The sequence below is a fragment of the Anas acuta genome, chromosome 3 (genome assembly GCF_963932015.1).
Source record: "Anas acuta chromosome 3, bAnaAcu1.1, whole genome shotgun sequence".
NCBI lineage: Eukaryota > Metazoa > Chordata > Aves > Anseriformes > Anatidae > Anas > Anas acuta.
This window is the reverse complement of record NC_088981.1, coordinates 81,510,007-81,654,185: the sequence shown is the minus strand read 5'-3', so window position 1 is coordinate 81,654,185 and position 144,179 is coordinate 81,510,007. Positions and strand designations below refer to the sequence as shown.

At 40.3% G+C, this 144,179-nt stretch overlaps 2 protein-coding genes across 4 annotated transcripts; one reads left to right on the top strand and one right to left on the bottom strand.

Moving 5' to 3' along the window:
- The first annotated feature begins 52,504 nt into the window (after window positions 1-52,504).
- NT5E (5'-nucleotidase ecto) lies at window positions 52,505-76,019 on the top strand. The gene is made up of 9 exons (XM_068678029.1): window positions 52,505-53,018; window positions 56,894-57,116; window positions 62,136-62,324; window positions 65,425-65,622; window positions 67,155-67,306; window positions 69,525-69,633; window positions 70,480-70,629; window positions 72,158-72,358; window positions 74,057-76,019. The coding sequence occupies exons 1-9, from the start codon at window positions 52,686-52,688 to the stop codon at window positions 74,212-74,214; spliced, it is 1,713 nt and encodes a 570-aa protein (XP_068534130.1). The 5' UTR covers window positions 52,505-52,685; the 3' UTR covers window positions 74,215-76,019.
- A 429-nt stretch (window positions 76,020-76,448) lies between these two features.
- Window positions 76,449-130,371, bottom strand: SNX14 (sorting nexin 14). Of its 3 annotated transcripts, none has more exons than XM_068678021.1 (29): window positions 130,156-130,371; window positions 128,949-129,069; window positions 128,112-128,188; window positions 127,936-128,014; window positions 121,038-121,081; window positions 115,943-116,030; window positions 111,815-111,899; window positions 109,931-110,087; window positions 109,550-109,625; window positions 108,819-108,863; window positions 108,647-108,727; window positions 108,390-108,504; window positions 106,204-106,359; window positions 105,839-105,963; window positions 104,232-104,290; window positions 101,059-101,085; window positions 97,357-97,489; window positions 92,353-92,554; window positions 91,267-91,350; window positions 91,030-91,130; window positions 90,553-90,664; window positions 88,665-88,705; window positions 88,360-88,479; window positions 82,198-82,321; window positions 81,543-81,707; window positions 80,347-80,442; window positions 79,478-79,569; window positions 79,253-79,309; window positions 76,449-76,662 (listed from the first exon to the last, which is right to left on the bottom strand). In XM_068678021.1, the coding sequence occupies exons 2-29, from the start codon at window positions 129,051-129,053 to the stop codon at window positions 76,624-76,626; spliced, it is 2,685 nt and encodes an 894-aa protein (XP_068534122.1). In that variant the 5' UTR covers window positions 129,054-129,069; window positions 130,156-130,371; the 3' UTR covers window positions 76,449-76,623. The 3 variants fall into 3 exon arrangements, with proteins under 3 accessions (XP_068534122.1, XP_068534120.1, XP_068534121.1); XM_068678019.1 differs by lacking the exon at window positions 130,156-130,371 and adding an exon at window positions 129,206-129,465; XM_068678020.1 differs by lacking the exons at window positions 101,059-101,085; window positions 130,156-130,371 and adding an exon at window positions 129,206-129,465.
- Window positions 130,372-144,179: the final 13,808 nt, after the last annotated feature.

The following is a 144,179-nucleotide window of genomic DNA, read 5'->3' as shown; positions in this document are numbered from 1 at the left end:
CTCACCTCGAGTGCTGTGTGCAGTTCTGGTCATCACAGTACAAAAAGGATGTAAAACTGTTGGAGAGTGTCCAGAGGAGGACGACGAAGATGGTGAAGGGCCTAGAGGGGAAGACATATGAGAAGCAGCTGAGGGCACTGGGCCTGTTCAGCCTGGAGAAGAGGAGGCTGAGGGGGGAACTCATCGCGGTCTACAGGTTCCTCGCGAGGGGGAGTGGGGAGGCAGGTGACCTGTTCTCTCTAAACACCAGTAATAGGACCCGTGGGAATAGTGGTAAGCTGAGGCAGGGGAAGTTTAGGCTGGACATCAGGAAGAGGTTCTTCACCAAGAGGGTGGTTGCACATCGGAACAGGCTCCCCAGGGATGTAGTCACTGCACCAAGCCTGTCTGAATTTAAAAAGCAATTGGACTGTGCACTTAATCATATGGTCTAAACTTTTGGGCAGACCTGTGTGGTGCCAGGAGTTGGACTTGATGATCCTTATGGGTCCCTTCCAACTCGGGATATTCTATGATTCTATAATTCTATGTTTCAAAATCTCAGAGAAAGCAAAAGCAACATGGACAGCTCTCCCTGGGATCCAGAAAGGTTCTTTCAGTTGACTGTGAACGGATATACCTCATCCCCTGGTGAAACTGCTCACAGCAAGCCACCAAAACTTCTGCAGAGCCACCAGTCAGCAAAGGAGTGATCAGGTGGAAATCCAGGACTGAAATAGCATCCTTCCTGCCCAGCTGGCATCAGCAACATGATTTGCAGGCACTGCCTGTGTGCACAGTGTAAGCCTTAAAAGTAGTTAGTGCACTTAGTGTGAGTCAGTGGAAATGAGGCACCTACATAATGGTTAGTCACCTAAATACCTTTGCAGATCGAGGTGTTATTTCAGTGAAAGTCACTAAGGGGCATTTTTTGTCATGGGAATTGGGATTCACCACAATACGAGAGACAGAAATTCCCACAGAATTCCCCAGCCAAACAGCTTTATTTGGAAATGACCACGTCTGCAGCAGGAGTTACTTTTCTGAGCAAATGTGTGAATTTACTCTTGGTTCACACGGAAACATTTACAAGAACCCTGAAATATGGAAAGATTTTTGCCATATCATGTGTTTTCATATTAGGAATTTTGTCCACAAATGCAGTCTTAAAAAAAAAAAAAAAAAAAAAAAAAAAAAGTGTGATTCAAGGAAAATGGCATCTAGGGCAGAACACAAAGCAAGCTGACAGCACTGTGAACCCAAAACAGCCCCCAAGAAGATCTGTCTGCCAGCAGGGCCAGCAGTGGCGTCAGCCAAAGAAGTCAGCCACAAATCCAGACACGGCTGCTGGAAAAACACATTCCAGGTCCTACACACCGCTGCCAAGTCCACCCCATGATTATAGCCACGGACTTTGGAGAACCCAGAGGAAGAAGGTGAAAAGGAATAGGATCAACATTGCCTACATCAGGAAGAGACAGAGCCAAGGCAACACTAAAATTACCAGTCAGTCCCATTTTGCTTTGTTCCTGCACTATTTTAATGCGGATTCTAGCTATAGACTTTCAAAGCTTAAAGGAGATTTTGTCATTTTTGGCACCAAACCCGGTTTTCTTAGCAAACATGATAATGGCCCTACATTGCATGGCCTTTTGCCCCAAAGGATTCCAAAGCATTTCACAAACTTAAACTGATACAAAGCCAATGTACACAGGGACCACTCTATCCACTGCTGAAATGTGCTCAGCCTCCAGGACAACCTGTCATAAATGCTTACCAAAGCACAGAAGCCCTCTACAGTATAATAGACTGGGATGTGATGAATGTTTTACACTACTGAATCTGAACGAGAAGGTGAAATATAATTATGCCAGCAGACATTGAACCACACAGAGCACTTTAACTGCTGTTCAACACCTAATTCTACACCTACACTTCAACTCCTACACAGTGCCTTTTAGTGGTACAGTTTGATTGCAACCTTTGTCTTCCAAAGCCTCCTTCAGTAATGTCCTCAGCTGTGTGGCTGAATTCTCCTTCCTTTCCAACTGGTGCATCTACTGAATCTATGCCAATGGTCACCCCTTCACATAGGTGTCCCACCACAACTTCCCACACAGATTTCACTTCTTCTGGGACACCAATATGTCAAGGCCAGGTGAAGTCTTGCAGATCTCTTCTCCTTCAGTTATTTGCTGCACATGGACAATTTGCTATATATGATGCTTTCTTTCATTTGTTTTCTGAAATGGATAACCACTGCTGGTTTTCTCTATTTCCTCCACAAATAATGTTTCCTTAGCAGCACAAAGTTTTCAGGCTCAGTAGCTATATTTCCACACTAAGAGAAATACTCCTCACCACAATTCACTTCCCAATTCTACATTAAAATTATCATTTTGACTCTAAAATCTTTATTAGGCCATTTAACTCTCATGGCCCTTCCATGGTCAGGGGAACGCCACATGACTTAATCCCTAAAAACCCACTTTATATAGCAAAAGATTTCTGCAAGTACATATGGAAATTGTAGTGTTTTAAAATGCAACAATCCATCTAATAAAAATTTTTAGATACAAAGCCGTCATCAGCTCATGCAATACTGGCTGTGTCTGCCACTTTAAAAGCATCAGCAGTATCCCAGATATTCTGAACATTATAGCTCTAAATAGCACTATCAGCACCAGCAAAAGAAATGATATTTCCATGCTCTTATGTGCCAGCACTGACAACTTTTGAGCAATGAAGTGGTTCCAAAGACTCAATGTACCAATAAATAAGACCAAGCACACTTTAAGATTTCACCTCCAAGACAGTGTTACGGCCACACATTTCTTTTCAAGAGATGTTAGGACAAAAACTGCTTTCTCGTTCCAGTTACTTTCAATACGTAAGTGGTTATTTTTCCTAATGATCATAGAATCACAGAATGGTTTGGGTTGGAAGGGACTTTAAAGATCATGCAGTTGCAATCCCCCTGCCATGGGCAGGGATGCCCTCCACTAGATCAGGTTGCCCAGTGCCCCATCCAGCCTGGCCTTGAACACCTCCAGGGATGGGGCAATCCACAGCTTCTCTGGGCAGCCTGTGCCAGTGCCTCACCACTCATCTCACTAATTATCTTCTCCAGAAGAAGGGCTTCAGATGTCACTCACCCCACACACAATTCTGGCCTCTTCAGAGCCCCCCCCCAAGTTTGTCTCAGAATAATAACTGTAACAATGGCAAATTTTTGTATTTTAAGCTTTTGGATTTTAAGCTTTTGAAATCAGGCAGTATATAACCAAAATAAACTGCTTCTGGTCATGTGCGAGAAACAAATACTTACTGCCAGCCTGACCCTGAAGCCTTCCTCATCATTAATACTCAACATCCAGTCCCATCTATTTTGGTAGGACCAAACATGTTTCAGGGCACTGCGCAGCACACCTAAGGACAGCAGATCCACAGTTTCTTTGCATAGTCGATGGACAATCTATTCAAAAGGAGCAGGTAGCTCTGTCACACTCTAGTGATAAAAAATATGACAAAACTGACTATATTTTTCTTAGGAAATGTCTATGAACTGTGTACATGCTAACCTTGAGAAACTTCTTTCAAATGCTCACACACCTTAGCAGACTGAAAATAAAACTATTTGCTACACCTTTTAACTACGTCCTTGCACATCTAGAGAAAGAAACCATGCTTTAGAAGTAAGTCTGTCAGTCTCAAGCTCGGCTGAAGTTCAGTGCTCTTACTTTCTTTACGAAGCATCCCACATTCAGAAGGCTAGGAGGATGCACTACTACAGATCATATGACTAAGTGCACAGTCCAAATGCTTCTTGAACTCCGACAGGCTTGGTGCCGTGACGGCATACCTGGGGAGCCTGTTCCAGTGTGTGACAACCCTCTCAGTGAAGAACCTCTTCCTGATATCCAGCCTGAACCTCCCCTGTTGCAGCTTGACACCATTCCCTCGGGTCCTATCACTGGTCACTAAAGAGAATAGGTTGGTGCCTGCCCCTCCACTCCCCCTCATGAAAAAGCTGTAGGCCACAATGAGGTCCCCCCTCAGCCTCCTCTTCTCCAGGCTGAACAGGCCAAGGGACCTCAGCCACTCCTTGTACGTCTTCCCCTCTATGCCCATCTTAGTAGCCTTCCTCTAGACACTCTCCAATAGTCTCACAACTGATGATATCACCTGCTTTCCTGGGGCTCTAAATTGCACCCAGGCACTCCTGTACTGGGTGCAGGAGGTTGTGCTTGGCTGAGGTGCCTGCACCAGGCTCTGCTGAGGCCGGCAGTGCCAGAAAGTACACAGCCCTAGAGCCAGGGCTCTCTTCTTGTTTGAAGATGTCCAGAGATGGAGAGACTAACATTCCCCACAGCAGCTATTTTCCAAAGGCTAATCTTTTCCCCGTTAAAGACTTGTGTCTTATTTCCAACATGACTTTGTCTGGCTTCAGTTTCAGGCCATTGGTTTTCATTATTCCTTGGACAAATAAACCTGTTCGTAATCATACCCATAGATATCCAGCCCTGACATTCCTATCCTATGTTCTTTGAGCTCCCAGAGATACGAATGGGGGAAACAGAGATCTGAAGAGGGAAAAGCCCAGCTAGGGAATCAGACTTCAATACAAACAATTTTATTATATACATGTATACATATATATATATATATATAAGTCAGCAGCTTCCACAAAACATGCAGTGGTTTGAGGCTACAGAATTTCCATGAACTTCCCACCATCACCCCTAGCTGGAGAGTCCCCTCTGCAAAAACACTGCCCTACAGCAGTTTGAAAACACTTTTCCAACTTTTCTTTCTGGGACATCCCAGTTTTTTCCCAGTTTGCAATATTTCATAGAGAAGCATACGATGCCAGTCTCATCCAGCACTTCTTTGTTGGACTGCTATTCTCAGCTGAGGTGGCTGCAGAAAATCACACCAGCAGTTTAATGAGGAATTCAGAGAAGTTAAAAGACCTTTCCATTTGTGTCTAAATCTCACACAAACAGCAGGCTGCAGCTGTAGTCTTTGCTGCCTATGGATAAATGTATTATTTTAGAACATGGCCAAGACCTCCTTGTAGGAGGTCCTGCAGGAGTGGAGCCAACAAGTGATTATGAAAGGCAGCCTAAAGAATATTTGACACTGTTTTCTGCCTACACTTAACAAGCACCTCATAGTTTGGGCTGCAGTTTGCACGGTTTTGGCTTTTAGAAAATATGAAACACCTTAGTAGATGGATTTTACGTCTAGGAGATTCCATCTAAGGCACCAAACCCACCCAATTTTATTACTTATGCTTTCAAAAGGTTGGGAAAAGCTTCAAAGTCGCATCTGAAGAATTCATGAACTTATCCTAAAAAAATACCTGGGACTCTGGCATCCATGCACTTTTTTAAACAACAACACAGACAAAAATCTAGTCTTCAAATAAATCTTACCAGGCATATTTTCTTAAGTGAAAACCAATGAATTTTATCCATTATCTTGTATTTCATTTCCTTTGAATAAACAAGCCCGTATTTACTACCTATTGAGATACCGCTCAGTACATCACACATGCCCTAGCCTGCCTGGTGATTCCGTCACTGGGCTGGATGAACCACCTGGAGACTGGGGATGTTTGAGCCAAATACAAGCAAAGAACAGAAGCTGATGACAGGGCAGAGCTACAAAGGTGAAGAGAGGGACATCTTCCACGTCTGAAGAGAAGATGAGACCACTCTTAAGAACACTGGTTCACCACAGCTCTCTGCGCTGTGCACAGGACTGTCAGACAGGTGAAGATTAGATTGGTAACAGGGACCATGCTGGGAAGCCCACAGAAAATCCTACAGAGAAGGGTTTTATACCCTGTCCATTATAGCTTCTAGTTTAGGGTAAAATAGCATTAACAGCACTAAAAGAATGGATTAGAGCCCAGCTCTGCTGCTTACTGCTTTGACCCACAGGGACTACAGGTGCCAGTGGATCAGAGGAACAGAAGGAAACTAAAAGCCTTTTCTAACATCCTGCCTTGGCACCTCAGGAAAAAGGGCATTCACCTGCAGGAGGAGATGGAGACAAGTAGGGAGGAAGGGACGAAAGAGAGGCAGCATCCAGACAAAGACAGCAGAAAGTAGAAGAAGGGGGAAAATAAGCATAAACAACAGATTGTAACAAGTTTTCACGTGAGCTTGAAGTCACAAGTGAGAAAAGAAGACATTAGAAACTCCTTTTGAGACTAAGAGGGAGTCTTGTCAAGGGAGGGCCTTGACAAGCAGTCTAATATATGAGTGTAAGGCTGGGCCTGTGCAGGCCTTCAGCATTTAATTTGGGTTGGGCCAACCAAGTTGGGGCTTGACTATCCAAAATATTGTTCAGAGGCTGAAAAAGTGAATGGTGGATAGTATCTTCCATGGAGTCCTGTAGGACTGCCAGCTCCCCTCAAGGAGACTGGAGCCTGGCAGCTGACATCTGGGGACTCCAACACATCCAGGACATGCACAGAAGAGCAAGACCACTGGAAGTCAGCAAGCCAGGTGATGTGAAGAAAGAGCTTGACTTCACCCACTTGTAGAGAAAACAGTAACATGACTTTTTGTTAGGGCAGTCAGTTCTCCAGCATTGCAACACTACTTGTCCTTAGGTGTCTGGCTGCAAATACTATGTCTAATTCAAGAAATTAAGGCAGAGAAAAAACTCACTTGCCATTACTGCCATGTTTCTAAAAAATATACTTTGCTAAACTAAGAGTGTAACTTTTTGACAAAGTCACTAGGCTACTCAACCTGGAAAAATAATTATTGTAAAGCTACATGAAAGAACCAGGTAGTAATCCCCACAACCATACTGTGAAACAGTAATCCCCAAAATAATACTGTAAACCCTTCATTTTTCAGGACTTGGCTTAGTATTTGCGTGTTCAGTGCTGACAAAGCTTCTCCAAAGTTACTCAGGTTACTCTAGGAATGGGTTTGTGTAGATTGTTTTAAATCATCATTCTAAAATTCAGATACAAGATTCAGCAATTTCCAGTTTGAGCTATTTCTGTTATCTTCTGCCCCAAAGGATCCCAATTTTCTTTACAAGCTGTTTTTCACTATCTGGTGAAATCTCATCTCAGTACAGAGCTCCTCCCAAAGTGAGACTAAAGGAGGCTGCCCTGAACATATATAACACAACAGTTCCTTCTTATAGGGAGAGTTTAATTAGATTCTTTTTTGGTGTTTTTTGTTGTTGTTGTCTTTATTTGCGTCCCCTTCCTGAGGAAGGAGGTTAACCAGAGCCTGTAATGAAAGTCCCTGCACAGAACTACTGCCAAATTCATCCCTTCTCAAGCAACTCTGTGAACTTCAAGGAAGTCCCATGAAGGGTGAATATGGCACCCAAAATATTCCCTGGATTTCCATAAATAATAGCTTCAAAATGAAAACACGTTTATGTGATCAAGTTGTTCAAGCTTTCACCCTTCTGCTCTGGTTTCCTTGGATGTGTTACCAAACATATTACAGTTGAAAATAAACTGAAACAACTGTTAGGCTGTGGTAGTGAAATTAAAAGCAACTGAGCATATCTTCCAAAGTAAGGTCAATAATTTATGGAGCAAGTTAGGTCAAGTATGCTTGACAATTCTCAGTTGGGGTGCTAAGACTGTTACTTATTACACTGTTCACAACCAGTTGCCAGCTTATCTCGTTCCCACTTCTTTCTTTACTTTTCCACCTGATGTGTCCCAGGATATGTGGTGTTTTCAGGTTTGGAAAGAAGATGAGAATACTTCTTTTGAGATGTTCTTTTTCGTGCGTGTACATAATGCCTAAAGCCGAACTGTAATGGAAATTGTGATTAAAATAGTTTCTAGAGGAAAAGGTCAACTTAAGTAAGAAAGAAGGATGATCTCATATTTCTGACAGTTCAGATACAAGCGAATCTTAGCATCAATAAGTTATGCCATCTATTACATTCACATAAGCAGAATGCCTCTGTACATTTTGCACTGTTATGTCAAGATCATACAGAGCAGGGGTAAATATTCCATATGAAACTGCTGTCTATACAGGGCTACTTGCATCTATTCTTATCTTCAGATAAATCAACTGAGAATAAAACCCAGCATGGTTTTCTGTTCTGTCTTCAGAGACCTAAACTGTGCCACATTAAGCAACACAGTAAGCATGAATTTATATTTGGACAGAGTGACACTGAAAGTTATACCTTAGTATCTTAGCAAGATACCATCCATCTTGACCTTGGATATAGCTTCATATTTTACACACCATTACTGTCATAGTAATAGACAGAGCCAACAATAATTTGCTCATACAATTTACAATATATTGTCTTCCAGCCACATTGAGGCTTCCTTAACCATCAACAGATGTGTTGCTAGTATTAGCTATATTTGAACAAAGCCGAATCTATTCAGCCCTAAAGTCCCTATGGCTGCTTGGCTGTGTCTTAGGCTCAGTGCATAGCTAATTTGGCATTCATACCACTGTAAATAGTTACAGCATGGCTGAGGATTTTCAGAAGTTTTAGCCCGCAACCTGCTGCCTAAATCTCATGCATTTCCCTCTTTCCTGGCATCTGAGTTTTAGAAGTCCACACCTGGAGCACTTAATCAGCACTTAATCTTGTAGCTGCTCTGTGATGTTCAGCCCTTAAAATCATTTATAGGTGAATACTATCCACAGCTTCTTTCACAATAGCCCTACAAAGATTTAAGTCCACTCTTTTTAATGATCAATACTTGTGTTTCATTACTGACTCACAAAATCTTCTACAAATCTATGTATTCATATTAATATTTCCCAAAGTAAACTAATTTAAAGGACATCAAGCACCATAACTGTTTTCCCACATGAAGGACAGAAGGGCTGTGGGGTTTTTTTCCAGGTATGGAGCCATCCAAGGTGAAAGCTCTCAGCTAGGATCAACGAGTACCTTAAATCACTTGTTCATGAGCTAAAATTCATTTGGGCAGAAAATCTCTCTGGCTTCAAAGAGATTAGTAGGCTGAAAGCTGCAACTACTATTTTTGACAGCAAAGTAGGCAAAGAATTGCCATCCCAGAAAGTTTCCTGAACAAGTTTTGCTTGGTAGTAAAAGAATATGAAGGGAAATGAAAACAGCTCAGAATGTTGCAATATATTTTACATTTTTTTTCTGATATTTTCTCCTTTGTTTGTCAAATTAAGAATTAAGGGGGAGGAAGAAGGCAAATCTGCAATAGGTGGAGTTGATTTATCCACCCCCTCTTTTCTTTTGCCTATTTTCCCTTCTATCAGTAGCTCCTTGCACATTTTACCCAAAATACAGCCTTGTCTTTTTAATACCTTCACCCTGTCAATTATTTCCCTTCCTACTATCCATAAAACTCTCCCTAACATCTGGCTATTAAACCTGCTGTGGCAGCACAATGCAGAACATCGTGTTTGTAAAGCTTGTTGCCCACTTTGTCAGCATGGCTCCGTGACCCAAAGATTTTGCTTGTAAGCCTAACATAGCCAGCCTGCAAGGAAATTGTATGGCTATAAAGAAGTGCTCTTGTACTTACTAGAAAATGACAATTTGGGTTCAGAATGTCCCCTTCTTCTTACTGCTTCCCCAGGAGAGAGCATTTCTCTGAGCTGATCCCCAGCTGCTGAAATGGTCCCTTGAGTCTATTGCCAGATACTACATAACCCCAAACAGCCTGAAGTTTGCTGGAAGTTCCTCCAAGGGACTAGATGCAGAAACACTGCATCCTAGTAAAAGGCAGCTTTACATATCCTCCTCTGGGTGTCCTTTTTTTGTTCCTCAGACATAGTGGAGTATCCAGACTTCATATTTCGTTTCTTTCTGTTTCTCCCTTTCTGCAGTCCTGAGGTACATCAAGCATCCTGCCTCTTTGCAAAATCCAGGTGGATTTGCTTTAACGTTAGAAGTCTAATGGGATATTTAATCTTTCTGCTGCTTCTTTTTCAAGGATCACAATGCCTAACTAGTCAAGTGTTGGCAATACTTCTCCAGAACCTTTTGTTCTTATAGAATAATACCCATCTTAGTCATGAGGATTATGAAATGAAGGACCTTACCCCTTTTCCTAAGATGGTTTTGCTTAGCTCCAACGTGCCTCCAAATTTTCTGAACTTCAGGGTAGTAATTGTCATCAAAATAGATAATTTTATTCTTATACAGCTCTTCATTGTTCTGCCAGGCTGTCTGTAAGAAATATTGCTGAGTTTGATAATTCTGGAAACAGAAAACTATGTATCTTAGCTGGATCTGGGGAATTTTGTGCTCCTACCCTATAAGCTCTTTATATAATACTATTAAAATGCAAGTATTGTGTAAGTGACAGAGGCAACATTCCCACATTTTTGTTATTTTCTGCATTTTTAGGAATGCTATAAATCCTGTCATTGCTTCTCCTTTGAGCGTTTTCAAAATCACCACGTTTCAGTCTTTGGAGCCTGTTCTGTTTTACCAGGAAAAATGAGATGTATATTCCCTGCAAAAGGTTAATCAATAAAATCTTTGCAATCTCTTCTCATCTGGCTAGCCTCACTTTAATTTCAGTAACAATGTGAGTCAACTCACTAAGACAGGCAGTATAATCTTTCTGAGGCCTTTCTGCTTTCTTTTATTCATTATTGTTAAACCTTTTGAATGTATTATCAAGGTTTCTGATATCCAGTAGTTTCGACAAAGCCCAAGTTCTTCAAGTCATGTTATATGAAGAAAATCTCAATTTTTAAGGGTACCTGTTATTCCTCAAGGATGTGGAAAAAATCTGAAAATATGTCCGTAATGCACAGTAAAGATTCAAAAAACAGGAAACAAAGAGCTCCAGCTACATATTGTTTCTAAAAATTCTCCTTTTCCTCTTAATCTTGTGATTTCTGGAGCCTGATTCACGATTTGGAATGCTTCAGATTGGCAGTACTATTTGTTACCAAAAGCACAACACATTTTCAAACAACAAAGTACAACAATTTTCTTTTTGGCCAGCTGACATCTCAGGAGAGTTCTGGACAAGAGACATCTTACATTGCACTGCTTGAGCCAATCACCCTCCATAGCAGCACTATCACCATACCTTCTTCCCTTCTCTTCCTTTCTGATGTAAGAGGCTCTTACACAGTATTCCGAGTCCTTTTCCATCTTTTTCTTCAGCATCCAAGTGTATAAATGGATAAAGTGAAGCAGGCAACATTTTTAAACATGTATAAAAACATGTTCTGCAGTGTCAAGGTCACATTTACATATCTACAAGCATCTCTTCAGTGGCAGTGCTGGTTTAAGGCACGCCTCTCTTGCTCACCCTCTCCTACATGCCCCATCCTATAACACTACTCTCTGCTTCTCCTCATGGAGAAGCGCATCGGTCACCCTGGTGCCCAGACACAATGCGACGATGAATGCCCAAGGTCAATTAGGGGCTGTTTCTGCCAACTTATTTGGCACTGGACCCAAATACCTCCCCGCAGCCTGAAATGTCACAATGCTGAACATTTGAGAGAATGTTGAGGAAATAAGTGATTCACACATGATAGGATTTATGACTGTAATAGATTTTTTTTTTTTTATTGGAACTTCCACTGTAATTTAATTTTTCAGATGTATCTGCTCCAATTGTAGGGAACAGGAATTGATATGGTGCACAGAAACACAGCAAGGAACTACAATTGTTTGTATTTGAAATAGTAGCGTCCTAAAAATATCTACACTTTTTCAGTCCTGTCACTGTAATGCTTGAGGACCCAAGTTTTTATATTCAAAGCATAATTCCTTTTAATTAAGGAGATTCAACATAAGATTAAATTATCGACACTAAAACAATGAAAATCAGTTAATCAAATATAACTCAAAGGGAATCTTCCTGCTGACATAGCCTAGAGATTACTGCATAGGCAGCAAACTCCAGTGTGTTGTAGGGTTTCCAAATGGAAATAACTCTAGACAGACCTGAAGGGTGGAAAGCTGGGTTGTGAAACACTGAAAACAGTACAAGCCAGAAAGCATGAAATGATCTCTGGGATAAGACTGTAAATAACATTTTGAAATACACCCTGAGGAAAACTGGGCATCATTGCAGGGATTTGCAGGCTAGGTTAGGACCATTTATCCCAAAAACTTTTGGTGACTCTACAATTCTGGGTAACATGATGACAGGATCAACTACGCACAATCTCCTCCACTACACAGAGCCAGGAGCCATCACATGAAGCAAGGAAGAGCCACATTCAGCTCAAAGACGGAGGTGGTGGCAGCCCCTAAATTTGTGCAGCTCCTTGCCAAGCAGTGTTGCAAATGAGGTATGCATGCATTAACCCAAGGGAAGGTGTGCCACATACTCCCTGGAGACATCCACTGAAGATCACAAAATAGAGCAGCTCCTGAGCTGACAGAGGAGCTGGATCTGGGAGAATATAGAGGGGTTGGGGCTTTATCAATGCGAGCTTGTCCTGCTCTTGCTCGGTCCTAGCATTTCCTTTCATCCACTGTTGGTGCCGGGAGCTGGTAAAAGTCACCTTTAATCTGAACTGCTACCTCCATTCTAAGGCTTTTCTGAGGTGACCACAGGTGTTACAAATTTGTTTCAACCTGCTGGACCCCTGAGCAGGGATCTTGCCAAGGGACTTGCAATGGGAATGAACACCCATCAAGTTTTAGATTCTGCAGTGTCAAATGCCTAAATTTTCATTAGAAGACTGAAATTGTTATTATTCCCATGGAAGATTCCATCACATTTTTAAGATTCTATTTAAATACATGTAATATATATATATATATTCCCAAAACTTTCCTTTTAGAGAACATTTTTTTTAATTACCAAAAGACCTCAAAGTGAAACATCCTTCTATAACTAAAGAACATATTTTAGAAACGAGAAGTATCGTGTTTTAAACATCATCAGCTCAGTGTGTTAAATAACAGATACATAAGAACAGGCTTTTTTTTCTGTTCCAGGTTGAATGAAAGAAATGTGGAAACGCTGGATTAAAATACTGCATATTAGTTATTATGTTGCTAGCAGCTGCAAGTTTAAACTCTGCAAGTTTAGCTTTTCCATATGATTAGAGCTATATATTACCAAATTATGCTTTGTTTACTTTTCTATCTCATATCTTTAATTGGTGCTCTGAATAAAAGTGCTTTAGGTTCCAATTCAAACAACAGCATCTCTCGATGCTGTAGCCGAAAGCGCTTTAATCATGTGCTATATGGAACAAGTTCTAAATATTAAGGAGAATTAACTCTACCAGAAATAAAAAAAATAAAAAATAAAAAAATAAAAGCTGGGATCCAGGCAATATTTCTTTGCAAACACAAACTAAATCTCACTCTCTGTGTGACCTTGAGCAAGCTACTTGATCTTTTTGTGCCTTGTCAAGACAATTATTAAAAATTGGACTTCTCTGACTAACAGATGTTACTGTACATCAGAACAGAGAATGCTAGAGTAAATGCATTACTGAAAATACTCATGATAACGAAATGATGTGGAACCAAATTTCTTTCATACCCTGTGATTTGCGTCTTCATAATTCTTACTGCACTCACTGACAAAGTCATTTAAACCATGAGATCACTTGTTTTCCAACAAATTAAGTCCCAATACTTGCCAATCATTCTGCTTCAGAGGTCAAGGAAGATAAAGTCCTTCTTTTCCTTGCATAGATCCTCAGGACCATTAGAATTACATCTATTTGCAAGAAATGCTCACAAAGCTAACAAGTTCCAAATGTTTCCTTTCCTTAAATGCATGTTTGTTTCAAATCACATGTTTTTAATCTGTGTAAACTGCCCACATTTTATTTATCTCAAGTGAATGGCCTCCAAGAGATACCATAACTAATACAAGCTAAGCAAATACTTTTAAATGGCCTATCGACACAGACTGTTGAGCAAGAGAAAAAAAAAAAAAAAAAGCTTATTTCTCATGAGCAAGTAATGGAACCTGCAGCACCAGCAAGTAACATACTAATAATGGAGAGTATCATTATTAAAGCTTTTTACTTAACATAAGCCTGGCCATAGCTAACACTAAATAAATCACGGCATTAGCTTTTGGACACCTTGGAGTTAAAATTACCTTAATATGAACACTGCAGATTCATTCAACCATCTCAAGGTGATCATTCAGAAGTGAAATACTTACTCAAAGCTCACCTTAAATTCTAGGTTTGGTGAAAAGAGGGAGGGAAGTACTTCTGATGGTGGGACATCTCATACTAGACCTGCTGCTTCAAACAAGCAAGATGAATCATGGCAGTGCCTGTCCAAATGCTAGAGGCAGCCTAGACTAAACTCCTCGCTGAATTTATATGTTGAACACTTACATTCAGGTGAGATAAATCCCAGCCAAGAGGAGGACAGTCTTTTTAATAGTGCCAGACAAACCATATAAAAATGAACCAAAGCCAACAAGTCTTTTTGACACCAAAGTAATTAGTTTCTGCTTCTTTTAGGTGCATCTCTTGGTCATTATTGCTTGGAAGAAAGGGCTTTGCAGCATTATAAAATTACAAGCTTTGTATTTCACTAATATCAAAAAGCATATGTTTTATATAATTGCAATACTATAAAAGAAGATGGAGACAGAATATGCTTCAACACTTGTCCAGAAGTTCTATTGTAAAAAGGGCAGTGTTGAAAGAGACAATGAGTAAAACAGGGTAGAGAAAACACTGAACTTCCAACTCAGGAGGAGCACTGTTCCATAACTGGTGTGGCCTCTGGTCCATGCAGATTACTATTATTTACATTAATGTCTGAGAAACACTCATTAGAGACTGCAGACTTAAGATGGCCCCCTGACACTTGCTGTCCCAGCAGGCATCATTACAGCCATTTTTCCTGAGTTGCTCCGTGCTTCACAGTGTCAGTTCCTGTAGCCTGCCCCAGTTGTTACCACACTGTGTGTCACTCAGCTTATATGCTTGTAAAGAAGGTCTCTCTGGTGCTGTCCTCCTCAATGTCTGCTCCATGTGATAGTTGAAGCTACCTGAGCACCTTAACAGCACGTTTACTGGATGCAAAAGATCCAGAGCAAGAGACTGGATTTTACTTTTAGTCGCTCTTACTCATACAAGTAGCAGGGTTCAAACAGGTAAAAGGCAGAGGGAAAGCAATCTGTTCTCCATCTCTGGGATTGTTAGGACATGAAGAGAATAACAATAAGGCAAATACAGAAATGAAAACCCTTCTGATTGCAAAGACAGGCAATGAAGAGTTAGAAAAATGTTCCCAGAGAGACCGCAGAACTAGAAGCCCTTAAGATGCAGGAGTCTGAAGTACTGTGGCACGATTAGCTGATTTAGAGCACAGTGAGAGAGAGGGGACACACTGCATGGTCCTTTGGCTCTGCTATTACTGCTGCAATCTTTCTTTCCCTTCTAAGAACTGCCTTCTTTCAGGACTTGAATTTTCAGGTAAAACGGGGATAATCCAGAGCCTCTCCAGTGTCTCACACTGTTTGCAGAAGGTCATCCAAAAACAGCAATGATGTATTCACTTGCATGTTAAATATATGCTATTTTGTCATATCACAGCAATAAATTATTTCATATCAATTGGAATCTGAAGAAGTTTTGGTGAGAAAACTACAAGAGATCCTCAGGACATGTAAGCTGCTGTGGCTGTAGTGGCATTCGTTCTTCCAGTAAATTCACAGGGACTAGAAGTAGCTGCAGAGCTGGGAAGGAAAGATAAAAGGGTAATTATAAAACATCTTTGAGCAACGCTGTTGGAATTATGCTTCCAGTATGAATCTGTTGTGAACTACGAAGTTTCCCAAAGAAAGTGGGAAATCATTTCTTTTCCACTCCTACTGAAGTAACCTCAGCAATTTTGCATTTGGCTCTTGCTGCAATGTCCTCAGTTTCTCTCTATTCTTATCTGATTCTTAGAGACATTAAAAGCTTTGCAACGCCAAGTGTTTGAAAGATGTCTTTACAAGACAGATTCTGGCACATAACATCATCAAGACTGTCTTTTCTCTCACCCATCTCTGCACAGTGAATGGAATACTGACACGTAAAAACATTAATCCGAGAAGCATTTTTCCACTTTTAGGTTAAAAGAACCCTGTGCACGAACCCTGCTGAATGTAAATATCACACAGGCAGCTGTCATTACAACCAGCCCTGCTCAGCCTCATTACTGCGATTGGATTTTGATACAAAACGTGAAGCTTCTTGACACACTTCTCAAGAAAAGATTAGGAAATGTATATACATATACAAAAAGAGACTTAGGTTTCCCAAAGATATAATTGCACAGTAATGCTACTCAGCAGGTTTCTAACAAACCATATGCATAGTTAATCAGTGAGGCAAAACAAGGCTTCAGATTGTAGCAGTCACATTGCTGACTGGAAGAAGAGCTATTTTTCTCTGAGCTTTTTATTTGAGAGAGTAGGAGTAGAAAACCATAGGGACTGCTGCTATGGAGAGCTGTCAGCTGGCTGGATGTGGAAGTACAATGTACAATTCTTTCCTGCATAGAAAGGCCCCACTTATATCTTACTTTTTTCTCCTCTGGGGGCCCTACTAGGAGGTGGTTTCCACCAAGTCCTGGGACCCCTCCTCAACAGTATCCTCCTGGCCCTGGCCTAGCTGGCCTCCCATGTCCCCAGGAGGAGGATACATGATAGCAAGGAGGGTCCCAGAAGCGGGGAGGGCAGAGGGCGACATGTACACTCCCTCCTCTGCTCCCATTTCTGAGCAGAGCCCAGCACACCAGGCAGCACCCACCAGTGCCCTGGGCACTCAGTGCCCCCCACCTCACCCCTCAGTGACCTCCTGCCCAATGCTCACACCATGTCCTTCCATCTTTCATCAGATCTCCTCCTGACTTAATTCTTGTCCTTCTGTTCCCTGTCTTCTTTATCTTTTTTTTTTTTTTTGGTTGTTTAGATGGCTGATTTGTTGGGTTTTGTTATTGGTTGGTTGGTTTGTTGTTTTTTTTTTGGTCTTGTTCCCGATTGGTGACGATTTGACTCTGGTTATGGCTAGGCATTAGCTCTGAAAGAAAAAGAACAAAATAACCACAGTTTTACTACTTCAATAATATAGATGCTATAGATACAGCCTAAACGTAGCTGTATCAGTTTTGAGCCATGCTTCCCTTCCAAAGTTAGACACCCACTCATGTTTACTGTCATTCTCATAATCCACAGAATGTATTTATAAAGGCTTTTCATGTCCCTTCTCAACCTTTATCAGTAAGGCTAAACACCATTTTTTCAAGTCTGCTCTCCTCAAGCCAGGTTCCTCTTCCACCGGTTGTCTAGTCCTCATGCCCTGCACCTGTTCCAGTTTGAATCATCTGGTGTGTTTTTGAAAACAGGCAGATAAAATAATGCAAAAATTCAGCTAAGGTCATATCAGTACCATGCAGAAAAACTCCTTTTTTATTTAATGCCTCTGCTAACAGTGTCTTGCCTGAGATTTATATTTACTATTTTTCCCAGCTGTGCCACATCCTTGGCTCAGTCAGAGACTTTTGTCTTACATTGCTTTCAACTGCAGCTTCCTGCTTCACATAAAATTTAAGAGAAGCTATAGCAATGAATTGAAAAATATTTAATAACTTCTTGCTTCACTTAATTTAGTCACAATGAAGATTAAATGTTATTTATAGTGTTATTTTACTTGTTTAGATTAGAAGAATTTCTTATTTTTTAAATTCCAGTGACTCCAAAATTATGCCAACGATTGTAAACCAATGCAGGGTGAAGAGCACTCATCTGTGCCAGGGTCTGGGACTGCATTTCCAGAAGCTTCAGTTTTGCTACTGTCTATTTTGAAGCCTGACTACAGTTTCAAAGATGTCATCATCTCACTAAAACACTGGGGCTATTTTAAGATGTTCCCCGGCTGTTTGTAGGATTTCAGATCTCAGCACAATCATTTCAAGAGGTGGGAGCACACATCTGAGGACATCTTTGGATTTCTCAGATGTGGGCTGGGCTGTCCCTCAGTGCAACTCCAGCATCCTGTAAAGCCTGAGAGCCATCGGGGAAATTAGCAATTATTTGAGCATAGAAAGCCACAGTCATGCTAACCTAACTCTGCCACAACAGTTGAAGCACAAAGTTCTTTGTTTTTTGTTTTTGTTTTTCCTGTTCCTTGAAAAGGTCATGGCTAAATGACTGATTTCCAGATAGCTAATCTCTCTCCAGCTGTTTTTGAAGCTCTCTCTCACCCCATGCTTGTTATGGCCAGTTAAGTCAGCATCATGGCCATAAAGCATCAGTAGAGCAGCAAAGCCAGGGATCAAGGCTTTTCCTAGATTATGAGGCCAGATAGATTATCTGATTTCCTTTAAATACAGCCAATAAATGTCCTTAAATCTATATATCTTGCAGCTGAACTGGCTTTGTTAGTGTTATTTAGCTCTTCCAGCAAATGCATTATTTCCTCTATTATTTTACTAGCTCACTTTCCTGGAATGTGCGCATTACAAACCTGGCCTTTCAGACGGTGCTGTCAATTGTGTTTTTCACTTTAATTCAATGATTTTCCATTGGATAAAACAACAGAGGCCTGGAACCATGGTCTGCAATCCAAATTCTGCCCTCGGTCTGGGCACAGTCTGCAGTACAGGACCAGAGTCGGGACCCTCCTGCATCCTGCTCAGCACCTCCAACCTCCCAGGCTTTTCCCTCTTGTCCACCTTGCAAAAGGTAACTATCAGCATGTCAGATGATGGCAGTTGCTTTCCTGACCAGATCCAGTTTACAAACCCATCTCAGAGGCTTCAGCCAGTACCAGTCTGTGTAGAAGTTGGGTATCTCATCAGTCAGAAATAGGCTGAGACTAGACATGAGTGGCTAGCTGGGCTGGCGTCTAACGAATCCACATACCTATGGGATTGGCAAGCAAGAAGCAGGTAGGCTGGCTCACTGCTTGGTGCTCATTGTATGTTCCACATCACTTCTGCTTTTTATCGCTCCACTGCAAGGGTTAATGTGATACGGGCTGTAACAAGCTGGCCAGCTCCTGACATGAACAGAAACTGATTGATTATATGCATAGTACACTAACTCTCTGCAGATGATAATGGCCATCCATGTATCATGCATTCAGCAATCACCAACATCTTTAATACAGATGTAAACCTTTGTATTGATGCCAGTTAAGCTACAATGAAGAGAGAAAGAATGTCAGAGAACATTCATTTTATTTCAAAGGGTCACTCTCAGCAGTGCAGCATAGAGCTACATGCCATTTTGTGCTGCCACTATTTCTCAGGAACATAACTACTGGGAACATACTGCGCATCGTTTCAGAGGTAGGGACACAATTAAACTGAGGATTACTGCACAGAGATAAAATCCATCACACCACAGCTCTCATCCTTTACACAATAAAACTCCCTCTGAGTTTGTGACAGGACACCGAGGTGGAGATAGTGACCACTGTGCCCCACAGGACCAGCTGTGATGAGCTGTTTATTAAATCAGCTTCAACACGGTTTTCTCACCTTGAGTCCATTTTCAAGTATCTATTTTAAAACGTCCTGGCGTTTTCAAAAGTTCTAAATAACCTCAGATCCTCTTAGAATCAATGGGAGACATAGGTTGATATCACAGAGAGAATCTGCAGAAGAGTAACTCAAGAAGAAATTTCTGCAGAGAATGGAGAAGAGTTTTAAGAGGTATGGATGGAATGGCAGATAATGTGCAAAGGCAACAAGAAATGACTTAGAGCAACGGTAAGGCAAGAATGGTGAGATAAATGCATTTCCAAGTTCTCAATATGGTGGTATCTCATAAAAACATGCATGGCAGGCTGGAAATGCAGGGGAAAGGGCAAGTAAGACACAGGGGATGCATCATAACACAGATATTTGAAACTGCCAGTATAAGTAGGTTGAACAGAAATGGAGAGCAGAGACAAAATAGTTTCAAAATACACTGTAATACAAGCTGAGGTCAGTACTGCTAAATTCAAGCTCTGCATCACATTGATAAATCCTCATTTTGTGTTGAGCACAGCCTACTGCTAAGAAAGAGGTGGCCTACCTAGACCCTGTCCTTGCTCAGCATCAACCTCTTTTCTTCACTCTCAGCTCTCCTCTTCTTTGCACCAACACAGGCATTTAGGCAGCAATGCACCTAAGAGCTCATCTGGCTGAAAAATAAGTAGCAAAACACAGCCATTTCTCACCTGTATTGTTTTCACAATCTGTCAACATTACACAAGAGTCAGCAGACTGGCCTGAAGCACGAGTGTTCATGGCATGGGGCACAGACTCTCAAGAATCATGCAATAAATTATGCCCTTAACTTTAAGTCTGTGCTTTTTGCTTCAAATCTGAAAGACAACTTGTATGCCCAAAGGCTTGCCTGTGCTATTTTATCAGCTAGACTAACAAGAAATAACATAGGAAGCTCAGAATGAAGATTTGGAGCAAGATCAGTTTGATTTTGTAACTGGAAGAGTTTCTTCCTTAAATAATTAGTTTCACAGTTACCTCTGCTTCAGCTCTGTGGTTCTGTAGACTACAAGCCAAGTTGAACAGCAGTTAGAATTAAATCACAGATATGGGATAGGTCAGAAAGCAAATAACGAAGTAGCTTAAAGGTCAAAACCCCAAAGAGTCGAGCATTCTTTGAGGAACATTTCCATCCCCTGATGTAGATGGGTGTAACTCTCGGACTTGAAGACAGCAGTAGGAGTGGCTGATTGCATCAGGTGCATAAATATGGTACCCAAGAGGCTCAAGTATCCCATGACATCGAAGTACATACAAAAGAGGCCTGCTTTCTCTTTCACTCTCCACCTGGTACTTCTTGCTTATTTCCTTTCCCTCTCCACCCTCCACCAAATGTGTGTCACATATTTTTATATGGGAATGTCCAGCAGGGCTGCTCATTCTTCCACAAAAATTTCACAGCATCCACTACACCACCTCAAATAATGTGAAAGACATTTAGCAGAACTGCATTTGCCTACTCAGGACTTGCATTTGGCCAATGTCTTCAGGGGGTCCATATAACACTGGGACAATTGGAAGGTTCTTAGCTCTCTGTATTATATGAATGTTGAGAAGCATACTTGGCACTATAATTTTCATACATATGTCATTCTGACAGATCTGTGTATTATGATAATTAGCAGTCATGCATTCAGAAGACAAAGTGACCACCAATTTAGTTTGTTCAGCAGTTCTTGCTGTGTTAAAAGACTATGAAAAAATAAAAAAATAAAAAAAAAAAAAAAAAGAAAAAAAAATCCATCTACTGGAAAAGAACAGGCTGGGACTCCAGAAAGACAAAGGAATTCCTGTTCACTTAAAGTATAAGCAATTCACCAGGACATATACAGGAATTAACCTTGCTTCTTCCCATAAAGTGAAAGAGATGTAAATAGCAAAGTATAACTGACACACCTATCAAGAAATGTCAAACCTTCCACAGGTGCAAGTCAGGAGCTCAATTTAATTGGCAAAATTAAGAAAGAAAACAGATATTAGGATTTACTAGACTTAACTATATAGCTAATTACTGAATCTACAAGCTTTGAAAAACTATTGAGTCACAAACCTTCCCTCGCATAAATCAGTCAGAATTCAGTAGCTTTTCAGTCCTGAAGGTGTTGTTTCAGGAGAGAAAGCTCTGGCATTTCAACTGTTCATCTAAAGCGTTTAAAGTAAATGAATGTGTATAACTTCTTCCAGAGCAGATTACTTAAAATATGACCTGTTGCTACTATTTTATTATCCACTACAAGTATTTCATATGTTTCCTCTCCAGTTAAGTGTCGTCTTCAGACTGTAATTCTGGCATGGCTTTGGTTGCCTGTAGCTCTCTCCAGACTCTCATCCCTTCTACTCAAGTGAGGACTGAAACAGCCTTCCTACAGCCACAAAGTGCCCAGAAATCAGCTGAGCACAGTCATCCGACACACAAATAGCAGTCCTATACATCTAAGAGAACACTGTTATCATACAGAAACTGCTGCCCTTGCCGATGATGACAGTTCAGTGCGGTTACCCAAACCCTGATTCAACTGATCAGATGTGGGGCATTTATATGGGAATTTTCTGTCCAAGCTAGGTTTTCTAGACACCGGAGAAAAGCAAGTCTTTCTTGGGGAAAATCTGTCGTTTAGGATAAGCATTTAAAATAAGGAATGATTCATATGACCTTGACTTAGAGTGTGACTAGTTGGGACGCAGACAGCTGGAACCACCTGAAAATACAATGCAGACATCTTCAGAGCTTAGGACATCCAATGGCATATTTTCTTGGAGCTCCCACTGTCGATTTTCAGTGACAATCCTGCCCTCCCCAAAGCAGGGGCCAGCAGGGCCTGCCCTGAGGTCTCTAACATTACAACAAGGTGAAAGCTTACTCATCTGCTCTGCCATACTTCAGAGCATCAGTAGAGAGCTCCCTTGCCTACTGCAGAATTTGTTGAGCATCCCTTGTAGATAATTTTCAGCACTACATGCTGAAACTGCAAGTCCAAATATAGCTTCCACCTACCAGTAGGATGTCCTACAGTAAGAGTCATCCCCAGTACCACAGCTTTCTTCAGAAGGAAGAGATGCTCACAGCCAAAAGAGAGCTCAGGTAAAATTTAGACACTAACATCCAGAATTGCAACATGTAGTGCCTCTTGCCCATCCCCACGCAGGCTTATTTCCCCACTGAGGCCACGTGCCCAAAATCCACAGTCCCCTGTGCCTTTCAGGCTTCATTTCTGGACAATCCCTGGGTAACAGCCCAGGATGAAGAGCCTGAGCAGCTCAACATCCACCTTAGGCCTGAATGCCATGCAGATCCACAAACCAAGCACCACTTGTCAGTCTCTCCAGAGACAACTCAATCCAGCAAGTGCTCTCAAAAACTCTAAAAATGCAGCAACAGCTGCCATCCTCTTTCAAAACAGCTCTGTGTAACCAAGAGCATTTCCGCTCCCCCTCTTGCTGCCAGCTACAGAGACCTACCCTTCCCTTTCCCCAGCTCTGGCATTCATTTGACCCCTTTAGAAAGTGAATTTAGCTCACTAAACTGGCAGGAACCTAACCCAACAAAACAAAACAAATCAAGAAAAAGTGAATAGTTTTCACCACTCAAGTGAAGTAATGGATCAGACACATCCCAGAGATGACAGAAGGGAGACAAATGGAGCATGTGCCCAGGAATGGGTCTGCCCCTTTCACCAGCAGCAAGCTCGTGGGCTGACTCAGACGCCTCGTGAAACCTCACCCGCAGGAGAGGAGAAGGCCTGTCAGAGGCCAGATAAACTAGAAAAGCAGGGGAGATAGCATGGGCGCTTTCCAGTCCTGCTGCAGTGCTGGAGGGCCCAGGCCACCAGAAAAGCAGAACTGGTTGAGAATAAGCCTGCCCAGAGGAAGGCTGAGACACCAACTGGCTTCAAGTCCGATCACCCACCAGCTCAGAAGTGGAAGGAAGGGCAGGAAAAACAAGGAGGTTGCCAAAAATCGGTTCCTAGAGAAGGGGTATGGCTGGACGAGTCATGCCTTTTAAAGGATAATGATGCTGTAGCTGGCAGTGAGCACAAAACTGATTTGTCCTGTAATAAGAAAATTAAAGAGCAATCACATCAAAGTTTGCCACAGCCGTTGAGGGCATTAAGGGCTGAGCTGAAAGGAAAGCCGATCTAATGCAGTAAAATTGGAAGAGTTGCAACATTTTCTGATCAGTATATACAACCGAGAAACATCAGAGAGCTAGAAGTCTGGGTTGACAAAGCAAGTAAATAATTTGTCAGAGAGAAGAACCTGCCCCGTGTTAAATCTATGTATGGATATAATTGACCACATTTCATCTTAGGAGAAAAGAAAAGTTGTGGCTAACTTCAAAGGAAACTGAACAAAAGTATCTCTAATGATTAATGAATTAGCATCGTTGAGTAAACGAGCTATTCTGAATGCTTGCCCAGAGGCAGTCATGGGAAAGTTTCCAGAACTATTGTCATTTTTCCTGGAACTCATTGACTTTAAGGACTCCACAGCTGCAAGAATTGTGTGAGCATTTCAAGACTGTCAATTTCACCACTGATTTTCTGAAAAATTCTTCCTGAACTGATTTTTATTGGTTTCAGCTGGGGAATCCATTGCACCCAGCCAGGAAATGCCACATGCCTCCTAAGCTACTGCTCTATTCTTCTTGCACTGATGCTATCAGAGACTCAAATTCACTGCAGGGAGAACACTGGGGGCCAAATTTGCCCTCTGATGTATGCACGCAGCTCCCATAGAGCTAATGCAGAATTTTTTCTCCTTTGATGCTTCTTATAAAATGCAGTTTAAAGAAGCCTGGAAGTATTGCATTAGAACAGGGAGTTCACACTATTGGTGGTCCCCATTGTCATTAACACAGTTAGTGGCATTCCAGTGAAAAACACAGAACAACTCTTTTGTTTGTTTGTTTTATAAGCAGATCCTTCAGGGTGGGATCTGGCTTGCTCAAACGCTGCCAAAGATGGAACTTCAGCATCTAAACCCGACGTACACCAGCAGCGATCCGCTTCGCCTGCTTTCCAGAGCAGCCTAACCTTTTAGGCGCCTCAATTCGTCAGGCACTTCCCTCCTCCGCCCGAAGACTCCCCAGGCAACTAATTTACAGTCATACGCTCACTCCCAAAAGGAGTTAGAGAGGGTGTCTCATTCCTCCTCCCTCCTCTCTTACTCCCAGCCACGCATTGTGATGTTCCTGGAACCCTTGTTTGTGTGCCACTGCTCACAACAAAGCAGAAAATCACACGCGTCTTTACTGGGCTTGTTTTCTCCACTTTAGCAAGTTGAGTCAGCTCCCACAGGGGTCTCAGTCCTACAGCCAGGCCAAAATAAGTGGCTGGAGCATGGAGACAGGGAGTGGGACCACTTTTCTGGGAACACCTACCCTTTTCTCTCATGAAGCTAGTTCATCAGCTGCCAGTCTGTGTTTGAGAAGCTCCATTTCTGGGGAGAGATGAGCTTGTTCCAGCTGAGACATCTGCTGCAACCTGCAAGCAGGAAACAACCCAGGATCTACCTCCAGCTCCAGCAAAACCTGAAAAAATGAACTAAAGCCAGGGCTACAGCTACCAGCAGTCACTACTCTTGGAAACCTACCATCAGGCAATATAGTTCAGTTGGCTTGGCTTTTTCTTTGATATACTGAATAGTTTTTTTCTATAAAGTCTATCAGGGAAAGACAAATTAGAATAAATCATTAAAGTAAATACATATAAACATAACTTCCCACTGCAGAAATGCAAGCCAAGACATGCAGCTTGGAGCAGAACTGAAATCCACGCCCACCTGCTGTTCTTTGCTCACCTTAGCGAGCACACACCAGTGGAGTGTTGCTCTGCAGAAGTGCCTTGCTCCTGTTGTGAGCCTCCAATTTTCAGTGGAGCCAGGAAGCTTTGATCACAGCTCCTTCCTGAATGCATTCTTGTGTGCTGGAATAGCCATGTGAGGGCCCTTGATGGGAATGAGTGCTGAGAGCAGAAACAGAAACTCATTTAGTTTGATGTGACAAAACTTCTCCTCAGACAAATGCTCCGAGGTGGTCCCATGGTAGGAACATGTGCAGAAGGCCTTGCTGAAGTAATAATACTGAAGTAATTTCATGCCTCCACCCACTTTCAGGCCTCTCATTAACACAGCCCCTGGAAATTTGTCATCCTCAACTGGTATAAATGGATGCAGTTTCTCTGACATTAGTGAAGCCATGTTAATTTACCTTTCCAATTTGCAGAGGACCTGTTCCTCATGCTTCTAGAGTTAAATCTTTTAAGGAGCTTTATTCTGAGTCCTAGTTTCAAATCAGGGCTTGTTCTTCAAGTCCAACCTCCCCCGATTCACAAAAATGACCACTCTTTGCTATCCTGTGACTAGAAAATAGACCTATGGACTACCTGTATGACATAATATGTTTTCTTGCTTCACAAAATAATCAGCCAAGATCTGTATAAGACCATTCTGTAGAATTATCCTCACACAGACAAAGGCTAGACTTTGAGTTTGAATATCCACAAATCTGACATCCACAAACTACAGAGACACAACAGTAACATCTGGAGCATGGAAACCAATGTGTGAACTTTTACGTTACTTTCTGAAGCGCTGTTACTTTGTACACATGAATTTGGGTTCTTAAAAGCTCATTTCTTAAGCAAATAGCTTCATCACTTTACAATTGCCATCAGTAACCTCTCCGTCCTTGCCATATATACACACACCCCATTCTTTGCATTGTACCAAACCACTGGCAGAATTTCTCAGCAGGTCCAGCAATTTTTCGGGCATAGAGAGGGTCTAGTAAGCCCTGGCCACCAACAATATAGGGTAGAGAAGTTATGGCAAGTCATTATTCTGTCAACAGAGACCAGCAGCACATCCACCAGGAGTCTTGAGTGAAAGGGACTCACAATTCGAGTTTAGACCTGGTTTGGGTAGTACAATGGAGCATCTCTAAAAGAACTCAGAAAGCAACATAAGCAGGAACAAAGATGTGACATTTAGGCTATGACTCCAAAATGACTCTTGTTTCTTTGCAAGAGGAGGCTGAGTCCCCTGTAGTCAAATATCTTACTTGCAATTCTGGTATCCTGGAAAATCTGAAATTGATGCCGAACGCTAAACCTGCTAAGCTGTTTAAGTTTGATGGGATGCATTAGGTGGGGCCAGTTCTCTAGTAACGGGATATTAACTGAAATATATTGAAACACTGTTTAACAGCTATTTTATTAAACAAAGTACAATCACAACCAGGTTTGCCATTTTTCTGTGGCCAGTGGAAAAAATGAGCACATTAGGGAACTTCATTGCCTGTCTAGAATGGGACATTTCACACTGGAACAGGATGGAAATCACGTAGATCACTGCCAAGCATGCGGGCTTGTTCTTAAAAGATCTCTCATACTCAAACTAATTTTAGAATGAAGAAAAAGCCTGCTTCAAACTATTCTGAAGTACAGAATTTCCAGTGAAAAACTTCTACTTTCCTCTTTTATACTTCTTTTATACTTCATATACACTTCCAAACTCCCCACTGCTACACTAAGTCAAGTTCTCAAAGCACTGATGCAAGGTGAAAGAAAATGGGAACAAGCCACACACACACAAAAAAAAAAAAAAAAAAAAAAAAAAAAAAGTTTTGCTAAAATGAAGTTGATCCTTTTTCTATTATTATTCCTGTGAGCTGACTAACATTTTAAAAACTAAAAAATACTTTACTTTAGTGAGGAGTTTTGCCAGAACTGCAAACTAGAAAACAGATTTTTAATTCTATCCTTCAAATTTATGGTAATAAATTTCAAATCAGATGAGTTTAGCGTTGTGTTTTGACTGTTTCCACACACTTTCTCTCCAGCAGTCCACCATTCCAGTATCTTTCCTCACATCCTAAGCTTTCTATTAACAAAGATGAATATCTTTGCACACTGGCTTGCTAATGTAATGAGAGTTTTAAATAAGAACTGGCAGAGACCAGAAGTTGAAGTCCTCAAGGCAGCATTAAGCAAGAACAACCAGCAGGAGAGGCTTAAACTCATCAAAGATAAAACTGCAATAAGGTTTTAGAAGGCTAAAGTAGGATGGTGGTCAATGAATTGTGTCTTTTCCAGGAAGGACGTAATGGGAAAAAGAACACTATGTTGGAAGTCTTATCATAAGATCAGACTTATGACTTCGTTGGCATAAGAGAATTGACATATTTATAGGAGGCTGTAGTTTGTTCAAGCAGAATGGACAGGGAAGCACATATATACTTTCTCCAAAATCCAAACAGAGAGAAATCTGTTGCTTTAAGGTCTTCAGACAATGTTAAAAAGGATAGAAGGCTAGTGGGGCTGTCCTTGACTAGAACACAGCATATCACATAGGGAAATCCACATGGCAAGCCTTGAGGTGATCATAACCAAAATGACCTCACCTGTACAATTTGGTGTTAGCAAGAGACTTTTATTTCTCAAACTTCAGTTGAAAATGGAATATTACAAGACCTGTTTCATCTAAGTTAGTTAAATACTCCAATACCTCCATGCTCTTTAAAAGACATAAGTACTTGGTAAGAGTTATTAATCCAAGACTGATATCATAGAATGGAGTGGATCACACCTGGATGTGGCCCCCTGACCAGAGAGATAGGTAGCCTGGACATCTGGCCTGGGCACTGAGTGTCTCGATGTCTACAATACATGAGCAAACTCCTCCCCAAGAAGTTCTTGGAACATGTCTGCCCTGGGACGAAAAGGAGAGGAGTTGTCTGGACTCCACTCCAAGGATTAAGGAGAAACAGGATAAAGAAGAAAGTGTAATTGTGACTGTGGATTCCTTAGAAGAGGCAAAGAGCATAAAAGACTTCAGGAAAATGGCCATTAAGAAATGCAATTTTAACAGAGAAGTTTAAAAAAGAAGATTCCCAGAGAACTGGCAGCTCTTTAAAGAAGCTACAACAAGGGCACTGTCAAAAAGCATCTCTGCACTGTCAAAAAGCATCTCCACACTTGCAGCAATTCTTTCACTCCATGTCTCATTGTCAGATGATGGCATAGCCCTTCAGTAAAGATGTGAGCATCCTTCAGGGAGTCCAGAGAAGAAGTCTAGAAACAGGAGAAAAATGAGGAAATATTGAAGGACCTCAAGTTGTTGACATCTAAAAAAGAACGGACTGATCTGCAAAATCATGACAGTTCTTTAAAGATAAGGTAGCGCAAAGTAAAGGAATTAACCAGTTATCACGAACATGTCTCGTTTTGAATTGGCCAAGAAAGCTCTGTATTTACAGGAGGTTTAGTTTTTCAGATGTTACAGACCTCTTTCTCTGGCAAGGTTTGTGAGGCAGCGCAGTGGAAACTCAACAGTCCCAATCTATTAACAGAGAATTTTAAGAAAAGAATCAACAATGCAATGAATGTTTGTATATAATTGCCTGAAGTAGATGAGCTCTTTCAGTCATTTCCTATAGCAGTCTTAATTCACAACTAAAGAAGGATAATTTTAGCCTAGAGATGTTAATTCATCTTGACTCTTTCCATTGTCAGTAGAGAACAGCTCCTTTAGAGGCAGATTCAGAACAAGAGTAGCCTCACTAGCTTAACTCATGTGGATAGTCCCAATAGTTCCCCAAAGCTGAGCATACCCATCCTGATCCCTTCCCTCCACTACTCCTATAAATAGTTTCATGCTCCGTCCAATACGCTTATGATCTCCCCTTCCTGATCTCTTCAAATGCCAGACCTCAGCCTGTGAATCCCATACAAATTCACATTCCTTCTCACTGTTATCCTTGCTCTGTATTTCCTAGTTCTGAACCAGAGCAATTTATCAAGAATTTTTACAAAACCTCTCAGACTGGCAGGGTTATGTATGAGGAACACCACAGCCTTAATTACAGCCAGATCCATTATTCAGAAAGTGCAATTACAGTATCACAAGTGTCCGTAGTCTCCAATTTTTTTTTTTAATCAGCATTAACTGATTGGCAGATACTGGTGCTCTCTGCAACATTCCCCCAGGTTTGAAAAGTAGCCACAAGCCAGCAGTCATTCTCAAATACTTGCACAGAAAACATGTGGTCTCTTCGCTTTCCAAAAAAGCCTCAGAGTCTCTTCTAAATTAGGTATAGATTAATAGGGCACATCGCCCAATAGTAAAAACAAAACAAAACAAAACATGATCCCTGACAGACAGAGGTCAACAATAACAACAGGCCCACAGCCACTCTCAGGTTTCTGCCAGGGACAGGGTTCAGCTTTCGCTGTACGAGTTGCTTGCGGGTTCAGTGACCACAGAACATGCCCCTGAGCCACCCACTTTCCTAAGAGTGGGCTGGCTGCAAAGCCCGTCTCCTGCTCCTGCCCTGTGCACATGCTTCAGTCCCTATGGCATGTGCAGGACTGACTGACACGTGACAGAGGTCATTCAGGGCGAGAGCACAGGCACCGTCTGAATCTCAGATGCACACATGCAACCCCCATCACTTCCCCTAAAATCAAATTTAAAAAAATAAAAAAATAAAAAACCCACTGTGGCCACCTGTTCATTTCATAAATTGCTTTCATTTGCTAAGAAGCTCTAGGGAACCCCCTGCCCAAACAAGCCCCGGTTCAGAAAACAAGATTCTATCTAAAGCCTCATGGTATGTAGTATATAGCACAAGGCACTCCAAAGAAATATGAAGGTTTCAAAATGAGTTAGCGTGAAGAGTTAACATTCAAATTAAAAGTAGTGCTCAGACTTTCCTATCACGGTGTTATTCCACTTAAGGTTCTCTCCATCATTCTGCCTTGCAAACCACCACACTGGGAGTCCCTGGGTGAGCAGCAGCAGATGAAGCAATAAGACAAGGCCACAAACAGAATACAGCTGATTTGCCATAACATCGCCCCTAGTCTGCTAGAGGGCAAAAAGGGCTCCGAGTATACCAGTGGGGAATGCATCAAGAAGTAAGCACAAAAATTGTCTGAACAATCAAAAAATACACAGGCCATGAGATCTACCTTGAGAGATACAAAGCAGTATCAAGCCAAAGCAGACCACTGGACTGCAGTGAGGTAGCCAGGAGAGCTTTGAGGCCTGGCAGAGGGATGCAGCAATGCAAGAACTGTCACAGAACCGAGCAAATGGGCAGCTACAAACTCACCCACACAGGAATATTAATTCTCAATAAGACATTATTCTCAAGAGCATGCCTGCTCACAATCAGACAACCCTTCCATGCCACAAGAAAAGAGACTGAAAATGGCAGAGAGAATGCAGGCATTGTTCTGTATAAACTGCAGTGTGAAGAGGAGTGATGGCTTGCTGAAAGTAGTGGCCACAGAACAGGAACTTGCTAAGAGAGAAGAGTGGAGCAGCACGTGGTGAAGAGAAGGTACAGGCAATGGTCCTCTTTATTAGTGCCAGAACTAAAGGTGACATAACGAAGAGAGGTCAAGAAGCAAGAGATGAATGAAACAGTCATTTACCCCCAAGGAAAGTCCACTGGAAATGGATGGCTGTTCAGGGAAAAAGTAAAAGCAGTAGTAGGTTTAAAACATGCTGAGAAAAGTAAACAGACCAGACACACCTAGTTTATTTTTCTACACATTGAATTGAACTCATTTACACAAGTTAAAATCATGATAAATACTAGGACACATCCTGCCTAAGAAAATCAACAATGTATTAACATAAACCATGCCAAAAGAATACTGAATGCTCCATAGGAATGCTATTGAATAAGAATGAATAAGAAATATTGAATGCTCAGAGATTGTTATCTTGCTGATGCCTCTATTATTCATGTCATGACCAGAGCTGAACATTCATATGGAATATCCCCGCGTACCTCCCAGCAAATTTCTGTTTCTTTCCTATTCCAAATTGTGAAGCTTTGTCTCACTATTTTTAAAACGTTTATCCATAAAAGACAGATGATGCATCTTTCTGAGTTATATGAGCAGTCTTTCACTCATCTGTAAAATATTCATCATATTTACGCTTTTATAACAAAATTGTTTTGGAACATTTTCAGATGCTGGTCTACAGCTTTCTGCACATAAATTCTGGATACAAATAGCAGCAGGATCAAACACTCTACTGGCATTTCCATTAGTCCATGATCATGTAACTGCCAACTCTACTGGAGCAGCAATGGCAGGCTTTTGTGTCCTATAATTTAAGACATGGATGTAAGTAGTCAAGGGTGTAAAAGTAGACTGTCAGATTGTTTCTGAATATAAACGCTACAGAGCACACTGTTGCAGTTCCTTTGCCGAGGTGATTTGGACTTAAAATGAACCAATTTTTCATGAGTTCTCAGAAAGTATGTAGACAACTGAATGGTAGCCAAAGCTCCAGCACGAAGGTAGGCTGAAGTACAGGAAGAGAAGTGTAATAGTAGCAATATATAATTTATTCCAATATCCCAGTTACACTTGTATCTGCTTTCATCTCTACCCAGATATTTTCCTGCACTTTATAAAGAAATGTCAAACACATTCCTAATCTGGTGTTGAGTGTAATCCGACATTTGGAAAAGTTTGGTAACTAGAAGGTGAGGTCACATACACCCTTGAGAGCATCTGGATACTTCAAAGGACGAAGTTACCAAGCAAGCAGAAATTATTTTTGCAACTTGTGCCACAATACCAAGACCACGTCTTTCTCCATTATTCCTGGATGGAAAACAGTCTTCATTCAAATTGTGATCTTCAAAGACAGGCAGCCAGAGGTCCCTAGCAGATAACAGGGTGTTTTCACTTAGCACTCAAAAACATTGGGAAAAAAAAAAAGAAAACTAATGGGTAAATTTCTAAAAGAGCGGGAAGGATTCTCCATACAGTGCCCCAAATTATGAGAGACATCGGAATGGGTGAGTGCCTTTATATGATGGCAGAATAGCCCAGCTACTTCCAGTTGGATGACAAAAAATAGAGTAGGATCCAAAGCCTTCTCCTGGGTTCCCTTCCCCACCACTCGCCTGACCAGCAACAGTGCTGTGGGCCTCTGTCTTTAACCCAACACCAGGTTCCTGCTGTCCTTTCCCTGAATACAGCCCTCTTTCTTCTCCTGTTACCTACTTTTGAGTAGCATCTTACCACAGACAGAGAGAAAAGAGGAACCAGGGAACGCCTCATTGCCTCTGGCCCTCACCACTTCTGCCTCCCTCCCCCAAACCCCTGGCACCAGGACTCCTCACACCTCAGCTTTCAGCCTGGCCAGCATTGTGCATGTGGCCCATGCTCTTCCCCCGTAGCACCTCGCAGCACCGTGGGCCTTCCTTAGCGCCTTTCCCACCAGAGGCCAACCCTACACAGGCTCCCTCAGGCCTTCTTACCCTTCCCTTTCCTCTGCCCCTTTCTGAGAGATCCCTGTCCCACTTCATGTGTATAAATAATCCAGTCAGCACTGTCTCTAGCCTATACATCACTAGAGATGAAGACACCTCCCCCTGCTCTTCCACAGCTTCATTTCCATTCCCTTCTTCCCTGCTCACAATTCCTTCTGTAGAGCAGGCAGCTCGAAACCTCATTTTTACCCCCTGGCAGACAAGGCAGCTTGCTTTGAAGAGTGTCCCTCCACCATATTTCATCCAGACCCTTTAGCCTGCTGGGGATGAGTTGGTTTTGTGGGTAGTTTGAGCACTAAGAGCACACATATAAATGTCAACTGTGTCAAGCTGCTCCTGAGGTTGAATTGCTGTCCTAAATCACAGCTCCCTTTGTTTTGGAGCTAACTGCCTCCCCTCCTTACAACCAGGATGGAGTCAGTATCTTACACCTGCCAAACGGGGAGGACATGGCAAGAAGCAGAGGGTTCAAAATTTGCTGATGAGAGGCGTTGCAAAGAAGACTGGTACCTCGAACAAATGAGATCAGTCCAATTAATACTGGCCTTTCTAATTCTTCTTTGAGATCTATCCCTTTAGTAGATGAGAAATATTTGTCAGGAAAGATACTCCCAGGTTTTGGTTTTGAGCTGGACCCCGTAGTTAATATTTTTCTTTAAATTCCACGGCCTGTTTTCATTCCTGAATACTTTTTTCTTTTTTTTTTTTTTTCAAAAAAAGCCCATGAAAGCCATTATTAAATGTTCATCTGAACACACATATTACATCTTGCACGCTGCCTTCTAGCAGAATGCTTTTAATTGAAAGGAAAACCCTGCCTCCTGCTAGGTTTGGGTGGGCTGCAATTAGTTCCATACTAGTTAGTTCTGCCAGAAAGTCATATAACTCTTCTACAGAGGCATTCACATCCTGGTCCAGCTGCAAACAATATGCTGAGTCAGCAAAAAAAAAAGAAGCAAAAAGGAATTTCTCATTGAATTAAGAATCTGGTCTGTCCTCAAATCTTAAAATATGCACTGTATTCCAGTGGCCCCGGGGGATCATTGAGCTGGTTGTGACAGCTACCGGCACTCACGTGGGACCCGTGAGCCTACAGTAAAGCTGTAACCTCCACCCTGCGAGGAGGAACAGGGATCCATCGCCCACCAGTGACACCTTGCAAGCTCAAGATGCAGTCCTGCATTGACAGTAAAATAAAAAAAAGGCCCCCTCGTGCCCAAACTATATTGCCTTGGTGAAAAAAATGTTGTTTCTGTTCCTTACCTGCGGAGAAAGCAAAATCCACCACCCTACCAGTAAGATGCAGTGGTTGAAGCAAAGTGCAAAGCATGCGGAACATCTCAATTTTGGCCAATTCAGACAAATCAAAGTTGGAGGGAACCTTTTCCTGGGTACTTCTGGTTTATTTGATGCCAACAAAGCATGAAATAGTCTTAACAGTCTGTTATGCTTTGGTGTAACATGAGGATCTCGAATCTCTTGACGAGTACGAGCTTGAGTTTCAGTTCACTGATTGGTGGTTTCTTGGATTAGTCCAAGAAATGTATTTAAACAGCATGTGCAGCAGAAACCCTTTTCAGTCATGAACGTTCAATGGCAAACGTCTGGAAGTGGGCATCGGATAATAAAACCAACATTTAAGCAGCTCTTTATAATTTCCGAAGAGGTGGACATTGTATCTGGAAGATGCTTATCCTTTCACACATGGCTAGGTATCTACTGAGATTATTTTATGTTCTAAGAGAAATCCAGCAGCTGTATGCACTTTCAAGAACTATCGTTTGTGTTACTAAACCAAAAAAAAAAAACATTTACCCTGAGACCCTTGAATTTGGGGGGAGTTTCCACATCCATTACTTGGATCAGTGCAGTCAGTTTTCTAACACAACGAACACTGCAACGAAGGTTCAGAGCAGTGAGCCCACACTGAGGTAATTCTTTCACATGCTTCTCATGGTAGTAATAAAAGATGCCAGGTAAATTCTACATTATTAACTACAGCTAAATGGAAACCCTCTTTTTCATGTGGGAAGTGTTCTATGGAAGAAAGCCTTTATTTGCATTTTCCTTTGAAATTGTAGGTTTTCAATGTGGGAAATTTTTAACAATTTTAAAGGAGTGTTTTATTCTTTTTACACCAAAATAAAATAAAATAAAATAAAATAAAATAAAATAAAATAATTCAAAAAAAAAAAACTAAATTAAATTAATTCACTAAATTAAAATAATTCAAAAATATTTCATTCAGAAACATTGATTTGATATGAAAAATGCCACTAGATGAAATTTGTTGCAGAGAAATTGAAATTTTCCAGTGGAAATAAAACAACGCTATAAAAATTCAGCTTCAACAAAACAGCATTTTTGGTGAGAAAATATTCTGCGCTAAATACTGTGGCCAGCAGCAATTACAACTTTTCCAAAAGTCTGTGAGAGCTACAGTGAATTTTGGAACCTTTTAAATATCCCAGCGAATACGGTAATAATGTTGTACAGCCAAAAAGTGTGAAAGGATTACAGTGAAAGGGCTGCATCCCAACAGCACCTGAATATAAACAACGCGTTTGTTTAACTGACAACAGCTTCCCCATACACGATTTTAAATTTGCAGAAAACTATAAATAGATAGCACTTTCACTGAAAGCATTAAATTAGCCAACGGGGTACTCAACTTTGTAATGTAGAGCAATGCGGAGTGATAATGAACACCATGTGTGTGTGATAATGGGGGCTGCAGAAAATAGATCTGGCCAGCTGAGTGAAAAGGAAATGCTAAAGAAGAAAAAATCTGAAGTCCAAGCCAAAACAAGTGACCTAGAGAAGCAAGTAAAGGTTTGTATTTGGGGCAGGCTAGAGGCCTGAGAGAGATCAGCAATTCAGCAGGGTATTTTTAAGCATATGCTCAAGGCCCTCCTTATTCAGCAGGAAACTTAAGCATATGCTCAGAGGTTAAGCATCAGCTAAAGTCTCATTGATGTCAATGGGTCTTAAACACATGCCTAGAGATACATGTGTGCTGAAGTGCTTTTACAAATAAGAATGGACTGGGGATCAGGGCTTCAGTCCCCTGGTATTTCATTGCAGGCTAACCCTGCAACCTCCTGGCTTTCCAAATTCTTCGGAGTAGATCTCATTTATTATACTCGCAGGACCAGACTTAAGCGTGTAAGAACTTGCATTACTGTACATAACTGCCATTGGCCCTTTGGTACTGAAATAAATAGTAAAGTACAGATAAACTTATAAAACGCCAGTAACTTTTACTGTAATTTGCCCAAATAATTCTCTTAGCGATAAAAATGAAAGCATAAAATAAGCAGAAATGCAGCTTTGGGGAAGGTCATTTAGTATTTCCATTACCGATGTCAGAAAACTTCCTCAGGAATGAATTTAAAGATAAAACTGAACCAAATGATTCATTGTTACTTTTTTTTTTTTTTTTAACCGATGGATGTGTGTTTCCTTGTGACCTTCACTGCCTGAATAGCCCACTTAACAATTGCTTAGCTGGCTGGGCATCACTGCGCAGTTAAACAGCCACCCTGCTGCTTTGCCAAGCCAGGTTTATGCAGGCAGATTGCAAAGCATTAATCTGCGCTGATCCAAATTTATAAATATGCAACCATTGTTCCCTGAATCTGAGATGGCAGAATGACGTTATGAAGAAATCTCCATAAATTTTAGATATTAGGTGCCAACGTGGCTTCTCCTTCTTTAAAACTGCATGAAAGTATACCTTAAAGTGGCAAAGGGGCTTATATGGTTAGATTACTAATGATATTAAGTATTTTTTTTCCATGCAGCTAAATAGAGGATTTGAAGTGATCAGTAAAAATCCTTCCTGTGCATTTCAGTGAACCTGAACAACCACTTGGTCTCTACATTTCACAATTCTCCAAGGATAAATAAGCAGTGAAGGAAATGGTCATAAAGACGTGCTATAGGGCCAGCTGAAAACTCCTGTAGGTGGGATCTGTAAAGCGATGGCCATTTTTAAAGCACCCTGCATGTGACAGGAGCAAACTGGGGTGCATCGGAGCGGCCGGACTGGGCTAGAGCACTGCTGAGTGCAACCCAGCGATGCTACAGTAGCACTTACCTCCCCGCCTCCATCGTAACAAAAAGCTGACTTCAACAACCCCAAAAGGCTAACTTCCTCATTAAAATTTATTAAAGCAGGCAGAAGAGATGTTGTAAAAAGTCCGGTAATCAGCTTTGCACGTGCGTCTTCCCTGTGTCATGTTTTAAACCGGAGAGCATTGCCGTTTGGCATTTCCTGCAAAAACACTGAGGAAAAGCCACAGCAATATAGTATTTCTCCTGTGGATGTTAACATTTGAAAGGCTCACAAAAGCGGCTCACATTCAATTTCTGGTTTAAAATTTGCTCACGTTTTTGCCTTGTTTTTTCAGATGAAGACAACCTGGTGAAAGCGTTCCCACATTCCTCTTTGCACTTTTGCCATGACAAAACATAGCTGGCGTAGGCGAATTTGTGTCCTAAGCCCCTGCACGTTAGCGCGACTTCGTTTCGAGTTTCTGCCTCTTTACGAACTATGGAAGAGCACCTCTCCTTTCTTGCCCAGGCAAGCTGCTGGTTATCATTCCCATCCCTCCCGCCGGTTGAATACCACATGATGCTGGCCTAGCATAAATACGAAACAGGTTCCTATGGAATCTCAAATACTGTTTGTACATCCTACCACTGACCACAGCGGAACAATGGTGTGCCAATGATATGGAAAAAAATAACTCTATTTGCTCACTCTTTCTCTGCCTCTGTCTGAAATATACCTAGCTCCAAAACTATTATTTATAGTTATGAGGTGACAACTGAGAGCTAGCAGTCTGCTGAGTGAAAAAATGTTTGCATTTATGCCTCTTAGAGATATCCTATATATATACACACACACGCATATACGTGCAACAGCTATTCATACTGGATAAGGAGATGTACCTAATCAACTACAGTGCTTGCTCGGTGGGAAGAAAAGAAAAGGAGTTCTTTATTTTTTAGGAGTTGGACTTGATGATCCTTATGGGTCCCTTCCAACTCGGGATATTCTATGATTTTGTGCAAGTTAAGTGACGCAAGCTTCATTTTTAGGAGTGTTCAAAGAGAAAATAACTTTTAAGCAAAGCCTATATCTGTACTAGCATTGCTTAGAACACTGAGAGTGGTGTTAAAAGCTTTCTGTGAATACTCTTGACTATCATTTTGAAAAAAGAAAAAAAAAATAGGAAAAAAAAAAAGCAATCATCTCTTCTAAGCTGCTTGAAAACTGTACGTTACTTGAAGTCAAAATCTTTATATTTTTTCACATAATCACAGAAATGTTGTTGGGAATGCTTCTGGAGGTCATCTAATCCAACTGCCTGCCCTGAGCAGGACTACCACCAGCACCAGACCAAGTCAGCCATGGTTTTGTTTAACCAAGGCCTGAAAATCTCCAGGGAGGTGTTGCACCTCCTCCCTGGGCAGCCTGCTCCAGCGCTGCATGGCCCTCCGAAGAGAAAAGCTTTCCCTAACTTCCACTGTAACCTCCTCATCCACCATTTGTTGCCACTTGAAGCTGTCGAGAACAAACCTCTCCTCCCCTTGGGCTCTCTGGATCAGCTCTATAAGGCAGAGCCAGGCCAGCCTCAGACAGCAGCACCCCACCGTGTGCCTTGCCTTGTCCCAGAGGTGACTGCAGGGATGGCAGAAACCAGTGCCTCGACACCCCTCTTCTCTCGTCTCCTCCACCCTGTGGGCAGTCGCTTCCAGCCGCAGCAGGTGGCAGGCAGTTGGGGATATAAAACCATAAAACCTGCCACCACCATACCTAAGCCCCTTGAAGTCCATTCCCAGATAGATGCTATCTCTGAGTTTCACAGCATCTCGTTACTCCATCATTTTTCCCCAGGAACAGATCGTTTCAGGAAAATATGAAAAACAGTCCTATGATCAGATGCAGCGTAAGCCCTGTGACTGCTGCCCTTGATTTAAGAGGAGCAGAAATCCCTGCAGAAGTCTTTCCAGCAGGCGGGCATTTAATGGCTCTTGTGAAAGTGTGAGCATATGAGCAAAGGGACACTGATAAGATAAAGTACTTTTGAAACAGACAGTCAACACCAGACAGTTTAAAGCAATGTTCTAGCCAAGTAATTACAATTGTTCTCTGTCATAATTTCCCATGTGTGAGGGGAAAAAAAAAAAAAAAAAAAAAAAGGAAAAAAAAAAAATGTACTAATCTGCTAGTCTGAACCTGCTGTACTGTCCTTCTCAAGGAGGGTTAGAAGTGATGTCAAAACAGGAGGGCTGTGCTTTTCGAAGCACAAAAAGCTTCGTGATCCACATTGGTTCTTGGCCTCTGACCACAAAGATCCTAAGACACGTGGCTATTGACGCTCATAAGAGCTTGAGTAGTTTGGGCCTTTTCATCATTAGTCTTCCCTTCTTAAGGGAGCAGAGAGAAGAGCAGAATGGAATAGCCGTACGCTAACAACCTCGGTTCCTCCCAAATCTCAGTTCTCCGAGTGTAGGAACGTTCACTCAATATTTCCTATTGACTGGAAGCAGCTTTTCTTTCCTATTCCTTTAGGTAGGTGCAGGCTCAGTGTCTCGGTCGTTGAATCGTTGTCCCTGGATCGTTGTCCAGAAGCTGCCAGCACTGCAAAGGGACTGAGATGGGGTTTAAGTATCTGACTGCCCACGTGTCCTGCAGCAGGTGACAATTGCTCAGCTCTACTCACCTCAGCACCGTGCACCCAGCCAAGGGGCTATCTGTGCCTACAAGCTTCCCGTGCACCTTTGGGAGCGCAGCATATACATCGCACGCCCTCTCGTCAGACAGTTCCTGCTGGGTATGCCAGGCCATTAAAAATGTTTCTTGTTCCCAGCATAGAAACATTTGACCTGATGCAGACAAATCAACTTTTGGCATGCCCTCACTTGAATCCTCCCAACCCGCACTTTGTTTTCATACTCTTTGCTATCAGTGGAGACGTTTTAACAAGCCACAGAAAAGGTCTGGATGCATTTGGTTGGTTAAAAGCATTTCTGAATCTACACTGTAAACAGAGAAATGACTCAACAGCCAGCAGTACCTCCTCAAACCCCAAGCACACAGCAATCTGCATCCAAGAAAAAAAGAGAGTCATAGTCTAAAAAAAAATCTTTATTGTCATCTGGGTATTTCTGTCATCTATATGAGATACAGTAATGTCTTTTGTCTTAGTTGTCCTTGCCTTAGTATGCAGGCAAATTCTAGAAAAGTAAAATTTATATTAATAAACCTACACCTATTATGAAAAAAGGAAACAGCCTTCCCTCCTGTGCTCCGGGCAACTTAGACTATCTCTGAAACTGCCAACATGTGTTAGCTTTCCAGCCATCAGCCGACACAGGACATTAGTGGCAAAGGACAGCAAATTCTCCCCAGAACTCTTCTGGAGAACCACAGATTAGTGCTGGGATTTGGGATTTTGGGTCAAGTTAGATGTCAACAGAGTTCATACCCACACAGCAGCACGGAGCAACTTCAACACCAGAGAAACCATCTCACAAGGTCACTGGAGCTCATTCTAACAGTAGCGTACTGGAGGTAAACTGAACAACACACACAGTCCAAATCTGTCTCCCCTAAAAGGAGGCAGTGGGATCTACCTGTTAAAATGTCACTGATGCTGGTGTATGAACCCAGTGAAGGAGTGGAAGATAAACACAGATGGGATCACCAGGAAGAATAGGGAGCCCAGAGCAGACACCAAACAAGAATCCTGCCCCTGAGGTATTGGAACATATGTGTAGCAGTGCCTGCTGGTCCCTTGGCTTGGATATGTCCCTTTTTCTTGCATATCCCTCCATGCGGTCTTTGCTGTATTACAAGTGGAGTCCTATAATCAATTGCATGAAGTTCCCTCTTCTCAAGGAATAAACACTAATAAACTTGTGGCATAGAGGCTTGGAAAAAAATAATAAAAAATAAAAGGTGTGACAAGGTTACTCCTACTTTCCATGCCTGTCTTAGAGTCAAGGATTGCTATCAGGACTTTTTAAAAAACATACAAAGCTCCTAACAGGGAAAAAAAAAAAAAAAAAGGTAGTTGATTTGCTGTTTTTTTGTGAGCTTTCTGTTATAAACTCAGAAATTGCACTGTTTTCAAGTTTTTGCAAGGAGAAAAAAGTGCTCCCTTCCAGTAGATAGAAGCTCAATGAAAACAAAGAAATTTGTACAAAAAGACATACAAGGTAGAATTTGCAGAGGTGTAAGATCATATGAAAGGAAATATTAAAGCTTGCCACACCTCTCTGCTAAGCACACACCTAAGCTATCTGACTATCTCTCCTTTCACATACATCCAAACAAGCTATCCTTATGCAAATGTGAGTTAGAACACACCACACTACACCAGACACAGCATCTTGACCCAAAATAACACTGTTATATGGACGCTAAGGACATTGCTAAAGAAACACAGACCCTATTGTTAATCATTTCTTTTAGCAAACTTCCTTCGCAGCCTAGCTAAGCACCATATTAAATTGTGAAGAAATAACTAGAACTACTATGCTGCAAGTCACTTTTAAATCAAGTGCATCAGTTATACGGTATTTAGCACTGTGCTGTAAAGGGTGGTAAATGGAGGTGTCATAAATATCTGACTTTATCATCTGTTGACTCATAATCCAGATGCCAATGGGATATAAATCATGTAAAGCATGTTTCCAGATTAGGAAAGTCTGACTGTTCACTATTGTTCTAGCAAACCACATTATTTCTTTGTAGGATCAGGAGTGCCCTCTGATGGCTACTATCTCTTACTGAGACAGAAGAGTTGAATACGGAAAGTAGCACATCCTAAATTGTGTATTCAATACAAAATGTTCTCAGCTCCTGCATTTTAAATTTTCGGCCTTCTGTATTCTTAAATGTTTCAATAAACATTTTTTTGTAGATTTCTCCTTTCATTTCAGTTATTTATATTGATATTAAAGGAAGTACATACACACGCTTTCGGGATGCATGAGAAAACTATTCATGCATACACTTCTAAAAGAAATGAGTTGAAAGAAGTTTCACACAAATTAGATAATTTCTATAGTAGGCGCTGAGAAAGGTCTTTAAAGGCTCTGACAAATTCAGACACCTGGAAACTCAGATATTCAGTTAAATGTCAGAAAACAGGATACAACTGGAAAAAACAGGCAAGCTCTCTGAAGAAGCGCTTATGTGCCCAAGCGCTTGCACTTATTTTTCCAGCTATATAAGCTAGCCTAATAAAACATGTTAACTCTCTCAGCAAACCCTGCTTCATGTATTCTTTGAACAGTACATACAGAACAGAACTGTAAGAAAACAGGAAATCAGTGACTTGTTTCCGCCACCTTTGACTTCTCCTGTCCTTCAGGTATTCAGCATCTCAGTGTTATTTACCATTTTCAGTTCTATTGCTTATAACTTTTTGTTAAGACAGCCACTATGACCACTACAAAAAATAGATGCAATACTTTCAATTGAAGAGGTAGCACGAGTGGAGCTAACACCTCTGTGAAACAAAACCTCACCAAGCTCCTATCAACCACACACTATACACTGGAAAAAGAAAAGTAACTGTGTAATATCCAAACCCTTGCAACATTCATCAATTTTATGTTAGAGCTTAATACTAGTCTGACTGCCTGAAGACCCCTAAAAATAGCCAGGCAATATAAGAAAAATCAAAAATGCAAAGTTAAAAATGCAAATACCCACAAATTTCAGAGCAAAACCAATTTCTCAGGCTTGAGGAGAAGGGTGGCATCAAGGAAGGGGTGATATTGAGGAGCAGACGTGCACTTTCCCTATCAACTCTGCTGATAGGCAAAGGCAGCGGCCATTTTGCACCTAGATCTGCTTAACTGTTAATAAAACTCTGCTCTCCCAGGACTAATTTATCTCGTTTTTTGTTGTTGCTGTTGTTTTTTGTTGTTGTTGTTTTGTTTTGAATCTGAACCAAGTGTCATTTTTAGGTCTTCTCTCTGATAGTGGAAGTGGAAGATAAAGGTTTCTGATGAAAGAGACCTGAGGCAAGCCTTTTCTATGCCACCCTTCACTTTGGTTTCAGGTCTACTGCTGAACCCAATGATTTTGAAACACGGCAATACTTAGGAATTACTATTTGAACATCCCTTTTCCACCTGGGATTCCCATCAACTGAGGTTCAGCTTGGACTACCAAGGTGGAGAGAGAGAGAGCAAGAGAGCGGCCACTGAATCACTCCTGTCAGTGACCGGGCATATGAAGCATCTCCTCAGCAATATCTGCGCTGAGAGATCTCTGGCTCCACCATGTGCAGCCAAAGACAGCATAAGCAGCCCAAACTACAGATGAAAGCACATGCTTCGGGGCCCTTCCCTAGCCCTAACCCCTGGCCTGCCGTCTCCTCAGGGGAGATGCCTGCCATCTTCCAAGGGGGTTTTGCCCCTGCTCAGGTAGCCCTGCCACTGTCCCTTTGCTTATCACAAGGGCTGTCTTGATGGAGAAAGATTTAGTTGCTGGTTTCGCCTCATTCTGAAGGAAAATAACTGTTCCAAAAACTGCTCCTTTTGCACCTGTGGGTTTTTTTCAAGCAGGAGTCCTGTGGGCACAGTGCATGCCAGGGTGGGAGATGGCAGAGACCCGGCTATGGTGCGTTCCTGCCTGGGTCTGTCCGCTCCACACCCGCAGCCCTCGTTTTCGGTGCAGCGAACGCCAGGGCTCCCCTAATTAGCCAAATGCTTCCTAATGAAGCTTCACACTAACGCTCCGGCCCGTCAGCACGTCCCAGCTGCTCAGGCTGCAGACGGGACGGCCGAGCCATGAGCAGAGCCGGAGCCCCCTCTCATGGAGGCCGGGGGAAAGGCGCTCCGAGGGGCCGGCTCCATCGGCCCTGCCGCGGCTCTGGGCTGCGCAGCGCCCTGTCCCGTGGAGCGGCCGCCTTGCACGGCGACGAGGCGCTTCGCCAGGCCGTGCAGGGGGCGGAGGAGGGCGGTGAGCTGTGTGGGGATGCCGGGGGCAGTGTTGGTTCTCGCAGCGAGCCCTAGCAGCGCCTCGCACCAAGCGAGCACCGACAGTGTGGTGGCCAAAGGGCAGCAGGGCCAGCGGCGCCCGCCATTACAGGCGGGGCTCCGGCCACGAAGCCCGGTAGAAAAGGCGGGAAAGCGGCCACGGGGGGACTGCCACCGCCGCCATTTTGAAGAAGCTGAGGTGTCCTGGAGAGCCTCAGGGCTTTAGGCACTGGCTTCGCACGGGACTTGCTCTAAGTCCATGCGAGCCATCCAACCTTGTGGCCTAAACGCTTCTCCACATTTATTTCATACTCTGCCTTGTGCATGTCCTAAGCTGGGTTGTCAGACCTTGTCCTGCTGTTGTCTTGGTGCTTAATACTCACCCCGTGAGAGGGGCACTGGAGCAGTGCAGGAAACATTTCTAGCGTAAAAGAAGAAGTCCTGCTCTAAACCCATCCTAAAAGCCAACACTATAAAAACGTTTGTGAGCCAGTGATCTGAATAGAAAATAAACTAGGTCTATTGAAAAAAGAGAAAGAAGAGAAGAGAAGAGAAGAGAAGAGAAGAGAAGAGAAGAGAAGAGAAGAGAAGAGAAGAGAAGAGAAGAGAAGAGAAGAGAAGAGAAGAGAAGAGAAGAGAAGAGAAGAGAAGAGAAGAGAAGAGAAGAGAAGAGAAGAGAGAAAAAAGAAAATGAAACATATTTTTGATGCTTTTCCACCCATTTCAGCATAAATGAGCTAGAATTCCAAATGAGTATACCAAAAAAAAAAAAAAAAACTTTTAAAGACTGACACTTTTCAGTTAGGATATTAATGGGAACAGATCCTTTTAATGTGGCAGTCTGTTCCAAAAATCAACTTTGTCTAATGGTATAACAATATGTCACAAACACTATTTGGTGTCATAAGTACCAAAGGGTTCTAGCTCTGAGATCCTGGTGCCTCTAGTATCTACAGCTATCAGTTGGCAGTACCTCCTGTTGCTGTTCAGCTATGCTGATAACATTTCAACAGACAGAATAATCACGTAGCTGCTTAATAAAAACTGTTTCCACGAGATGGATGGTGAAGGGATGAGCTAAGGGGAAATACTTCTAACTTTCTAAGAGGAGCCTTCTGGCAGATGTACTTGGTTGTATAGGAATAGCTCAGAAACAGCAGCTGGTTTATGAGTGTGCAAAATAATAAGGCAAAAGAGCAGGGTCTGCTGGGTCCTTCCTGTGTGCATGGCCTTTGAGGATACAGAAGTGCTTTTAAAATGGGCAACATCAGAAGGAAAACACCAGAGCTAGAGCTCATGAAAGAGAGTTACAGAGTTTTCAAGCTGTCCTATAGTGAAATCTTTACAGCTTGAAATTGTCATGGGTTTGTAAAGAATAAAATAATGTGTTTTGTTGCTGCATAGCATTGGTGGAACAAAATTTATGCCACTTACACCTCTACAGAGTCTGGGAATTACCAGGCAGGTAGTATGACACTATTCCTCTGTGAAACACGGTTTAACTTTTTAATCCAAAGTTTGACTGGACTTACAGTTTATAGGTGAGGCCATGCAGATCCCACAGTCTCTGCCCTACAAAAGGAGCCTGAAGTGCAGTATTATTCTTCAGTGTTGCTCCTCACTTCACTGATGGAATCTTCCTTTGCTTTGCTGACAACTGAGGTCAAACGGGAATCAAATGCATGAGACAATAAAAAATACAGAATTAAACACTCAAGAACAGAAATCTGTGGAGCAAAAGGTGCAATGAGTTCTTAGCCACTGAGGTGGATGGACTTTAATGAGTCAGTAGTTCATCAGTGTTATGGAGGAGAAGCATCAGTAATAAAAAAGTACAAAAATAACAGTGTTACTGCTTTCTGGACAAATCATCCTAGCCAGTCCAACACCTTGAATGAGGGGAGACTGACATGCAAACCACGGTCTACACATCTTTACCCTTCAGGCATACCGAGGTGATGGCAAGATCAAAGAGGCTTTTGAAATGCCAAGTTCTGAGAAAGGAAATTGGGAAATATAACTCCGGAGTTAGCTGGAGGGGGCAGGGATGGGGGTCATGTTAGAAGGTGTTAACCACTGTAGAGAGGAGACTCTTATCCCAGATGGTGCAGACATTTCGTTGTTGAAATATAACTGCGACCAGCCCATCTTATAAGGTAATGAAATCTGTCACAACTTGAACATCAAAAGTGGTCACAGGCTATAAAGGAGCAGTGTTTGCGGGAGCAGTAGGGACGAGAAACGTCAGACACTCGAGGCTGTGTCTCTGAGACACTATAGTCAAGAGGATCAGAAAGGAGAGGAAGGAAAAGATTGTCTTGCTGACAGCTGCCCGAGGATAGGAGCAGAGGACAAGTAAGATATTGCTTCCTTTGTAATGAATCCAAGATGTACCTCCCTGGCCTGACATTTGCTGAGTAAACTGAGTTAGTTACTCACACAACTCCTTTTGGTCCATTCCAGCTTTCCTGTACATTCTTCGTACATTCTGTTTTAATTAGACCAGTTGAGTCTTTGATTGTTTGCAAATTTCATGCAGACTTTTCCTTAGCGGTGCTTCTAAGAAAGAGGAGCTACAGAAAGATGCCTGGAGCCTATCATAGTTGGGATGTTTGGTCAAAGGGGCATGGACTACGGAGACCTTTCTCACAAGAGATGGCACCTGCAAAACTGGGGTCTGGCAAACATGTAGGAAACACCTGGACAATCGGCCGTTTTTCCACTTCTTCATCTTTTCTTCTTCTAATTGTTTTTTTTTGTTGAGCATAATGGAAGCCAAATCAGAAAGAAGGATGTCCATCAGCATTCATGAAAACTGGTGCTGCGAAGTAGGAATGATTTGTGCTAAACCCGCATTTATACTGAAAATTGCTGAAAACAAACTAATTGTAGAAAAAGAGGAGCAGACTGAAAAATGCAAGTGACTGTACAAGCCACAGCCAGCAGAGTGCAGCATCACACTAGACGAGCAGTGCATGGGCGCGACGGCAGTGAACTGTTTTCCCCCTGATTAAATAATAGGTGTCAGGTGCAAACCAGAAATTCGCCCAGAAAGAGAATGGTACCTTCCTGTTTATGCATTTTGAATAATGCTTGGATACCCCAAAGTGATGAATTGTATTTTTCAACATACATGTTCTGGGGATAGAAAGTAGGAGAAAGAATCAGGGATTTACAGTGCAAGTGAAGTGGAAGTGGGAGCCAGGAAAATCCAAGCCAGAAGTAGTAAGTTGACTGGTAAGCTGGTGACAGGGCAGGGCATTGAAATCAAATGAACTTGTAGGATTGATGGGCCAGAAAGTGAAATAAGTGGTAGTACAAGCAAAGAGAATGGGACTAGTACCTGGAGCTGGAGTTAGAAAAAAAAAATAATAAAATAAAATAAAATAAAATAAAATAAAATAAAATAAAATAAAATAAAATAAAATAAAATAAAATAAAATAAAATAAAATAAAATAAAATAAATAATAAAATGGAAGAGATGAGACAGGAGGACTCAAAAAGGGAGGGAATAAGCAGAAAGAAACTAATTGTTATCAGTAAAGACCATCTCTCCCTACAGGCCTTGGGATGCATATGTGACACTGTACTGCTTCCTGCAAGTCTCTGTGAAACCCCTTGTCCGACCAACTGCAATATTGTACCATGAAGACTGAAAACATGCCATTACTGTCTGTCACTTTGGCTGAAGGCAGCAGGAAGAGGATTTTATTTTTGTTTAAATTTTCTTTTTTAAAACCCTACAGAATTTCAGAAGAAATGTTTTGTTTTGTTTTGTTTTGTTTCAATGTTTTGTTTAAATTTTTAAATGTTAAAAAATAAATAAATAAATAAATAAAAAGTTGTTAAGGTTTCCAGGTCAAATATAGATAAATCAGGCAATACCAGCATTAAAATTGTTTTTATCCAGTTCCATGTATTAATGAAAGCGTCTTAAAGTATATGGCCACCTACTACTTGTCCACTGACATTTCCATGCTTTTTATGGAAAAAAAAAAGAAAAAATGTTTTGGAGATCATCAAGTTTATACAGTGATGGAAGGTGTTTTTGCTCCTTCTGGCCTCATTTGTTCCCTCCCTCAGACCTCATTTGTTGCAGAACTACAAATGACACCAGGCATGAGGCACAGCTTTGTAGAAAAAGAATGTTTTAATGGTTAAAGCCACTGGACAAACCCTGAAGAAAGAACAGTGCTTTACTTCAACACCTTTGCACCTTTGTAGGTTCACCATGATATTTGGAAATTCACTTGGTGAAACTTTTGCTAGACAGTCGCTGCTCGCTTTTGTTTTATGAGTGGTGATCATATCTTTACGCATGACTTGAGGAGCTGTCTTCATCTTAATTTTGTACATCACCCTGATGTGTTTTATGCGTGTATAAAATTGTGTTTGTATGTTTATATCCTGCGTGCACATGGGATTCGTTGGACCAAACAAAAGTCATCTAGACTCGCTCCCATCAGTAGAAATTTTATTGTAAAGTAGGTGACCATGAAAGGCAGGATGCCTCTCTCTTCACTGTGCGACACAGTCTTGGTAGCTGTTTTCTTGTGGGAAATATTTTTAAGAACGAGATATGGTGGATCATAGCTTAAAAAATATGGTGATATTTCACACTACTACAACCAACCTGCTTTATTAATGTACAAAACGTATGACTACACAGTTTAACAGGTCGGGCAAGAGGACACCAATCTAGCCAGTGGGTTAGATTTCCAAACTGTGTTTTCTGACCAAACAATAAAGTGAAATCCAACTATGATATCAAAACTTTTATTTTAGATTTATACATTATCTTTCCCAGACCTTTTTTTTCCATCTGATACTTTTCCCTACCAACATATCTAGTTAGCTTAACAGCCTGCTCCATGTACTCTTAATCTGGACTGTAAACTCTGGCCCAAGGCTTCTTTATGTCTGGTCTCAGTAACACCTCACATCTGAGACACTTCTGGGGCTGGAATCTGCACGCTTCTAAAGAGCAGGCAATAAATACTCATAATACCAATGGCATAACAGTTTCCAGTAAAGCAGAAATGAAGCATCACATGCCAAAAATACATGGCTGAACCCAGGCATTGTGACCAGAAGGTGAAAACAGTACTGGTGAAACGCACTTTAACCACAGTGTGCCATGGCGTGCAGACACCATGGGAACTGGAACAGAGGCCGAGGAACTGAAATCCACTTGCAGCAGCAGCAGGGGCTTGAAACAACCACATGAGGCTGCTATTCCATGCCAAGGGAAGGAGTAACACAACAACTGCTCTTTCCCAGCTGGAAGGGGCGATATTCGCCACTAGCTCTGTCCCACTCCAACTCTGCTGTACTGCGAGAAGGAAGGAGCCTTTTTTTCTCAGTGTACACCCCCCCTACAAAACTAACAGGTGGTGGGTAGCCACTGTCTCCTTTTCCTCATCCCCTCAGTGACATGCACAGAGCAGTTAGTGAATTCTTCTCCGTGAAAGCAAAACACTTCTCCTTTTGATTTTACTAGCGTAAAATCACTCCACACCAGAGATAAAGCTTAGATTACTTGGGTTCGTGCCATGACTCCGACAACAGTTAGTGATAACATGAGAAGAGAGAAAGATAGCAGCATCAAAAGAGACTGAGTGTTTGGACTGAGCATAGCAATGAAAATTCAGAGTTGTGAGACACGGGAGGCAGAGATAACACCACAGCTGCGGGATTGTACCCAAGAAGGAAGTGTGTTTTGTGCAGCCCTGGAGAATCGATGAGAGCACGCCTCTTAGATGATGTGATCGGGGACAAAATGAAGCCATGCGTGGAGGTGATGAGCTCTGTGAGAAACCAACAACATGTTTTATGACACTGGCAGTTTTCGGAGCTCTTCTGAGGCAGCTCATTGTTTCTGGGCTCTCACTCTTGGGTAAGAAGCGGCTGACCTCGGGTTACAGCCTTGCAAACAAACACCTAGGGTAACAAACAAACAAAAAAAAACTTTCTATGTAAGGGCCAAAGAGAGGTCTGGCTGTTCCTGTAACACCTCGAAACAGAGGAATATCAGAAAACACCATTCCTTGCAGCTCGGTTGATTGCTCAGCCAAGCCAGCCTGGAAGGGTTGTGGCAAAGCATGAGAAGGTCCGCCCACGCGGGACGTGCACCCTGCTGGCTGCCAACATCTGTGACAGCGCTTAGTCACCTCCAGGCCAGTCCCTGAAGAGAGGCTTGCTTTGGCCTCAGTGCACCGAGTCCTTCTAGAAGCCATCCCGTGCAGCTGAGTGGCGTCCTGTTCTTGGCGCTTTGCAGGATATTTTGAAACCAGATGTGTTGCAATGCCTGCTGTGAGCTGCTGGGGCCCTGCGACAGGGATGGCATGGAAGAAACACAGCGTCAAAAGCTCCAGGAATTACTTCTAGTAACGTCTAATCCCCAAAGTTGTTACATATGCGTTATCCTTTGTTCAGTGCTGGCTTCCACAATAAGACCAAGAGCTCGTTGTCCGTACAAGTCTGTGGAGTGACCTAGGGGAACAACACAGAGCAACCCACTTCCTAGAGAGAAACCACAGCGAAGGAGAGACAATGCCCATGCTCTCTCGAGGTACTGCTGGCTGCGTGTGGAACTCACCCTTGCTCAACCAAGGTTTGCGACATTTCTGGTGAGTATCTTTAGCCCGTGCCAGAGCCATTTCTCCTGGGTGAGAAATGATTCAAGGAGCTCTGGGAGAGCTTTCCAGGGACATGTGCTCATGCTGAATACAAGGACCAACCTCCAGTGTCACAGGATGCACCACTGACTCATCCTAGAGCACACCGATTTCAGAGGAGCAGAAGTGGAAAAAGAAAGGAGTCAGCTAACAGTTATGAACACAACACTTTTTTCCTCCGTTTAGCCCTTCCCTCTTCCTCATAGACACATGTTTTCTGGCACATTTTTTCATCCTGTTTCAGTAACATGTCCCCTCACTCAGATATCCCCACTCTGGGCATCCTGGCTGTGGAGCAGCGGTTTTCAGCACAAGGCTGGTCCACCACCTGCTCCCTCCTCTTGCCTCAGTTCATGCCCAACAAGATGTTTTTCATGGTGACAGTTTTCACTGTCATCAGAGAGCCCTTCCCACAGCAAGAGGATGCCCACTGGGTGTCCGACCACCTCGTATGTGGATGTTACAAGAGGTGAGATCCTTGCAGAACCAGAAGCTTGATAAAGGGGACGCTGTGGATGGCCATGGCCAGCAGGCACAAGAGACACGGGGTGGGCCCTCCACGAGCACTCCACAGCCCACCCCTAAAACACAAGGAGCAGTGCCCCAGGGCATCCCGGGCTGTTTCTGACACACTCTCCCAGCCCAGACTAAAGCACGCCCGTTCCAGACACGGAAGAGCTCGGTGGAGTTTGTGGTTGAGCTGGGCTGGGCTGGGCAAGTCAAAGACAATATTGTGTGTGCAAGGATGTTCTGCTCCCTACCTCTTTTTTTAAGTTATTTTTATTTTTTTTTCCCTGTGTTTCTATGTTTGCACATAGCTGTGGTGGGCAGAACAAGCATTTCTTTAAAAATAACGTGGCTGTGAATGATGACTGGTGAAGAAGGATAAGGCGACAACAACAGAAATGGTGTTACGTGCACACATGCGTGCACGCCAGTGACTGTCCTGACCAGATTTCCAGTGGCCACAGTGAAAGCTCGACCAAACTGGCGCAGGCGTGGGCACCTACTTGTGGACACCTACGTGTAAATGTCTTGGCTTTGGGCTGGATCCCAGCAAGGCAGCCTGCAAGAGCCAGGAGAGGGAGATGTGGAAAGGAGGAGAGGAAATGCGACTCCGGGTTTTGCCAACGTGGCTTGTGCCATGAAGGGTTTTCCTGGGACGGGATAGGCACGGCACAGCACAGTCATCCAAGGAAATGAGGAGATGCCACAGAGCTATTTTAATTCACGTCACGCGTGGGAGCGTGGGGACAGCGGAGCGGAGCCACCATGGAGGAAAATACAGGTTCATTCGCTTCCCAGCCATCTGGGGAAACAAAGCAGACCAAATGAGTTCAGATTCCATCCCACGGACTTTGGGTGCCCAGGAAACCGTGGCGTGACATCACCCGGCGGAAAGGAGGGAGCAACGCTTGCAGCCTCCGCAACGTTTGTAGGAAACCGTCGCTTTTTTTTTCGTGCGATGGGGAAACTTCTGCTTTTAAGAAAATAAATAAATAAATAAACAAATAGATAAACTAATAGGTAATCGACCAGTTGGTCACTGCTTACAGTTTGAGGCTGTCCATAGGGTGCAGGGACTTATAGGGAAGTTAAAGCACATGAAAAGCTCACTTTCCACGATTTCATTCTCCGGATAATTTGCTCGTTTATTAGGAGCAGGACACGCTGTGGGCACACAGCTTAAAAGGGGCAGGCTGGGGGCTGCGTTGATGGCCCGAAATGGCACAGGACCCCTCGCGAGTTGTTTATTTAGGGCATCGGCGTTCCTGTTTTTTCCCCTCAGCAGGCACATGCCAAGCCACAACCGTACGCTCAGCATTTAACCACGGAAATCCTCTTGAAAGCGATCCACGAGCTGCAAACACTAAAACCCTAATTAAAGCAGCCCTTCGAGCCGCCTAAGCCATCCCGAGGGCTGCAGGAGCCGCTCGCTCTTTTATTTTCAGCACCGCCGGAGAAAAAAGAGGAGGAGGGGAAAGGCTGGGTGGGACGCTGCGAGCCACCGCGAAAGGTTGAGAAAGCCCTTCCAGCAGCCCAACCACTCACCGAGGAGCCTCCCTGGAGTTTGTCCCCTCGCTGCCGGCTGCCTTTTCGCCTTCCCGTGCCACCACTTCGCGAGCACCGGGGGGGAGAACCGGGGCGCACCAGGGCGCACCAGGGCGCACCAGGGCGCACCGGGGCGCACCGGGGGGCACCGAGAAGGGACCGCGGGGGTGGAGCGAGGGGACAGCGGGGAGGGATGTGGCGGCGGGTGGCCGCGCTGTGGCTGTCCCTGTGCCTGTCCCTGCCCCTCTGCCCATCGGCGGCGGCTCGGCTGCGGCTGACGGTGCTGCACACCAACGACGTCCACGCGCGGGTGGAGGCGCGGGGCTGCGCGGGGGCCCCGCGGGGTTGCGGGGAGGGCGGCGTGGCGCGGCGGGCGGCGAGGGTGGCGGCCGAGCGGGCGGCCCCGGGGGGAGGCGCGGTGCTGCTGCTGGACGCCGGGGATCAGTACCAGGGCACCGTCTGGTTCTCCCGCTACAAGGGCCAGGAGGCCGTCCACTTCATGAACCTGCTGCGCTACGACGCCATGGTAAAGAGGGGTGGAGGGGAGAGGGGGGTTATCCCGCTCTTTTGGGGTGATGGAGGGTGGCTTTCCTCGCTCCTGGGGTGTCCAGGGGGTGAGAGGAGCCTGGATTGCAGCAGAGGGGTCACAGCCATGCCAAGGGGTCAAAGCCGTGCTGGGGGGCTCGCTGCTGGCAGCTCATCTGGCTTCAATCCTGTGGGAAGGGTCAAGAGGCACGCGGTGGTGGTGCTGTTCCAATAGGGTTTGGGGTTTTAACCTGCTTGAGGCTGGTGCCAGCAGGTTTGGAGATGTGAGGGTCTGGGCGTGAGGTGGCTGTGGGTGGCTGCAGTAGTGGTGTGAGCCGCTCGGTGACTATAGCAGAGTGCTTCAGAGGGAGCTGTGCCCTCACGCTGCCTCTTCTGCTCTACCGAGTGCTGAGAGGAAGACTGAGGGATTTGGGATGAGGCTGGGGGATGCTTAGGTCTTTTCTCTCCGCTTCTCAGCCTGTTCCTGTGTAAAGGATTACTGTGGCTTATTTTGCTTGTGTACAACCCCAGAAAGGAGGAGAGAGATGGAACCTACATTTGAGAGTTTATTTATTGAGAGTTTACATTTGAGATTTATTTCGTCCAGGCTGGCAGCTTGAGGGAAAAATCTTGTTCTGGGCGTATCACGTCCTCTGTCTTTATCTTTTTGCTTTCTCAGGAAAGGACTGAGCTTTCCTTTCCCAGCAAAAATGGCTTCAGCCGCTTCTTCCCTCTGGCCCAGAGCAGCGACAGAAGGGAAAGTGTTGTCCCAGCGCGCTCTCCTGGGCTAAACACACCTCATGCCAGAGGGGCGGCTCTGGGGAGGATGCTGCTCTGTTTGCTTGGCCTGATGAACCTTGTCCTAATCCTAAAACAAACACCACCAGGGGTTTTCCTCCCAGTGGCGATGGGGAGGAATGTGTGCCTGCAGGACGTGCCTTTCCTGAGAGCTGGGAAGTGCTTTGGGTTTCTGCAGCGCAGGGAGAGAGCTCGGGATGGTTTTGCTCACCTTTCTTCCCAAAGGTTGCTGCTGGCTGCTCTTTCTCAGCCTTAACATTTGCTGGTTTGACTGTCTGATGGATGAGCCAGGAGCTTGTTTGGTTCCTGGTCATATCACAAGAAGAAATTCCTTTAGGCAAAATCATCAGTGTCCAGCTAGCGCCCAGCTTTAGGAATACGTTATGTAGGAAGACGCATCAGCAGTTTGGCTAGGAGGTCCCGTTTCCTTTTTCGTCATAATAAGATTAAAAAATAAATAAACAAAAATAAGCCCAGACCTTACTGGACATCCAGAGGCTTGTGCTGGATGCTCATGCCTTAGGGGAAGTAGTCGACCACTTGCACAGGGAGTGAGGTAAGAGCTGTGCTGGGGAGAGATGAGCTAGTGTTTCTTTAAGCAGAATTTGGGAAGCCACAGCTGTAGAAGAAGCAGTGGGGATTACCGAAATGGTTAGAAGCTAAAACACTGGAATAGGATTGCAAACAGGATGAAGGAGGGAACATGAGTCACAGAGGTTGTTACAGGATGAGGCCAGGAGAGCCATGGGAGGGTCTGGAGCAGCCTGGCAATGTTATCAGAGGTCTGCTCCACAAGTGGGACAAATTTCCTTCTTTAGGTTTCTCCTTTTCCCATTTATGCCTGTTTTTCCCTCAAACCTATTTTCTCCTGTTTAGCTAGGCATCCCCTTCCAAATCTTCCTGTCACTAGCTTTGCCTTTTGGGGTTAATCGCTCCAAAATCGTCACAGTAAATACAACAAAGACGGTAACGGGAGGGATGAGAGAAGCGTTCCAGTTTTACTGCTAATTCTCATCCTCATGTTAAATTGTTTTGTGATTTTCTGAAATATTTTTAGCCTGGTTTCTTGTGAAAAGGAGGATCAAATGACCACATGCTGTGTGCCTGCATGTTTCTGTTTATTCCCTGCTGTGATTTACACTTACATTGGCCAGCGCATTTGGATTTGGTGAAGGTTCATCGCGAAGATACAGAGTCAGAGAAGCTCTGTACATAAGGGTGGTTGGGTAAAGAAACCCCAAATGATCCGTGTCCTCCTCCCCAGAGGAAAAGCCTGATCAAAAATATTATTAGACACCAGTGATTTCTCATGAACAAGAGATTTTATAGCCACCCCTACCATGGGAAAAGTTTTGATCAAAGCTTTTATCCTAATGGACATGAAACAATCCAAACCCAAGCTACAAAGCCAAGAGAAACAAGGTTTCATAAGCGTGTTTCTTTTTTTTCCATGATGAGCTAATGGCAGTTACACACAATTCAAATTCCTACTTAATCTGCAACCAGTTGTTTTGGGGTGTAATTGTGTAATTAAGAGGAACAGAAGGTAAATGCAGCAGCCAAAAGAAAATGGCCTGTTACCGTACCGAGATGCTCAATCAATCTGTGGCCAGCCTTTGGGAACATCAACGGGCACTGAAACAAGTTTCTGTAGGGTTTGGTTCCTTTTTTTATTCCTTCTGGTTGTTGGTTGGTTGGTTGTTGTTTTTCTTGTTGTTTTGGTTTGGTTTTGTCTCCCCTGAAAGAAAGACACCAGTGATCAAACCTGCTGGCCTTTCGTGCTTGTAGTGGCTTCAGGGTCCTGCCAGGGCTGCCACGAGATGTAGTCTGTTTGGGGACTAAAAACTGGAACAACCACATGGATTTGTGTGTCTAAGTAGAGCAGAGAGGTATATCGGTCTTCTTAGGTGATGAATACAGCTTTCCCAACTTAATCTTCGGGATGAAATTACAAGCAAGCTTTTGTTTAGAAGAGCTGGCTAATTGACTTTACCACCCGTTTCGTGCTCTGCTCCAGTTCCCACCTGGAAATTGTTACGTGTGCCAACTTACTCCATGGCCACATTTCCATAGAGAAAGCCTTTTCTTTCCTCACACCAAAATGTGCTACAAGGCTCTTGCGTGTGTTGAGCTTCTGCACAGCTGCTCTCTGCAGGGATTTGCTGGCTGTTGCCAAACTTGCAGGCACAGGCATGCGGCAACTTGGGCTGAGCACGAAAACAGGGTGGGGATGAGCGATTCTGTGGCCTTTTTAAGGTAAGACCATTATTTTCTGTTTAGCAACCTAACCCAACAGAACAACCTCTTCTTGGTAGTATTATCTTGCTACTGAAGAAACCGGGCTGCTCGTTTTCTGTGATACTCCTCAGACTTCACAGTGTTGAGGACGCTAAACCTGTATGCACACATATCTAGTGCAGATCGCCTACGGAGACCCTCACTGCCTGATATTGGATCTTCTTCGTCATGTTAGAGCTTCTGCATATGGATAATAGCTGGAAAATTACATTTTCCTGTTGTGATAGAGCACACAAACTCTTGCTAAATGTTAGCGTAAATATGAACTGTGCTCCAAGCACAAGCTCTTAAAATACATGTTTTATTTAGAGATAAAATATATTGTCATTGGCATGTAGCACTTACTTTTTTTTTCTTTTTCTATTTTTTTTTTAACAATGTGTTTTCCATGCACAAAATGCATGTTTTCCTTGATGGTTATTGTTAAGCCTCCCTCTTGCAGTTACAGGATGAAAAACCGCTGGGTTCTAATTTGGTGTATGAATGCAGACCCGTATTTAGATAGGTTTTACATTCTGACTTTCACATCTGCGTTGACGTAAGAGCATCTGAAAAGCAAAAACCTAAAAAAAAAAAAAAAAAGAATAACATTTCTGTGTTTGTCAGAAACAGGAATGTGTTTTTTTTAACAAGCTACGGTGTTCTTGGAGAGCAACTTTTTACACCGGCAGATAACGACAGGACAAGGGGGAATGGCTTTAAACTACAAGAGGGGAGATGACAGTATTTATATTGAGTATTGGATGTCGGGTCTTAGATTTTCTTCTTGCTTTTCCACAGGCTTTGGGCAACCATGAGTTTGATGAAGGTGTGAGAGGATTATTGGATCCCCTACTTCGAAACGCTAATTTTACAATCCTGAGCGCAAACATTAAGGGAAACAGCCCATTAGGAAATGAAATGATGAAATACGTTTATCCTTATAAAATAATACATATTGGCTCCGAAAAAATAGGCATCGTTGGCTATACAACAAAGGAAACTTCCTTTCTTTCACAGCCAGGTATGTTTTCTTTAGTATGTAAGTCTATTCCCTTTATTGCTATTGTATTACTTACCTACTTCTCTGAATCAAAAGATGATGAATGGTTTCAGTTGAAAAGTTTGTTGTTTTCTCAGGAAATCCCTGTATGATCGAGCCTTTTAACTGCCTAATTTTTAAACTGGTAAAAATTTGTTGACACAATTTTTTTCGTGCAGAACTGAATTATCTAGCGTCGCTGAATTATCTAAGAATATATTCTTAGAAGGCCAGTGAGATTGTGGGAAAGCTGGGGAGGAGAGAGGGGGTGCTTTGGGAGTGTTATTGGTGTCTTTGTAATTTATATTCATTCTGCTATTTATCCATTTATATAAGTTTGAAGTCATGAATACAGCTTACGTTTAGAGTGATGTGTATTGAAACAAAGACATCACTGTGTTGAAATTTTGCTCGTGGATGCATCCTTGCTTAAGCACTAGTAAAAGCAAGGAGAGCTGCTTCTGTGTTTTTGAAGCAGAAGTTGCCCAAGATGTTTTTGGCCTCTCGGATATTTCCAGAATTTAGACTACAGAAGGAACACCCATTCAACTTTTACAACAATTGCTTCATTCATGAGTAAAATTAGAGTTGATGAGGAAGAGACTTGTCCGTTTTTGACTATTTATTCCAACATTTAAGGGTTTTTGTTTTCAATAAAATGAAATGGAAACAAATAATTATAAATAAAATGAAAACATTTAAATCAACCATAGCAGATCTGAGTCACTGCCTGCTCACAGTTCAGCGCCCCTCTGAGAAAGTCAGACTTTCTTTCCTGCTTTTTTTTGCAGTGGGTTTTAAAAGAAACTGGGGTGCCCTAAACATTGATTTAAAACATTTTCCAGACTGAAAAAGGACTTCATATTATTACATCTCTTTCCAATGCATAGTAATAAATAAGTAATGTATAATGTTCCTGAGAAAAGGAATATTCAGTACTTAAAGGAGGTATGATGTAAAAAATGTTCCTTCTGTTCTGTTTAATTCCTGTTTGTTTAAGCTATTTGGAAGTGGGTGTCTGAGGTCAGAGCAGACTTCTGTGTCTGACTCCTATTTTACAATGCTGTGTTTTGGGGAGTCTTGTCTTATTTGTCCTCCAGTGAAAAAGAAAATTGATTGGTATTTCATGTAGACAACAGAATTTCACCTGTGCATGAGCGTGTGTCATCTGACATCATGCTGAGTTTGAGAAATGAATGTATAGCCAATTTCGTCCAGTATTGTTCTTCTCTAAGAGTTAATAAAGTAGATCTTGGCTCTTCTTCCACACAATTGTGCTGGTGCCACGAGATCATCAGGTTAACTTTCTTGCAAATAATTATACTAGAGCAAAATCCAGATAGTGTTGGAGTGATCTTCTGAAGCATTTAAATACTCTTCCAGTAATATCTAAGTATTATATTCTATGTCTCAATATGCTGAGACATTTTTAACAGCGGCCACAACTAGAAAAAACACTATTAGAAGGGAAGGTTGGTTATCTCCATATATGCAGCTAAAGCAGCCCTAAGCTAAGTAGGGTACTTCTATTCCACAGTGTAACGGAACAGCAGGGCAAAATCTAACAGCTACCATTTATAGCAATCAGGGTTTTTATAACGTTCTGTTTTGCCTACTCATTGTGTGTGGAGGAACATTTGGAAGCTTTGAAAATGTGAGTTCAGGACATGTTAGTGTAGCTCAGTGACAGCATATCACCAGTATCCAGCAGTCATTCAGATGGATAACATCATGGCAGAGGTAGGTTAGTGGCAAAATAATTTTCAACCTAATTCCTTAGTCCAATGAATATGATATTCAATGAATTTTAAGCTCAGCACCTTGCTTATCTCTACACACTTATTCCAGCTGATTCAGTTTGCTCAGCCTCTGCAATAATTGCTTTGGCATGCTGTACGCTCTTAGGGCATTCTCAAGGCTTCAAAATAGGAAGCTTGAAATTGCTGAAACGTGAATTCCTACATGACTACTTTCCACAGAAATTTTTTTGAGAGTGTGATTTCTTCCATTGTTAAGTCTCAATTACTACAACACAATTATGAGATTACAGCTTGTACTTTTCATAGTGCAAAATATCTATCAACATACTAAAATTAAAAAGTCCTTAAATCTCACTGTTCCCATTACAAAGGAACAAGTAATCTCCGCTGAAGGTACTGTTAATGTTACTGTTTGGAAACCATAGGGATGAGGAACACTTAGCACAATTTATAGATTACAGCCAATTGGCAGTTTCTCTAAAGTTCCCCTCTGTGGTGCTGTATACAGCTATCTCAGCTGAATGCCCAGCTACGTGTCCTGCAAGAGATGTTCATACCTTGGTACACTGACAGAGTTGTCTATGTACTTGCTTTGCGCTGGCAATCCCTCCCAAGACTATATTTCCCATATTAGATGCTAGTGGCTCACTTGCTTTTGTTCTGACAGTATGTTGTAAACCCCCAAAATAGCAAATACTTTTATCTGTCCTGAGGGGTGCCCCATACGTGTTTGGTGCTGTAAAGTATTATGTCTCATTTTGTCCACTGTCTTTTTGTGTAAGGTAGAAACCCAAAGAAGCTTAGTCTAAAGCCCTGCAGGCAGCAAAATATTTACTAAAAATATCAACTTGGCCAGTTTTCTTAAAATGGAATTTGAAATTCCATTTATCCCACTTTGTCCTGGCTGGCTTGCGTAACATTGTTAACGTGCAGCCAGTTCTTTTTCCTTGCTTTGTTTGGATGTTTTATCTGAAACTCTACCTCCAGCTAGAAAGAGAAGAGGATGTCACCTCCATTTAGTAAGTTGAGAGAGGAGTGAAATACTGACACAAGCAACAGGTAACTCTTATTTAAGGCCAATATTTCAATTCAGATGTTTTAGAAAAAAAGGGGAATGGAGTACTAGGCCGTATGGTGCTTTTTGCCTGATTTCCTAGAAAAATGAGGAATTAAATTTCTCTTGTGGTTCCTCACTGTACAATTTTTGAACCTGCTGGGCAATTTCAGCTAAGTCTGATGAAGTGTTGCAGTGGCAGAGACACCAAGTTGTGTGGTAAGCCATGACTAGGTCAAGGGGAGGATATGAGGGCAGTCCCTGCATCCCCAAAGCAGAAATCCCTTTTTGAGGGTGAGGAGAGGTGCAGAGAAGTGCCTGCTGTCACAGCAAGTCCATGTTTGACCCTTTGGAGGTCTCAGCTCTCATAACTGATCCCCACACTGTGGTGTGCGTGGCCACAGGAGGTGAGATGAGCACCTTGACGGGCCTACACTCAAGGTGCGCTTCTTGCACTTTGTCTTCTGCCAGGAGCCATGAACTAGGCCCAGCTTCTGTCAACCACAAGGATGTACAAAGAGAGGCTGAACTTGGTGGCCTGGAGAAGAAAAGCTGAAGGGAATCTAATTGCAGTCTTTCACTGTCTTAAGGGGGTTTATAGAGAAGACAGGAAGAAACTCTTTTGAGAAGGGCCCAGAGAAAGGACAAAAGACAATGGGCTCAAGTAGCACCACAGGAAATTATGGCGGGATGTAAGGAAAAGATTTGTCACGGTCAGAGCGGTTAAGCCCTGAAACAGGTTGCCCAGCGAGGCTGTGGATTTTCAGCTGGCTTGGACAGGGCCCTGAGCAGCCTCATCTGGCTTTGAGTTCCTGCTCCAAGTGGGTTTTGGAGTCGATGGCCCCCGGAGGTCCCTTCCAACCTCAATTACTTTATGACTCTTTGATCCTAAGAAGAGGTCCACAGGAAGAAAATGTGGGGATGCTCTACACAATTTACTCCGAAATGTGCAGTACAGAGATTCCCTCTGGCAGTTGTAGAACTATTCAGTGGGTGTGGTGGTTAACCAATTTATATAACCCTCTTTTATCTCTTCCATTGTGGCAGTTTCCTCTTCATTTCCTGAGACGTTTTGCATTGAATCATGAATTAGTTTCACTCCTCCCTTTGTTATGAAATAATGTAAATCTTTTGACTTTAAAGGCATATTTCAAAACCGTTTGATCAAAAAAACTCCACAGGCAGGAGAGGCATTAGGTAGATGGAGAATTGGTAGGAACCGTTTTTCAGCTGTCTTCACTGGAGAGTTTGCGATTACAGTTGTTGACTGTGTTCTTAAACTTTGTTCTTAAATCTTGGTCAAAGAAATTAGCCTCTTACATAGGAAGTCCTTTTGCGCAACCATAAACACTGTGGCCAGGTTGAAAGTGCATGTTTGTCTAGCGTTCCTGTAACCATTTGTCACGTTAGAATAACTTCAGCAGGCACAGAAACATTTCGGAAAGACTGTGAGTTTCCCAACATTGTAGTCCAGAGGAGCTTTCTCCTTTCTGGACTTTCCATTCTTTATGTTCTCATTTTGGGACAGCAGCTCAGTTGTGCTCTGTGCTGCCATTTGGTATTAGCGGTTCGTTAGGTGAGATAGTTTGTATAAAAAGGCAGTTCAGAGTGTAGTGCAGGACTTTGAAGAAGTTGATGTTTAAAGCCTCAGAAGAGGGGGGAAAATGAGATGAGTCTACAGTACAAAGAGAGAGAGAGAACCCAGGAGGAGGTGGAAGATCTCAAAGAAATACAATAGGGGAAGAAAAACACTTTATAGTGCTATACTAGTGTTTATATCCAAGCACTTACTGACATTAAGTCTGGAAGTCTCCTTTCTCCTTGCTTAATAACAATCATAATCATCATCATAATAACAGTAAAAGCCATTTAATTTGCGATGCCACAATTGGCATAATTGTATTTATTTTTAATGGAGTTATAACATTTAGTATAGGCAAGTATACACATTTCAGTGGAAAAAAAAATTGAATTTGTCTAAGCACGCAGGGACTCTTGAGAGACTGGAGAACATCAGATCAGATTAGGAGCTTGAGCCAACTAAGTATTTTTGAAAGCCACTGCTATTCAAAGTTTCATTAGTTACATAAAATAATATCACTATCACATAGTATCTGTTGGAAAAAATAGTAATTAAGGTACTTTGTAAATACATTCATGCTTCTTCCTTTTTTTTTTTTTTTTAAGGTAATGACGTAATCTTTGAAGATGAAATTGAAGCATTACAAATACAAGTGAACAAACTTACTGCGATGGGCGTGAACAAAATCATTGCACTAGGACACTCTGGTTTTACTGTGGACAAAGATATCGCCCGAAAAGTGAGAGGAGTGGATGTTGTAGTCGGAGGACATACAAACACATTTCTCTATACAGGTATTTTACTACTTACTGGAATGTTATTTCTTTAGAAAAAGCTGAAACTGATAGTTTCTCCTTAAGCTCAGAAAACTTTCACAGATGTAGTTTATTGCTGGCAGTGCTGGGCCAGTTTCACAGCTGGTACCTCTCCATAACTTCCATGGAAGAAACTATCTAAACAGTCAGTGAGCAAGAAGTGCCCTAACTCACTGAAATGTTCCTTACTGCTGCAGATGTGCAAGGTCACCTAGACAAAGCTGGACACAGGTGGTAATGTTAAATATTAAATTATTGCCACACATACAGTATGTGTTTCAAGTTTAGATAGATAAAAGAGTAAACAAGATGTTTACATTTAGCCTTATATGTGACAAAACCAAGAAAATCAGTCATATAAAACTTCAGAGTGATACTAACATTCATCTTATGTGGAGTCTGATTCTGCATTCATAGGCTTTAACTTAAGCTTGCCATTAAAAAATGCTTGTACCTTTCCCATGTTTCCTCTATCTTGTTCAGTCCCTCTTTTCATGTGACTTTATTCTTCTCTCCCCTAGAGATAAACGCTTTTCCAGAGATGAACATTGTCAATAAGATTTAATTTCTTCTGCTACTTCAGGCAGAGCCTGCCATCAGCAGCTCGTTCCTTCTCCAGTGCTGCTTCCTTCTCTGTGCCACAAGTGGAAAAACAACAACAAAAAGTGTTTTTTAAAAGCATAGAAGATAGCACATTAGATTTAGCAGAAGCTTAATTAACTGATTGAGAGTATGAATGGAATTTTCTATAATTTTCAGCAAAATTTCACTTGTGCCTCACTAACAGGGTAGCGCCATGTACCCAGGTACTTCACTGCTTATAAGAGTTTGCACTTTTCATCCCCTCCTCAGCCCACTCACCTCCTTTCACTTTCTCACCAGAGACAGCATCTTCATATTTCCTCGTCCCAGCAGGAACTTCTCTTACCTGAACTTGCCCCAGCTCCCCTTGAGCATTTGCAGACCTGGTGGCAGGGTGTTCCAGCACTGATATGTGCATCCTACAGGGACCTTGCTCTTTTTTTTTTTTCTTCCCCCAGTTTTCAGCCTGCTGCCTGCAGCTGGCATTTTTGGCAGTTTTATTCAACTCTTAGGAAGATGGAAAAACAAAGGATGTACACAGTACTTGAAGTGTGCATTCATCGTGGATTTACACGGTAGAACACGGACTCCTTTGCAGAGAGGATTTTTTTAGCCAATTTAGCCAATGCCTGTAGTTTGTGCCTCAAAATGGCAGCTGTAGCAGTCTGATAGTGGGGCACCACCTGGGATGAGAAGAGGTGTGCCTGTGAACTCTCACAGGTGGAGATGGGATGTGAACCCAGAGATCTCAGCCCTTTGAGCACTTCACAATTCCAGGCTGTGACTCGTGGCACCTCTTTGGGGCACACCCAGTGGTGCTTTGACCACCACCACCATCATTTTGAGACACGAGCTCCATCCAGGCACTGACTAACAAATCTTTGCTGTAGTAGTCAAAATGTCCCTGTTCACAACTGAAACTAATAGAAACTGACTATAGATAGAAACTAAAATGAAGACCAGAAAGCATAACTTCCTCCTGCTAATGTTTCCATTCATTCAAGGACTAAACAAGGGCAAGAGATCAAAACCAATTCCTTTTTCAGTTCCAAAACCCCAAAGTCACGTTTGCATGCGTAAATCCTTCAGGGTTCTCATTAGTTGCAGGATTTCTTAAATTCTTCCCCAAATAAATGTCAAATAGTGAAGAGGTCTGGGCACTACCAAGAAACCAACTCTGTTGGCTGGGGTAAAAGTAGAAAAAAATAGTTCTCTGGTGAATTTGGTTCAGCTTGTCATTTGTTACAGCCATTCTTGCTGGAGAAGAGAAGGGATTAGAGATAAATATGAATTGCATTAGTGTTCTAGAAGGAACATTTGTCACGCTTATCATCCCTGGATTTCATGTTACATAAACAACCTTAAATGAGAGGAAACCAGCTGTGCGGTGAGCAGTGCAAGCCAGGCTCCTGCTTTCCTCCCAGTTCACGTCCTGTGCACATGCTCTCGCACTCCCCAGCCCATGGGCACCCCAGCTCTTGCCCATCAGACTGCAACAGTCCTGTGGACAGGAGGATGGGAAAAGAGATGCAGGATTTGGTGGGGCTCTCTCATGGAGCGTGCAGCACCTCTCAGAGCCGCCTGACCTTGGTTTTCACTGACAGGGGTGGAAATGCTGACGGGAATATCTGAGGTGTGATGCCTCTCAGATAACGTTATCAAGGGCACAGAGGAGGCTTGTACCCCTGGGGCAAGAGCTGCACGGATTCCTCTGCCACTTTCCTCCTCTGCATAGTTTCTAAATCCTGTGGAAGCCTATGCTGATTGAGCCAATACCTCTCTTCTCTGGAAATATCTTGCTGTGACATATCTGTTTCCAAGTCCGGCGTCTAATCGCTCTTCAAACTTTGCAGGTAGATAAGTGTTTTAAATCCGTGACTACTTAACTCTCACACTGATAAAGTTTGCTTTTGCAAAATGTTCACAGCCTGCCTGAAATTTTGGAGACCAAGTTTGGTATAGCAAAAAAAAATAAATTAATTAAAAAGTCAGCTGGGTGTACAAAAAAATTTACAGAACTCCCTGTAAATATTCTTACTGCATGTTATCAAAAAAAAAAAAAAAGTTTACACTTTTTTTCTCTCTGTTTTACTAACATTCTTGTTTTCTAGCTGATACACAATAAAGTAGTGTGAGGGCTTTTCAGCCAGAGGCTTGTGTGTGTGCGCTACTTAGAGGTTTAGATTGGGATAATCAGGATGAAAAGTGCCTTTGTTGCTATTGTGACATGATGTCATGGAGGAGTGTGCTGTCACAACTTAAAAAACACTGTGGTGGTTATTGGAGCTCGAGTCCTGAAAACAACATCCTCTCTTATGAATTAACATAACAAGACAATTAAATGTGTGCTTGTCCTCTCATACGTTCATAGCTGGTTCTGCTTAATATCCTGCTCATCTATTTTTTTTAAGGATGAGAGGCATTTGAATTGTCATTCTAAAAATTCCTTGAAGGTCACACAAGCTGAAGACCCTCTTTACATGGCTGTCTCGTGCAGGCACCCCACCCTCTACCGAACAGCCGGATGGCCCCTATCCATTCATGGTTGACTCAGATGATGGGAGGAAGGTGCCGGTCGTACAAGCTTACGCTTACGGAAAATATCTCGGTCGCTTAAATGTTACATTCGACGAGAAAGGAAACGTGGTCGAAGCTGTTGGAAACCCTATTCTGCTGGACAGCAGTGTTCCTGAAGGTATGTGAATTAAAAACTTGAATCTGCCTGCAGTCCTCTACCCCAGTTCAAGTGCTGTTGTGTTAAATACACAGCGCAACGTTGCGGAAGAATTCGGCTTGCTTCCTGCACTTGCAGCTGACTTTGGTGCAAGTTTCAGGTTGTGTAACTGTTGTACCCATTGTCTTACATATTTCCTCTTCTAAACAGTGAGATATAAAGGCCTTAAGGTCTTGGAATATGCACAAATGCAGTGTATGTCTTTGCCTGTTGGAAATCATTGATAGTCCTTTTGTGGGAAGTTAGGTGATACATTACCCTACCATTCAGCAAGACCCATGGTGGGCATCTCTGTAATTAGGATTTTAAATATTATGATGACTGGGTTCTTCAGAACAGAGTTCAGGGCAGGAGACAAATGTTGAAGTATTAAAAAAAAAAAAAAAAAAAAAAAACAGGAATACTCTGACAACGTGCAAATACAATGTACAAAGCCCACATCTTCCTGTTGTCAGTGCTGAGGGTGCTCCATGTTTAAGCTCTGGAACACTTGAGCTGGAAGGAGAGTCCCTCTGCTGCTTTCTGTCCATAACTCTGCCCAGGCTGTGTCACATACTTCTTGTCTGCTCTGCAATTGCCTGTGCCTGATGCTCTGTTTCTTCACCCATGTTTACTGTATGAAGCTCTGATCGTTCACCAGGTTTTCTGGATTCTACCAGAGCGTTAATAAAATAAATCTTTTAAAAATTATGTTTTCAGAGCTATCATACGTTATTCTCAGTGAAATATTAATTTAATGAGATGATGATAAGAGACTTTGCGCTCTGATATCAGTAAGAGCAAAAATTCAGCTATGTAGCTCTGATTTTATAAATGTAACATTTGAACATAACATTATACCATTATACATGCTGCTGTTGCTGACAAAGTTACATGGCAGATTGCTTAAAAGTAACAGCTGATATAAAGCAGTAGAGACATGATCTGTCCGCATATGCAAGTATCTTTGTATCTGTTTATTTTCAACTAGATTTGCACAGATGAACATATAGAATTAATTCTTATAATGTGTGTGTGTGTTTTTTTTCCCCTTGGCATTGATATTTGAGCTAGTATTCCTTTTTGTACTGTGTTAAAGGGTAGGAAGCTATATTTAGAAGGGAAAAAAAAAAAAAAAGAGGGATGATGCCAAATAAAGACCAGGCTCACTTATATTTTAAAAATTCTTGTACAGTAGCTGTCATCTACCAAGGCAGAGGCTAGAAACCCCCAGATATCAGAGATTACAACTGGACTGGGCAAAAATACGTTTAAGAGTAAGAGAAAGATAGCCTTGCTGCGGCAAGGGAATAGTTTATTTTCACTGGATTGTGTGGTTCCGCTGGCTCCCTCTCTAAGCTTTGTTTAAAGCGAGAGTAGATGCCAGCTTGTTGGAAAAGCCCTTCGGGAAAGTGTGACATTTTAGAAGCATAACGAGCATGCGTTTTTCCTAAGCTTTGCCCATTAAAAATAACCACACTGCTTGTTTTACACTTTTATCCTCCTTTTTATAGATGAGCACATTAAAGAAGAAGTGGAAAAATGGAGGAAAAACCTGGGGAATTACTCTCAGGAGATTGGAAAAACCAGTGTTTACCTGAACGGGACGAGCCAAGCGTGTCGCTTCCAGGAATGCAACATGGGCAACCTGCTCTGTGATGCTGTGGTAAGGAGTTGCCACCACAGGTGGCAATCATATCCATGTAATTACTCGAGAGCTAGCAGATGAAGGGCTCCCAGAATCTGAACTATCTCTGTGTAGGCTCTCTGCTGCTTTCCATCACTGTAACGTCTTGTGATTCCTTAGAAAGGCCTGGCAGGAGCAAGGCTACAGCAAATCTCTCTTTGTAGAGCGAGGAGCAGTTTATTCTCTGCACAGATCCTCGTACAGAGAACTGCTTGTTCACAGCTGGCTCCTGCAGGTGCTGAGGCTGCAGTTTTAAGCTCTGTCACCCGTGATGCTGCTGCCTCGCTTCTCGCTCTGACAAGCGAGCGTGCCCAACGCGTTTGTCTCAGCCAGTGCTGGCAGTGCCCTTCTACAGACTTGTCATGAAACAGAGCCAGGACCCAGGGGCTGGAAGATCTTAGGATATTGTCAGGGCCTGAGGGCACCGCCAGCCCTCCCTGTCCCTGCCCACCTGCCCCAGGACCCCACCTCAGCCCCAGGACCGGTCACCAGCTCCCCACAGCCCTGCCCATCCCCAGGGAGGTGCTGGGTGTCTGGGGCTGCCCCAGTGTCCCCAGTTGCCCTGCTCCTGGCCAGGGTGGTGAGATGGGACCTGGCTGGTGGCCCTGCTCTGATGGACCCCACGCAGAGACCAGAGGAGAGAGGAGGATGAACCATGGTTTACCCAGTCCATGTTACTGCTTTTCTTGTAATCCTCATGATAATTCTTAGTTCGTGGGCTAATTTCCAGATTAGATTAAGATCTGGGAATTCTGCATTCAGTTCTGCTAAAATGGCACTGCCTTGTTTTTTCTTCCTGCGAGCCACTCTTGTATGTTTATTTGGAAAAAAGAAAAAAAAAACATATATTTCCTCATTTTTTACATTTAAAGAAAGTCACTTTGTTGTCCTTCATAAGCCTGTAGATTTTCTTGATACACATTTTGCCTCGGGCTGTCAAACTCTACTTTGGTGAGGTAGGTATCCGTAGCCAACCATCTGCATTCTTTGTAAACCCACACGGCTCACCCTTTATGTTCTTTGCCATACCAGTTATAAGCTTGCTTTCCTGTCTGGTGCTGTGCATTCAGGGGTAGTAAGGGAAAAAAACAGACCTTTCTGTACCATGGGCTTGAATATTTAGAGCTGTGCGTGGAAATCTGGAGATTGAGAAATGAGAAAGATTGATGGAACAATTGTGCTGAGTCAAAACAGAGGTGTCCATGTTCAGTGGAGCTTCTCCAACAGGAGCCCAAAACCTCAGGATAACAGGTTGACAGGAGCAGATGGCATTTACAAAGGAATTTAAAGGAACTCAGATGAGAAACTGCTGACTTGTTAACTGCAGTGTGCAAGCTTTTGTTCCCAAACTGCCTCCGTGCTCAGGGCTGGAGAGCAGTGAGTGTAGGAGCAGATTGTAAGCATTTTTTGTGGGGTACTGAGGAATTACAATTTGTAATCCTGATGTCTGTTCCAATTGCTAAATTAGAGGGTATAGCTCAGACTGAAAAATCAGCAAAAAAAAAATCCATTCATTAAACAAGAATTACAATCTCAAGAATGGATCTGGCCTCAGGGAACACCAGTGAGCACTAAGCTGGACACACAAAGGATTTATGCACCTGTAAGTTAGAGGCTGCAAATACTTAGCCTAGGGGTGCAGGGGAGAAAGGGTCCCTGCTTGTTCTTCAGTTTGCATCCTGCTGTGCCCACTACTCATGACTTTATAGGCATCAAATATTTTCCTTCCATCCTCTCTTTACCAGAACAGACCTACCCTACATCAGCATGCTATGATCGGATGCTTCCCTATGTCTTTGTCCACCCTTGTCACTCTGCATCTTTTCTAGATTTTTATTTTTTTTTTATTATTCTTGAGATGAGAAAGCACACTGACTCCTATCCAACTTCCACATGCTCTTCTTGATTTTTATTGGCTTCTGTCATGCCCCTCCTGTAGTTTTCTCTTTGTGAGACTGACAAGTCATAACCAGTTTGAAAGTTTGAGAGTTCTCTACAGGAAAAGACAAAAATTTTTCTTCTTAAAAGTTAACAAAAACATTATTTTTTTTTGGTATCAGTATTTTACACTGGATATGAAGGTAATGCTAGAGAAGATAGAAAAATCTTTGTTTTCAGTCTCAGTATTGTGTGTAAATTTCCACGGCCTAGAGTAAGCAAAGATTAAAAAATCAATTTAAACATTTTCCTTTGGCAGCTTTATGAGAACGTCAGACATCCGGATAGAAAGTCGTGGAACCATGTCTCGATGTGCATCCTGAATGGAGGTGGGATTCGGTCGTCCATTGATGAACAGAGAGCTAATGGTACGTAAAGCTGCGTGCTGAATGACAGCTCTATCAAGAAGGAGCAATCGAGTTATTGTGCAAGCCTGAATGCAGTGTTAGGTACAGGCTTGTCTTGATGGGATTTGCTTAGTGTTTGGCAGCTGTTTCAAACTCTCTGAAACAGTTATCCATCATAAGAGCACAACTGCACTCAGGCTGACATTCGCGGAAGTTTTTAATGTTGTTTGTACATGATGCTTTTTAACATTTTGTTCTCTCTCCTTGCTGTTGTGGAACAAGGAAAAACAGTGGCTGCTCTTTACCTCCTACCATAGAGCGGCATATGCTACGGTGGCTGGAAGCTTTCTGTAGTCTGCCACAGAATAAATGAATTAGTTTGTCTTCTGAATGCTAAGGTTTTCTTTACAGTTCTTATTTTCCTGATATCAGATAAATGAAAACTATAAAAACCAAACAAACAACAAAAAAAAAAAACACATTTTTCATTTTAGCTAAATCCTTCTCTAGGACTACACGAGTAAATCTTAAGCGATTGGAGAAATTGCCTGACTTGTAGTATGAATTTCTGGTTTTCTTCATCTCAGGTTGATGGTTTGTAATCTGTTTTAGTAGAGGTATTTGAACACAATATTGCACACAATATATGCAGTTACATCACACTCAGATTTACTTGTCGTGTTCAGCTGGATGACAATGACAAAGGTTCATTGATTGGGACAATCAATGTGATCCTCACCTGCACCTCAATTTCTCACACTGTATTTGCCATTTTCCTTGTCAAAAACATACTGCTAAACAGTCCTAAAATAGTACTGAGAACTTTTTATTTTTTTTAGTGGATGTAATAAAGTCTCATTCCCCCAGGTAGCATTACTATGGAAGATTTGCTCTCTGTTTTGCCATTTGGAGGTCGTTTCGATTTGGTGAAGCTGAAAGGCTCCACGCTGAAAGAAGCTTTTGAGCACAGTGTGCACAGGTACGGGAAAGGAACAGGAGAGCTGCTGCAGGTTGGAGGTACGCTGTCTTCCTTCCTCCTCTTGGTTTTCCAAAACAGCCGACCCCTCTGCGGGCCTTGCTTGCATGACGCCTGGAAGGCATTTGCGTTGCCTCCTTAAGAATGGAAAGCAAGCTGGCAACGCATCCCAGCTCCGTGCCTCACGCGTGCCAGCTAACTGACACTATTTATCCTGAATATGTTTTTGCTGAGCCACAGGAGCCCCCACAGCGCACAGGCAGCGATGGGATTCCCAGTTGTTTCAGTAACCCATAACTGGCAGCAGTTTAATTATCTACAGGAAGAGATGGTCAGGCAGAGCTGTAAGTTATCGCTGCAGCAAGCTCCTGTTTTCAGTTCTTCACTGAAAGCCTGCCTGAAATCCCAGACCAGGCTTCCCTGCCACGTCGTTGCCAATTTCCAGTTTATCAAAATCAGTTTGTGCCATTGCCTAACGGCTGGAGATGTGTTCAGAGTTAGTCCGAGCGGGCTATGGAATTGCTCCAGTGAATTTCTAAATAGTTTAGGGATGAACAGTTAATATTAAAAACATACACGTTTCTTGAATCACAGCTCCCCAGATACTTATCCAGATGTGTGCTAGGCTACAACCATGTTTATTCCTGCTCTCCCTGTGATGCTGTGCGGGTTCCTTTGTTTACCTAGCAGAAAAGCTAGGCTCCACGGGCAGGGGCTGAGTGATGTCCCCATCCATGCTTCTCCCCATGTAGGCTGGTGATGGGGCACTTAATCCCCTGTAAGATCCAGAACCCCACGTGCCAAGGGCATGGCCCATGTCTCACATACAGCAGCGAGTTACTGTTAGGATAAAGCAGCAGCAGCAGCCCTTCCACTGCCTTCTCGTAGAAAAAAAGCAAGCAGAAAAGACACCTAGTAGCTCTGGAAAGGGTTCAGGACAGAAGATGCAGAGGAGGAGAGCCAAAGTTGGAAGAGACGCTGTGCTTGGGGCTAGCTTTAGTGGCTTCCTGAGCAGCGAATTCTTGGCAGTGCTGTTCCCAGGGCCTAGCCCTGCCCAGGCTTTTAACGAGGAAGGTTCACAATGAGAAATCTTCATTCTTCTACAGCAAGTAGAAGCCACAACATTGAGTCCTGGCTTAGCTTTCTTTCCTTCAGCACAGTGCTTATTATCCATAATAGACTGGCTGACTTTAAAAGTCATCTCAACCAACAAGAGCATGGAAAGAAAAGGCGCGTGCTGAGAGCATTCAGGGAAAGTATTTTTATCTTGCAGTATCCTAACCCAATTTGTTTCTGTGAAAAAGATGACAAGAAGCAAACAGGTGATCAGACAAGTAACCAAGGCGGGGCAGTACTCCAGCAACTCTCTAAACTCGTGGGTTTGCTTGGATAAAACTTGATTTGTGTGTGAAGAAAACACAGCATTATCAGTATCCCTCAGAACAATATAACCTCAATCACAGAAGCTGATGTAAAGAATCTTAAAAGCGATGGAGGGTGCTGCTTCTAACTCCTTGTGCTTGAGAGGCACTGAAAGAAGCAGTACTCAAACACCTATTCTTTTTGTAGGCATCCACGTAGTCTATGATCTCTCCAGAGACCCAGGAAACAGAGTTATTAGCATAGAAGTGCTTTGTACAGCCTGCAGAGTCCCAACCTACGTCCCACTGCAGATGGATGAAATATACAACGTGACTCTGCCGTCCTACATGCTCTTCGGTGGAGATGGCTACCACATGCTCAAAGAGAAACATCTGGCATACGAGAAAGGTAAGCACAGGCTCTAAGAAGGTAGCAGACAATTCCTGAAAGCTAAAAGATCTTCCTATATACGTGTCAGATTTTTTGCTTTTAGTGGATAAATTTGTTTCTAATCTGATGGCTCTGGGTTGCTAGTTTTGCTTTTAGTTAGCAACTTTTTTTTTAAATCACAGTTAAATCATAAAAGCTTCAAGAAGTTTGAAAGCTTCAAAAAAAAAACCTGACCCTTGTCAGTGCTTAGAGAGTGGTTCTGAGATCATGGTAAATCAGTGAAAAAGCAAAAACCACACTAGACTAAATATTATGCGTACTGCCTTGCACATGTACCAATTACCAAACAATGGGTCAAAAGGAAAGGTGCTATTTCTGTTAGACCTCCAAATTCTGCTCTGTGGAAGCATTTGCAAAGGCAGAACTGGCTTTGTCCTACTTGGGGACATGCAGCTCAGGTGAGCAACACAGGTGGAGGGGAGGAAAAGACACCAGCTTGTTCTGCAGTACCCCATGCCTCCAAAAGCATTGGGCTTCTCACAAGTTCTGCAGCCCATCACACCGAAGGCAGCAGCACCTGGGGTGTTTTCTAATGTTGTTTGAACATCCTTTACAGTAGTATATAAACTATTAGAAATTCAGCGTTCCTACAGTTAACATAGACATCTTTTAGGACAACGGGCCACTTCGAAAAGTTTTTGAGATTAAAATTAATTATTTCTGAAGACACACACACACACAAAGAAAGATGTAATGCCCTATTAAAAAGAAAAATAAAAAAGAAAAGAAAAAAGTATCTTCTAGGAGCACGTCTGTATCATCTGAAACTTACCCTGGGTATGTTCTGATTCGAGACTGATTATAATTATAATTGAGTTAAGCATGTTTGTACTACCAAAAAAACACTTCCTTTTGGACCTTCCTTACAGACTATTCCTCGGTTCTGCAGGATGTTTTAATTTAGATTTGATTCTCACAAGTGGGAGTGATGTTTACAATCAAATTCAGCCTTGAATGGGGGGTAGCGGCGGTGTGGTTTTTAGAGAATAACTGTTTACACAGGAATAAACTCACATAGAAACAATTAGGAATAGTGAAAGGTAACAGCCTGAAAGGTTCTTGTAGCATCTTCAGTAAATGAGAGGGGGCAAAATAATAAAAGCTTTCAGATGGAAATATTGCACGATCATGGATCAGAAATGGGTTAAGAGGAGATGGCTAGCTGCAGTGACTCAAGAGGGTCTTCCACTCCAGAAAATTCGTGCACACAGGCTAGAGATTCTTCCTCAAAAAATAAAAATAGTTAAATTTGAAAAAGGTGCAAGTGACAACTCCACCAGATCCATAGCACTGTACCCAAAACTGGTGGGAGACCTCAACCTACCCCCATCTGATTGGCAATTACCATTGTAACAGAGAGAAGCAAACAAAGAAAGCCAGACAAAGCAAAGGTGGTTTTTGTTTTGGTAAAAGGTGAGATTACCAAAAAATTGGTTACAAACCACTACGGTGGTTTTAGATTTCATTTGTGCACAAAAAACAACTCTCCACACCCATACGTTGTCCTGATGGCAGGCCTTCTGATCAGGAGGATCACACGCAGCAGAAAACTGTTGGCTTTAAGACTTGAGCTAAAACTGCAATTGTAAATTAAAGTTTTGTACGGAGCTTGACTGCTGCAGAGAACATTAACCTTTTTTTTGCTTATCTGCTTAGGTGAACCTGACGTAGAAGTTGTTTCCCGTTACCTGGACAGAATGAAGAGAGTTTACCCAGCAGTTGAAGGTCGAATAAAGTTTTCTTCAGGAAGCCTTGTCCAAGGAAGCCTTACCCTGATTTCCATAGCAGTGACTGTAACGTTCTTGCATACCTGATTTTTGCTCACTGTTTACATTTAGAGGAAGACGGAAGGATAGAAATGGTGCTGAGGAAGGGAAAAGAACTGCTCTCTTTTCTCAAACCTTAAAATGAGCGAATGTTTTGGTTTCTGCATGTAGCCAGTAAATAGCACAAGTGATTATCTTTGATCTGGTAGAGTCATTGAAGTGAATGAGTGGGCAGAACTCATGGCTTATGTTGAAGCAGCAGGTACAAACAAATGTGCATAACCCACAATTCAGGTTGAGGTTACAAGAAGCAAAAGTATCAGTCCTCCATCACAGAACCACCACTAACCAAAATGGGCTGTTCTTAATTCATCAAATTATTTTAGCTGTTTCAGTGAGTTGATTAAGAATCTGATACCAGTAACGTAAACAAGCTTCTGAAAACACATTATAAAGACATTATAAAGACATATTATAGGTATGTGTATCTCCCGTTAATCTCCACTCAGGGTGTAAGTTTTCAAACTAGTAAGTCTGGCTGCTTCCAGTTATCTTACCTACACCAATGCCTGAAAGAGCTGGATTAAACTCAGTGTCATGAAAAGCACTGATCCACTTCTGTGCAATTAAAAGTTCTTGCATTTTACTTTTTAAGATACAGCAGCCCCTTTTGTATTTCCCATTAATAAAGAGCACAAGAAAAGTTTGATTTGATTTGGATAAATGTTGACAAAACAAGTATGTAACTTCAGCATTCAATATGGCAACTTTGGGGACTGTAGCTAGAGTAAGGTATTTAAGAATGTTTCATACAAAGATGCTCAAATTTACACCTTATTCCACAGACCAAAGCACAGGACTCCTGAGCATTACCCTGTACCAGCAATGTTCACATCAGATATACACACATTGATTCCTGCAGCACTATGGAGTCCTTTAAAAGTTGGCCAGTAATGAGGCTTTTTACAGCATAACCTGGCTTTATCATAATTGTGATTGTAATTTAAAAGCCTATTTCCTACACGGGGAGGCTAAGCTTAAAAAATACACAGTTATAAGAGGCAGGCTAATGAGCATAAAGTCAGAAGTAGGATGAAATGCTAAGTCTACATTTCTGACGTTTTATCAAGGAATGATTGCTTATAAATAAGTATAAACAATGCTATTTTTTAAATATAATTTCCATTCAGAATTTTGACATCACCGTACCTCCCTATTGCTTATTGCTGTATTAAACCGACGTGCATAATTTTGAATAAACCTACTTCGATTTTCTGGAAAGCAAATTATGCTTTTTTCAAGAGCCAAGCTACTCACTTAAATTCAGCACATCTGTAGATTACATGGAGGAGTTGTATAATATTAAGATAAACTTCATTATGTTTAAATTTCAAGACATCATTAGTTTTCACATAAATTCAAGGGTTGTGCATGAAAAGATCTGGACTACACAGTTGCATTAAATCAGCTATTTGTCTCCCTGGTCTAGCGCAGCTGACCTTGACACAGAACCAGTTCTAATGTGGCACTGATGATTCGTCAAATTTAGCTCCTCAAGTTATCAATTTACAGAATGGTCTTCCCTAAATCAACATAAAACCAGTAACAGAGACTACATTTATAGACTGAGCTGTACCTGCACATTTTTTTTTTGTTTGTTTGTTTTGTTTAAAAAAAAAAAGTTACAACTCCTCTTTTGGTATACCCAGAGGGAAATAACACCTCTACCTTCTTTTGGCAAACAGAAGGAAAAAGTATAGACAAAAGCAGTACAGGCAGTTAATGCAAATTGTATAGGCAAAGAACAGTAATGCTGCATTAGATAAGTTTGGCTTGTTTATAAAAAAAAATAAAATAGGGAGTATATGAAAAAAATTTCAAGGAATGTCTATTAACATATTTCTGTGGTGTTCTTTGAGTAAAACTTCTTAAAAATCTATGTATAAGTACTTTTAAAGTGTCTTTTATAAAGGCTGAGCCGACCAAATAAGGTTTACAGGAAAAATCTTCCATACATTTTTGTGCTAATAAATGCTTAGAAAACACTAAGAATAGACTCGCATACTCTTTTATAATCCTGTGTTCCTAATCTATTTTTCTAAGTGTCCTTAAAGGAAAGCAATTATTACACTTTTAGCAAAGGTAAAGATGTAGGCTACTCTCCTATTTTATATCATGGAGTTTATATCATGTACTTTCACATGATTTTTTCATTTGTTTGGGGGAAACAAATCTACTTACTGATAGCAGCTAAGTAAATTTAAATAAAAAGTACAGATATATTATTTACTGTAATTGTTATTAAATTTTATTGTCTTTATTGCATAAAGAGGTTTTTAGAACTTAGATTTTATGTTATTTACAAGAAAATATACAATGCAAGGTTAAAATATCACATGTCCATTATGTTAGTGCACAGCAGATGCTTCCACCGCATGTTCAGCAAGGTCCCTGCATTCACATCCAACAAGACACAGAGCTAGCTTCCTTCGGACCCTGTTAAACAGTAATCAAAACAGAAAGACTTAACTATGATAACACATATTTACATATGAATGGCTGATCTGATGTGCAACGATTAATAATATTTGAAAACAACCACTTGAAATCAGAGATAACAAAGGAAGGCTACTGCTTTCAGGTTTTTAATGTTATTACTTGAAATAGATTTTATTCCTACCCTGGAATTTCTCGCCTCCTCCATCCTTAAGTACTAAATACACATAATTTCATCATGTAGCGATCTTCTGATTTGGAAGTGGCACTGGCACATTTTTGCAACTGGATTTCTTTCCTTGCTCTGCTAGGAAACCTTCTCCTGTCTCAGCTTACCCTTTATCTCATATCCTGTCCAAACAGGCTTCCAGGGGACTGGCTGTATTATTGTATCAAAGGCAAAACATAAAAGTGCTTTTCAGTTCTTATCATTAGAACTGGTACACTTTGGTATGCTGACATTAAACACAGCGTATCTGTAGTGATCCACTTCGTATCTGCATTGGTACACGCAGTAGGATTTGACTTCAGAATGAAGTCAAGATGAATCTCAGGAGTGGGAAGTAGGTTGACATCCCCCTAACAGAAATTTTCCCATTTCTCCTATTGCTATTGCCCCTGCTGAATGTGCAGTACTCAAAACAAAACTTCCAGGATGCCCCGATTTCTCTCCAAACTGTTACTGAGTTGAAATATTTTCTGTTCCTCACTGTAACTATGAACACACTGTAACTATGAACACACTTTGATGTCATGCAACTCAAAAAGGACCCATCTGCTCAACAGAGGTAGGTCATTTGGGTCATTTTTTCCCTAATAGGACTGATAACTAAGTAAGAACCAGCCATTAATTTTAAACTTGCCAATTAAAGCTGTTTGGAGGTAACTATTTTCTTTCTAAATGGTTTCACAGTCAGCTTGCAGTGATTTGGGAGAAATTGTATTTTGAATTGAGGGCTCCACATGAAAAACACTGCCCTCCACCCATCCTTTCTCTCCACCCTGCTTGTGCCTTTTCATACTGACCTTCCCTCATTTGCCCCACTTAGTCCACCACAGCCCTACAACCCTCGCTACTACATCATACAGGCAAACATCATGGAAGCAGTCCTGTCTTCTGTTTTACTCTTGGCACATCCAAAACAGGAAAACTGCTTAAGTTCCTGGTTGGAGTACCTTCTTTTCCTTTCCCTTACCGAAATCCAGCCCAGCAAATACTCTCCCTCCATGCCCATCAGCAGCCTCAGCTACATGGGACATGCAGAGCCCAGGCCTCAACACTTCTGGGCCACTGGACCAAAGGGAGCCTCAGAGATCCCTCCTTGCCAGGTGTTTTTCTGTAACACTGCAGAGCAATCAAGCAGTGGCACGCAGTTACAGGGAATGAAAGGATGGATTAAGGAATTGCAAAAACCTTAATCCCCATTTAAATTGAATAACCTTTTCTTGTTTTGTGTTCAAAGAAAAAAAAAATTCCCCCGTTAAATATATCCACTGTTACAGAACCATGGAATGGTTGAAGTTGGAAGGGGTCTCTGGTGGTCTTCCAGTCCCTTCAGCATCTTGGTGGCCCTCTGCTCCACTCCTTCCAGTCTGTCCAGGACTCCCAGGTCCTTTTCTGCAAAGCTACTTTCCATCTGGGCAGTCCCCAGCATGCGCTGGTGCATGGGGTTGCTCCTCTACTGACCCCTGGGGTACCCTTCTGGTTACTGGCCTCCAGTTAGACTACAGATCATCACCCTCTAGGCACAACCAATGCTTTTAAGATTATTTAAATACTTAACACAAAGCCTTTAACTTTTTTTTCCAGCACTAACAAGACAGACCACTGTTCCTACAGATAGCTGCTGAGGTACAAAACCAGCTCAGTGCAGTAGAACAGCAGGGCTAAGTCAGGTCTTCCAATGCAGCACACAGGTCACTAGGCTACTTCCTTGTTTGCTTGGTTGTCTGGATCTTCTTTTGTTTGTTAACGGCTTGAACACAGCCACGATGAATAGGCCAGCTAAGACCTGATGCACAAAGTAGGTTAAACAGGCTAAGCTGGTCTCCTTTCAATGAAAACACCAGAAGGTGCCCTAGCTTGTTCTGACATTTATCATTTGTTTCTGTTTACTATGCAAAACAAATCACTGCCGGCACTCCTGTGGTTCTCAGACACAGGGTTCATGCAACAAAAATCCGAATGATAAATAAGGTGGGGTTTTATTTTTTTAAAATGAGATGGGTCACAAACCTAGTGATATGCTTTTATATAGAATTTGCACAACACGGAATGCTTTCTCCTTTATCTGGATAGTGGAACGTAACAGAGAAAGGCATGCAGATCCTGGCAAGTGATTGTTCTGCCCAATAATACTGAAAGGCACCCTTACTGCGTGCCAGGTGAATGGGCCAAAACAGATTTGCAGAGACCTAATTATCAGAAATGTAAGTAATCCGGATTTCAATGATTTCAATGCATTAGTAAAATATGGATTTTCCACCAAAAATTTAAACTTATTACATGGGAACAACAGAAAAAAAAACGTAGCAAAGAGCAATAGTAGCTTGAAGCAATCTGCAATTCTTGAATAGAGTTAGTACATACCTTACTTAGCTCTGGGAAGAGTTCTTGAATCCCAATGTCCAACAGAACATAAGTTAACTGAAAGGAAATAAAGCAAATAGCATCAGCCAACCATGAAGAATATGCCAAGGCAACGTTATTGCTTTTTGTCTTTTGCACTGAATGAGTCAGTCCTCTGCCATAGCCATTCTTTCACTTTAGGAAATGCTCTACCCAATGGAAAGTTTCGCAGGTGTTCCAGGTTACCTGTTTGTTGAGCACTGGTTGTTGCATGCCATCAAACAGAAGCCTGATGCCTTCGTATTTAGCTTCCTCCCCAATGCACTTGCCGATTAAATCTAGGCCAGATACCACCAACAAATACACAAGTCACTGGAAAGCACTGCAAAACAGCTGTACTAGGTAGTTTGTAGTATAGCACATGGTTAAGTAACATCCCCTGCACTAGTTTCAGCTGACATAAATTCCATGTCAGCTCCATAATTCCATGTGAGGGCATTTTTCTTGAAGTCCAGCAATATAAAAAATTGGTTTTATTTAAAGAGAATTCAAGTTTCATTCCTCTGAAGTAGTCAACAGAAAAAAAACCACTCATCTGGTTCCTCCTTTTCTTAATCCCCATTTTCAGTGCTGCAAACTTAAATAATTATTACACTTTTAGAATTTCAACCTATTGTCCTAATACTTTCTTTCATACGCAAGCTGGAACTTTTAAATTACTTCCTGAATAACCCAGAACATTGGCTGCTCTTCTCTACTTTATACAGTGTAAGTAGGGCTCAGATTTATCTCATGGCTTCACAGTACCCCTTTTTTAACCCAGTCTTCATCTGGATAAAATATAAAACACACAAACATTCTAAATATGTAGAAATTACAGTTTTAAGCACCTTTGTAAAGTTCTCATTTATGTTTTTATGAATGACTACACTACCTACAACGTTACTCAGTAACAGTGAGGTAAGCGATGGAACTGAACTCTCTAACAGCATTCTAGTCAACTCAAACCTCAGCAGCACAGGAATTGATTTTGAAAGCTGATGTTACTGTATTCAGGTTGCACTTATGTTCGAACATTTAACCATATTCTTATAAAGAGTCGTTAAATAAATAACCTGGAATGTATCTCATCATTTCTTCAAAAGTCTGCTTTGCTCGCTTCTGTTTATCCTGGAGAGAGCGAGGTTCGGTATTCTCACAGAACACAGCATCTGCAGCAAAGACACATTGAAGAAACTGTCTTTAGGCAGCTTATCATCACTGGCATAAAAATGTTTTGGATAATGGCTTCGAAGTTGAGCTTCTTTTCTGTGTAATCTTAACGGGAAGGGAATTCTAAACCTTGCCAGGTAATAGTCTTTTGATTACATCAGCCTCATCAAATCCATAGTAACCACCCTGCTTGAAGGACAATAATCTTTTGCCAATTTGTTTCCTTTCTTTTCAAATTTTTAAAGCATTATCTTCTGGGTTTGGATCAATCCTACTTTAAGTTAGTTATAATCTCCTTACTTACAATTTTCCTTGCCCTTTCAAAATTATAAGCAGTATTTACCTAGGGCACTGTCTCAAACTGTCCAAAATTTCAGATTTACCTAAGAATGAAAATAATTATTGTTCATCAGAATTATTTGGCATTCAGTTTTGGTTTTAAACTCTGAAAGTCTTACTCCTTTTTTGTCTTTCACACGATTTCTTCTTGGTTTGATACGGACAGAGCTGGTCTTGATTCCAGAGCTTTGACCACATTTCATTTAGCTCAGAGTGTGGTCAGATTATTCTTCCCTGCATTTGAGAGCTTGTGTGTTGCTTTGGGTGTGTTGTTTTTTTGTTTTGTTTTGTTTTTCTTCTTCTCTTTTTTAAACCTCCCTCCGCTTCCCTTATTTGAAGGTCAAAAGCACTCAAGCTCTCTCAAAAGTCAGCAGAAAGAAAGGAACAAAAAATTTATGATAAAAGACTAATGAAGCACAAGTAAAAACTAATTTAACGAAAGCATGAACTATTCACATACTGACGTACTAACACACCTTTATTCTCTTTTTCTCGTTCTTGCACACCTCAGCAAATTACTGTTCATACTACTTTTTTCCTGTAAATCATGATTAACAGGCAACATGGCTAACTTAACATCTTTCAGCAACAACCTTTTAGAATCTTTTTATAGATCCACTTGATTTTTTCCACTTGATTTTTAAAGTTCCACTGGCTTTAGTCAGGAATTTCAAAGTTTGGTACTTGGAACTTAATAGAAGGGAATTGAATTATCAAATTAAAGCGACACTGCTACATCAAAGACATAACCGTTACTAACCTCTCAGCAGTGTTATCAGAGAAACCAAACGGTGTTCCTGGCATAGCTGTTCCAACTTATAATGCAAGTAATAGTCCGTGTACAGTTCCAAGGTATTTTTGAAGAGAATTCTTCCTCCCATCAAGAGATGATGCAGCCAGTCAGGAATGTGGAAAACTACCCGACCTGCAAAGTTACAGCAACAAATATTTATATGATTCTCCTAATAGGGATAATAACGGAGTCACTTATTCAAAAGAAGAACAAAGATCGTAAACTAGCAGATATTTTAGTTTTGGTAGTGCAATGCTGAAAAATGACTATTCTTCATGTTGCTTTTCAACTATTTTAAATTATTTTTATAAATTAGTTCCCAGAGTGCACAAAGCAGCTTAGAGGCGTCTGAGAAAGGGCACTACTCCCACAAAATTAGTCCAAGATGCAGAAAGATAAAAACAGAAAAACTGAACAATAATGAGATAAATTGTAATATTATAGTACAGTAATGAATTTTTTTAGTGTTTATGTTCCTAAGCTGCATATCGTTAACATCGCAAGTCCTAAATTATCACTACAAATTTTATTTCTTACCAAAAAAAAAAAAAACCCTGAACCTCATAATGAAAATGTATATATACACAAAGTAGAAGAATAACTAAAAGAAGTCACTTCTTACCGATATACATCAAGTAGTCATAGACACCTTCTACAGTCAGCATTTCCATGAAGTAGTTCTGATTTTGTCGTCTTTCTGTATTCTCAGACCGGTTTGCATTATTCTTGAATAAATCATTGAAAAGCTAAAAACAGAAATATAACTTGGAAAACACTGCATTCAAAAATAAAAGGATAACCATCAGGTTTCTGTAGTGTGTTTGTTTTTCATTAGAAGTAACTTTGTTTTCCAGAGCTTTCAAAGAATTCATCAGTTTTCCATTATATCAAGTTGTTTTTTTTAAAAAAAGCTGTTCACTTTCCAAAGGGAGAAAGCATAAAAAGCACACCACATGCTGCCAAGATATGCAACAACCAAAACCTCATGATTCAAAATGCAGCAGCGGTGCAACCAAGACATTAAATCACAGGCCCTTTTGCTCCCAATACCTTCACACATCTAGACTTTATTACAGGCCTTGCTCCTTTCATGCACCCTGTTCTGTCACTGAGAGGCATAAAGGATACGAGTGTGTCAGCCATAAATTACAGGAGTACCCTACAATATCCAAGCATTCCTGAAATATATTGTTGCCTTGTATTTTGAAACACAACAGGTTCTGGACAAAACGCTCACCTTTTGGACACAAGTCCCAATTTTTCCTTGACAGATTGATTATTTACAGTAGAAACTTCATGTGTCTTTAAGTTACCAAAGTTTGGGTTTCTTTCTATTTATCCCATTTCCCATTTTATTTCTTCATCCTTCTATTTTCCCATGTTCCCCACCACGATCCCTCCTTTTCCTTGACTTTGGATATCACAATACTTGTAAAATCCCAAGATGTTTTGCCCTGCAACCTTTAAGGAGTACCATGCCACCCAGGCACTAATCCTTTCCTCCCAGTCCCACCAAGCCTGTGGGCTCCAGCAGCTGGAAAAGAAGTCCTCTGAGACCTGATGCTCTTCAGATCTGACAATACCTCACAATACACAGTAAGAGTTTGTTTAAAATTATTCTATCCCCAAACCTGTTGAACCAAAGTTCAGTAAAAAAATTATACAAAATACTATTGTATTTTGAAAAGAAAGCTCCAAAGTTTTTGTAAAGCTTCTAAACTAAACTGTCTCAGAAGAAAATATAGAATAATTGTAACATTGCCTAGACTGAGAAGATCGCTAGTGACAAACTTAGTAGTAGTACTCCCAAATTAAAAATAGTTGCAAAGAATGGTTAGCAATTTGCTTGTACTTGGTTTACTCTCTAGAAAATCGTTCTCCCTGTAGCACATAAGGCCATAAAACATACAAATCCCAACAGACCGTGAATCACGCACATCTCTACACAGAACCATCTGCAGTCTGATGAAAAAATACATTAGGAAATCTGGTAAGATTCAGGTTTTGACTTGCACTTCTTCTTCAGGCTCTTTCTTTCAGAAGTGCTGACTTGCTGGCATTATCACCTTCCCAAAGTTCACTCAAATTAAACAATACCAACTTGTTACATAAATTACATGAAAGAGCAAATATAGCTAATGTATGTTTGACGACTGGAATCCAAGAAAGCAACAAACCTAAAAAGAGCAGATAATTATTCATGCCTACTGTATGAAAGCATGCCTGGTATGTTGTTTAAAGAACCCTATATAAACTGAAGTCTATGTGCCTTCTCAAAACTAAAACTACATCGGAATAGTTGAATTACTGTAACTTAGAGAACTTCATTTATTTTTTAGGTATCCCCCACAATCCAGCAGAGACAATAGGTATTGAACCAACCCGTAGCAGCCCATTGTGCAACAGATAAAGTTTCAGAGGAGTGTGCACAAGCCAAATTAAATGATTAACTCTGGTGGGTAAACTATAAAAAAAAACATAAAGGCTATCTTTGACAAAGCTTTCTGACTTCCTAAAGTTATTTTTACTTTCACCTCAAACCCAAAAGCAATATATTTCATATATTTCAGATATCGTATGTACCTCTGCACATGGATAATCTTTCTTGCTCTGTAAATACAACAGCTCTATGTTCATTGTCAAGCTCTGAAAGCTCATGCTTTTGTAAATGGCATTTTGGAAAGCAACAGCAGATCAGCGTATGCTGAAGTACAAAGCCAATGAGCAGTTTTTATAAATTATATACTTTGCATTGGTCCAGGATAAATGCTTACTGTACAGTCTTTAGCAATGCACACCTGAAGGATGCAGCGGCTATGACATCTTTGCTCCGAATGTATTTTGCCCTTCCCAGGATTTTGACTCCAAGGAAAGCAAAGTGAAAAATGTACAGCTGGATATCCAACATAAACATGGAAATTATATTCCTAATTTAGATAGGCATGTGATTTTGCTTTTTCATGTTTCTGCTCGTTTTAGTATTTGAGACGTGATATAATGCTCACTATTGTAATTACACTAAAAAAGACAAAGACAAACTCCGATGTTATCCTTAGTCAGATCTTTAAGATCAAGCAGTAACTGTGATTGCAACTCTGAAATATTCTTAAAATGCTTTCAAGGAGGAAGTTCCAACATAATGGTACAAGCTCTTGAAGAGAGTGAAACATAAAAGGCACGTACAGAGAACAACCAAAGTAACCTCCTGTACAACAGGCTATCTATTGTACTTCAATGGGAAAAGCTAACAAAATGAGCACTTGCATGAAGTGTCTAACAGAAAGAACAGTTATTCAGCTGCTACTAAGTGCATCCGCACACGTACTCCCATACCTTCCAGTACAGGTGTGAAGCTTATAAAAACAATACCGTGATTATGAACAATATCCACAACCAGAGGCATGAACGTCCCCGCTGTTCTTCCTGTTTGCTTGCAAAGTACAAATGAAAAAAGAATCATATAAAAGAAAAAAAGAGTGTATGTAGTGTCTAGACCACATCAATTAGCGTGTAGAAAAGGAGCTGTCTTCCTCCAAGTAACTATGCATAAATATAGATTATACTGCTGATGTTTCAGAACCGTTCTTATTGCTGTTGGCAGGTCATCACAAGCCAGCAGAACAATGCCTTTGTAGGCATGTTTTTCAAAATCTGCATCAGCTGAGAAGTCCTGACCTATTCTAGCAGGTGTGACAAAAGTTCATTCAGAAGACTATCGAGCTGGTACAGACGTACAGAATAACATAGCTGGGAAAGCTAAAAATCCTGTTTGGTGCCCCTTAGAAGGGCGCAGGGCTTTTTGTTTGTTTCTTTGTTTTAACCAGGAAGGTTGGTAACTCTTTTGATCTGGTGAGTCTGAAGCAGGATAAAAGCCAACTGCTGGTGGCTGTACTGAAGTTGCCCACCCATTTTCATTATGCATTTGTAACTGGAAAGTTTTCCACTGATATTTCAGACACGAACGTATACACACACCAGGAACAATCAGAACAAAGCCGCACGCAGATCTTTCAGAGAAGTAGGCACATTTCTGACTAAACTCAAGCTTTCATCTGCCCTGCCTGACTTCAGCCTGCTGATGACGAGGAAGCCTGGGTGTGCCCTGCTCATGGCATTAGAGTTGGCAGCACAAGCACCCGGAAACACGTTCTTGTACTCTCAGCAGATCCCAGCAGGCTGACACTAGAATAAACAGATCCGTTCCAGATAAGCTACATGGGAACACTGTGGCAACGCAAACATCAACTGAAAATCTGCCCTGGCTTTCACCAAAAACTGCGTGGTGAAGAACTTCCTTGCTATGAGATAACAAGCTCTTCCCACAGATGGGTGCTTAGGGAGAAAGGAGCGCTGCAGCCTGATCTGCCTTCCATCTTATTTCCAAGCCCTGCTGTATCTCTTCGTTGACTCCATACAGGTAGCTCACACAACCCTGGCACAAGCATTTTGCATACGTCTCCATCACCAGCTTCTGTGTGGAAAGGGCACAGGGCTGCTGCGCAGTGCTTATAATCTTTGTGAAGAAGTCATGTGAAACAACACAACTGAACACCTCAAGTCTATGCTACGTGAACTGGGGGTGGCCTACCTTCATCTACCTGTGGACTGAACAACCCTGGGTGCCTGCAATCCTACACAGCATTTTCCAGCTAATGTTCATCTGAAAGACATTCAGTTAAAAAGTTCAAATAAAGTTCTCTAATATTGTGGTAAGCAGAGACAATTAGGAGATTTGCTTCCAAAAGGAAACCAGTGGTCCAAACTAAAGTGGTACAGCCGATGAAACCAGCGTGGCTTACAAATCGAACCCAAGAAGGGACAAAATGCAAATGGCACAGCGTCTTGGCACCTGGCACAAAGCTTTTCCCAAGCATGAGCTGACTCAAGAAAGAGAAACTGGTTTCCAAATGAGGCATGAGCAGCATAGTAAATCAGCTGAGGAAGGCTGAATTTCGGTGTGCATGGAAAGACTCAGCAGAGACCAGGACACAGCAAAACCTGGGATATCAGATCTCTAATAATTGCAGTGACAGTGTGATGAAGCACCTGTGCCCTGGTTAAACTGGTAGATGGCAAGTTAGTGAGCAAACAGTCTGCAGATGAATTGCTCGTACATTAATGTTAGTCAAAATTTGTGGTGTGAATTGAGCACAAATAGATCTTGCCTAAGGAAACTTCAGTATTATAACGTGAAAACCACAGCATAGCCAGCTCTTGACTTTCCTGGGATCACCATGCTTGAAAAGGATTGGCAAGACCTTATTTCCAAGCCTGAATTTCTGCACGTTCTTTTACAACAACGACCCACTGACATTGCAGGAAATTAGTTTATACTTTAACTGGGCAATGTTACATACTATTTTTAAGCTCTTTACAAATCCAAAATGGTTTTAAATACCGTACCACAAAGAACCTTTTCTTCACTGGAAAACTTTAGAGTGCAAAGCTTGTTCCTCAAATATTTTAAAGTATATTAAATGTATCAAAATTATTAACACCAGTACTTCTTGACAGATTATCAGTACAGTAAAAAATTAACTGATTATTCATACTTTGCTACAGCATGCTGCGAGATGGTTTATGAAAAATATTTAAAGTATTATGCCTGTACTGTTTCAAACAAGTCAAAAATTCTGCATCTGATTTTTAAAACTGCTGATAGATTTATACCTCACTGTATAGACAGCAACAGCAAAACATCTGAACCCTGGAAATACTGCCCAAGGTTTAACAAAAGTCTTGAAATGAAAACTAGTAATTTTCTATGTAAGCATATGAGCTAATGCTACAATATTGGTTATACTAATTCAGACTTCAGGTTTAAAAGATGAAATCTAATGAAATTAATTGTTTTAACTGACATTGTACCTAGAATCATAAATTGCCTTGGGTTGGAAGGGACCTTAGAGGATATAATTCCAACCTCCCTGCCATGGGCAGGGGCACTTTCCACTTAATCAGTATAGAAGTTTTGTAGCTGCAAAGTCTTCTAATGTCATAATACTACAAAATCATCCATACAGAGGGAAATTAATAATGTCTACTTTTACAATGGCCCATCATCAGCGAGAACTGTAAATGGATCCTGGGCTTCTAGAACTTGCAAAGAAGAGAAGGTGCATAGACAGTACTTTTCATTAATACTCCTCCACAGCCTTTTTAAAACTTTTGAAGCTCATGGAAATCTTTCTAATTGGTTTTACTAAGCTCTAGCCACAAATACAGGTAGGTTAAAAAAAGGAACTAGCTATCTATTCCTATAGTCAAGAAAAATTCAGTATGGAAGCACTGGGGTTTAGCTGTGATGTTACAGAAAAAGACTGATAGTTGAGAGCTGTAATGTATGCTAGACATTAATGATTAGTATAGTATCATAAAATTGATAAACACGTATCAGCACTTTGAAAATTTCGGTCTTAGAGTCCTTTGGCAAGTCATACTTTTGCCAAACACTTAGGCTGTTCAAAAATAGGAAGCATTACAATATCCCCCATTTAATACACTTGCTTTCGCTCTTCTCTCAGGACTTCCCAGACTGTCTACTCTGTATCCTCATCTCGAAGTCCAGTAAGAACTTTAGTCATTTACCCTAATGCGTAATGAGTAAAATGCAAGTCAGAAAGAGATAAAGCTCTCTGTACTACTATTCTCTCTCATGTGAAAAGTCAAAACAAAACAGGTATGCTGTTCTATTTATGCTTTTTCTGTTCATTCTCTGCATTTTCAGAGTATGGTAAATTTTCCCCACTCACGTAAAGTGGAGAAGGAAGATGACTTACTGTACCTTCTTGTTGTTTTCGGAAGTGGGACTCAGAATTGTAAGTTCGGGCCTGCTTGGTTTAGGCTTAGGAGATTCACAGGAGTTGATAAAATTCATGATGAAAGGCTCCAAATGCTGACCTTTCTGAAATAAGATATGAGTGACCGGTCACTTGAATAATTTGGGGGATGGGGAGCACACAAGGGAGACAAACAACAACAAAACCCACAAAACATTAGTTCCCAAACAAGTTTTTGACCAGCCTATTAGTTACTGTGTTGGTAAAATTAGTCATTGAAGTTAAAATGTTGGGAACCTAGAAGACATACCTCTTTCATCAGCTTTCCTGGAACAGATTTTATAATCTTACCTATAATTAGGAAAAAAAAAAACAACATATCACTGCCTGACCGTAAACAGAACACAACTCTTTTCCTATCCTCCTACTAATTTTTTTACATCCTTTACGTAGCCCATTCAGACAGCAAGCTCTTTATAGCATCTTGCTATATAAAACTTTAAAAATATTTGTAGAGATTGCCTAATAACAGCTACATATAACAACAAATTACTAAGCCACAATAAACAAGACATTTTTCTCTACCAGTGTCCAGTATTTCATTTAAAAATACTATGGTTTAACTTTCTTTTCAAGTTGGTACAAAAAGCTGTGAAAACAGTCTTTCACACATTCAGCCTATAACCTAGTACTTAGTATTCTTTAAGATAAGATGCTTAAAATACAAAAATTATGCAGATGATTATCTGGTTTCTTAAAAAAGTAATCGCAGTTTCCAATGTCTAAATTCTTACACCTTCATAAACATTTATCACAAAAAAAAGTCATAAGAACTCAAATTCTCTTCTTCCTCTAAATGATCAGCTATGTCTGGAGAGATTCTGGAAGGATGCAATCTTGAAAATATTGGTGAGAAAAAGGTTTACAAATTGGATAGGCTACAGCTGTGGTCTTAAAAAGTAGCACTTCTGTCCTGATAAGGTGATACAGTGTAGTAACTTTAAATGTTGAAAAACTAAAGTGTCTAGGATTAGTTTTATTTTAAGAAAACTATTGCTCTAAATGTAGTGCATATCTACATATCATGAATTTTGGAACTTACACTGGAAAGCATGTAAAATGATTAAATGATAATTAAAATTATTAGTTCTCATAAAAAGCCCTGTCAAAATGCCACAACTTGTAAAAATAATAAATAATGTTTATGGAAGGGAATCATACTCTCAGACATGGGATGCCTTACAGCGAGCACCCTAAGCTTGTTTGAACAATGCAGTTTCGTCTAGAAGGAAGATGGGTTTTTTGTTTATTTTTGTGTCTGGAACAAAATAAAAGCTTTTAACTGGAACACAACCATTAAAACTCATTCAACAATTTGGTAGCATGCTAAGAGCATGGCCACCCCAGAAGGTCCACACAATGAGGGGGAGAAGTAGAAATGCAGCCGTGCAGTTTATACACAACTCACCTGGACTACATTGGTGCCAGAACTACAAGAACTACAATTACATGAAGACAGAGAAGCCACAAGGTAAGACTTAGCAGCTCTAGCACATTATTGTGAGGAAGCTGCATTTATGGCCAAGCTGTGAAGTCTCACTGTAGTTCCTGGATTTATTATCAAGTTTTCCATTAGACATCAAGAATTTCTCTACCCCAATTTCCATTTGGCCTGCCTACACCACACATACCCCTGCTTTAAATGTTGTTAAGCAGCTCACATTAAAAAGGAACCGAACACTAGTTAATATTAAAAATCTTAAATATTGCACTTTTCAGATTGAAATAAACAGTTTTTAATCAACTATTACCCAAAGGTAGATTGTATTAAGAAACAGTTTATACCATCACACCCATAAGAAATGACTGACTTGTAGAGATGTAACTTGTGACAATGCCCTAAGTCTTCTTGTCCTATGAAATTTGTTAGAGCAAACTTATCACCTTGCTTGTTGACACAAAGGTGCAAAAGCAACCACTTACATGCTTTTTTCCAAAATCTTAAAAAGTGTTTTTTCTTCAAGGAGAAAGTACCAGCATACTTTATGAACTATAATTACAACAGCTGTGAAGGAACAGAGTTGTTATTTCCCATATGCATATCCTTATACAAGAGTATCTATCCATTATTGCTAATATTCAATCACAGTGTCTACAGTATTATTATTTGGTAGCACAAACAACTGCATATTACATACCAAGATTCACATCGGGCAACATTTTATCAAGAAACTGAGTCTCTCCTCCATTAGGGGACAGGAAGTCAGCTAAAAGTTGGCTGTTACTTAGTTCTGGATGTTGCAGAAGTTTCTTTGAAAATGAAGGAAAGAGAAGTATAAGTACTTTAATCTTCGAAAAATCAGTTTGTCTATAACAAAAAAAATATATACACAAAGAGCATTATCATAGAATGACTTGGTTGGAAGGGACCTCAAGTATCGTCTAGTTCCAACGCCTCTGCCATGGGCAGGGGTGCCACCCACTAGATTATATTACCATAGATATTGCCATCTCCAAAATATTTGTTTTCAGTCACATGAAACTTTAACTGCAAGCTTTACTTGTCCACTTGAACCCTTTATATAATCCATTACTTAGAAACAAAAAAAAATAGCAGATATTTATTAGTTTTGTATTCTTAGCTTAGCATATTCTCTCCTCCAGAAGTTTGATACCTGCAGATATTCCTGAAACTCTTCCCTCTTGGATTTTAAGAACTCATAGTTCTTGGGGCCAATGATTCTCTTTGAAGGAAGCTGAGCATCAGGAAATGTACCTAATAAAGATATCAAGCAGGATAAATTATTCTTGTAATAGAGCAAACACTGTTTTCTTTATTTTAAATTCCAGTTCAGTACTGAATAACAATCACAGCAGTGGGAAAGTAGGTTTCCAGGTGACAGAGAACATACCATGAAACTCCGTTAGCTTGGACTCGAGCACGTAAAATTCAAGGTACCTCCTGTAGACAGACCAGTGTTCAGGCTCATGCCCAACTGGGGAAATAAATAAATAATAAAAAAAAAACAATAGTAAAGATAAACCAGGTTATATACCACTTGATAGATGAATTAAGCAACAGAAAGTACACATTAGACTTTTATATGTTGGATTATTGTAGGAAAGACCTCAATATTGCAGTAATGGACCCCCATAGTGCAGTAATTTAAAAAAAATCCCAGCTAGGTATTAAAGTATTAAATTAAAATGCATACTAGACAGAGAGAAAAGGTACTAGCAAGGAAATTATCCCATTAAGTGACTTCCTAAATACTAATCAATAGAGCACTGCATAACTTTAAAATGTATTATGACTATGTTAGATCTATTTTTCAAGCTTTTAACCAAGTGATTTACAGAAATACTACTTGCTGAATACATCCTTTGCACCATCAGCTTCTATCCTTCTTTCTCCTGGAGGATATCACTAAACAACTCTTAAAAACTTCCTGCTTACTGTGGAAGTATTAGTTTCACTAACACAAATCCATGAAGTCCCAGTACGATGCTATTCTTTGACTCAATATGGATGTCTTACTATCTAAATACTGAACTATCTGCAGGCCAGGGTGGTTCCCAATAAAAATAGCTTATTTTGCTAAATTTATATTTTAAGGTCATAGAAAAAAAACATTTATTATTCATTATTACAAAGTTCAAAGAGTGTGAAAGAAAAATATGCCAGGTGTTCATTAATATGAATCACAGGATCAACTTTTTTCCCTTCTCTTTTGGAAAAAGAAATTCTCAAACTTTCGCATGAAGTCTACGTGGAACTGATTCATGCTGCGGAGACAATTCTCAACTTGTAAATACTAAATGCAATCATTTAGCTTTCAAACACACTTCCCAAGAACTTTAAGTCACTATTTCGAAATCAGAAAAAAACAGGTATGCCTAACACACTGGAAACAGCTATCAGAATACATCATAACAGTATTTTGAGTTAATTTTTAAATGACATTTTATTTATTTTATTTATCCACAACATCCCATACCTGCCCTTCTATCATTTCTCTCCACATCAATGCAGAACACTGGAATTCTCTCCTTTCTGTCTTTTCTTTCCAAGGAGGGATCGTCAAAGAAGTCTACATATGGGATGCTAATTTTCCATGCAGAAAGGTTGCGGGGTGTATTTGGGGTAGTAACAGCTTCCTCGGGAGAATCATCTTCCATCACCATAACACCTTCTTCAATCTGTGAAGATTCAAACATTGACTAGAGTTAAACATTCAATAGAGTTCTGTTTTAGTAGGTTCAGTCTACCTTTGCAAAACATATATGACAATAAGAGAATCAAGTCTTTAAGTACATGCTCCAGATCACAGGGAAAAAAGAACAAAAATCCGTATAACTAATGGAGTTTTCAGGTAGACAACTTTTTATTTTTAAAACCACTGCAGATTAATTTGAAATTAGCACGTTTTAATAATAGCTGAAAGCTTTTATAGTGCTATCAAATTTCATATCTGATACTTCAGAGAAGAAAGAGAGGGGAGAGAGAAGCAAAGCACACGAGAAGAGATGGCTAGAAGAATGTCTTCAACACAGACCATCTGAGTGCTACAGGAACAGCGCAGACTTAGCTGTGCTGCATTTTCCAACATACTGGCACTCAAACTGAAGACTCGAGCTTATTAAATCAGGCCAAGAAGCTATCTAAACACGAGACAAAAGTCAACAATGCACCAGTCTAACAGGGCTCCTACCCAAAAGCTGAGTGTGACGGAGTATGCTGCAGACACGTGAATTTGACTTGCTCTTTAAGGTACAACACAGCCAAGACTGGGAGTGAATTATTTCCACAGGCCAGAGCTAGTTTTATGCAAAGCCATCGTCAGCATCACTGCATTTCCCATCAGTTCCAGTTTCAGCATCACATTCCCATAAAGAGAGGCACCAGGGAGCAACATAGATCTAACCCTTGCTGGCAGCTCCAACGCTGAAGTTTCATAGGCTCAGACTCCACATCATAAAATACGAAGCTGTTTTTTCTGTATGCAGGAAGGCCCTAGAACCAGTGCCACGTGAATGCTGAAGAAATCCTCCCAAATTGGATCTGTGATCCCAGCACCACGCTGACGTGCTTTACGTTCCTGATACTGCTCATTACAAACAGGCTAAACTTCCCACAGGTAATGAATCACCAAACTGATACTCAGTGCACTAAATTTTTATGTTCTGGTACCGTATTTTTTTTAGGATCACAAACAAAGATTATCTTAAACATTTAAGTTGAGAAATCCAAGCCTAAGCAGCTATCCTTGGGAAGCAATTTATTTGTACAAACAATGGTTAAGCTGATTCTCATTCAGCAGATGGAACAAAGAATAATAGAAAAGCGACCAGAAGTAATGAAAATTATTTCTGCAAATGAGACAGCACCTGTGAAAAGGAAGGGTAGCGCTGGTCTTAGACTCAACTATATAGACTTGAGAATACTGCCATTTGTTAAAGTGAAAATAGACAATTTTAATGTACAAATTTTAAACAAGAAACTAAAGCAAACTGAAAAGACTGAGTCTAATTTTAAGCCCTTTTCCCTTAGTTTCACAATTTACAGCTGAATTCCCCACGAACACCAAGCCTGGATGACTTAACAAGCTTTGCCTGTGTTGGGATAATCTAATTAATGCAGTATAGCACTACAGCATCCCTGAAATAATTTCATGAGTTGCAGATTTGGCTCCCCACATATTAACAAATGCATTTTGGCTGTGCTACAATATTCACACAACCGTGACTCAACTGCAGCTGAAACACAAATGGTTCAACTCACTGAGGTGGTTTCATACCTACAGGTAATTAAGCTTCTCCACGTTGCTCTCTCACTCCTCAAAAGGCCAGGGGGCAAAAATATGATGAAAACCCATGGGTTGAGATAGGGACAGGGAGATCACTCAACAGCTGTCATCATGGATTAAACAGACTCGGTGTAGGGAGATTAATATAATTTATTGCCTATCACTAGCAGACTAGAACAGTGGGAAGCTAAAACCACCTTCCCCTCATCCACCCTCTTCTACCTCCTCCCCCTGAGTGGTGCAGGGGAACAGGGAATGGGGGCTGCGGCCAGTCCCTGATGCATGTAAAACCACCACACTTTTTCCTTCCATTTACCCAATTTACTCAACAAAAAGCAAAGTTGTGGCAGGCAAAGAGCAGTCTCAATTCCACATAGAATGCACTCTGCTAAGATAGTTCACAATTTGAGGGCTAAATCACAGGCTCTGCTCTTTCACAGTAATTAATCAAAAATAAACCAAGCCTGAAACAAACAAATTACATGATACAACTGTAGGACTAACACTAACTAACTAACTTACAGAAGAATGGAATAAATAGGACAGATGCTCTCTGAGCTGCAACTACTTGCTTAGGTATGGACTTCATCAAAACTCAACTCTTACCTGCATTTTTTAGTTTCTTTCTTCCTTTAATTTACCCTCGCTTGCAACTCCTACTTCTCATTTAGTTTCATGCATTGTATTACCCTAGTGGCTGACACATAGATTGCCCTGACTCCACTGCACAGAGGTGGCATAAGGACAGGATATAGAAGTCAGCTGTCTTTTGAGATGCTTATAGAGGTGCCATAAACTCGCTGTCTTGTTCACTTGACCCTTCTGAGGCTGTACTCCATCAGCAGCAGTTCCACACTTTTGTAACTTCCCTCAATCCATCACCTGACTTCCAGCCTGGTTTTGGCACTAATGCTATGCATATTCTCAGGCATTCCCACTATGGGAACCACAGCACTTCATTAATTATAATCCAGGAAGCATGAATTTCTGGAGGTTTTAATCCTTTCTAATCAGGCCCCCAATCTATCACAGTTATCAGTTGGCTCAGTCTCTGTTTATTTTACCCAATAGAGACACAAATCCAAGCCTACAGGTCTTCTTGCCAACCTGGGAACACTACCCATGATACAATATGTACAACATCTTGTTATATTTAAATTTAGTTTACAAAAGACCAAGTCTCGTTTCATGGAATTACTGTTATCATGTTAGCAGCTTACAAAGCTATCACTCAGAGCCACAGAAGGATGCCAGTACATACATGTACTTCTATCTGTACGTGATTTCCTTAAACCACATCATTTTTCATACAGGCTTTTAATGGTAGCCAATAAGACTTTCTCAAAAAAAAAAAAAAAAAGAAAAAAAACTGAAGCTGAGATGTTGTTCTGATTTTTCTAATAATGCACAGAGCTCCATTTCACTACCATTCTTCACCTTCTATCTACCTTGAATCCGCCCAGTTTACATCAGTTTACATGAACACAATTACTTCGATACCAAATTGAGATCAAACTCTACAGTAAGAAACGAATCCCATTTGTTCTGCACATGCACTAATCAAAAGTTGCTAGGTCTGTGTATTGCACTGCTGCTATTTTACAATTGTACTGTCTGAAGCACTTGCCAGATCATGTTTTGACTAGGACAGCTCTTCCTCTGACTATGTGACACTCACCAGGAAACTACACTTCAGTGCTTACTGTGATATTGTTAAACTATTAAATTCTGTATATTCCATATTCACTCAGGAAGTGAAGCCACGGGTCTGTCCAGCTCATTGGATGTACAGTAACTTTCCCACTGTTTAGGTGTTTTCTTTTCCCTACTCTTCTTCCCACCCATACTTACCAAGTGAAAGGAGTGAGGTATTTCCCAATGTTTAGACAAAGTGATTTTGGTAAAAGCGTAGTATCCTCCCTTCTCCTGAATGTATTTAATAAAAGGATTTGAAATTATGCTGCACTTAAAACTTTCTATTCTTGCCTAAAAAAACATCGTCAGTTTTCTCCATAAAGATTAAACTCTACATTGTCTGTCTCTCATTGAATTCAGGAACTTCTCACAAGTAATTTCTTGTGCTCTGAAACAAAAACATGTTCCCTCTCTAAGCTTTAGTACAACTGCTTCAATAATACTTTTACTACTCAAAATTCCCTTATTATACGGGAATTATACTTCTATATCCCTTGGCTACTAGAGCCTGTAAAGCAATGTTGGAAAATTAACCCATTTTCATCAGAATCTGGCCTCCCAAGAGTGACAAGATAAATGACATCAACAATAACTTAAGTGCCCAAGAAATTAATTGCAACAATTTAAAAGACATGAATTATACGAAGAGAAGAAAATTAAGAAATGCAGAAAATTCTCAATTTAAAGAAAATTCATTTCGAGTTCTACATTGCTGATTCTTTTCCACCTTCCTCTGAACACAATTCTGAACAAGATGAATAACATAAATTTGTATTTAAACTTATCTTTAGGTTGTGGAAAATGAGCTAGCAGTTAATCAAGGTGATAAACATGTCTTGTTTGGTGAGCAACAGGTATAAAAGGCTGAAGACACATTGTTGAAAAAAAAATTTCTACCAATATCTGACCAATTCTCCTGCTTCTTTTAAAATTCTCCATTTATCCCTCAACTGTGCTTCAGACAGAAACATCTCAAGCAATAATTCTACCACTGGCTCTATTCACTGCTGTCTGCATGAAAAAAAAACATTAGTTGAAGTTGACACCCAAGACAAATTAGAAACAACTATTTAGTTCATGATCATGAGAGAATACAATGGATCACGGACCAACTTCATAGCAATTTCTCCATTAATTTATTTAATATTTTTAAGGCCTTGTGGCAAATTTCAAAGTAAAAGCCATGTCCCATGAGTATCTTATCACCCGGAACTATAAAATGGCACAGTATGTTTTTTAGAGAAAAATTAATTGCTTACAAAACAATCTGACAATACTACTTTTATTATTTCTCTCTACTAAAGCTCAAAAGGTAACTGGGGATGTAGCCTTGACTTATTAACAAATACATGGAAAATGAGGCTAAGTTCCTGGTTTCTGATTACGTTATTTATGGAATACCTGCAATGAAGACAGCAGAAAAGACAAACTTAGCATTTTTAAACAGGAAGGGAAACAAAATGATTAAGGTCAAGCGACAAACATAGAGCTTTTACTCACAAAGTCATCTTCTCCTTCATTTAAGTTATAATTAGGCAGCATAGCTCCTTCCATTGCAGAACTCTTGAATACGCCTTTTATTTTGTTGCCTATTCTGCTGATTCCAAATGATTCTCCTCTTTTCTGTGTGGTCCTAGGATTACAGAAGCCAGAGTTCACAGTACAAGGCATATTACACAGCAGCTCAACAGGTCATTGCCCAGAATTTGCAGATTAAGAGGAGAAATAAAAAAAGCAAACCCACATAGTCAATACCTCTACAATTCCACCTAACTTAAAATTCATTTATGGAAACTTGTTTGTTGATCAATCATCAGAATTTCTTGATTGGTCTTACAAGAGGTTTGGATTTCCCATCTGCTTAACCATGAGCTAACATTAGCACTCTTATAACAACACCACAGCAGTGCAGTCCATAGAATAAACAATTAACTATGCAAAACAATTTTGTTATGACAGCAGAGACTCTGGTATTCCTACGGGCATGCAGACCAAGAAGGTCACTAACTCTGTCCTTTTCCATGTACTCTCATTTAAACATTTATCCATGGTTGCCAAGTACTATAAATGGTGTAGTTAGATGCACTTTTCACATAAACATCCCAGAATTTTACAAGCATGTACGATTCAAGATAGATCTTGACTTTTAAGCATTAGGGACAGACAAAAGGAATGCACAAGGAACAAGACTGAGCATGAGACAAAACAGATGCAACTGAAAAATCTTGGCTTGAAGAGTCAGCCTGAATGAAAGATGAAGACGTAACATTTTCTTGAGAAATAAAGCAACTTACGATAATGAGTCCTAGAAGCAACAAGTTACAGAAGAAGATAGTTTGGGCAGGAATAGCACTCTGCACTGAGAGAACAATGGCCTTACAGAAGGCCTAGTAGAGAAGACTGTTTCTTAAGTAGAAATGCAAGTCATGACTAACTCTGGGAAGAAAAATGTTTAGTATGTGTGGAATCAACCTGAGGTTACTTACAGCAATTTGATACATACAGTTAATAGGTAAGAACATGATAGATTACTAAGAGTCAAAGGACAATTAATATCTTACAGTACCAAAAATATCCTAAATAAATGTGGATTTCCTTTAAATGAAAAATGTCAATACTACTTTTTAGTAATTAGTAACAAAACAAGCAGGTAACATGTCTCCATCCCTCAAACTATGCTGCCATTACCAGTTGCTGACTCAAATCACCTCTGTGTTACTAGCAAAAACCATCTTCCTGTTTATAAAGTTTACCCAGACTGTGTACATGATTAAAATTGCATAAATAATCCACTGTTCTTTCAAGTCTTTTGCTCTTGCTATCTCTTATCGTTACCAGCTCCAACAGAGGGCAGGCACCATCTCTCTTTTCCATCTCTGCTAACCAAAGATAAGGTTGCCTGACTGCAGCATTAATCCATGCTCAAACAGTCCTACTCGATTTAAAAACAACTTCTGTGTGTTATTGAGCTGAACTGAACTTCTTCCACATCTGGGATCTACCTGAAGCTCGTGCAGGAGCTTAAACACAAGGCTAGCAGCATACAAATGGTATTCAAAGCTAAACAGCTTTATACTTCTGACTTGACTTTTGAAGAACTTTTTGTCATTCCTGTGAAAATTTTACTATTCAAAGTCTTGAGAACTGCAAATTTGTGCAAGCTTGCAGATTTAGTAGAGTATCCCAGGCTTGGATTTGTGAAGGTTTGTTTTCCCTCTGCTAATGCTCTAGCAGTAGGCAGAATACAGCTGTGCCTGTAAGACCATACCTCACAAATAGTCCTACACTGGAACAGTTTTAAGTTGACAACCTAGGATTGCCGTCTCTTCACAGTGATAGACACAAATTAAGAACACACACTGGTGACTCAGAGGCTACACAGACACACAGTGGGCAAAATATGGTAAAAACATAGGACTGGTTTGGTAAAAATACTTGAGCAAGCACACAGAGCATAAACCAGATTAGATGAGAGCATGGACACAATCTGGGGAAGTTATTAGAGACATGGAGATAACTGCACGTTCAAACTTTTGAAGAAGCTGAGCAAAATTAAAAAACACCCAAGAATCAGGATGGAAAATAACAGATTCACTGGCTAGGTAGAAATAGAAGAAAGAACTTGAGGCTAGGTGAAAGGGAACAGATGGGATTAAGACATGGTCAGGTTCAAAGCATGGAAAAAGAAAGAGGAGAGGCAGTGACCAGTTTGGAAGAGGAACCAAGTCTGCCAACTGTCAACAGACAGTCTGCTACTGTCAACAAATACAAACAAAACTTTTATTGGGAAAATATCCCACTCCCTCTAGTGCTGATCCACAAAACAGCAATGTTAGACCATCAAGGCAAGGCTCTGAGAGGGAGAGTCTGCAAGTGCCAACATTCCCCATGAACGATGTGATGACAGCAGGTCAGATTTATTTATTTGTTTAGAGTTGCAGAATTTACATAAATGTAACATATAAAATTAGAGTTATTAATCACTCAGGAGCTAGGAATTGCAGGACACATATTGCATTAGTGCCATTCCTTAATCATGGGGGGTCACAAAATAATTTTTTTATAGGATCCCTGGCTCATTCAGTGCAGAGAACAGATCTTAAGTGGCCCTCAAGTCAGGGCTATGCAGTTGAAAACTGCTGTGAACCTCTGCATGGTAAAGTACCACTAGATAGGCTGAATCTATCAGACAAACTGATAGATACGTATGAAATCAGAGTATCATTTTTTTTGGCCCAAATCCCTACACTTGATTAGGAGAAATGCTGAGTGTGCAGAGCTGCACTTAAAACCAACAAGCTAAATTATATTAATGCTATTTCTTGCCCAGCACACTAGCAAATCATAACTCCATACACTGAATTGGCACATAAAAGATTAAAAAGTTTCCATTAACTTGATTCCTAATCTGTAAAATGAAGTTGCTGATGTTCCCTCAAGACTCAAGAACGCTATGAGTAATACATAAATACTGATGCTACCACTGACAATACAAAGGAAAAGCCCATAATGAAAAGATTTTTTTCTGAGTTTGGATAGAATGTATTTGAAGCAGCACAAATAATGAGAAAAACCACTGAGCAGCTATTAAGACGTTAATGAGTGACCACAGACTACCTAGAGCATGAATAAACAAAATTATATAAAACAAGCACATGTTGTAATCAAACCTCTGACAGTCACAAGAAAGGCTGCATAGACGATTAATTTGGGAAATTGCTGTCTTTGAGTATTTAACTTTAAACATAATACTCATAAAGCAGTTATGTTTGCATGCAATGCCAAGGCAATTCTCCTAGACAAAGCTGTACAAGGTAAAACGAGCAGTTAAGTGGATGAAACCTCAAACACAATCTGGAAATATTATACGCAGGGAAGAAAATTGTGGAAAACTTTGGAAGAGCTAAAAATCACAGGCAAAAAAACGCTTGAAGTTATGCAAATGTATTTCCAAGCTAACAACAGACAAATAGTTAACAGCAAAGAATATTAATATTTCGCAAACTTATGAAAATTAGTAATTAAGCAATTTCTAAACAAATGTGAAGACGACATGGGGAGAAATGCAGTTAAAATATGACATTTGCACGTTTTTAAACGTAAAATGGATGATTAATTGCTGTTATAAAGGCTGTGTGATGTAGTGATGATAGATGCAGCACAAGTAGCACACAACATTTATTGAGTGTTAGATAGACTTACCGGAAGTCATCCAAACTCAGGCTACTTCTGCAACAACAGGCACAAAAATTACCCCCGAGCCCAGGAGAAAATAATGTTAAAATAAAAAATAAAAAAAAAAAATACAGACCTATCTCAACAATGCTGACTAGGGCTTGGACCATCACTACAGATTAATCAAAGCCATGGTAGAATAGAGTTCCTGACCGAAACTCTTTACAGAGAGAAATAAGAACAGGAGCCTGCACGTCTTCAGTACCACTGCCTTTGAATTTAAAACCTTACTTATTAAAACTTTTAAGAGTTCACTGGCATTCATTCTTTTTAAATCAGTAGCTGCTTGTGCTGACTTTCGTTGTTTGAGTTACCTTTCACAAGGTGCCAAGCAGGCAGCAAACTTCTTCTGTAATCTGTATTGGAAAGTCACGTAGGAATCTAGTTCATTTGGTTAATATGAAGAAAAGCCTATAGACGTATTTTATATAATAAAGTCATCTGTGTTAGATAATAGTAGAAAATGCTTTTAATTAGAAAAAAAAAAAAGTATTTTAAGAATTGTCTCTTCTTTTTGACATCTTGCATAACTTGGTACATGGAATCAATGCCTCAGTCATCAACTCAGTAATTCCAATCAAAATATTTAAATTTATCCATAAATACAGCCACTGCACACGATTCATTTTTAATTCACTGGAGCTACTGAACTCTGGACAAACTGATACAGTATTATATAGTTTACTGGATCAGAAAACTCAAATTTCAGATTTTGTTTTGCAATAGGAACTGCTTTCCAAGGCATTTTGCACAGTCTTAAGTCACGGTAACTGTGAAAGTGGAAACATATCCTAGCAAACTGGAACTGATGATGACTAACATAAACAATTACATTACATACAATTACTTAATTCTGGGCGTTTTATTCCTAACCACTCCCCAAAGTTGTTAAAAATTTCTTCTACTTGGACCTTAACTTGAAACTGTTTTAATTTGATTGCTAACCCAATGATGACAAATCATAATGCTTCTTCTCAAACTAGATATCAAGAAAAATTTCTTTACTGTGAGGGTGGTCATTCATCAACTCAACAGTTTTCATCAGATGTTGTCTGTCTGATCCATACACAAAAAATTCTGATTGCTTTATACAGTTAAAAAAAAGTGATTAAAAATGGAAATTATACACTGATATACGTATCAGTGTATACTCCTCCTACTTTCCCACTGTATTCTCTAGAAACTGCTCTATAGAGATGACATTGTATTATGATAACTAAAATCTTTCAACACATTGTCCTCATGTCCATTCCATTGGGATTGCCAGTCAACTACTTGATCTCAGACTTGTAAAAAGCACCGTCTATGCAATACATGCAAAGCAAAGCATCAAATCAAAGATGTGGAAAAGAAAACTAATCTCTTTGCCTGCAATTTCACTCAGCTGGAACTAATGCTAGAAGAAGGAAGAAGAGGCAGGATGAGGTATATGCATACGGATAACATTTGGGATAATCCCATAAGTAATTTCTTTATTTTTTTTCTGGCAGGCACTGTCCATAGCAGATTCTGCAGACAGAAACTCCAAAGCAACAAGCAACTACTTTCAGATAGGACCTCTGTTTCATGGGAATATTCACAGAGGCACCACTTCGGGAATATACAGTATCTCAGGCAGCAAGCCATAGCGTTGACTCAGGGCATTCAGATCATTCTAAAATTTAAAAGATTCATTTTAGCTGTAACACTGTAGATGCTGCTTGAATTCCAAGGAAATGCATGACAACAGTCCTCAAATGTAAGATTTGCTTATTTTGTAAAGATTTATTTCCAAAACTCCACCTACAGACTGCCTCTACTTTCACCCTTTCTTTTTTGGAAAGCAAAGAACCAAGAAGGTAGCCTAAATGTTTTCACAATTTAACCAGATTTAAGATGTCTGTGATAGGATACTTTAACCCTTTACATGAATTATTTTGGGGAAGATACCAGAAGGCAGATTTTTAGGTCTGCATGAAAACCTATAGACATCTTCAACAAAAACTGGAGTGTGGTTTAAGGTCACCATTCATAGTGAAATATCATGTAAGGGAGAAACAGAGTTTGGCCAAGCTGCCTTCTACGCTTCCTTGCTAAGGAACAGAAGTTTGTCAGCACCAGTCTGAGAAAGCACTACTCTTAAGCTGAAGCCTTGGATCTGTGAGAACTACAAGGACTACATATAGATGTTACAGCTGGAGATGCAAGAGAAAAACTGCAGTTTTTGAAGCACATTAGCAGAGGAGAAAGGGATCTCACATTACTTAAAACTCATGGTAGGCTATGAGTCAAGAGGGCTGTTGCTCAGTATGTGTCTATGCAGAAAAAGTTAAATAATTTGCTGTTACTCCTCCTGAAGGTACCAGTTACTGTTGATCTTAGTTCATACCAAGAAAGAAAGCCTACCCAAATTAAAAACTGTCTCACTGAAGTTTTCCTTCTTTTGGCTAGAATGTAAAAGTAATTGATTTTTTTTTTAAATGACTGAGACATCCAGAATAGGAGAAAAGAGATGAAAAGAGTCCTGACACTTACTTGTCCCAAGCCCACAGTGGAAGAGCTCTCTCATTCATGCCACAAGAGATGCTTACTTTTCTTGTTCACAGACTCCTGGAGCCTGAAGGTGTCATGCAAGTATATAGCCCTAACCCAGAAACAAGGCTCCTGACACTACATTTCTGCAATGAATGTGGATAATTGAGGGGACAGAAAATATATTTGAGCTAGAAGAAATAGCAAATCTTACTTGTCACAGCAAGAGAGAATTGTCATAGCATGAACGAATTGGTTACACAAATCTCTTTAAGAACTGAAATCCAAGGTGACCCATCATTTCACAGCAAAATGGTATTCATAATTAGTCACTTATAAAATGGAAATAAAGTGTTGATTTTCTTATTTTTTTCCTCCTTGTACATTTATTTTTCCCCTTCTCAAACATCGAGGTCTAAAATCACATTTTAAATTCTTTTATAGAAAACACTTCAAATCAGAGAAACAGCCTGTATAATTTTTGCTTACTCTTTCAACATGTAACCTGTCAATTTAAGAGAAGTACCACTGGTTAGTATCAGGCAGTAGCAAAAATTCCATAGTTTAATATTTTGAAATTTTCAGCTAGAAAACAAAGAAAAAAAACTTAAAGATTCTACCACACCTACCTGTTAAACTTTGAATTGCGTGTCGGTGACTCTGCTCCTCTTAAAAGGTGCCTGAAGTACTATAACAGAAAAATAAGGTATCAAAGAAAACATTGGACTGAGGTGAAGGCTCCTATGCAATAACATTGCACAATTCCAAAAAAAAAAAAAAAAAAAAAAAAAAAAAAAAAAAAAACAGAAGTAAAAGGCAAGCTGACCATAATTGAGGAGCTAGAACATTCATCCAGAAAAGGACAGACTGCAATTGTAGTAAATGCTCCCAGGACTACTTATTTTAGTTTACATAGCCTTGTAATTCAAACAAACTAAAACTAGGCACTGTAATCCATGTCTCTCCTTGCTAAAATCAAGCATCTGAAGCACTACAGCTATTACTGAAAAGGTGACCATCAATGCAAGTACCCATTTCCAAGGTAAGTCAGAGAATCATACAACAGCTCAGGTTGGAAACGATCTTTTGGTTGGAAAAGATCATTTATTTCCAAACCCCCTGCCATGGGCAGGGACACCTCCCACCAGACCAGGTTGCCCAAAGCCCCATCCAGCCTGGCCTTGAGCACCCCCAGGGATGGGGCATCCACAGCTTCTCTGGGCAGCCTGTGCCAGGGCCTCACCACCCTCTGAGTGAAGAATTTCTTCCTTCTATACAATTTAAATCTCCCCTCTAATAGTTTAAACCCATTCCCCCTTGTCCTGTCATTGGCTGACTAAGCAAAAAATTGCTCTCCATCTGTTTTATAAGCCCCCTTTAAGAACTGATCATATGCAATGAGGTCACTCTGGAGCCTTCTCTTCAGGCTGCACAGCCCCAGCTCTCTCAGGCTTCTTCACAGGAGAGGTGCTCCAGCCCTCTGATCAAATTTATGGCCCTCCCCTGGACCCTCTCTAACAGGTCTGTCCACCAGAACCCCCAGTTCTTTCTCTGCAGTGCAGTCAATACAATCTGCCTCATATGTGAGAAGTTTAGCATGCAGCCTGATTTATACAAACTCTAAAATGGGCAAGAACTCAATCAACTACTGTGCTTAAAGTGTTTCCTATTAGAAGGCTTTAAACAGCTGTGCAGCCAATGTGAAGAATTTTAAAACGTGCATTCAGAACCCAGTTTTCATGACTAATCATAGAACCATCTCAAATTCCTAACACATCACTTTGAATGATCTTCCTGAGAACACACACACTTTCAAATGTTGGAAGAAGTAACATTGAAGGAGCCTATACAAAATCTTTGTAACTTTAAGTACCATTTTGTTTTAAAAACTAAATACAGATATTCTTAAGTGCTTTAGGTCTATCATGAAGATTACTTTTGCACTTTAAAACTGCAATTGTAAAAGAAGGGAGCATGTGAGGAGAGTGGGATTTTGCAATAGCAGTGCTATACACAAATTATTAGATCAAAAATGAATAGATATTGGTACTTTTTATTCTGTTGATAGAATAAATTCATTTTTCTTACTGAGATTTAGTTAAACGCCAGAACTCAAAACCAATTGGAAAATGAAGACTTTTCTCAGTTACACATGCACGTAACTTGTAAATAGTATATCTTAGGAAAAAAATACAATCTTGCTTTAGGACTAACATTTCAAATCTGTCAGACTTACCTCATCACTGTGACAGAACATAGGAGTAAAGACATTCTCAAGGAGAGAAAGTACGTGCTCATAAGCTTCAAAAAGACACCTCATGGTTTGAAGTTTCACAACATCCTCATATGGACCTACAGCAACTACAGAAAATTTGGAAAAAAAAAATCAGCTTTTCTTTGCAAGCTAATACAAAGTCTAATACAAGCCTGACAAAAATAGAAATAAACTGATAAAGCAAGGCTTAAGCACAGCATAGGGGTAACATCTTAAAAGCTACAACAAAAGTAAGGATTAAAGACTAATTCATCTAACACAATCACTTTATTACAGAATTCTGTTCACTTTTCAGTGTAAATGATTTCTTTCAAATTCAAACTTACTTCTTTGAATCTCTTCCACAATAAATGGGTCAAATCTAATCTTGTCAATGCTTTCATCCAAACAATAGGTTTTGTAAATTTTCTGGACTTCCTCATGAAGAGCCATTTTTTCAGTGTCTGATAGTTCTGGTCGCAAAATTCGGTCATTGAATTCCTCTGAGAATTAATGGAGAGAAAATGCATTTGTTGATCAACTTGGCAAACAAGTATCAGCTTGAAGCAACGTACAACATCAACTCATTTTCCAGCAGATACAGTCATTCAGAAAACTTTAAAACAAAGCAAAAGAAACAAACAAACAAACAGAAGACATCTCAAAAAATCAAGGTAGCTGCATTCTTACTAAAATTTAAATGTGTTTATATAATTACTAAAAATAATTAAAACTAATTTCTTCTTATCATAGTGAGGATAAATCCATGAAGCTATAATTGCAGAGCAAGAGCATTAACAGCCATTTAAACTAGTCATTTGCCTACTCTGCTGCTATTTCATTCCTAATATCCAACGCATCAATAATATCTTTAGTAACAGGATAACTTCAGAATGCACTTCCCCTGACAAAAAAATAAAATATTTTCAGCACAATCATTGTAGAATCCTACTTGATTTATTGCTTGTCACATCAATGGCATGAACTCTATCCAAAAAGAAGGGAAAATATGGTAGCATTCACTTTGTTTTTCAATTAATGGACAGAAATAAGCTTCTTCAGAGAAAGTCTTTCAAGATCCGTCTGTTTTTTTGGCACTTAGTTTCCTTTGTGAGTCCACAATATTTCTATCAAGTGAAAAATCACCTACAGTAGGCATTTAGTTGAGATAGCATAATTTGAGAGACATAAATCTCACTCTCAGTTTTAAAAGGTAATCTACAGACTCACCATCTTTAAACATCTTAGGATGGCTTGGGTTGGAAGGGACCTTGAAGATCATCTAGTTGCAACCCCCCCCTCCTGCCATGGGCTGGGATGCCACCTACTAGATCAGTTTGCCCAGGGCCTCACCCAACCTCGTCTTGAACACCTCCAGGGATGGGGCATCCACAACCTCTCTGGGCAACCTGTTCCAGTGCCTCACCACCCTCTGAGTAAAGAACTTCCTCCTAACCTCTAATCTAAATCTTCCCTTTTAGTTTAAAACCATTCCCCCTTGTCCTGTCATTATCTGATTGCGCAAGAGAAGTTCAGAAGGAAGAAAATTCTGAAGCTTAGAAAAAAGACTGGTCATTAGCAATAGCCAGAGTCTGAGTAACCTTCCCGCTAGAGGAAGTAGCTCTAGAGAATTGTGTTGGCTTAGAAACCTCTACACATATCACCAGCATTAAACTAGTAATCACTTTGCTGAGAGTTTCTTGACAAAAAGCCAACATGTTTGAAGGATACTGAGCCCATAAGAAAGTGCATGCACAGAGATCACTTATATTTCTTTTATATAATAACTAATGACTTCTGCAATGTTTCAGAGATAAAGCCTGTCTAATTTAAATAAACATCTTTTGCTGCTGTACATATGAGCTTGGGATATAAAGACAGAACCATTATTTCCTATGTAACACAGAAATACTTGTTTACAAAAAAAATGAAATGTATTCTTTTGGTACACCAATAATTAACCACTAGTTGACCAAAAACCTTGAAATAAACTACTAAATTACAGAAACTTCACAGAAAACCTTATCACTAGAAAACAAAAGGCTTTTCAGACAACACTTATGTAAAGGTAAAACCAAATACAAGGTACAGGTTACTGAATAGGAGGAGTTTTCAACAGCTTTCCTGTTCTTGGTATATTTCTGCTCTTTACAGAGGCTTTAGAGATAAAAGAACATGAGAATTTTTTCACAACGTATGGCTCATTTTAGGAATACTTTAGTAACCACATGTTTTAAAGATACAGCTGTACCTTGTATCTATGGCCAGAATTTTCCCCTTACAAGGATATTCTATTTTAAACAAAACTTTATCAATAAACAGAAATAAAGTTACAACCTAGAGTCCACACTGACATTAACGTTGCCAAGATAAGTGTTGAAAAAATCAGTACATAATTAAATGAACACAAATCCTGAAAGACAATCTCTTGCGTAACAACGCTGCCTTGTTCTTAGGCTCATGCACTTAAACGTGTAAATGCTTAAACCTTTTAAAGATCATCAAATATACCTCAGCACACATATAATCTTACCTACAGTCAGGCAGAACTGCAGCACATGAACTGCCCCTTCCTGTTTCAGGAAGTTCATAAACCGAAATAAAAGGTCTTGCTGATCTCGGATCTCCTTTAACTCCAGTTTCAGGACCTTAATAGGAGATTAAAAACACGGTCAGCCAATTTTCAAATTTTCAGTGAGAACATAAAGCAAAAGGCTGTAGATAAATGTATCAGGTAAAGTAAAGTACTTAGGCAAAACAGGAAAGCAAATAAATATTGCCTTTGCTTACAGATGGCTTTTTATTTCTTGGCTCCGCAAATTTCTGAAGGAATGGAACCAATGAAGAAGTAGGCTCAGTTGCTTTCTCAGGCTGTAGAAAAAAATGACAAAAAACAACTGTGTAAGAAAGCTCCTTTAACAGAGGAAAAAAAAAGTCTAGTTTTAATTCTGTCTTTACTCACTGGACTATCGTCAATGAAGATCAGCAGCAAATGGTTGACAGTGTCCTGCAAGAAAACACAGTACAAAATTAATATTAAAGAAATAACAAACTAGATGAAAATCATTTCACTATCATGTTACACCCAAGTTTAAACCTATGAATATACTAATACTTAGGAAAAAATAACAACAAAAAATGAGCTATACCTACACAACTACAGTACCTTCTACTTGCAGTTACATGATACATTTATAAGCACTGCAATTCTGCCTATTCATATATATACATAAATAAAATTGAAGATGACATCATTCCATCCAGAAATAAATGCATTCTTATTTGCAGAATTGAAGACAAAATAACACAGGTGCAAAAAGAACAGTTTACTTGAACTGCTATGAAGATGCATACAGCTCAAGTTCAAGTAATTGAGCCCCTGTTGAAATGTAGATACATCAGTTTGAGGGCGTTTATACTCGCAAAGCACTCTCCTGTTTGACAAGAATTGCAGTACTTCATTAAAATTACATTCTTGAGAGATCATGACAATGTTGGATTTTAATCAGTTTCTGTCAGTTAATCACTCAAGTGAGTTATAATGAACGAAAACGTTGGCCAGACACTTCTTCCTTTTACCCAGTCAAAACCTATAGCAACTAAACTATTGTGCATCATTTGTTTTACCACAATATACATAGGAGGAAAACAGTTATATTAAATAAAGATCATTCACATGTTCCAAAGTCTTACAGGATCTGCTAAGAAATCCATAGAGGGAAGGAAAACAGAACCAGGCAGAATCTCTCTTATAAGAAGTGCCAGGGATCTGAAAAGAAAAAGAAAAAAAAACAGTACCCATACTAGATTACATAATTTTTACAGTAATAAAGTCACCTATAACATTATATTTCACCAGTAAATATTTTACTATTTAAAAATGCATTTTAAATGTGCTAGAATTACTCTAAGACTGATCAAAAAATCATAAGTAAAGAGCTAACACTAGCCTTGAACAAGCAAAAGCATAACAAGGAGTAATATGGAAGATGCCTCTAGAATTCATTCTTTCAGTCCCCAAAATTACAATACTATATCGTAATGCAGATGTACAACTCTAAATGCTTTTTATACCTGCATTCTGTTGATTTGGGGGGTAAAATATAAGGAAAAAGAAGTTCAGTAAGTTTTCTTAAGTAGTGAAGTTCATCTCTTCGGCTTCTCAAAGCAACGTGTAGTTCTGGTCCATACTCTTCTAAAGCAGCTTGCTGTAGGAATTCTGCATTTTTTACTGCAAGTAAAATAAATAAATAAGTACTATGAGTTGTTCCAGCTTTTTGTTATTGAAAAAAAAAAAAAAGAGGTGATCACTTTTCATTTGAGCTAAAGATTAATATTTTCAGTACATGTACTACTGCCAAAGGGATACAGTGTTATAACTTTAAAAAAGAATCTTGGCTTGGACTTGGAAGGCTGGCTATGTAAAAATGAAAATCTCACATAAAAATAAGAATTCTTTCACCATATAACTGAAGCTTACATGATTTCCAGAATGATTTTTTTCATTCATGATTATCAAAGAATTCAATGTTTTGATTCTTCTAAAAATTTGCACTGCCCAAAGTACACCTCTATATGCTTTTTCCTGACTTCCTTCTTGGTCTCTAATTCACTAATTCTAATTCTACTGTGAATATAGTGAGGAATTACTAGGAGAGGTAAAGTAAGAAGAGTAGAAAAAAAGGAAACACTTCCTAGCACAATAATTTTAAGGATATAGGAAGGAAACTAACAGAAAAAGCTAAGCTCAACTAGCCACCAAAGCAAGGCCTGAGAGCTGCCTCCAGACAAGGTGTGATAGGTGGCTGCTTCAGCAACATTTACTAGCAAGTGTTGCTAAAAGTCTTTTTCAGGTGCTACTTCATATGTAGCACCATAATGCGGAAGCCCTCAGAGGCTTCCCCATTGAACAACTGAAGAAGATGGCTGTTTTCAGTGCTGTACATTTAAAATCCAGTTCTTTGCTACTAAAGAAAAGCACTTTCAACTTCTTCATAGAAATCAAAGGAAACATGAATTTTGGTGTAAAAGTCACTGCAAGATAATCTAGCATGTGAAACTTTTGCTGTGCAATGAAACACATCTAATTCAGTCACACTGTATCTCACTTTATTCATGCCTACTACTCACATGTTCAAAAAGAACTTCCAAAGTTCAAATAACAGTATGTATTTATGGATATCAAGCAGATGTTTTGAGGGAAGAGAGGAAAGTTCGTGACTTCAGTGAAAGTAAACATCTACTGCTTAAAAGTTGAATGAAATCACGTTTAGTAGATACAGTGATGTGGAACACAGCCAGTGAAAAAAAAGTAAAGATAACTAATTTCCAACAGCAAACATTGTATTTTTCAAATATTCCTTCAATAAGCAGTTTCAGTAATCTTTATACTAGGCTAGTGAAGTATTTGTATTTTGATAATGATTAAATATGCTACTTGTCCAAGTCTATAGTTCATAAACATAACTTTTCAATATAATGAGCAACTCCTTAAGGTGCAGATATGAAATCAGTGTTAGGTGTGAACTCGTTCTAGCTTTAAGAGTTACACTGTAAGAGCTACAGTTATACTGCACAGACATGCAACTCCTTTCATTTATAATGGCTTAGCAGTAACACAAGAAAAACTTCAAGATCCACTGTTAGATGATCTTGATTGATCTGAACAGACAAATACGTTCTTATTTACAATACAGATAAAGAAGTTTAGTACTTCAAAGTTATGGGGATGCATGAATTCTGGAATTCAGAACTGAGAGACTACTTGTATCATAAGATTCTCCTTATTTGTCTTTGCAACCTCCAGAAGTAAAATGTGAAAGGATTACTTTTATTGTTGTTGTTGTTTTAAAAAGGTAATGATGGTGGAAAGATTTAACAAATATAATGAAACATGGAAAACGGAACACTTTTATACTTGACATTTGAGGCTGACAACACATCAAGTCTTTACTGTACCTTTCTGCCTGGCTTTGGCTATCACTTCTATGTGCTTCATTGCTGCCTTGAGCATTTTCTTTGTTACAACAGTTGGAATATCCACCTAAAGAGTAGTTGCAAAACAAAAACAGAATTATTCCAGTTTCTTCATGAAAATAAGTTAAAGATTACAACTACCAAACATATTAATTTGCTCTTATGCCCCCACTGTAACCCTAAAAAGAGCCCTTAGAAACAATCAATGAATTCTCTAGATAAACTGACACTATGCTCATTCTTGTGGGCAAAGAACACGATATCACATAGTTTTTGGCTTTTAGTTCTAACACATTTATTTTCAATTTGTTCTCATTGTGATTCTTCCACTACATTAATTATAGTAACTTGACTTCCAAATCACTGTAAACGAAGGCTAGTTCTCCATGAAGATTTGACCACCACCAAAGGCAAGTAAATCACATCCTGCTTCTAATACTTGTTAAGATTACCTTCAGCAATCTAAAGTCCACAAGAACTAAAACCAAAGTAAACCACTCCTCCCTATGTACACGCAGAAAAAACATTTAAGCTCAGCTGATGGCAGAACCAAGAGTATTTGAGTTCCTGAGTCAAGAACACTTTTAGTGCCAACAACTACGTATTGCGTAAACCTGTTTATAAGCCAAGCAAAAAGCAGTAATTTAATTTTAATTTAATAAAAGATTTTATTAGTCAGTCCTGCATTTATACTTTCTTTGATAATTATGAGAATGAAATACATATGTATAATATGTATAGACTACTGAATAATTCAAGCACAAATAGACCTCAGCATGTCTTAGCCCAAAGGAGGCTCAGATTAGGGTGCTCATGGCTGTATCCATTTGAGCGTTGAAGACTTCCAGAGATGAAGACAGTCACCTCCTCACAGGTCAAGTGCTCCTGCCCCGATGATCTTGGCGTCCCTTGGCTGAACTTGCTCCACTCTATCAATGCCTCTTTTGTACTGTGGAGCCCCAAAATGGATGTGATATACTAGGTACTGTGCCAAAATACTGCTGCCTAAAAAGCACCATGGAAATGGAGATAACTATTTCCCTTGACCGACTGGCTCTGCTCCTGTAAAGACAGCTCACGATGCTGTTGATCTTCTTTGCTGCCATTACACGCTCTGGCTCATATTCAGCCAACCGTCTACAAGGAGCCCCAGGTCCTTCCCAGCAGAGCTGCTCTCCACTGCTGGTCAGTCCCCAGTTCCAAGGGATTCTGCCATTTCGGCTGCAGTAGTTGCACAGAAGCTTACCTAGAAACTGATTTATACCCTATATGCCCGCTAATTCAAGCCAGGACAAATGACATCTCAGAGAAGCAGAAATACACAACAGCAAGCATTCAGAAGTCCTCAAGACTAAGTCAAATAAAGACCTTAAATAATAAAACAGAAGCACAGAGTGCTTCTTGCCAGACAAGGAAGGAGCCTGCAATTGCAAAGGCTACTAGAGCTGAGAAAAAATTGTTTCTTATTCCTTCATGTAAGAACAGCATGTATTCCTGCATACTCCTCTGTAATACTTGAGGTGCACAGCTATCACATTGCATGGCCAGCCCAGACAAGCTACTACAAAAGACCAAAACTGCCTAAAAGTAACTAATTGAATTCAGGTCAACTCCTACTTCTTTGCTTAAAAGTAGAAGATTCTGCTCATCCATGCAAAACCCTGTTATTTGCATTCCAGCCATATTTCAATAAAGAAAAAGTTTCCTATGGAACACAGGGATAAGAGAGGGCTTATTTCCGCACAGGTAAGGTAAAGATCACAGCAAGCAAACTGAAATTTTTGTCAAAACAGAGGTTCTACTTCAGCATCAACAACAATCAAATTCAGGTCTGTTATATCACAGCATACAAAGGAAAGATCTTCACATTCAATTAAACGCTAACTTAAAAACTAACCCTGAAATGGCACCAACAAGGAAAACCCAGATCAAGCTGAAGTCAAAAGGAATAAATAAATGTTTTCCATCAGTTAAGAGCTGACTAGCTTTGTTACTAGCGTCTGCTGCTTTGTTCCAACAGCCACACCTCAAAAACTCCACCTAGGCAACCTTAGACAGAACACAAATTCAATTCACTGCAGCAATTTGTAATTTTAAGCCGTAATTCAAAAGCAGAAGATTCCTCAGCAACAAAAATAAAGATCTGAAGTGAAAAAGGAAACAAAGTTTTGTTGTTTTGTTTTTTTACTTGTACATACAATCTGAAATTCTGGGATTAATATCTCCATTAGCCAGAGCTATGGCTTTCAAACATTTAATAATAAATTCAAATCAAAGTACAGCTGTTTGGCAAAGACTTATTTTGCAATCTGTGCTGAATTTCTCCTGAAATTAAGTTATAAATGACATTGTATTGCAGATGAAAGGTTATAAAACATTCTGTCATAACCCTTTTCAGCTAATTACTGCAGCTTTAAACTCAGATTCCAAAGATGAAAAAGAAAAACAGCATTTTATTTGCAACTTGCGTATCAACTCTTATTTCTACGCACAATGTTTCCAGCTTTACACACATCGCAATCGTTATTAGTTCAGGCTGTCTGCATCTGTATGTGGGTGTGCACACACAGAAACACTTGTTTAGCAGAAAAACAGTATAGACTGGAAAAAAATGGTATAGCACCAGATATCAAGCTCCCCTGCATGACTAAACATGCCAAGTTTCAATCTTGTTCCAAACCACAAAGTTATTATTAACATCATTTTGCTTGAGGTATCTGTAACACTTCATGCAAAGAGACAAATCATATTTATTTGCTTTCATCCTATAGAATAATATAACATTTATAAAGTAAATATAAACATTTATAAAGTGAAATGCATTTCTGTGACAGCCCTTCTGCTTTGTAGTTCCTCTGACATTTCTTAATACTTCATGTTTGAGTTTTTGTTGCATATATTGCCTAACCGTCACATGGAATTTAATAAATTACAACTACTTTATTACTGACAGATATGATAAATTATTACTGAAATTCAAACTTGATGGCAAAGCTGCCACAGCTGATCTAATACAAATAATACCTTATTACAAGATCAATAGAGGAGACAACTATTTTATGAATCAACAATGGCACTACAAACAACGCAAGTAATACCTGCATGTGAGGCCTTTAATGCTAACATCAGATAGCTTAACTTTGAAGACCTTGATCTAGATTTTCGCTTTGGAAGATTTACTTTACTTTCACACATCTGCATGTCTGCACTACAACGATCGTTTTCTAATTTCCCCCCACGATCACTTTAAAAGCAACGTACTGGAGTTCAAGTAAACAAGAAAGTCATCTGGATTTGATATATAACAAGGACAGAATCAGGCTGTTCATCAGACATGACTGAGCACATGTACCAGTGGTAGTTCAGAAAATATTGCTGTTACTATGGAGGGGGAAAGACACACATTTCTGGTAGCTGCTCCAACAGCACAGCCAGCGCTGAACAAATCTGGAGGCTGAGTTAGCATCTCTTCCTGCTTAGCACAGCCAGAAATTTAGCAGCAGTTCCTGTAGAACAGGCTTGAAGCACTTTACAAGAATACTGGGTATATGTGCTAATGTATTAAACGTACCTAACAAATAATTTGAATGTTTGAAGTTTACTCTGCAGAATGTTTCTTAAAAACTACATTAAGATAAGAATGATATTATTTTAATTCTTACAGTGAGCTACTCACATTCTATCATCCACAGACAACATGAGGACCTTGTCTGCATTTAAAGAGCCAAGGAATGAGAAGCCACGACATGGGTACACCATCAACAACTTCCTAATAGTTTTCTCGGTAATTTTCTATTTTTTTCCCCGCTTAGATTAATTCACTAAAAGACAGCTAAAAGATCATCCCAAGGTTTTAATAATGCCTTACACTGGTGTCAAAAAATATATCAATTTGCAAGAATCTTCCAAGGTGTTTTATAACTAGGAATGGAATAAGCTCCAGAAGGAAGAAATAGATAACAGAAAGAAGAAACTTACGTGGAAACTGCCTATACTGTCTGTAAGATTGACTTTGGAATTGACATTTAACAAAAATTAAAGAACTAACTACAGCTGGGTAACAGTTATTTCAGATGGAAAAACAATGTTCACACCTTTAAGTCACCTTACCTTGTGGATTCTCCGTACTAATACAGATGCAAAAAAACGCAGCGTGCCTCTCAGTTCATCCACAGAGGATTCATCATCAGTAATATTTCTGCAGTATTGTAAAACAAGTCACCATATAAGAGAAAGGAAGAAAATACATATATATTAATCGAACCGCAATATATATTTTACTACTAAAAACTGGAATAAAGACAGTCAGTGATGCTTCAACAGACAGCGACTGAAAAGAAAGCTGTGTGGGCAGAGTGAGCTGCCTTCTATATGAGTAAAATACATAACATTCCCAGTATGTTTGTGCACACAGGAATGACTTAAGTAAAATGTCTCAGTGTAAACTGGAATTATACACCAACATCTGCTTTAATATATTGTCTATGTGATTTTGGGCAAGGAAAATCTAGCCTAGTTTCCACATATCTGAAAACAGTGACTGTTCCCTAGTTCATTGATCTGAAGTCTGAATGAGTCTGAATTAACATCTTCAAAACCTTTAGAATAAGGACACTGCAAGCACCCATCCCAGTTCAGCTAGTCAAAACTGTATTTTCCATTCTGGCTACTCCAAAACCTTCTATACTACACAATTTCAAATAATCTTCTGGCTCAGTACACATGCGGCTTTGTTAACTTTTTATTATAAAGTTGGTAGCTTCTCATGTAGCTTTTAATGACATAGATACATTCCTGGTATTTCAGCTGAGCCTCATCCAAAAGAAAACTTTCACCAGAACTTTTTGAAAAAGTTCTAATACTTAGATACCATTTAATATAATAGTATTCCCTTTTAAAAATATAAAATAAAGAATTTAAAACAGACTTCCAAATCACTGTGCCAAAATATCAGCTAGACTTTCATCTGGTTTGCCAGTTTCCATCTGCTGCAATACAGTATGCTGGGTGACAAATCACATTAAAACTACTTGAAGTTGATTATGGGAGAAAAATACCTAATTCCGTATCTTTTTTGGGGGAAAACTGTATGCAAATGGGGACTACAGGAAGTCTTAGGTGCAACTAAACTGCAATTAAATTAAGCGGAAAAAGAGATCATAATAGCAGAACTTTGCAAAATGCAACAAAATGGTTAAAAATATACCAACATTTAAGCATATATGGACATTACAGTAGAAGCAAAGACATCAGTAAAACTGCATTGTAACAGCTGAGCAGTGGCACAACAAAGAAAGCTGCCTCCTGCCTTAGCTAATGACCATATGGAAAAGCCATCAAAGCTTTCAGTTTGCATAATGCGTATGCAAACCCCAAATGGTTCTGCATATGCATTAAATGTAAATATCTTTTGTATTAAAAAATAGCCTCAACAGGATGTTTGAAAAGCAAATATGTTATGCCTATAGCATCATTTTACATTATTCAGCATCTGATTTTTACAGCAACGTCAGCCCAAGTTACGCAGCATCCAAACGCATCTTGAAGGTGAGCTGGTAGCAGCAGATAGGGTTGACCATGGTATATCAAGTATAAAACTCACTGCATGAAAAAGCACCTCAAAGAAAGCAGCCTGGCATGAGGAATACAGCAATCCTCAGCTAATCGTGTGCAGATAAGACAACTGTAAGGCTTGGTTTGTCACCAGCTGACATTTTGGAAGCAATATTGTTAGCAAATAGCTACGCTGTGTAAGGAAGCCAAGGGATTAGCAAACAGATTTTCTGACTGTACTACTAATATTCTACAGACAAAAAGATAGATGAAGTAATTTGGACCAAGACATTGCTATTTTATTGACACTTGGCTAACCAGTATTCTGGCTAATTCTACTTGGACACAGCTTTGTGCCACGTACTTTCATGCCGTGCCATAGGTTAGCAGAGACATTCTTTTAGTCATCAGTGGGCTGGAGAATGGTTAAAAGAACATCAAGAACTTGTAAAACCCCAAACCTCCAAGTGACACAGTGGAAGATCCAAATAACTTGCTTAGAAGCATTTTTTAAATTGGCTGCATTTTCCCAGAATTTGCAGAAAAACTTAAAAACACAACTACCAGTATAATGGAGAGATTTGCTAAAAGAAAAAGGCCCAGTCTACTAATTGTAAACAGTTACTGAGTCAAACATCCCAAAAGAGATACACCCAACTTGCATGCAAAGCTCTGTGGGATCCAATGATAGATGAAAACCACATCCAAATACTGAAGTAATTATTTTTTCCTGATTGTCAATTATTCTTATGAAATTTAAACACTCTTAAAAAAAAAGAACAAAAGAAATACATTGCAAGCTGATATGATTTGAAACTATGATTTGTAATTAAATGAAAATCCCGAATTTTTACTGCATTGTTTACACTTGGAATAGAAGCAGCTCCGTATGCGAAAACGCTGATTTTAGTCACTATCAAGGAAAAAAAAGTTTTCATGGTAACATATTAGAAAAACATAGTAATTACTCAATTAGATTAGAAACCAGAGAACTGGAATTGCAATAGCATCAGTGACAAAAAAAAATAAATCACTAAGTATAGAGTAACACATTCAAATTTTAAAGTCGCCTATTTAAAATGAGGAAAAAGCTGGTAAAAGCAAGACATTACACAGTCTTATTGAACAGCATGCTGCATAAGTAACAGATTCAGACTGGTGTTGTGTAGTTTTGTAGTTGGATTACTTACAACTATGCTCTATTCCCATACACTTGAAAAATAACTCAATAAAATATTGGAAGATAACCAGTATAAATACCTTGATAAATCCCAAACAATTTATATAGGTGCAACTACCTACTTCAGTAGAGTTCATAGGATTTTAAGTACTAATCTTCTTTCTTCTAAATTAATCTTAGTTTAGTGATCTTTACCTCTAAATTTTAACTTGCTAATAAAACATTACAAATTCTTACACTGTTTGTTAATGATACAAGCACAAAACACAGCTTCTTCCTGATTAATTTTATTTCTGAAGCAACAAATCTATGGTTTTGTCTTGCAACACACATTTCTGGTAAGCATTATATTGCCTCAGCTTCTGAGTGGGTTGTCAGGTTACTTGTTTAATGCCCAGAGTGTTCAAGGTGCTTCAAGCAGCATCAGCTGGCAGTGGAAAGAGAAAAAAAAAAAAAAAAAAAAAAAGAGGAATTGTCTACATAAACTCCATTTGAAAGGGGGTCAGCTAGCATAAGGAGTTGTGCCAGACTTTTCTCAAAGGGAAGCAGCAGACTGCTTTATCAACCTCACCTGGCAAGCCTGAGTTGCCTGCTGGTGGTTACCCACATTGCTAAAACAAGCCCAGCCTAGAGGTGAAAGCTTCTGATTTGGCTCTATGAAGAATTAGCTGGGGTTACTGAGGTGTGGTAGCTCAGAAAAAAACATTTAATGAATTCAGGAGTCCTTCCTCCAGGGTCAGCTGAGCTGTACAAAAGGCAAAGGTAGGTCTAAGCAGGAAAAGCCAGACCTAACATGCTCTACAAGAGAGACCTCAAATGGCAGCACACACGGTTCAGGCATCCCTGCATGACTGCTGCTGGCACACAGAAAAGCACAGAAACACCTGAATGAGAACACAGAGAATGAGACAACAGTTAACAATACTACTACTGGGCTGAAACCAGCAAACCTTTCAGGACCAAGCTCTCTGCCTGAAGAATTACAGATAGCACTGCACTACAGCTCAGTGAACTCCCAGTTCAGGTTCGTGGAAAGCTCATTAGGTCTGATCAGCCTGGTGTGACTTCATGGAGCTAGTTCAAAATTCAGAGGTGCAGCCATGTAAAACCAAAGACAGTTCAGAAACACCCACACAGCTCACCAGGAGGCAAGAAGGAGCAAGGTCTAGGCTGGCTGGCTCTGGACCAAGTACATTTTGCACCACGCTTCTAACTGGACATACTCCTGTGCCCACTATGCAACATATTCCAGACTTCAGTCACCTTGGGTATTGAAAATGCATGCAAGTAATATGTGGAATGCAAACTGCCTTGTCAGTCCAAAACAAGGGATAAGGGGAAGTGACCTTCCACCAGCCAAAAAATCCTCTATCTGATAAATCAAAATTAGATATAAGATGGTCCCCTTGCATCCATTACTTTATCAAACACAACTGAACACCCTCTAGTTTTCTAAACTTCGAAGATAAAACCCTGGAGCTTTCCAGCTCGATCACTGACAATATGTGGTGCTCAGGCTCCCTCTGCTGTTTGCGTAGGCAGCTGAGTTTTATACTGAAATGTGTTCATCACACAACGAAGACAGACATGAGACATCAGCCACAATTAAAAACCAATTAGACAGAAAAAGTCTGTCCAGAAATTTTGGATCCCAGAAAGGCAGAAAGAAAAGAGTGGAGAGTAAAATACAAGAGCATAAATTTCCATTAAGTTGAGAGGTCGTTTTGTGCTAAAGGCAAAGTCAAATTCAGAATTAAGGTAAAATGCTGTTATTTTAATACATTAATGTTGCATGATCAGTTAAATTTTAACTTCTCTTAATATCTTCCTGTAATGTACTCTCAAGCACTAATTTATATATAGATTACAGCTGTAATCTTTTCTTTATTTACTATTTAAAAGTTATTTAAACAATACTATATTCAGCTCAGCATAGCCACTCACAACCTGAAATGTCATCAAATGAGCAGGTACTCTGCAAGAAGGTGGCCACAATGTATTTAGAATATCTCCTCTAGATTAACTAAAAGTGTAGGTCTTATTTAAAAAAAAAATCTATAAAGTGAAATATTTTAAGATTTATTTATTTTTTGAGTGACTTGAAAGACTGACAATACCTCTAGTCTGGAAATACTTTTTTTTTTTTACCCCATATATATATATACACATTCTTATAAAGTTTTAAACAAGCCATGCATACTTCCAAGGGAGAGTTATTAGAAAATTTATATATAAAGAGGAATAATCTAAAAATGTGATTTTAGGATGAAATAAAAACTTCAGAACAATCCCTATCACTTCTAAATTATTAAAAGACCTGTTCTACCCTGCACAAAGAGACACCAAGATAATGAAATTGTAGCACTTAAAAGCACCCTTTGTATTTTATTTAAGAAACAAAAATGTTTTTATTAAGCAGTTTGCTGATATTTATGTTATTAAATAAAAGGAACTTTTAGGTAAAGCTCATACCTGTACCATGGATAAATAAAGTTTTCCAGCACCAATTCGAGCACCTGTGTGGAATAAAGACAAAGGCATTACAAAATAAACAAGCATACTGTAAGTCCTTGTTAGAAGAGTTAGAAACACAAGCATCCTCCAAAACTCTCAGAATACAATCTCCTGTATCATAAAACTTCAACATATAAATACCTACGTTGCAGTCCTGTTGTGAGATTGATCATTTTGCGTAATAATCAGTACATTGGGCAAACAGTAATCAACTGATGGTTTCATGCCATCTCAATACGAAAGAGCTGCCACTACATATGACGCAAAGCAGGGTACTGTGGCCACTGTGATACAAGTGCTCTGAAGAATACAAAAAGGGACGGTCCTTACTGCATGCTCACCTCTCAGAGACAGTAAAAGAAGAATCCTAAAAAGCAGCATCTAGGAACACTGTTCCCCTTTCATCAAATCCTGCACCGCAGCTTTCAACAAAACCCACTTTAAGGTCCAGCCACCTCCTGAAGTCCTGACCAGAGCACTTCCCAAAACCCACATTCTACATGTATGTCCTCATGGCTTTCTTATACCTGTTCCTAGCCCCTGCATATCCCAGCTACATGGGAGAAATTTTTCCACCCTTTCCACCTGTTCCTCACAGGCCAATCCTAAAGTTGCCTTTTCCATGCTGGAAAACCTGGGTTCCTCAGGAAGAAACAGTGCTGTTGCGCCCATGTCTGGCTTGGTTTTCAACGTCACATCAGGAAGGGAGGCAGGGAAGGTGACAGTCCCTGTTCAGTCAGCGGGCAGAACACCACACCACAGACAGAAGGTATACTGAAGCCAAGCTGCAGCTCTCGTACCCCTCCTCACACCCACGCAAACATTTCCAGTCACTGGTACAGCCACTGCAACACCATTAGCAAAAAGTTCTGGAAAGGAATGAGATAAAGTGACAAGGGAAAAAATGGCAAGAGTGGTGGAACTAGATGTCTTTATAAAAGGTCCCTTCCAACCCAAGCCATTCTGTGATTCTATGATTGCTTCCGAGATCAGCAGCATCAACGCTGATAAGGGCAGTAAGGCAGAATGTGTCTGCTGCTACACGAGGCTGTTGGGCCATATTCTACAGAAGGGGAGGTTTTGAAAAGAAGTCACTGTGTTCAGAGAAAAATCTAAGATCTGTCTGAAAGGAAAGCTGAATGTAACAGCTGATATAAAAGCCTGGTTTATGAGAATAAGCATTACTCTTTAGAAGATTTGCTGCTGTTCTCATTCACACTGAGTATGCACACTGCAAGAAGTCAAGACTTAATAAATTTATGCTCTCTTCAGGGCACAACATGCCTCTGCTCTACACATGATTATACAATATGCTCTGTAATATGCACACCACGGCCTTTTTAATGCCTCTCAATTCTTCAGGCTTGAGCAGTTGATGAGCACTCTTTTTCTGTCCTCCTTACTAAGAATACTGTCTACTCAAGTTTGGTAAGAAACGTTCCCTTTTGCAATTGTTTCATTTCAGGGACTCTCCTCCCTTTGTTTTTAAGAGTGAAGGAGAAATCTCGTTCCTTTACCTTCTCTGAAGGGATGCTTTCTAGCTTGGGACAATTTTATGTGTCTGTGTTGTGGACCACACAAAGTGGTCAATTTTCTCCTATCACTGTGTGCTATATAAAGAATATATTTTTAGTGTTTTTTTTTTTGTTTGTTTGTTTGTCTTTTTTCCTTGTTGGAGCAGGATTTTTGTTCCAGGTTTCCCCATCCAGTCTAAAACTTTTATCATGCAATCCCAGAACCAAAGCTTTTCTGAAATGGTGAAATTGCAACATGATCATGTGTTGATGATGGTCAGATAAGCTAAACTTCTTTCCCCCCTACCTCATGTTTCTGCTAAAAAGGAGGGAGAGACAATACGACAGATGCTTTACTTCCCAGGACAGAAGAGACCAAGAAATTCCCAATAATCTTCTTTGGAAGTTAATCTTCAAATAACAGGAAGGAAATCAAATCCTGCTCCAGTCAGCAAAAACAGACGACTGGCCTTAACAGCAGTAGATCAGAACACTCAAGACGATTTTACTGATGCCTTCTTTAATACTACCAGTACATAAACCACCAATTTACTCTAGAAACCTCAGTCTCACAGGTAGTGCAGCGTTATTTTTGGTCATGCAGAGTTTCTAGGAAAAACCTCTTTCAGGGGTCAAACCGCAGACTCTTTCAAAGAAGCGCCTGTCAAAAGGAAAGACCCGCAGCAAAATGCACACTATGCATCTATCTGTTAGAAGATCCTGTCTCTTTCTTCCTCCCCTTTTGCTATGCAGCCCCCCGTCAAGAACAACTACAGCAGATCGTCTTCCCCTTGGAGTGGAAAGCGTACTTGGACAGCCTTCGAGCATAAGACGATGTACTCAAAGAGATTACAGTGCTCTCCTCTTGAGCTTTCTTTGTGTGTGACTACTATTTTGAAACTGAAAACCTGTCCACATCACTGCAACTTACAGTTCATCAGCTGTTCATCAGCTGCTAGCACAGTTTACTGACACTCTCTCAGCCTAGGGTCTGGAGGCTTCTGAAGCTATCATGAGGATTGTTTCCAATGGTGACAAATCTTGTTCTTACTTGAGAGCCAAGTCAAACATGTATGGTTCTGAGGAAAAAAATAAAATCTTCTTATGGTTACTAAATGAACAAAGAAAGCAGGAAAAATGCTAGACACAATGGCCCATAGCACCTTCTGGGTAAGGTCTTGATGAGACTCACTCTGTGTTTGTAGTAACTAACTTCTACTTGGATCATTGCACAGGCTCACAGCCTTGTCAGTCTTCCTCTTGGTATCTCTCGCTTCGTGATTCACGTTGTAAGCAAGAGTCCTCTGTTAACAATTACACAGGAAAATGCCAAGCAGACCGTCCCTCTAAGCTGAAGACAGTACGCACAGAGACAGAACAGACACACAACTAACTCCAAATGCACCTGAAGTCCGTATGTTGGTGGTCCTTGTATCAGAGATCAAGACACATCCTAGTAGAACTGAAGTTATCTATATGACCTTAATAAAAATGCCTTGATCCCAGACACACAGAAAACAATCCCTATTTATATCTTTGCTAAATACACAGCATGGCAGGGACAGTTACATAGTGCTCCATTGCACCAAGGTGGCATAATGAAGCTGAAAGAGAGCTACAGAGTGAAAACATCCAGACTGCAAAATGCAAGCACTCAAGCAATCATAGGAAACTGACTCAGGGAAAAAAAAAATGTCACATCATTCACTACATTTTCATAAAGCACAAAGAAAGCAGGAGATGTGTACCCACTTCTAGTGCAGCAACACCAAAAATATCATTCAAGCTCAATTACTCACACTACACACACGTGCCAATGGAGTAGATAGGACACTTCAAAGAGCGCTAGATAATGATAAGCAATTACACCTTATAGAAAGTATTATTCTCCAGCTCTAAATTTAAATGATGAGTCATTTCATTTAAAGCCTACCTATTTTTCAAACATTTTGCAAAATGACTGGTTCTGTGTGTGTGTGTGTGAAGTTTTGAATTGGAAAGTGATGAAAAGCATACAACCAAACGCAGCAGGTTCAGTACAAGAAGCAGCTGAAGGGGAAAAAAAAAGCAGAGAAATTCATTTCTAGCAAGCACAAAAACATTGCAAGCTAGTCAGTCCATTGCTGCTGAGCCAAGCTTTCTTAGGATTGCCATCAAATAGACGCCAGTTGCCAGGAGGAAGAGCTGTAAGAGCTAAGTGATAAACGATTCAGTAGCAGGACAGAAGTACCAGGCCAAATTAGACTGGAAAGCAGCAGGGATTTGATAGTAAACCACAGAGATGATATAAAAAGCCTTAAAGGACTGTACAACTAGATAGCTGAGGCCACTTCCTGAGGGCAGAACAAGCAATTCCCAACACGAAGCATGCAGGTCACTGTGCAGCCGGCCATGAGAGTTCTGGACTGGTAAGGAGCATGCTCAGGCAGTAACCAACTTCTTGCCATTCATTTGTCCATTAACACTTTTAAAAGAAAAAAAAGAAGAAACCTGGTCCCATACTAAAAGTAAGAACCTGAGAACCCCAAAATTAATGAAAAATTGGTGAACTCAACAGACAGCACCCTGATCCACTAACCCATTTATTTCATGATGCTGATCAAGAGTAACTGAGCAGATTTCTATAGATTTGATTTGCAACCATACCTGACACAGCAAAATGAGATTGTAAGTAGAGATGAGTTCATTAACTGAATAATAACATTTGATTTTCCTTTACACAACCTGTAACACCTTAATTTTACTTAACATAAAGCTGACCAACAGAAATCATATCTTAACTCACTAAAGGAAAAAAACATGAGGAAAACTATCATAAAGCACGACGGACTAAAAAACCCACAAACAAAATTACACTTAGGTCACCAAGTTATTTTTGTGCAAGATACAACCCAAATTATTAAATATTGATAGATGCATGGTCAAAGTTCAACTATAAAAATAATAAGAAAGAAGGTTTAAGCACAGGGTTTTCTTATTGTTCTAAACCAAGTACAACAGCTAGATAAGCAAAACAAGGGTGCAAAAGATTAAGAATCTGCAAAGAGAGACAAACTCTTATCATGATCCAAGAGTGAAAAATCCACATTTGTGAGAATAAATTGCATTTCTTCAGATTCAAATGGGAATTAAATTATTCTTTAACCACTAGAAAACCTATGCTTAAAGGCTATGTAACTGATTCAAATTAGAAACACTTGGAAATGAGAACGTTGCTAAAATTTTTCAACCTGCAAAAGAACTAGGAAAACTAATTCAGAATCAAAAAAATCCCAGAATTATTTTAATTATTTGAAGAATCTGCCTTTCAGAGGCAGGCTGCACACCGTACTCCTTTGGAATCTCATTAATCTTAATTCACTTCTCAGTGTATCAGCTTTCCCCTACTGCATGACTAACCCACAAAAGAAAATAAGGGCAGTCTCTCTTTCCAGCCCCGAGCAGGCTATCCAATTCCAGTCACACGTTAAACGCTGCAGATCCCCAGCACAGATGAAGAGCAATATGGCACGGGCAGAACCTCTGCTGCCCTTTTAACAGGTACGGAAGAGCTACAACGGGGAACAATGCAGTGGGATTTCTCATTCCAGCTAGTATCCCAAACACATGAAAAAGGTGACTTTGTTGTGGAAACAGAAGCCTGTCTGGGTCCACCAAAGTTTATAACCCCAGCACACTGTGCCAGAAATGCACAGAACCCAGGTCTGACACCTCCCTCCGGTGAAGCACACAAAGAGAAAGGAACGAGAAACACAGCATAGATATACAAAGCCACGTGGATGCTGCTAAATAAAGCAGGCCTGGGGGGACACAGCAGTGAAGGAAAAAAATAAAAAACCACCAACAAAAACACCCACACCACTTTGGTAAAAGCAGAACTACAGTATCAACAAGCCAATACAAAATGCCATTGTGTAGCAACACACTTCAAAAAAGCAGTCTTAGAAGATAACTATAGTATCCACTCAGCTCTTTTATGAGTAATGGACTACAAAGAACTTAATTTTAAACTAAACAGGACAACTTCCAGTTCTTCAGCATTTACGCATCCTTTGGTGAACTGTCACAACTATCTGCTGACCAAAGTTCTTAAAAAAAAAAAAAAAAAAAAAGACACAAAAGTATTTATTTCGCATTCTACTACTAAAACGAGGCTTAAAAAATAAAATAAGCCTATCTATATGATAGTCAGTGATATTGTATTGCTCTTTTAATATATTTGGGCCTAAACTTACTCTAAAAAAAAAAAAAGTCAATTTTAATAGATCATGTAATTTTAAAACAACAAATGTTTGCTTCTGAATTACAGAGGAAGTCACTATATTAAACTGAAGGAAGTTGACAAGTTATCTCCACGTTTTTTTTGTTTGGTTGGCTTTTGTTTGTTTTTTAAAGTCTTCAACTATCTATCCCTCCCTTCCCTTAAGGTTTTTGTCCTGTTGCTACTCTTGTTATGGGGCATGCTCTGAACAGCATCACACACAGCCGAATTAAAGAGTTAGCTTATACCTCAAGCACACGCACCATTGACTTCATACATCAGGCTTTTAATTATGAGAGCTGACATGTAAGAATCTGCTCATCTCTGACATGCCACTTATTTTTTCCCTTTACCATAGAACTCCAAAGGTGGAATTTTAAATAGAGATTAAGCTACACAAGTATTTGTGTATTTTCCTAGCTTTAAAAATGGCCAGAAAGTTATCTAATTAGCTGCCACTGTACTTCATCAAGAATCAACAAGGGGGTAACAAACCTAAAGCAAAAGAGCTCTTCAGATGCTTTCTAAAGAGAAAAGAATAAAACAAAATTCCTGATTTAGTCTTATCAGAAAGAGGTATAAATTTATGCTGTTCTTCTTTCAGTAAACCCACTGACTATTTATTTTTACCAATTGTGTTACAGCTTTGTCTGATGATTTTAAATAGATACAACCACATGCTTATCTTCCATCACATAATGTTTGTAGCTGGAGCAAATCATCCCTTAGCCTCCACTTCAACAAACCAAGCAGGCTGAAATCCACAACCTTTCAAGAATCAGACATGTTTTTCAGTCACCTATTTAGAACTGTTCTTTCCTATATATTTCCCAATTTGCATAGATGTTTCTTGAGTTCTAGGCACACTGCTGCAGGGACAGTCACATCTGCATTAACAGCCACCTTGTCTCTCTACATCTGCCATACATTCTTTTGATTTGAGTTTTACATGAAAAGTTAACATACATGGTACACATATCTGACTCATCTACTCAACTGGAATTAGCAGATCTAAGAAATGTGAAATTAAAAAAAAAAATCACTGAATTTCAAGGAAATAAAGAAATGAAGCAGCAATTACCTCTGAGAGGGATGCATCAACCTTGGAAGGCACTTTCAGGTCCAGCCATGGCTGATAGTTTTCCAGGAGCAAAGCAGGTCTGTAGGAGAGCATGGAAAAGTAGATGTAATAACAATGCAAGTTCCCTGCTGAAGTGTACAAAAATGTTACCATTAACAGTGCCACTTTTAATTTACCTGTGCCTCTTGCATTTGACTTTGCCACACACAGCACAACTGTGACCATGGGGAAATAGCTCCGGCAATTCTAATTGCTAGGAGAAAACATTTGGACAAGTTTATATCCTTTAAAATGATGACTCTTAACAAATCAGTAAATTCCTTCTAGAGTATACAATTACAGAGAACCAAACAGTAGACAGGCAAAGTTGTTTTCCCAGCAGGAAAGCAAGATAACAAGGCATGGCATGAGAAACAACTGAACTGATCAGGAAAATCACTTCTACTACAACAAAACTTAAGTAGATAGCCTTGCACATCTCTACCTGTCTCGCCAGACATCATTTAGCCTGTGATCAGATCAACTGGCTTCTCTACGAACTTTGCCTTGCCTCAAAGATAGAAAACAGCAATTTCCTTTGGGAATGCTTTTCCCTTTGAAGTTCAGTACCGCTTAAAGAAGCTTGAAAGAAACAATCAATGAAGAAGAGTTAGAAGCAGCATGCAAAAGGCAGGACATTTTTAAAAGAGTCTTAATAGAAGAGAACACAGTTAGATAGTGTCTAAGCTACTTGCCAGTGAAATGCCCTAAGCAAAAAGTGAGTGAAATGGTTAGAAAACATCCACGAACTCTCCCAAGGAGCAGCTTTGCAGGAATATGTAGATTTGATGGGCCTATGCACAGGTACAGGAAGAACCCAAGGTTGTAATTGCTGTATTTGCCACAAGGTATCTATCAGTAAATAGACACAAACTGTACTTACTTCTGGTGGTTTGAAAGCAGCAGGAATCCCACCAGAATTGCTGTCTGTATCTATGACTGATGAATTTCATGGCAGCCCGTGGCGCGCTTACCTTGGGTTTGTATTTGATGGTGCACAGAATATTGGGCAGGAGGGAGTCCGGCCCCAGCGAGCAGTAGAAGGTGACAACACCAGCCACGAACGACCAGAAGACCATCAGGACATGGAGATACCTTCCGAGCGAGCAGAAAAAGGGGGTCACCGCTCGCAGATCTCACCTTTTAGTGTTTGTTTTTTGTATTTTTTTCCACGACGGCCACCCCGCAGCCACCCCCTGCCCCATGGGCTGCCCCCCGGACGCCGGGTTACCGGTTGAGGAGGAGGGTGGCGGCGGCCAGCCCCAGCAGGAGGCAGCAGGAGAGCGGGTACTGGCGGCAGGTCTCCCGCAGCACCTCAGCGCCCCGAGCCCGCTGCCTCAGCCGCTCGGCGGCCGCCCGCGCCCACCCCATGGCCGCCACCGAGCCCGAGCCCGGCCCGGGCCGCGCCGCTTCCGGCAATGGCGGGCGGCGTCAGGGGGCGGCCGCCATCTTGTTGGCGGCGCTGCCTCCTCGCCTCCCCGTGGCCGGGAGGAGGCGGCTCTCCGCCGGGGAGGAGCGAGGGAGGGTTGGTGCCTAAATTGGGGTTGGGGAGGTTAGGGTGGGTTTTGCAGGCGCACCCTGTTAGGCTGGTCTCCGGTGACAGGGCGCTTACATAAACGCTCGGGGTCGGGACAGCTGCACCTGGCTGAAACGCCCTATATTTAGCTGGGGACCGAGCCAAAGCTCAGGGCTTCAGAGGGGATCGCGAAGCAAACGGAGCAGGGTAGAGAAAGGGATGAGATCCTCTCCCCGCCCCCTTTAAAATCACAAAGTGTACAGACAGGGTTACAGCAGGCTGCCGAAGTGCTGCCCGGCGTGTACCTTACTGCGAGGGAGGAAGGCGTAAAGCCAACTGCACATTAGGAACAGCCCTCAGGTACTGCCCAAGTCGCAGCAAATTGCTCCAGTGCTTTCAGTAACTGAGGTTGTTGGGTCCTAGGAAGCTCAGAAGTTTTAACATAACTCCACTGGTTAGGGGAAGTGGGCAAAATAAAAGTGCTTCAGTGACTGCTCCTAGAAAACCTTATTGAGACAGGGGCATCTAAATTACATACATAAAAGATAACCTGCTCAAGTACAACTGCCTTCCTTTATTTTTGAGTTGCATTGAAAAAGTGGTGTTGCCTTTTATACTCATTTGCACCAGCCCCATACAGGCATATTTGGGCAAAGGATACATACACACACGCAGACTATGGCTGTCGAGAAGAGACTCGTGTTCACAAAGCTGAAGTGCGAACCCTGCAACTATTCTGTGAAGGAAAAGACAGTATTTGGAATATGAGTCGGTATCTAGAAATCAAAAGCCGAAAATAGCTTTCAGACACTTCTCTCAGATGTTTGTCATTTTATGCAACACTTCCCTTGACCTCCAGATCAGGTGAAATGCTGCAGTTTGGCTTCAGTATGTTGACCTTTCTCAGAGAGCTTGGCAAAAGCCCAGGGTAGGATTGAATTTCCTTAAGAGCGCCTGCACAGTATTATTTCATGTCAGTCCACATGATTTCTATTAGGAAAAAAAAAACAACAAATAAGGTACACATTCACAGCAAAGCTCCATACAGTAAATTCAGAGGAAATTAATTTTCCTCAGAAGATGCATTTTTATTACTTACTCCTCAGCTTTACTGCTTACAATTTTTAGTCAATTATTTTGCAATGTTTTTAATAATATCCTTTTTTTTTTTTTTTTTTAAATGTGTAATGCTTAAAATATTTCATAGAGATGTTGTGACCAGCATCATGTATCTGGAACATTGGAAGTGACTTGCAGAGCAGACCAGCAGCACGCAAGAACAGAAGTTCAACTTCTGCTTCTATTTGAGTTCTCTACTCTGGGTAAAGTTTCTTAAATTATAGCTTCATTGTTCAGGGTTATGTTTATTTAGCATAAAAGTGCCACATTCCCATTTGGCAGTAATTGTACCTCATCATCTGAGAAGCCCTGTGATTTCCTTCAGTTCACAAAGTTTAGCTCTGCTGGCCAGACTCTACTACAACCTGCTTTGTCCCAACCTCCTCTGCCACAGACAAAGCACTGCTAGCAACACAGATCACCCTCTGCAGCCCACGGCTCCACGACTACTTGGATTGTTCTGCTACACTGAAAGACATAGTTGAGGTTTGTTTTCTAGCAAAAGAATACAGAAAAACAAAAGGGAAATATAGACAAAACCAAGCTTTTCAAAATTCCAGCCAATTTACATGAGAAATGAAAACTTCATATATTCATCAGCAGTAGCAAGTCTCCCTTTTCATAGAAAGGAGACAGTTCTCCATTTTTTATTCTTTTAAAAACTACAACCGAAGATCACATATTCTAACAAAAAAATACACCAGTGGAGATTTTCCAGCATAATTTGAAATAAAAAAAATGCTTGCTGACTGAAAAATGTTAGTCATGTAGCTGAAATTCTATTTAACTATTTTTGTTTTAAGTTTGAACTCAGTTGTTTCTTTAGGCAGTGAACTGTAATACAGACTCACACAGGCTCTGCAAGCAATCTGCTTTTACTCTCCAGTATCTTAAAAAAATAATAATAAAAAAAAAAAGTTGCCAGTCTATAATGCCTCCTTCTTCAAGTTACTTATTTTTCTCAAGGATACAGTTGTCCAGGCTAACTTCCATAATATAATTCTTCATCTTTGCCCAATCAGGGATTAGTTTTCCTTTATAAATCATTCCCCACAAGTCCCTTATAATTTTTGTGGGTCCTTTACAGATGTTTAATCTGAATGAATCATGTTAAACTTTTAACTTCAACAGCTTTCTCCTAAGCAAGCTCTGAATTTAGTTTTAAGCATATATTTAGGAAATAGGTAAGAAATAAAAAAGTAAACGTGGACTCAAATCCCAATAAAATTAAGCTTTAGTGGGCAACTTAGGCTCAACTTTTCAATTTAAAACTCAAAGGGCATACAACAGTTACCAGTTTCATCTCATGAACTCAGGTAATTCAGCTGCATTCAAAAACAAAGTGGATTTTTTTTTTATTATTATTATCACAGGCTTGTTGGCTTCTCTCTTTTGAAAGAACACTCAAGCTTTGGGGGAAAGCAGAGGCTGACCATTTCTGGCTACCATTTGGTAGGATGATAATTATTAGCATTTAGGTAAACAAAACTGTTTTTACTGCTACAAATGCAGTAATGTTCATTAGTCTGTTAGTGAGTTAATAGTCTGCTAGTAATGAGACTTACTGTATATGAGACTCACAAACCTGCTCTCCTCAGTTGCATGGGAATGTGTGCTGCCAGTGGTGCTTTTAGGTTCTTATGTTTGCTTCCTGGGCCACCACATTATGGACCATGAGTTGATCCATGGTATTACAAGATGAAAGCAAAGTGGATGGGAAAATGATAAGCTGGGGTTAAAAGTACCCGCTGGACACAGCAACAGAGGCTTTGGATTACTGGGTAAAATCCCACACAAGTTGTCTTTTAGAAGAACAGAGGAGGTCAGCTGCTCCAGGAGAATGAGGAGCATAACAGCAGAAATAAAGTAAAACACATTTAAAAAAAAATAGATGATACTTCTCAAAAATCATTGGTCTCCACAGTTAGGGGAAAAAAAATGAATTACCAGCTGATGTTAGATATTTAATGTCTTGTTTTAAACAAAAAGATTCAGCAGGAAATTGCATTGGGTGGCTAAGTGATATCAGTTTTAACAGGCTGCCCAAAATTCATCATTGCTTTAAGTATAAAATAAAATTCATGTAAATGATCTGAAAATACCTATACCAAGCTGTGTTGTAGAACTGAGGTCATGAAATCACTGATAAGTACCAGGCAGAATAAAGACTGGCCTGAAAAAAGGGCACAGAGACTGCTCTGGTAAGGAAATTCAAGTGAAAGAACCTACTGCGAGTGAACATCCAGAGGGTCAGTTTAGTACGCGCAACAGGACTGATGCTTAGGAAAACAAAGGTGCATGGACATTGAGGAAATACTGAACACAGTGGAATTTCCAAAATGAACCTTGTTTGTCCTGGTGAAAGTGCACCATTGGGAAGAAGAAAAAAATGGCTACATAATAGACACAGTTTTGTTTCGAGGAACTTGTAACTTTCAAGGAGAAAAAATGAAAAGGCTTAGAGCAACATTATAGTGTTTCTCCAAATTGTTTGCATGAAGAGGACTGTTCTGAATACATCCTTTTAAAGACTAGATAATGGAGAGCAAGATATTAGAGATGAAAATAATGTCCCATAAATTACCATTTGTCACAGGACAAACTAAGGGAGAAAGATACTGAATAGAAAATCGCAAGTTGGGTACAGAAGACAGAGACCAAAAAAAAAAAATAATTAAAGAATATGCATAAAGGGAGGCATGAGACCTATACAGGACACACTGGAGGAATGCTTAAAGATATGAACACTAGGTGTGTGGTAAACATTTGGCAAAAGTATAGTCTACAGAATTTTTCTCTTTTTTTTTTTTTCCCTCCACAAGAGCAAGAGAGAGGCTCTTTGGATGTGCAATTTAACTTAGTATTAAGTGAGATAGCTGAGTTGGTTGGTATGCGTGGGGAAGACTTGGAAAGTTACTTATCTGAAGCCATAAATTCCTTCCATAAACCTGAGCTGATCAAGGAGGAAGATTTTCATGGTGGCTGGATTTGAGAATTTGTAAGAAAATGTAAGAAAAAGTTCGTAAAAAGAAATAAGGAGCTGTACCAATGCAAATAGTTAAAAGAACGCCATAGCACATCTTAAGAGCTCAGACTAAATGAAAATTAAGATGTTTACAGTGGGCATAAAGAAAACCTTGTCCTGGATACACACTTTGTGAAAATAGCTATCTCAGGTCCCGAGGGAGTTTCCAGACAACTTTGTGGTTAGTGGGGGAAATTCTCAAGTACGGAGTTTGAGGAGGAACGTGAGCCAGTTTCCCTTGATTCAGCTGAATTAGAAAGTGCCAAAAAAATACTTGTAAGGTGTGTTTCTGGTAAATGCTGCAAAGTGGTGCAGCACCTGTGCCTTTCATAACTATGATGAGACCCGGAGGATTCAAAGGCAGTGCAAGTTTTTCCACTGCAGGCACTTGATGCATACACAGAACAGCTGTGTCGGGTCAGCAGCTCTTCAACCAGGTGAACATCCTGCTTGTGACGACAGCCAACAGGGGATACCTAGAGGAAAGAGGTCTAAAAGCACAGCAGGAATATAATACTTTCCCAGAACATTTTTTGACTCCGATTTTCATCAGGGGGATATATATCTTGAGAAGGAATTTTTTTTTCCCCCTGAGTCTCAAGTTGCTTTTTGAACTGCAAAGAGTTCCACCACTTTGTTCTCCTTGCATATTCACATGTATCTTCAACCTCACAAAGAACTTTCACTATTTTATAAAGAGATGGTGAAAACTCATTCCTCACTCTGCTTATCATTGTATCAAATGACTTTGACCACCTGAACAGTCTGCCTTTTACAAAGATTTATGATCCTCTTTCCTCCTTTGGGCACAATTTCCACCTTAGGAGCAGAACAGTGAAAAAAAATCCCTCAACTTCAAGTCTTCACGTAATCAATAATATCTGGTCAACGATCAGAACTTGCCAAAAGTAGAAAAAAAGCCTGATTATAACCGAAGATTGTGGTTGTAAGCCAGAAAAAGCTTTCTAATGATGCTAACATCTGTTGTGCATCCTGATACTGATCGTGTAAACCCACATGCAGAAATCAGTTTTCCTTTTTAAATGGTGACAGGCAAGCTGGTATCCTGAATTCCACTGCTTCAGCTTCTGTAGGTACAGCAGTAAATGCCTTGAGTGTTTTTGTCAGGTCAGAATTCCACAGAGATATTTTTAGTTCAAGCAACCAGTTTCTCTGAGAACAAGAAGTATTTAAAAGTGGTATAGGTTAAGAGCTAAACAACATCAATTATCTCCCTCAGAAAGTTATTTGTGCTTCGGTTAAGTCTTTCAAGCACCACGTTACAGAAATTGTTACAGAATGAGCTGTATAACTAAGGTTGTTTTGTTTATCATTTGTTGGCTGAGGGTATATGCAATGAACTGGACATTTTCCCGTCATTTAGATGATGTAGAGTCATTATTATGTATGATGAATCATAGATCTATGATTCTATGTACAGCAAAAAAGTGTTTTCGGGAAGAAAAAAAAAACAAGCAACAATGGGACATATGTTAAGTTTCCCTGAAAGAATATGGGATATATGGAAAAAGCAAAATAATTCTATGCTAGCAGACCAATGCACAGGGTATTATGAGAAAACACGAACAGAATCACAGAACTGTAGGGGTCAGAAGGGACCTCCAGAGATCATGGGGTCCAACCCCCCCTGCCAAAGCAGGTTCCCTAGAGCAGGCAGCCCAAGTGGGTGTCCAGATGGGCCTTGAATATCTCCAGAGAAGGAGACTCAGAACAGAGGGTTATTCCTCTTCATATGTGAGGATGAGTTCTGAGGATTTTTGAAGGAACTTCTTGAAGCATATGGGCAGCTTGCTAGTATGACATTTTGCAGTATAACTCAAACATGCAGCCCTATGGTAAAGCTCCACCGTAAGAGGAATATGATAATTTTAATTAGATAACTTTAGGATTCAGTAGCAAGCTCTGCAAGGCCAGGCTTCCTGAAGGTATGCCAAACTGCTCTTCCCCCAAAATGCTGTCTCATTTAATAGAAAAGTGGCACTATGGTGTATTGCTATGTACCTCTTCACTTCTAGCTCTGTTATCACAAGTGCTTCTGGGGAAGCAGATGATCCCTCCAGGGGCCTATTAGCAGACGTGCCTTAGTAGGATAGGAACTCACGGTCTCTCTTCCAGAACAGTGAAGAACAGTTGCTTGCAACTCCTCCCCGATGTTCTGCAATGCAGCTCCTGGCGCACTCTTGCCACCTGCACAGTGGTTTTCCCTAAATAGTCCTTTGGGAAGGGAACATGCATGCTTACGCAAGCAAGAGGACTCCAAAGTGTATTTTTGGGACAAACTGTAAAATCAAGAAATAAGCACTATTTGGAAGAGCTAGTTTTAATATCAGTAGGTTTTCTATAGTGGAATTTATGTAACTACCTGAAGAGTTAAAGTTTCTCTGAAGTTCATAGGACATACAAATTTCCTCTGGATAAATGAATTCAGATCAACTGAACGTTTCATCTAGATCTAAGCCTGAACTATTTACTAGGTAAGCATCAAAGTTCTGCACTAATTAAAGTTTTGCTTTGCTTTTTACTTTGTTTTATTTAAGTAACTAATATTCTAGCTGGGAAACGCATTGGAGCTATTAGGAACTGAGATTGTACGAGGGAACATTATGATCATTCAGTATTAATCTGCAACTTTCTCAGTTTCTAATATGTAACTGAATGATTTGCTACTACATCACCCATCTGGTTTATTTGTCTTTTTCTACTGAAGTATAAAAAAATGTTTTAAACACTTGGTAGGCATGAGGCTCCCCCTTTCACAGATATATAAATATTTGTAAATATATACTAATAAATGGTCTTAATATGAAAACCAGCTTACCATCTTTCATATCAAGCTGCAATAAATGAGGTTTTCTTCTCCACAAGAAGCTGCGTGTCTTCCAGTCTTATCTCTGGACTTCGGAGTGTTCTCTGTACACCCAGTGTCTGCACCCCCACCAGGAATTACAGTGATCAGGATTTGGAATTTCAACAGATGCATGTAAGACAGCTCTCGACACTGCCTGTGGATCTGGGTAGCACCAGGTAAACCTGAAGTTGGGTTCAGTGAACTTCAGATACAAGAGTGAAAGAATTTTTTTCCCTCGAAAAAGTAGATTTTGCTTCATAAACAAATGGAGAAAGGATGCTTTAATACCATTACAGGTTTCTTTAGGGGCTGTTTGTTTTCAAAAGCATTGTTTGTTTAGGAATAGCAGTAAGTTCTCCACTGAACATGATCATCCACTTTGGATGCAGCAAACTATAGACTGAGTTCTAACCTATCATCATACTGTGGTGTACTGTCTGCAGCCAGTGTATTTTTGGGATATGCTATGCTCAGGAAACTTGGAATACCAATCGGTCTTAACTCTGACGAGTCTATCTGGAGATTCTCCTGGACCACAATGGTGGGAACCAGTGCACAGCTCTCCTGCCTTCTTTTTTTCCTTTCAGCTTTTCATTAGGTCTGGAGAAGTCATAATGACACTCTCCTCTCCTTCCCTGAAGCCCACAGGCAACAGTTAAAAGGCAGAACAAAAAAAGGAACAAGGTCATGGATTATGTGGAGGCGCAGTTCTGGCTGTGAGGGAACACAGAATTGCTGCACATAGCCCAAGGTTTCTTAGTTCAAAGCTGCTCACCTGAGTTTCACCAAGAACTTAGAACATGCACAGCAGCCTCCACTGGACACTTCAATTCCCATTACTTCTACAGTCAGGAATGTTCCTATCTCCCACTGAGTCTTCAAAGATGCTGCTCACCTGCGGAGAAAATGACAGCTTTCCCCTACTGCCAGCTGCCCACTTCTGTATCTTGTTCATGAGCACAAAGCCTTATCTATTCTTGACCTGCTTTTCTTAGTAAGGAGAGACCATCCTAGCACCATCCTAGCAAACCAAAATCGGGCAAATATATTCTGCCTTAGCCCTATTCGTTTTCCAGCCTCCCCCTACCTTGTTACCTGATGTGAGGTTTTTCATTGGACAGCCTTAGAATACAATTCCTTTTATTCATTAAGAAAGTGTATTTTCTAGTGTCAAAAGATGTAAGTTCTATCATGACTTGAACATCTTCAAAGCTTAGCAACCTCCATATTGGTAATATCTTTATCATCATTATCATCTTGAGCTCCTGCTTTCAAGCACATATCGATCCTTTCATTTCTGAGCATGAAGACCACCTCCACTGGAGAATATACTCACCTGATCTACCTGCAACACCAAGTCCTGAAAAATTACCAGCCACTTCTCTCCCTCGGGATGCTGGGCTTGTATTAGAGACTTATCCAGGAAAAAAAAAAAGCACAGCCCCATGCAAAAACCTAGTGGTGTACCTGGGAGCCTGTCAGGCCCATCCTCAATTTGAAATCTCTGAAGGGGTTGCTGAGTTGGCTTTGATTTGCCACAGCTTCCCAAGCAAAACACCTACTCAGTCACTTTGTCCCCTGGATTAAACGACATTCAAATCAAGATGTTACACGAGGCTTCACTACGAACACGACATTCCTTCCCTAAGCATCACTCAACGTGTAGGTCTTGTCAGGCCCCATTAAAAAGTTTTTATTACCCTACTTTTAACTACACTTTAAAGTATTACTAAAGGTATTAATTTAATTTTAATACCAGTAAAAAGAAATGGAAGAACTCCTCACCCAAAAACAAGCCAGTCATTGGCACGGGTACATCAGATACTCAGGACAGTCTCTTGCTTCCCTGGTGCTATTAGCCCATCACTTCAAACCAGCAGGTTTACCATCACCAGCCACAGGATTATCACTCACCTCTCCAAACAGGGCATTCGAAATCGCATAATTGAGGCATAGCAAGAGTTTTTCTCTGTTGGTTTTCTGTTTTGCTGTATTCAACACCTCCTTTGTTGCAGAGATACTTTCAGACAGAATTCCCTGGTTCTCTCGGACGCATTCCTACTGCCTTCCTGCCATTCTTCCCAAACTTCCACCGAGATGAAGAGGCCCTGATGGTTACACCAGCCCGGAAAGAATCTCCTTACCTTTTCACATGAAGTCCAAGGCCCTGTGTCTGCTCTCAACCTGATGTTTGCACCTGGGCAAGATCCATCACCTGACATTCCCTTCACATCTTGCTGTGGCTGCTAGATGATGCCTGGGTTAGAGTATAACCTACCTTTCACAGGAAAAGGACAGACTGATTAATGGCAAGAATGATTCCACAAAGCTGTAATACAACTAAATGAGGTCCTACCTTCATGATTTGCCAGGTTATTTACTTGGCTATTTTGTTTTTAACCCTAGACTACAAACTTGCCAGTAGCCAAGGCACATTTAATAGTACTCTTGTGCCCGTGGATGGATTATTTCTTTGTCCAGCTGTTACATGACCTGAAGTTTTCTCTTGAGCCAGACAAGAATGTGTTTTGTTGAGGACTCTCCAAAGCAGGGAATTATTAGTGATTCTATCACTCCTAGAGATCAACCGTCTGAACACCACATGAACATACTCCTTTGTATTTCTCTGTGGGGAGTCTACCTGGCTTTTGATCACTGCTTCAAGGGGAGGAAAAAAAAAAAAAGAAAAGAAAAAAAAAGGAAAAAAGGCATTTACAGGCGACTAAGTTTTAATTTTTACAGGGACATTTTTCCCTGTTTAAGATGTCCAAGTCAAATCTACATTTTTCTCTTTAAACTGGAGACTAATAAGATTTCAGTTTATTTGTGAAACCTAAAATATCTCTGTAATTTCTCTCATGTGGTTGAGGTTCCAACATTATCACATTCATCTCACTTACCCCATACCCAAGAATTTAACACCTATAACCTAGTAACCTGCATGCCTTTGGAAAGTAACGCATATTCAAGTCCTCTCCCAAACACTTCTCGGAGACACGTTTTTGTTTTGTGGTTTTGGCTTTTTTCTTCCTTACCCAATATATGCATTTGTGCTACATACACAGACATTCTTAGACAGACTAAGTGAATACCTGTTTAATAACAGGTCCTTTCTTTACAGTTACCACACAGTTCTAAAATATGTGCTTTGATTACTGGGCTCTAACTTCTCTAACTTCACCCAACTGTCTGCTCTTAACACCAGAATTGCTAACATTTCCTCCTATCTTTAAATTGCATACACAACTTGAACATGAACCTTACATGTTTGTATCTTCATGCTTCAAAGGCTGCTTCAAAGGGATGTAGAAATTTAAAAAGATGCTTAGAGCACATTATGCATCACAACTATCTATTGTTTCTCCAAGACTACAAGTGGATGATCATCTACCTGCTGCTGCTGCACTGGAGTTACTAACCCAGCTGTTCTTTGCTGGCTGCACAATAAAACTACACGAGTACCTCAGCGTAATTCAGTACCAAATCAGCTACTTTAACATAAGCTATCATTGAGGGCAATTTGTGCCAACCTTGCTGAGAAGTGACTGCTACCCAATTTACTTCCATGTAACTTCTACCTGTGTGCTGGGTACCCCTTAATGCACCCGAGTGCAGTTACAAACTGGGAGGCTCCACTTTTGAAATGCTTAACCAGCAATGCTTTTTCACAGCTCATCTGTGTACTTCTCTCATTTTATCACTCAGTGAAAGCACTACTCCTAGAAACGTTACACTGCGAGCAACAGGCTAACAGCTTACCCACCGGAATTACAGAAAACAAGCCTCCGTACTTCCCATCAGAAATCTGTACTATTTGCAACAGTTAGCCTAAGAAAAGACTGAGGATGTCAGAAAGCAGCAGCTATTAGGTCTGAGACTTACTGATCAGCTAACACAAGTATTAAGATTTTTTTCACATAGGAACATGGCAACCTAAATGGCTCAGAAGATAAGAAACCAAATGCAGTATTTATCAGAATAGCATGCCACTAAAAAGAAGTACCATTTATTACACCATTCCTACTGTAAGATCACAATAAGTAAAACCAAGCTGTAAACTCCACAAACAGAACAGCTGCTTTAAATCCAATAGATTTAAGACCTTCCATGTTCTTCCTAACTTGGGGATCAAACTCAATGGATTTAAACCATTATGAGTTCATTTTTTTTTTTGTTCCTTCTTTCTACGAGGTTCTCTGTTAGCATTATGAAGCCATCTTCCACTATTCTCACTGGTAACGCTTAAATCCACCTAAAATTTACAGTACCTTCAGTGAGACAAATTATGACATTTTTTTCCTTTTATATTCATTCTTCTGATACCAAAGAGCTGCAGCATACTTCGTTCGCAGATTTTGACAATTTTAAACAATGTACCTTGCTGTAGTTTCCTCAGAGGAGCTTTTAATTCAAAAGCAAGTGTAAATCACCTACGCTTTTACAGAAATATGTTAATATGAATTAGGAGCAGTTTCACTAGGCTAGTTTAAGTCAACTTTACTTATGCGTTTCTGGTAAAACTACTACTCACATTCACTACTCCCAGTGATTGTTACTGGAGGTTTTGTCTTCCCCCAAAGCATAAACTTAAGTGCATAAAATTTTGTTCAAAATACTGGATCAGAAATAGGTTTGAATTGGAAAAAAAAGTTTCACTGCACTGTATAATGAAACCCTTTGGCCATAATCTAGAATGGGAACAGTCCCTCAGTAGCCACTTCAGTTCTCCCACATGCAGAGGTATGTTATAAATGCCGTAGTATTAAGGTCACCTTCAGATTCTGATATATTTGCATTATGAGAAGATAGAAGTCTTCTTTATTTGGACCAGCTCTCACTAGCATTTTATAAGAGAGCTTCATTCTTAAGTATACTGAAATAGCACTTAGAGGCACTAATTTTCTGGTGTGTATATATATATATACATATATATATATATATATATATATGTATGTATGTATATATATGTGTACATATATATATGTATATATATGTATATATATGTATATGTATGTATATATATATATATATATATATATATATATAGCTCAGTTGCCTTTGTTCAATTCTCACAGAAGAATCTTTTTTTTTTTTTTTTTAATCCCAAATTAGCTGTGCTTAATAAAAGTTTTTAACTAACCCAACACTTGTCACAGGTGCATTTTTCATTCCCCTAGAGAAAAGAAACGTCAAAGAATTTTACTTTAGATAGCAGAACAATACTGGAAATGCCACCCTTAGAACCAGTAACTCAGTACCTGATGTACTCAGTTCCTGGCTCTTCTATGACATAGTTTCAAGGGAATTACCCATGAACATGACTGCTAACTCATCAGTTTAACAATATCTACTGGATATATATGAAGCCTTCTGGAGATTCTTAGCTTGAAAGTATTTAACAGTATGAGATTACACTCAATGTTCGCTTAGCATTGAAGCAGACACTCAAAAGTTTAACTTAAAAAACATATAACCTTCCTAATCCCTGCAGATACGGAGTCAATTACTCTACTGAAGCTGGATTTTAGGTCCCAAAAGTCATTTAAGTACTGGAATGTCTGTTTTTACTTACCATTATCATCTCTGCAGTCGAACAGCTTAGACTACTCTATTGCATATGTAGCAGTATTATGAATGTACTTATAATTTCCTTAGTGCAAGGAAACTAAGGAGAAAGATTCCATGTTTTTTCTTCTGCACCAGTGGCCAAAACAAGCAAAATGGTCTTCTTTGCCACACTAACTGTACAAACAGAGATAATGAACTATTCCCATTCATCAAAACAATTGGATCGATCTCAGATGAGAAGGAACCCAGATCTCCGACGTGGCTGTTTTACCTAAATGATTGTAAGAAAGTGCTGACTTTGGAGCAGACAGTATAATGAACATTCAGGTATAAAGCAACCCCAGGAAGTAGAATATTTCTTGTGAGAGAGCAATTTAATGCTTCGAACTTAAAATTTAAAACTGTATCTACCTCCCTGCCTCCTGTGACTGTGATTTCTACATTGGTACAGATGCTTTAAGCTTTTACCATGTTCCTGGAAGCCTGACAGTCTAAAGATTTCACGAAGACAGCCTTACACAAATTTAACCCAATGCTCTCAGATAGGCTCAGCTATGCAACATCCACTCGAGAACCAGACATTTCAGATGAAGTCTGCAGAAAAAAAAAAAATCTAACCAGTTATATCTTGGCAAGAAAGAGACATCACATGAGACAATCACCCCTCTCTCCAAATTCCAAGTAAGCTTACAAGCTAGCCCTTGATTTACTTTTCAGCATATTTATCTATTGTAGCCATCAAGACAAAACAGGACCACGGAAGTTACACTTCCATCCTGTGGATTTTATAACACAAGTGATAAACACCTGAAGGTGATGATCAATCAGATGACTGTGTGAAAATCAGTTTCCCAGAAAAAAAGTTTAATATCACTTTCTAGGAAGCTTTGTTTGTTTGCACTAATTGCCATAAAGTAACACCTAATGATTTATTCCTTCTTCCACCAACACCTGTATCAAGTATCCAAATATCTTCAGCTAGGCTTCTTCCTCCTGTTACAACATATTTACTTATTTTAACCTGACTAAGCAAGTGAGAAAGTACAGTCTGGCATTTCCTCTGCCCAACTAACACAACCAGCTAGTCCCAGCCTGGGGATGTCCTGCACTGGCGTTAGGAGTTAATTCAGGGAGACACTCAGTGAAGACAGACTAAGTCCATCAGAGCCAGTCGTGAAATTTGGATTCATAAGCTTCAAGCTACGAACACAAACTCCAGCTTTGCTGATTTCAATTCTCCAAGCACTACGTTGCAAAATTTACTGCCTTATTGCCTACTTCCAAACCTTGCCACTCCATTTTAAACGGCTAATACTTTCCACTAAGCTTTCACTAATGCAAGGAGCAAGCAGTAGTAATTTTGTGGAATGTATCAATTTGAGCGCACACTTTTCAGAAATACTTATAAGCGGTTTTGTTCCTGTTGCCACTAACATAGAGAAGCATCAACAAAGCTGCCAGGCTGAACAGAAGTGTGACGCCTCTGAAGAATTAGCAAAGGCACAAAGGAAAGTAAGTTGCTGCCACGTAAAACATTTTTAGAACAAAACATGAATTTGGGAATCCTACCTTCAGAGGAGGCTAAGCTTATTTTAGACTGTCATACCCCACAACCTTGCCAACAAATGGATTTGTATTCCTTATTTTAGATTCTAAGACAGTATTTAGGTAGGAGTTGTACTATGCAGAATTTCAGAAGCTGGTCTTAGTATCTGTATTAACATCCTTCCTCCAAACACTAGAAACAAACCTGAAGTTTTACGTTCTAACACTTTTCCTCTGTAAAAACTAAAAAGTGCAGTGGTATGACCAGTATGAAACCCCTTCAGACAAACAAACATTAAAACAGAAGAATAATTCTAGAAGTGTATCAGAGTGTTTATAAACACAAGTGTTAAGCAGCAGTTTCTAATTTCTTACTACACTCAACTGGGCCTCAAATTTAGGAAAGCTCTACAAAAAAAAATGTGGAACTCTTGCTAGCTATGCTCAAACCTTCGCAGGTGTTTCAGGATAGAAGGCCTCCTACGAGAATAATCAGGGGCAGCATAATCCAGATATAGGTCAAATCCAGTAGGTCAAAACTTGCCTTTACCGTGCCAACAAGA

Excerpts from the sequence above, each read along its gene's own strand:
- SNX14 (XM_068678019.1), bottom strand. The coding sequence starts at position 129,345 with ATGGGGTGGGCGCGGGCGGCCGCCGAGCGGCTGAGGCAGCGGGCTCGG. Across the intron at positions 129,070-129,205 it reads GCCACCCTCCTCCTCAACCG|GTATCTCCATGTCCTGATGG; the intron begins GTAACCCGGCGT and ends CTCGCTCGGAAG. Across the intron at positions 92,555-97,356 it reads ATGAAGGAGAAGATGACTTT|ATTGAAGAAGGTGTTATGGT; the intron begins GTGAGTAAAAGC and ends GAATCTTCACAG.
- NT5E (XM_068678029.1), top strand. The coding sequence starts at position 52,686 with ATGTGGCGGCGGGTGGCCGCGCTGTGGCTGTCCCTGTGCCTGTCCCTG. Across the intron at positions 62,325-65,424 it reads AAACACATTTCTCTATACAG|GCACCCCACCCTCTACCGAA; the intron begins GTATTTTACTAC and ends TGTCTCGTGCAG. Across the intron at positions 67,307-69,524 it reads ACCTGCTCTGTGATGCTGTG|CTTTATGAGAACGTCAGACA; the intron begins GTAAGGAGTTGC and ends TTCCTTTGGCAG.